Below are 141,371 nucleotides of genomic sequence, written 5' to 3'. Positions count from 1 at the left end.
CAACAGGACTGTAGTTACTCTTTATTTAACTTTGGGGGGAGGAGTTGAAAGCATCAGTGTCAGATGATGGTCTCCCCTAAGAGAAGCTTCTTTTATATCTTAGCCTGGAATCCAGGACCCATCTGTGCTCTTTTCCAAAGGCGGAGCAGTGGTTTGACCAGTGACTGGTCTCTGGAACTGGGATGGGTCAACTGCACCCAGCCTGGGAAATTGTCTGGGACAAGCATGGAGAGTGAGGGATGATGAATTCCTCCCACCTAACCAAGGCTGTCTGAGAGGCAGGACCAGCAAGGCTTGCTGTCATGCTCAGGAAAATAACATTTGGGAAGGAAGCAGCTGAAAAAGAGAGAATCTAAATGTGCTTTTAAATGCCTAGGAAAAACTTGGGAGCTGACATCTTTAGCAAGTAGGCAGATCTCTGTAGGAGGCACAAGAGGGATGGGGCAAACACAAATCTTTATCTGAGAGGAAGAGTGACTGAAATCTTGCTGTGAGTGATGCTGGTGAGCCTAGCATACAGCCTTTCCTGCCATCCAACGCAACCAGAAGATACAGAAGACTCAGTATTTTGAGATCTGGAGCCTCTCTGTGTGCCATCCTTCCCTTGGATATGGAAGGCTATCACAGAGCAGGAGCCCTTTCCCCTGCTCCAGAACATCCCACGAAAGCAATTTAAACATCATACCTCTTCCAGCATTTAGGTGAAACTAACTCATCAATGATATCTTAATAATATTTAACAGATGCACGCACCTCCCCTGGGCTCAATAAATACATTCTGGGCTCATCTCCTATCGCTCTTAAAAACACCAGTTAAAAGAACAGAAGGGGAGAAAAAACAACCCCAGATGCAGAGCAGCGCCCTGCGGGATGAGGCTTGGGTCTCAGAGCCTTCCTCACGCTGAAACCCCCCGTGAGTGAAATATGTCTCGCTTGAGGTTAAAGGAAGGGAGATGGTGATCTATCAGCTGCTAAAAGGCATCAGCACCAGGCAAGGAAGGGGAGGAGCGGGCTCTGGGGGGACAGGTGGGGATCATTCAGCAGCACAGACAGCGGCGCTAGCGGCAAAGGCGTTTACGGAGGCCATCAATCCTCCTGTTTCTAGGTCCGGGCGGCCCATCAGCTGGGATCAGGCAAGAGTTTCCTCCCCTGCATCATGCAGCACCAGTGCCAAGGACCTGAATTATGATGCTGAGTAGTGTAAGGGAAAAGGGATCCATCTTTTGAAATATCCAGTGTTGGCTCGCCATCAAAAACAGTATAACAGGCTGCATGGAGCACTGGTCTGGGATCTCCAAGTCTTGAAGCAGCAGGATGGCTGCAAGATAGCTGTACCTAAGCAAATTGCATTTGTGTTTCCAGTACCCTGGGAGGAAAGACAGGGGATGGTATCGTTACTCCTTTCTCTAGAGGAGCAGCAGAGGTTTGCAGGGATCACAGGAGGCCCCTAAATGCCAAGAAAGACCCCTAATCACTAGCCTCTCCCCCCTTGCCCTTTCCCCAGGGTGGTGGAAGGAGCTCCTGATCCATGACAAAAACTGAGCTGCAGGTGCCCCTTTCACTCGTTGTCCTGCCTCCCCTGTCTTTCACGACTACCCTGTGCCACAAGCGTTGTATTTGTATGTGAGATCTTTGGGAAGAGGATCATGGTTTTGCTCTGCGCTTGTACAATGCCTAGCAGCTAAAGCCATCCCCTACGCAGATCTCAGAGGCACCAGCTCAATAGTACTAGAAATAATAAAATACCATAAGCCCGGTGTAGTTTCAGTAAAGAAATCTAACCACACATGAGCAGGGGGAATTCAGCTTTCTGGTGGAAATAAAAGGGTAAAGCAAAGCTCTTAAGGCTAATGAAATTTTCCTGGCTGTCATCAGGGCTGCAAAAAAAAAAAAATTAAATAAAGGGCTTTTCCTGTCAATTTTGCTATTTCCTCAAACCAGTAATTATTTCCTTCACTTGCTTTAAGATCTCACACCTTATCTTAGTAATCTCAGAGACTACAAGGATCCCACTCTGTATTTACCGGAGACAAGGTCCACAGACACAGAAAAGTTCTCTATACTTTTATATGGGCAAAGTCATATGGGCAAATTGTCAGATCCTTCGGGAATTTATATGGGCAAAAAGTCAATTCCCGGTACAACAGCACTAGACAGGCGTCTTTGATTTCCTCAGTCTTTCTTCTTACTTAACAGCAAACTGCCGTATTTTCAGACGATTAGAAAGAAATGGGCATCCCCTCCCTCCCACACACATGCAGTTTGTTAGCCTGTGAATTTAATTGAATCATGATCTTACCTGCATCTGATAAAATGGGATCCTGAGTTAAGACACGGATCTTCCAGGGACCTTAACACACACCACAAATCATCATTATGCTACACGAAGCTTTGGAGATTCATCTCATTAAACCACCAGTTATGTCAGTATTATCTCAGCCATTTACAGATCCTCACCAGCTGTGAGGAATGTGATGGAATATGGCTGGAGATGACCTCTTGGCCCTTCTTATTCTGAACAGATCAGCCACCTGGTCAAGGTAGGAGAACTGTAACCTCTGTAAGGGCATTGAGTATGGGCATTAACAGGGCAAAATGGCACTTGAGAAGTCAGAGAGAAAGACTCTGTGTTAAAAAAGGTGCAAAATGTTTGTAGCCTACTCAAGAGCTTTGAGCGAGCAGATGGCTTGACTGCAGCACTACCAAGTTGGTCAAAACGGTTTCATGGCTGTGAACATGTCGGAGGAACCTGTTTGCAACACCCACCATGGTACATATGCTTAAATAACACCACTTGACCTGACAAATACACAAACACAGTCCCCTTTAGAGGACCGTCTTGTAGCACCTGTCAAAGATCCTCCTGATCCTCTAGCGCAAGGTCTAAGTGAAGAGATGAAGAATCTAACACCACACCCACATGCTGTCTAACCCCACAGAGAAAACACAGGCAAAGCGAAATCCTTCCCAATCTGTCATCCACAACCAACCTGCCAGAAAGCAGCACGTATCTGTAAATACACTGTGGGAAGGAAAATGCATTGTTACTACACATAAAAACATGCTTCCGTTCAGAGAGAGGACAGAAATGTGTTCGAGGCTAGCCAGCAGCAAGAAGGTCTCCAAAGTACGTGCTTCCTAAGAGCCCTAAATCCTTTCCACTGTAAGTGTTCGGCATGGCTTGAATCAGTATTGCCAGTGCAAAATCTGTTCTTCATCAATGGCACAGCGTTAAGGAGAGCCTACGCTTTGCCTTCCCTTTCTGTTGGGATGGACGTCAATCATCAGCTGCTGGGATCATGATCTAATTCTCTGGAAGACAGAAATAAGGTTACCAGGGGCAGTTAGTTCATGCGGGAGTTTTTCTGCATTCATCACTGGACAGAGGTGGATTTTTGCAATAGATCATATATTTTACAACCTTTCTGTTCCCTGAGTAAGCGCTGTTCTGGTCAGAGTGGCTGAATTTGGCAGTCCCACTCTGAACCTCTTTCTCTCCAGCTTCACCAGTTTAACTAACGAATGCTGAGATGAAGAGTCCAGTTTGTCCAAGGGTACAGTTGAAAATACTGTAATAACTGTATTATGTTGGTTCCATCAACTGTTTGCTCTTGGGAGTGGTCTGGATATTTTCAGGCTGGGATGCTGCTCACAGATGTGGAGTCTGAATGTCTACATGCAAGCCATAGGACTTGCCATAGGTCACAACACATGACCAAACAAAGAGCTGGCAAGATGACCAAACTTAGGTGTCTACTCTATCTGTTTATAAAACATAAAAATGTGTAGCTTAGAGAGAAGAAAGAAGGGTTGTGACATCTAGGATATCTCGCAGATCTGCAAAAGAAATATATTGGCTAGATAGAGAGACGGCAGCAGAGTAAATCTTTCCCATTGAAGAGCTGATTCGTCTGAGACAGAAGATGAGGTGCTGTCACTGCAAACACTGGGAAGATGAGGCATCCTGGGATAAGAGAACTTTGCCCATATATTTACCCTTAGCACAGGGCACCTCAAAAACCAGCTGTATTGTTGATGGGAAAAGGCAGGACAGGCTGAGTTCACAGGGGAGACACTTCATTCAGGCAGAGGATGTTGAGTCACTGATCTGAACTAACCAGTAGTGGAAAGAGAACACCAGTAAGGACTGTTTGTAGGGATCCCTATGAAATATGCCAGGGAAGAGATGGAAGAGATTGCTCAGTCGAGATCAGCAACACCTCCATCACCGAAGCTACCAGACCAAGCCTGCGAGCTCAGCCCAGGAAGGTGATCTACCCTTCCTTTCTTGAGGCTCCTCACTGCAATGGGGGAAAGCCATTTCCTTTTTTGAGTCTCTTTGCCTGGTCTATGAATTAAGACACTGCTCTCCAGGGATATCCATCTGGAATGCATCTGACATACTTCTCCGGTGTTGCTTTTGGCCCATGGGAATTGCTGTCCTCCCAAATCAGATGAGGGGTCCATCTACCCCATCTGCCTGTCTCCGCGAACAGACAACACCAGATGCTGGAGGTGAAGCTGCAGGAAACCCCTGTGGTCAGGAGTTATAGGATATCCTACCTAGGGAGACATTTTCCTTCGAAAATCCTATTGCTGAATGTTAACGAATGGGCTGAAACGTGAGGTTTCTGCCTTCTCTAAGAATATGTGCCTGAGAGTGAACACAAGAAGTTGCTATTTATGGGTTACCCTCCCTCAGCTGAGCTGCTGTAAATAACCATATATGCCGATGGCCTGCTCCTGCTGAGAGAGAAAATGTGTTAGCTTAAAACTCAATGAACTCCTAGTTCAACCCTGGCTCTTCCTAAAGAAATAAACTGCAATAAAATAAGAGTTTGGCTCATGTTTGATCAGCTCCATCCATCTGAACACACCCCACTATTCCAGAATCAAGTATGCGTTGAAGCAAGATCATACTGGAATTGCACAGCAAGTGGAACTGTGAGAGCTGGCTGTGTTAGGTACAGCGCTTTCACAACAAGGCATAAATCTTCCCTGAGAGCAGGAGGACAAAGGGAAGGTAAAAAGGAGAGGGAAAACAAGGTGCAGCTTTAATTTTCTATAAAGGACCCAGACAGAAAATGCAAGCTTGAAGCCTTGACATGATGTGCTTAGATTCATATTTTTGTTTTACAGAGCAAAAAAAATAATAAAAGCCTTACATTCCACAGCAGCAAGTCAGGACAAAGATGAGACTGAAACCATGTCTGCAGGAGGAGAAACTGCAAAGATGCAAGACAGTTACCAAGAAAGAAAAGGAGCCAGCACTGTGGGGGTGTGAGCTGTACCTCCAGGGCTGACTGCTGGGAGACTGAAAGTATCCTTCCAGTAAAGGCCTTGTCCGCAAAGCAATGGGGGTGCCTGAATCCATGGGATCCCACTGATTAATTCCTTGCTCTGTGAAGGAGTTGAGTGAAGATAATGTTTAGGAAACAGAGGGAAAATGCATCTGCTGCAACTCCGTGGACTTAAGCACTGAATGATGTGGAAATCGGCACGGTGTTTGACTGTTTGTTTGCACCTACTGTGGGGTATTTAAAGGTTGAAATCTTGTCAGCAGCAGTGAGAGCAATGACCAGAGTTTCAGAGGGAGAGCTGCTATGTACCTGAGGGATGAGAAAAGGTTAGGTCCAATACAGGACTGTTGGACTCAGTCATGGTTATCTACCTTGTGCCAGTTCTGATCAGGCAAAACCAAACAACACAACTCTGTGGATTTTCGGATCCCAGCGAGTGTCCTACCCTTGGCACTGCTGGATGGAGTCCGGCTACTTTACCAGCAGGTAATGAGTAGCTAAGCAGGTCATTTGGCAGCCAGAATAACTGATGAATCCCGAGTTCCTATGGCTTTGTGCCTCATGAGTCATCACCCATCCCGATTAGCTTAGAAAGGGCTGAACCCATGCCCTGGCTTTCCCCGGACATAGGCACTGAAGGAGTTTCCCTCACCTCATAACAGGATCCAGTATGCATGAGATGATGCTATGGGGGAAGAAAGACAAACCCACTCAGTGTAGTCTTGTTGCTTTAGGAAGCGGGGTGAACAAGACAACAGTCTTCCCTGAAATGACTGCCTCTGAGAAGTCACCCACTCCTGGTCTGCATGTGAGACAGAGTCAACTCTACCAACCCTTGCCAGACAAACTCCCTGTCCTGCTCTTAGGGACTCCTGAACCTGACACATCTCCAGTCTTTCCCAGCAGCTTGTAAGGTTTCAGTGCTATCCTGCTCACCTTAGGAAGAAAACATAAGACTGGACTGGATAAGGCCCTGAGCAACTTCACCTAACTTTGAAGTTAGCCCTGCTTTGAGCAACGGTTTGGATTAGAGACCTTCTGAGGTGCCTTTGAACCTAAACTGTCCCAACCTAAACTGTACCATCCTAAACTATGCCCCTCCAAGGGGACAGACATCACTGGAGATGTGCCACGATGTTCCTCCTGTCTGGATGCAATCAGGCAGGGATACGCCAAGCCTCCGCAGCAACACGCTTCTTTGATTGCTGAAAGACAGCTGCCTCCAGCGAAGGTGGAAAACTCAGTCTCCATTTGTTAGGTTTGTTTAATCCTTCCCAAATTTGTGCCAATCAACACAAAAGGGCTTCTCTCAGCATTTAAAAAAAAAAAAAAGAAAGAAAGAGAGAGAGAGAAAAAATTAAATAAGACCACATTCGAGGAGCTAACCATCCTGCCTAACACTTGAAGCTCCTGAGGGCTACCTTGTACCTCATCTCTCCTCTTGCCTTTCAGATTCTGGATTTCTCTTTTCCCCCTCCACTCCCCTTACAACAGCCCAGCCTCTGAGCCAGTCCTGGCACCTCTCTCCCTCTTGTGCAATGTTTGCCTACTACATGATCCCCTCTCCAGCAAGAAGTTTCTCCTGCTGTAATGAAAGCTGACAGCAAACCGGGACCAAGGCTCTTTTTCTACAGAAATGCACACACCTCACAGATTCCTACATGCTTCTTGCTGTTGGCCATAATAAACTCTCCTGGCAGTCATAAGCAGAATTAATGCATGTTTGAGTCCCCAGCTGGGGGGGCTGATGGCACAGCAGATAAAACAAAAACAGTTATTGTATTTCCAAAACAGCACCAAGGGAGATGTCTTTCCATGTGACACCGCATCGCAAGAAATCACATGGATTGTTGCTAATGTGAAGCTTCAGGGGGTTATTGTGTGAAGCAGAGAGGCAATGGCTTTCTACAGCTTTCCATCTGAGTCACTTGCAATCCTCTATGCCCTCACAGGTATCAAAGGCTAAATCTGTAGAAATCTGGGCAGGATACGGGGCATTCAGTAAGGAGATATTTCCAGGATAAAATCTAATTTGCTGATGACACCAAGCTGTGTGGTGCGGTCAACACGCTGGAGGGAAGGGATGCCATCCAGAGGCACCTGGACAGGTTTGAGAGGTGGGCCTGTGCAAACCTCATGAAGTTCAACCAGGCCAAGTGCAGGGTACTGCACCTCGGTCATGGCAATCCCAGGCACAAATACAGGTTGGGCGGAGAATGGTTTGAGAGCAGCCCTGAGGAGAAGGACTTGGGGGTGCTGGTGGATGAGAAACTCAACATGAGCCAGAAATGTGCGCTTGCAGCCCAGAAAGCCAACCACATCCTGGGCTGCATCAAAAGAAGTGTGGCCAGCAGGTGGAGGGAGGGGATTCTGCCCCTTTGCTCTGGTGAGACCCCACCTGGAGTACTGCCTGCAGCTCTGGAACCCTCAGCACAAGAAGGACCTGGACCTATTGGAATGGGTCCAGAGGAGGGCCATGAAGATGATGAGAGGGCTGGAGCACCTCTGTTATGAGGACAGGCTGAGAGAGTTGGGGTTGTTCAGCCTGGAGAAGAGAAGGCTCCAGGCAGACCTTATAGCAGCCTTCCAGTACCAAAAGGGGGCCTGCAGGAAACATGGGGAGGAACTCTTTATTGGGGAATGTAGCGATAGGATGAGGGGTAACGGTTTTAAACTGAAAGAGGGGAGATTTAGATTAGGTATTAGGAAGAAATTCTTTACTGTGACGGTGGTGAGGCACTGGAAGAGGTTGCCCAGGGAAGTTGTGGATGCTCCATCCCTGGAAGTGTTCAAGGCCAGGCTGGATGGGGCTTTGAGCAACCTGGTCTAGTGAAAGGTGTCCCTGCCCGTGGCAGGAGGGTTGGAACTAGATGGTCTTTAAGGCCCCTTCTAACCTGAACCGTTCTATGATTCTATGATTCTATAGTAGGTATAATCTTTGAGACCAAATCATTGCAGGATACCACAGCACAGAGGTTATTAGGGAAGCCCAGTGGGCACTGAGATTGCTTTATGGCCCGTGCACTCATGGCCAGGTTGGCTGTGAGGCAGGATGTGTCTTCCTCTCCTTTTCCCTTCTCCTTCCAGGTTGGAAGATGAACTGAGCTCCCACAACAACCGCCTTCTGAAGAGCTCCCTCATACCTTTTTGATACCAACACTCTCCTCCCTTCTGGAGACCACCTATCTCATGGTGGTGAAACATGGTGGCTATTTAAACACTCAGCCTTATACAGCAGATTAACCCAAGGGGTAAAAGTACTTTCTTCAGCCAAACAAGCAGGATGTCTTTGGGAAGAGGAGCATGCAGTTACCCAGGCAGGAATGAAGTAGAAGTAACAGAAGCTTTCCTTTTCCAAACCACTAAGCCAGTGAAGTATGGGTCTACATCATAATACAGACACACAGATTTAGCGCTCTTGCCTCTAGTAGATTTGAGCGAGCTACAATGCTTAGCTAAGAGTCCAGGAGCAAGTGAAGGGACCTTCAGAGCAGCCCTGAAGTGGCCAGGAATCTGCACTTTTGCTGCAATGTTTTATACCAAAACAAATAAGGAAACAACTAAATCATATTGACAGTACTTACAGTTTGAAGGACAGGGAGTAACTGTAATGGTCAAAATGTCATCAAAGATGCAGGGTTGAAATGAGTTACACGCTGAGTAGACCCACTGAGAGACTACCTTTGCACTGTAGATGTTATAACAATACGGAGAGGATATTGCAATGAAAGAGGGTGGTGTTTCCCCAGAGAAAATGTCCCACCATAGGAAGAGTGGTGAGGGCAGGTTCTGGAGGTACTTGTCTCCCTCCATTAGCTTGAACCTCAGAGGTCCCTTCTAGCCTCAGCCATCCCATGATTCTATGAGGAGTCCACACTACTGGCTTAAGTTAGACAGTCTGTAGACAGCAAATCCCATGGCTAAGTGACCTTCCTAAGCACAGATGAGGTCCCTGGCTGAATCAGGAACTGGACCCCTCTTTTTGATCCCTTTCCAAGGAATCCACCCCTCCCATCACTTGAATTTGCCACTTTTGTCAAAGCCTCTTGAAAACTTACAAAACTTCAGTATTCAAAGCCCTGTCTCTTTAAACACCACAGTGTTCCCCCAGGATGAAAGTCAGTCCCACACAAATGGCTAGTACCAGGAATTAAACGTCTTGCTGAAATTCTGCTAGTTCTGTCTTTACGGCTGCTTCCCACCCTCCGAAAGCTGAGCTCACACAGGTCTGTGTTTCTGCTCACAAGTGCCAACACTTTGCCCTTCTCCTTTTGTTCAAAACTGCTGGAAAAGGAGGACTGTTTCTTCATCGGTTATTTGAAACCTTGGTGATTGTATTTTTCATTTCACAAGAGGATGGAGGGGGTGGAGATTAGACATTGCCTATAGCAAACTAGCAGTATTTCACTACCTCTGTGATGAGAGAGTTTCCAAAACCTTTGTAATCTGCTCATGAAAGAACACACTGACCGTGAACTTGTTTCTTCCAACCTCATTTGCTAGCTTTGACCCTAGACCTTCCTCCTGGTTTAGGATATTGGCTGAAATCTTGCTGTTGGGATTAATATCTCTCTCTAACTGACCTCTGGAAGGGAAAACAAGGTTTGCCTTACAGGGAATTAAGAAGAGGTTTGCAAAGCACCCAGAAAATAATTAGTGAGCCTTTTCTCTGTGCACAGCAGTGTCACTGAAACTGAGACATATCATATGAGGACTTGGACCCAAAAGGAGTAGGAAGCATGAAGCAGTTTTCCCATTGGAATCAGTGTTCCCATCTCTATATTTTACTGCTTTGGCTGCAAGAGGAGAATGGGAGCCACAAGTGACGTGTCTGTGGCCATGGAGCAACTCAGCTCCGGATCTGAGACTGTGAATGCCCCTTCTCCTCTTGGCCTCTTGCCTTACTCAGTCAAGACCACACAATGTCCTCAGGCTGCTGACAGTTCCTCAGCAGCTGAGTTCCAGTTTATTCTTATAGACTTTTATGGCTACATATATCATCCTGAGACAATTTAATCTCTAAGTATCATCAAGTTTATTCTCTTTGATCTGACAAATCCAGGCTCTTTTTTTCTTTTCTTTTCAACAATCTTTGTGGTTAATTTTTGCCCGCTGCAATGTTGTTGCTTTGCAACTGTAGCAGGTCAGGGAACTTAGCTGCTGACTCTGCAAATATTGTTCTTAATCATGATTTGATGGCTTTTCATCCGTAATGACAGCCAAACAACTATGGGCAGGGATCCTGTTCCATCACGTGAGTTACCTGAGTTTGGATAGTTGGACACAAAAAAAAAAATACACACACACACAAAAATCCTTCAAGAAGCACCCAAGTAGCTGTAAGAGAAAGTCACTTTTTTCACAGCAGCGTCCAACCAGGGAGCTTATGGGCAGCTGGTCAGCTGAATTCCCTTCTTTTCAATGACCCAATTCTCTGCTGTCACTTGTGAATCAGAGGCATCCTTCAGGATTTGGCAAGTGGAGGGGTGCAAGATTCTTGGTCCAATCCCATCGGATGGACCAACAGTCCATTCTTCCCTCCGTAGGCCCCAATCCAGTAAAGCCCTTAAGCACGTGCAAAAACCCCCTTGACTTCAGTGGAATTTCTCACTGGCTTAACGCTAAGCATGTGGTTGCGTTCATGCCACCGCCTCAGCGTGCTTCTCCAATGGCTGTGTAACGTGGCCGTGACCTGGTAAGCAGCTGACACATTCCACCCGGCAGCAGTTCTCCACTACGCAAAGTGAGAGTGGGAGGTTCTTCAACACAAAGAACGTCTTATTGCTAAATATCCTTTTATTCATTTCTTATCTTTGTGCCTGGCCCTCAGCAATATATTAAACCGCCAGAAAGGCAGGGAAAGGAGAAAAATCACTGCTTAGTTTGCTTCTTATCAATCACTGAAACAAGATGCTAAGAGGAGAAGGGAGCATGAGGATCTGAAAAAAACAGACCCAAGAAGGCCCACTACATGCAAGGATTGTAAGAGATGAGGGAAGGAGAAGAAGAATTAACATCTTGAAGAAAAGATAGTGAGTTTAGAGAGAGCTGGGAGCAGGCAGGAATCTGCCCATAGGATACTTGCCTGACAGGTGAGAAAATTCTCTCAGCAGGTGACAAACCCATGGCCAACACTTCATGCACCCTTGCTCCTTTCTTTTAAGAATAACCATGCTTTCTCCAGCTGCTTTTCTTCATGCCTTTTCCTTAGGGTCATCCTGTCCCAAAAAACCTTGGGCAGAGATTTTCTCACCTACAGGGCTGTGCTTCTCTCCCATCCCATCGCTGTGATGGACATAGAAACACCACAGTTTGGAGGTCAGCTATAGAGATACCTGAAGGAGCATTGCACAGAAAATGCAGCGGGGGCAGGAGTCAGAGCTTGCTACAGAGAAGACGACTGAAAAGTTCTTCTAGGAACATTTTATTTTAAAAGTTGATCCGCCTACAATTTAACCCATGTCTGTTCTGTCACATTTCCAGCTCCATCTCACCAATGCAAACACACTGAGAAGGATTTTAGCAACCCAGACTAATAAGATTTGTTCAAATGTTTCCCATGGGAGAGAGCTAGACCTGGCCAACTGGTATTGATCTTTCACCTGTCCCTGTGCCAGAGGACTTAGTAAAAGACACTGACTTTGTGTTGCTTTTGTTTGTTGACCTCACTGGATTTTACTGCTGCAGTTCTGCTGCCCCAGTCACATGTGTGCTTTGGCAGAGGGTGAATAACTTCAGAAATGTTGACATCTGCCCCATGTTTCCTTAGTGGGTTTTGGAGTTCATGGGTGATCTTTACTTTTGGGAAGTTGTGAGGAGAAAAATTGTTGACTGAGACACAAGTGACTGAACAAACAAAAAGCTTGAGCTAGAAATGTGAGGTGTACCGAATTCTTCCCCTTGCTAGAAGGGCTACAGTAACTTTGAAGAGATAAGAAATCAGGTAAACTCATACTGCCCATCCCCACCTTCCTTCTATTTGCTTTGCAATTTTCAAGTTTAAAGTACTTAACGTACTTTGTGTTCCAAGAGCAGTCACCAGGCTTCAATTCTTCAAAGCCTTTCTGACTTCCCACTGACCAGTTCATCTGGATGTTATTTTGCCTTGTGAAGAACCATCCGTCATTGGTCAGAATTGGCAAAGAGGTGATACGAATGTGGGGGGAAGACCACATTTTGGTATGGTGCTTCTACAGACCCAGAGAGCAGAGGTCTTGAAGGAAAGAGGGTAGGAAACATTATCTTAATCTCCTCCTTCCTACAGTCTCAGAAATTTGTGGGGTGCCTTTAATTACATGAAACCTTTTGACTGAGGTCAATGCTAAGTCAGGTTTATAAAAAGCCCTGATCTTGGCCAGGACCAGACTCCAAATATGTTGTTCTGATAATTCTTCCACCTTTTTTCCAGTCCCCACACTAAAGAGGACAAAGACTGTATTGGGTCTCCAGACGCGACTCTCCCACACACAACTCTTCTAGACAAATAGACAGATACAGCAGATGTCTTTATGTCATGACATCCTTAAGCAGTTAGCATTCCCCTAGAATGTGGGATCTCATCCATCCATCCATCCATCCATCCATCCATCCATCCATCCATCCATCCATTCATCCTCCATCTATCCATCCATCAAAAATGCCATTGTACTCTTTTTTTAGGTCTCTGCGTAGGCGGTCCAAAGACCCATTTGTTGTTAGGACACTGAACAGGACTGAGCTACTGCTTGAGTAGATATCCATGGGAAAATTGTACTTCAGATCCCGACTCAGGGTGTTAAATTAAGACTTTCCAGCTGAAGACTTTGGTATATAAAATTTGACAATACAAAGGAGGTGTTTGCCCTGTGTAGGTTACTGGCTACAGCTCACATGATGGACTGAAAGTTGCTGAGAGAAGGTAGGTGTGACTGTTTCTGCCATAAATGTGTGTCTGACTTGGCAAGAAAATAACTTTTTTTCTGCAGTATAAAAGGATATAAAAGAATATTTTGCCATAATCTCTGCACCAGAATGGAAATACATAGAAATAAATCCAAATGGAAATTGCCAGCTGGTCACAGCTGACAAGGAAAATTTTGGAGGAGAAAAATGGTTCTGTTGGTTTTTCAATTCCTTATTTCTTCAAATAAAATCAAGTTGAGAGCATGCAATGGACTAGTGGAAGATTCAAAAGTGTAATGCTGGCCTTCATAAGAATCCCTTTCTCTGAAAGGAATATTTTCATCTGTCCCACTTACAAAATGGATTAACCAGAAGTAGCATAGCGTGCCTCCTGGTAAAAGATCTAAGACAAACATCCTTAGACTTAACGACTCGGCCTTAGATTAGTCTCCCAGGAGGGAAAAAAACCACTGGTCCCATTTTCTAAAACATTCCAAACTAAACCAATCATATAGCTGTGATAATTAATGATTTATCCTTTTAGTGGACAGAGAGAACAGATGAGAAGATTAATAGCTTTATTACATCTCTACTTTGATATGTGTAATTTCATAAACACGGTACTCATGTTGAGTGTTCATCAAAGTAAATAATAATGCGTTTTGAAATCATGTAGAAAAATGGATAAATGTTCCATGACCACAGGTCTTCAGGGGATGGCAGAAAGCAGCTTGCTTTCAAGGGCTAGCTACATATAATAGAAGTTCAAATGATGCACAAGAGATTTACTTGGTGACTGCGGCTTTTTCTCTTAGCAAATGGTCATGACCAAGACTTCAGTATTCTCAGAAGTGTTCAGTATGGGGGATTTATTTGTGAATTTCTTAAGCAAGCAAATTCTGTTCCACAAATTATTAATATCTCCAACTGTTTCAGACTATGGATAGTTTGGCTAGCCTGACATTAGTGTATGGGAAGCCTTATGAATTTTGCAAGTCTGTATTGTAAAACAGAAGAAAATGGATGGGAAGTGACTTCATTTTGCTCCCATTGCCACCTAACTTAAACATTCACTTTAGAAGGGAGAAACAGATCCTCTAGAGTTACCAGCCCTTCGCCTTTGACTATACCATGAGCCTAGAGAACTAGAAAAGATTGCATGTGTTTAAAGTTGTTGTGTTGTGAAACAAATTCGACCTCTAATTCCACCCTATACTGCATTTTCTCATTTATAGCCGTAAGTGGTTTTGCACTGAAGCAAAGTTTTGTTTTGTGGCCATCATCAAATATGATTGACCCTAACTGATTTGAGATCTTTGTACAGCACCTTTCCAAGAAAGGCTGAGCCTCCACAACTCTCGGGGACGTCCTCAGCACCTTGCCACATTGGCCTCTCTGCTAGCTGGTGTCCTCGCTGCCAGCAGCATTGCATTTCAGCGGCGTGTCCATCTCCACATAGAGAAACGCAAGTAGCTGGTGCACACAAAGGGTATTAAGCTTGTCTCCGAATCAGCATACAGATGCAAAACACAACACTGATTTATTATTTACTAATTATTGTGCAGATTCACATAATGGAGGAGAGAAAATCCTCTTTATCTTTGGTGACTGATTAGCCAAGAGTCATGAGGAATGAGAAATGTAACCCAGATACTACCACCAAAGCAAGAAGAGTGAAATTCTGGAACAGATGGCCTGGAAAGTTTGTGAAATCTCCATCACTGGGGGATTTTAAGAGCAGTCCAGGCAAAGACTGCTTTCAGTTGAGTTGCCATTGTCTTGGGGAAGGTCAGTGCAGTGAACTGCCTCTCAGGATGCCTCCCATCTGTTTTCTGTGGCTCTAAAAATTCCCTTTTCTCTGAAACATTCATGGTGTATTTACACAGAAGAACTGCCATGCATTGAGGTGCGCCAGAGGTGAGCAGCACATCGAGTAAATGCTTTCTTGACAGATTGCCTTGCCTGCCTGGAAAGCTGAATGGTTTTCTGGTGACTCAAACACAGACATTATCATGAAGGGCGCCGCAAAATCCACCACACGTAGGGTTTTTGGCTACTGCAGCATTTGTTGGGATGAATTTCTACAGAACAGGCGTGATTTGCTAGGACAAGAGTTTTGATGGGGATGAATCCCTGTGGGTAAGCGTCCTCCTACTTCCTTCTCTTGAGGAGACAAAAGCCCATCCCAGCAGAGCCTCCACTGACATCACCCCCAGCCTGGGGAAGAGACAGTACCGGGCACACGGCAGCGGGATGCACATCACCTCTGTGCCCAGCAGCTAGAAATGCTGAGCCCCCCTGGGCTGCTTTAATAAATACCCTGGCCCAAGTCTCGTTAAGAAACAGCCCGTTTCTCCTGTAGAACAGCATGCTGGACCTCCCTAGGATACAGGAGCAATACGATGGCAGCACAACCAGAGGAGACCCTCAGCCTCAAGTCTGAGCAGCCAGCTCAAGGTCTCCCAGCACAGCCCTTCCGTCCCAGGCCAGAAGTGAAGGAAGAGCAGCTCTCCTTTTGTCTGCCACGGCGGCTGACAGCGTTTCTCTCCGGTGCAGATTACAACAAGCAGCCTCTTGCCCTCCCTGCCTGGCTCTCCTCCACGCAGCCCCTCAAAGGTCAGCCGTAAACCCCAGCCTCCCCCGGCCACGCAGGGGAGGGGGATGTTTTGAAACGGCTCTTCACCGTTGACTCCTTGGTTCCAACGCAGAGTTCAGGCGGCAGCAGACTCACTTGTTTGCTTATATTTAAAAGGGGGGGGAGGGGGGTGGAAGGGAGAAAAGAAGGAGGAGATGGGACAGAAGATGCACAAACTTTTTGTTTTCAGACGGAGCAAGAGCACCCTCTACAGCTTACTGCTCAGAGCACAGACCGGCTGGGAAGAGAGGGCGGATTGCCTCCAGCCCTGTCAGTCTCAGTGAGAAGAAGGGATGGGAAGAGGCAAAGCACCAACTGACCCTTAGGTCGAAGGTGTTCACTGGCTCCTCGTGGCCTCCAGGCCCTTTGCTCTCAGACCTCTTAAGCAGACCAGCTTAGCCTGCCCAAGGCTCACAGAGGCTTGCAAGTGTCTCCACAGCCAGAGGACCTCTCGTTCAGGGCAGGGTGAAGGTCACTTTGGTTCTTTGCAGTTTTGATCTGGAAAGGCATTTGTACCAGCTCTAAGGGCTGAGATAAGACCGAAGCTGGTATGGCTCTTGAATTGTTGCAGTGTTTCCAGACATAAGTGTTGGAGCACCAACAGGTAGGGCTCTCCTACACCAGGAGGATCAGAAAATCCCAGGGTTGCCTTGGATGTCATGAGACTTCACAAAAAAGCAAAACTATGTTTAATTTCTTTATTGGGCTCTGGGTGCTTTTTGCAAGTTTTTCTTCCTCTTTGCAGAAGTAAGTTTGTTCTCTTTCTCAGAAAGTGAAAGGAAAGAGTCCTGTCTTATGAGGATCACATGAATCTCAAAGCCGCAGCTTCATGGCAACAACCAAAAATTTTTAGACTGAGGAATGAGGAACACAGCTATTAGTCTCCCCCCACCCCTTCCCATCTTCGCTTATGAATATAGTTTTGTATCCTGCTTACGTTAAATATTAGATGATTTTGCGTTTTAAAACAAAAAGAAAAGCCCTTCCCCCATCTTCTGTCTCACCTTAGAGACAGTGAGGAACTTCTCTCCCTACAGGTCCATGGAACCTCTGTTGATTGTCACAAGAAAATATTGTGAATTTCACAGCCAGTACCATCCTGGATATCTGCAATAGCACAAGGGACCTATTGCATTGCAGAATCCAGATCTCTGCCATGGCAGGCCACCAAGTCATACCCTCTCCATAAAATTATCAGCACCCGTCATACAAGAATATCCTAGCTGTGATAAGGGAGTTAAAACTTTTTACGACCCTAGCGCAACCCTTTCCCTTTCTAGAGCTTTTCCTGACAACAGGTGAGCAGAGGGCAGTTAATAAAAAAGACTAGGGTAGAGCGTGGCCAATATGAGGTGAGGATGACTAGAAAAGCCTATTTATTTGGATATGGGGGGCAGGAGAGAGATTTACTTCATTTACTGTTTGAATTAAATGGAACTGTAGATATGGCTAATGACATTGCAATTGGAAAGTAGTGGAAGACCTCCTTATTTGTATTTTAAACACTTCCCAGGACAGGGCTCCAAGAAGCCCTCTTGATTCAATTCTTGCTACTAGAGAAGGTTGAAAGGAGAATCTAGAGAGTTTAAACAATGTCTCCTTGGCATGTATATTCATTAAAATAGCTTGTCTTTCTCCTGTTGGATCACAAGAATTAAATTAAATTAAATTAAATTTAAAAAGAAGAACAGACAACCAGTAGCTTTTGGCTTAGAACAGAAATGGTATGTTTTTCCATTTTTCAACATCAGGAAGAGTTAAAATGGCACTTTCCAAAACTCCAGCTCCTCACTATGAAGGACCAAAGCCATTTTGCCATTATTTTCAAGGACACTCATTCAGTCATCCAACATCTCCATGATCAGCTACATCTCACTAGAGCATCTAAAAGAGGCCATGTTCCTTGTCAGCAAACACCAGCATCTTGTTGCACCTGGTGACTTGTGCAAAAGTCCCATAGAAATCAAAGAGCTATTTCTTGTGAAATTTCAGATCCATTTCTGAGGGGCAGGCAGGGTAATGAAATAATAACCAGGAAGCCCATTCTGTGGCTTTCCAGAGCTAGGATTTGATCCAGTTTTTCTCTCTTGTTGTAACAGACATTTGCAAATGGACTGATTGTCCCCGGACTTTTCTTCAACAGAAATATAAGCTGAATTTTGATGAAAGCTGGGGCATATTTGGCTTCTTTGGAGATCTGAACCATATAATAATAACTAGAAATGACACAGCTGTACCCAGGGACTCCTCCAAATTCTGGAATCAGACCCGACTCATGAGTTGGCTGGTCTCATGTCCAAAACTATGAACAACCCTTGCTTCCTCCCAGCTGAAAGGACAGGTTGACTTGAAAACGGACCAGATTCATTAGGTCCCATTGGTTTTCCTCCTACATATCAGCAAACCCAAACTGCTGGCATCTGTCTTCTCTCCCAGCTGCAGAACCTCTGGATCTCAGCATGTGCTGAAAGGCCCATGTGACTCCTTTTGTACCTTGCCTCTACACATGCATTTTGCCTTCATGACAGATCTTGGAAAGATGGACCATGCTCCGTGCAGCACTGTTGCACTTAAAGAGACTCTTGCGGTAGGGCTGTGATACAGCGGTGCATCTGCAGAATATGGCAACATCTCTACATCCTCTTGAGGCCAGGAACTTCACCACTGCTTGACCCACATCCTGTAGGTGCTCTTGCTCATCTCCCACAGCAGTCTTCAGAAATGCAGAAGTCACGCCAGGAGGAACAGAGAAGATAACCTGGAAGCAGTCTTCTGCTTGCTCAGGGAAAAGCACCAGGTTTTCTCAAAGGACACAATGCCTGGTGCTACTGGGAATGTCAGGAGGCCACTACCATTTGATTGCTACAAGAAAAGCATCCTGAGATTTTTCAGTGTTGCAGAGAGTCTGGAGCTGTTTTGTTTGAGCCAGGTTCATAGGTCCCTGCCCATCTCTTGCACATACAGCCATCTGCTCGTCCCTAGTTAGTTTTCTGTGCCACTTATCTCTTAAGCAGGTGCTCTGGTCACAGCCCAGGCCAGACAAAGCCTCTCATCCCAACGGGGAGCAGCCCAGACAATCCAAGCAAAGTGTCCCTCAAACGACAGGGATCTGACTTTTCTTTTGATTTAAATTCTGTGTTCTTTTTGCATACTGCCTCATTTTGCATTTCAAAAGCCAAGCACTAGCCTTTCTTCTTGCAGGTAATTAGCTGGAGAAATGCCAATGTCCCAGAGTCTTTTTCAAGGCCGATAAGGAGTTACAATATTCCTGATCCAGCTCTCTGTACCTCCTCATTAAAGTCAAAGGCATCCTCAGCAGCTGACATTGAACACTTCATAGGGCAAATTCTTCTTGATGTGTGCTTTAAATTCCTAAATTGGGGCTCATGCGTTGGTGATGCTCTACGCATGGTTAGGTGGAGGAGCACTTTAAAAGAAAGCCATAGAATCCCAATGCCTCCATCTCCTAGTCAAGGTGAGACATCATGAGTGGCTATAGCTAAACCGTGGCCACATGGGCCTCAGTTGCAACAAGAGGGGATTGTAAATTGAAAAGAAATAGACCCCTTCCAAAGGGAGAAGATGAGATTCCACCCACGTTTAGGCTGTGCCTAATTGACCGGGGATAGTTAGGCACAATTACCCTCAATTTCCAAAAGAAGGGAGGAAAACGTGGAGGTTAAGTTTTTTGCCCAAGGGCACTTTATGTTACTAGTGTTTCAAAGAGCAGCATTTTGAGTTTGGACTCTGAAGCACTGGTTTCGAAACTGGGATTTGAAAGGGTTTCCAGGCAAGTATCTTTGGCAAACCAATGAATGTCACAGTCCAGAAAACCATCCCAATCTTTCTCGCTCCTGACCAACAGTACGGTGCTTTGGGCCAACCAGATCTTGTCTGAGATGTCTAATGTTGGGCACAATTGAACTCCTAGCATAGCTGAGTCACTGCTACAAGCGCAGTGACAAAGAGTAAGTAAAGTCTCTGTTTGTTCCCCATTTTATGCAATTCTGATAGCTTCACAGCAATTAGTTGAGCAATTAGTCATGCATTTTGTATGCACAATTGCACATCTATACTGTCTGAGAATCTGGTTCCAGGCTAATGCTTGCCAGCAGTACTGGGCCACCAGTGTTTGAGCAGGATGCAATGTGGCCCATATTCAAATCGTATGTCTCACTTCTATATGGACAGTTTCTTTTAACTGTCCCCATCCAAACAGCAGCATTGTCAGCTCCCTGCAGCCCCCACCCCACTGTCCAAGACCTAATGTGTCTCTTGGTCACCCAAGATAAGAGATCTCTCTCTCACTTCGAGGCCAACTTACTTGCCTCAAAATTTTGCCCTCCTTTCCTTAATCAAACTGGTGATGGGTTTGGTTATGATTTCTTCAGACTGAAGACCCTCCTGTCATGGCCACATGCTCCTCATTTTGCATGACATTTTTGCTTGCACAGACAATCCTTTGTACATGCAAAAGCTCACATTTGTGCTTGCCAGTCAAGCAAGCCATTGTCTGCTTAGCCTGTCTTTGTGCCTGCAAAAATTCTAGGGCAAATTCAAAGGCTGGACAGAAGAGCCTTTGGGACTCCCAATTTTCTTAGCAGCCAAAGCCAAATACATTTCTAACTCCCAGCAGCCTTATAGTGGATGCAAGCAGACATCCATCCATCCTGGCACAACGGCTGAAGTCCTGGTCCCGTCTAAGCTGATGGGAGCCTCGCCTCTGATTTCTGAGCAGTGCCTGAATTTCCCTGCTGTGTTTTTTTTCAAATCTCCCCTTAGCAGAAACGATGCTCCTCAGCTGCATGTGCTCTGCCACTTGCAGCAGCGGAGGCAGCCACATGACCCAAAGTAATTAAGGCACCAAGCGCTTCGGCCGGCTTGCTCTCGCATTCTGTTTGGTCACAAAAGAGCAGTCATGGGCCGTTTCGACCGAAAACAGACCTGAACACAGAGACTTCATTGTCCCGAGGCCAGAAGAGATGGCTGCTGGGAAGAATTTGAAAGGCATAGGTTTCGGTATATATGTTGCTTTTCCATGAAACTGTATACACTTTTGCAAATTATAAGCTGTTTCCTGTCTATGTTCCAGCACTTTGGGCTCAAATTAAAATCTCCTTAAAATCAGACCAGCAGGAGGGGGAAGAAGGAGGAGGTGTTTGCTGGAGTTCTTGAGCAAATGGGAGGAATTTAAGGTCTTGTCCTCTCTAATTCCTCCCCTATAAAGGAACGTACTTCACCAGGTTGCCACATACTGAAGTAAACTTGGCAGCAGTGAGAAAAGCAATGTTTTCCTTCAGGTTTTTAATGCTTTTGGCTTGGACTGCATTCTCATTGCTTCTTCCTATTGCATTCTCCTGCCTTTCCATCCAGGTGCCACTTAGCACACTGGCCATTTTGCCCAGGGACACAGCAATAAAAGAAACCGTTCCACCAGGCTGTGATGTTTTCCTTCCCCTTTGCCACTGGCGACCAGCAGGCCTCCAGGCAGGAGGCGTTGGCCAAGGGATAGGTAATGTTTTATATGCCCCTTGCATGGGGCTTGCTTGCATACCAATTACAGCCTGGCGCGCCTCTGTCCCCCCGAGGGCTGAGAACATCTGGAAGCATTCACAGTCCAAGCACAATCTGGGCCAAGTCCCACATCGGAGGGAAAACAAACCAGGGAGCCCGGGAAGTCAGCACATCGAGGTTCACTGAGGCACACCAGGAACCTGCCTCTGATGTCTCTGCTCCTCTCTCTGCTGTGTGATGGGAGTGCTATGGGGTGAAGCTATCCACCTGTCTGCTGACCTCCACACTGTACGCCTTTGCCGTCTCCAGGGATCCTCTTATCGGTGCAAAGGATTTGTCTCATGGGCTGCTTTCCTTCTGTCCTCGAGAAGGACTTGGTGTCCTGTCTCAAACTCATTATTTGCATATTTCAAGCCTTGATCTTTTCCAGCCTCTGAAACTGGTCTCCTCTTTCCCTGTCAGGTTTTCCAGTGCATTCTGGGTGCCTTGAGAGGGCACACAGCCCCACCGCAACCCCGACAGGCACTCAGCTCCCAGGAGAGGGTTGTTTTCTCTAACACCAGTGCTCAGTCATAGCCGGTCTTCAGGCACCTCTTTCAGCCAGTGGAAAGAGCTCAGCACCTGCCAGAGGACAATTCGGACTATGCATTTTACACACTGACCTGAGGTTGGTGTGGTGCCCTGAGGAACCAGTTTGTCTTTGCTGACATTGCTCTGGAGGGATGGACACCAGCTTCCTACAGTGGCACTGCTACAGTGACTGCAATGTTGTGGGGAGGTAGAGTGCTCAGTGCCAGCGCAGAGCTCAGCTTACAGTAACTCACTCTACTTTTGAGGTGGGTTTTCAAGGTCACGTTCAGTTCCATCTTGGCATGGCTGGATCAACACTGTGTTCTAGACACCTGTTTTAAAAGCTGAAACTCAAACAAGTGGGAAAGCCAAAGAGAATGGTTCGGTGTAGAAGAAAATATGAATTGGCCTTCACATTTTCTTCCTCATAGTTGTGTTCATAATGGAAGATAATGCCATACCAGACGCATCTGTGGACCAAATATGTGCATGATTTATAGCCCAACGTGAGGTCTCAGTTCTAATTTCCATCCCAGTATTACAGAAACCAGGAACAGTCTATCTAGGTGTATCTTTGGTGGAGAAAGGTGAAAAAAACAAGGTGGAGAAAGTTTTCAGATTATTTTCTTTGGCATCTGCTCCATTCTGCACACACATAAAGGCAAAGAGATAAAGACAGGAGGTAGGCAGTTAATATGTTGGCTTGCTACTCTAATTGGAGCTTCAGAGTCCTACAAGGCAGGCAGCACAACTGTGATTTTTTCCCCACCTCAGCTTTCTTGACTAAGTTCAACTGCAACAGGCCATTCCTTTATTTGCAGGAGGCTCAGAGTGAACTACATTTCGGAGGAATAGATGCAGAATCTATGTCCTCCTAAGCTGGAGTAGGGAGAGCAGATTGATTTTGCAGTGCCTGATGCCTATGGCTCATGATCCCACAGGAGGCTGGCCTTGGTAAGTCCAAATCATGAGTAAGATCCTTGGCTCTTCAACATGGTGGGAACAACAATCTGTGTTTCTTTAAGTCACGGGGGAGGCAGGGCTGTCTCAGCCAGCTCTGTTTGCACCTGGCTATTGTTCCTTTCTCTTTTGACATACCTGCAACTTTGAAGGCCGAGTGGGTGGTTGCTGTCATGAATCCAGCCCAGGACAGAACCAAGGAAAGAAACAGGCAATCTGGTGGGGAGACCATGGTGAAGCAAGAGTGAAGGGGGTAAAAGTTCCTCCACCAGAACACGGGTAGCCTGTTAGACAAGGCCAGGTACTCATTTCAGACAATATAAATCAAGATTCAATTGTGGCTTCCATGTTTTATGTGGGGAATTCCATGGCAGCAGATAGACTTGTAGTCTAGGAGGCCAAGTCAAGTCCATTTATGTGATCATCACAAGCAGGTACAGAACCTCCAGAACAGCATTTCCCTTCCTGTGCTCTCAGCTTGCTTCAGCTCTGCTGCTAAGGCCAAGCAATGCTGAGAACAAAGAAATTCCTTCATTTTTGCCAGCTTCATCTGGAAGGCCCAGAGGTCTGAACTCAGCTAAAGTAGCCAATTTTTCTAAAGCTGAATCTTACAAAGGAGGAAAAATAATAGAGAGAGCACAATCAATACAGAAAGCATGCTGTCACTTCTCCATGCCAGTGGTGTGCTTCCTGCACAGAGGTGCAGAGCTCAGAAGACAATCCTTCCTACTCATCCACAAACAATTTCCCTGGGAAGAGCGCGTCCGTAGGCACATGCTTGCTCTGGCCCCAAACTCCACGCTGAAGGCAAAGGCCATGGTAGCTGCAGTGGGCGATTTCCCGAGCTACCCAGTCTCCAGCCGCTTTTGGGGCCACCTCAATGCTATGCTCACCCTGTCCACAATCAGCTCCTTGGGACGTGGTGTGCAGGTTCTCTTGCTTTGCATCTCATCACAAGCTGGCGCGTTAGCGAGTCCCAAAAGAGTTAATAGCTTTTGCCATGGTGGTGTGGGTTTTTTCCCCCCCCATGCAAACCAAAACACAAAAGCCTGTGTTGAGAGGTCTGTCGCCGACAGGTATATTTTGTCTCTCCCTACGGTGCTTGGAAAAATTACTGACAAGGCAGATTTTTGCCTAATGAGGGGAAGAAAGAGACGGAGAAAAAAAAGACCTGGGGAATCCCCTTCTGTTGTGCTTCCAGTATATTTTCACTTCAGTGAATGAAACAAGGTAACTTTTGGTGTAGCATTTGGCGTTTTTCTAATTGAGATGGTTAAGTGCTGTCTGAAACCAATGCAGACAGGGTTTCCCTTTGGTGTTTCAGCAACATTCCATGTGCCAACCTGAATCCTACAAGCAGCAGTGGATTCTAAATGTGCAGTTGAATTTGGCCATGCCCTTCTCCCCATTTGCTGACAGCTCCAGGGTAAAGCCTGGGCTGTGAACATCCTGGACGTGCTAGAGAAGGAGGAACCTCTAAACGTTCCAGTGGAGACCGAAGACAAGAGAGATTTAAGCTGATTAGACCTGTTCTAGGTCCCTGATCATGCTAGGACTCCGGAGACCTACCATCGGCCAGGGCAGAAATGATTAATGTTACACCTGGCTGCCCAAGCTCTGTTTGTAGACAAGGAAATCAGCATCTCCAGAGATCAGTTTATCCAACTTTGCTTCGCTTCGTTGCTGAAAGGTGATGAGTCCTTCCAGTCTAAACAATCTATTCTCTATTAATTGATCCCAACCTTCCTTATGCTAAGCATCACATGTCTCTATATACCTCTATATACTCTTTATTTGGGGATCAAAAAACCAAACAAACAAGCAAAACACCAGTGGATGCAAATATTGATTTATTTCAGTTCTCATTCCTCAGAGTGGGAAGACTCCTTTAATACAGCTCCCTTTCCTCAGGGAAGAGGAGCACAACTTGAACATATCGAGTTCCAACCCGCAGGGAGAGTTTATGAGCCGGCCGTAAGAGCCTGAAATGTGACTCCAAGATGTGTCTTTGAGAATATTGCCACTGAAAGCCCCTCAACTGAAAACCCTTCATATAAAAACCTTAATTGGAACAGCCAAAGGAGAATGCTGGTGTCTGAGTACAGACTGAGGAATCAGCAAATTCATTTGAAATTCAGATGCCAGCACTAAGACGCATATGGAAACAGGCCCTACCCCTTCTAATCTAGATGATCATGGGGATCGGGTTCCTTGCAGGACCCAGGCCTCAGACAGACAGGGGATTTAGGCAATGGATGACCTTGAAAATGCCGCGGCATAAATCACCATGCAAACCCAGGAGGGTGGGTCTGTTTTCCCCATATAAATATTTAAAGAACACTCATTTTTTCTAAGTGATAGATGACAAGCAGGTGGCCTGAAAACTGGAAATATTTTTGCCATTTGTTCAGGGAGCTTTCTACACAGGTTTTGCATTTACTTCTTTATCTATTTATTTATTTATTGGTGGTTTGCCATGTTATTCTCCCAGGCCAGGAGTTGGTTTTGGAAACTTTCCTGGAGAACGGCGCTCCTGCTCTGGGATTGCTTTCTAAGCCTGGTTTTGATTTTAAGCAAGCAAGATCTGATTTCTCTGCTTTCCTCCAAGCTACCTTGCAGACCACGCTTTGGGCCAGACCCTCAGCGCTCGCTCCATGGCCGGGACTGTGCTGATTTCATTAGCGTGTGTGTACAGCCAGGTCCGATCAGCCCAAAGGGGCCGATATCTTTTCTTTGATGTTAGGCAGCAACAGGTGCCCAGTGAAGAATATAAGGGCCAGGCAAGTGCACAGTGGTGCTTCCCCGGAGCGCTCTTCCCACCCTCCAATGATCAAAGACAGTAGCTTTGTGCTCAAAAGCCCTTTATTTATCCAGTTAGTTTTTGAACCCATGCCGAGTTTAGCCTTCATAGTCTCCTGTGGTAAGGAGCTCCTTTGGTTAACTTTTGGGAGTTTTTTGGGTTTATGTTTGTTTGCTTGCTTGTTTGCTTCCTTCGTACTTTTCCTGCCTTGGCCACCATGTTTCATGGTTGAAGAGTTCTGGTCTTCTTATTTCTCTTATGAAAGCATTTCCCTGCTTCTGACCATCCCTGTCAAGGGAGTGTGAGACACAGGTATGAAATCCACCAGTAAGTCCCGGCACCTGATGGGTCTGGGAAGCGGGGCAAGGCTGTTAGTACTTCCACTGTGGCAGAGTTTGTATCTATGCGCACACAACACATCTCGATCCAGCACAACCGTATCTATAAAGGTGATGTCTACCTCACTGTTTTTACAACGTAGATAGGAACTGGAGGGAACAAGGTGAGACACAAATCACAAGGCGGAGGGCAAGGTATTTTCTCAGATAAACTGGTAACTTCAAAGCCCATTTGCAGGGTAGGTTAATTAAACAAATGCCTAAGATATATTATCTGAGCATTAATGGAGCCATCCAGCAAGGCCATATCCTGGACCAAAGCAGGGTTTTAAGAGTGGGAAGGTGAATGGCACTGTATGCATGGGACAAAGTGGTGCTGGGACAGGGCCTAGAGACTGGCAGGGAGAAAGCATTTCCTGAGCCTCAGCCTGCCCTAGTTTATTTCCTCCCTCTCCCTGTTAGTATGAATAATAATGAGATAACACGAGGGGGGTTGCTGGTGAGACTGGTGGCAGGACTCCTGAGTCCCGAAGGAGAGTGTATGCAATTATCTGAATGAGTTAAGACCGAAGTCAGAGATAACCAGTACGAATAAATGAGCAGAGATGAGATCAGGCTGACGTCATTCACCCCAGGCAGATTTTGGACCTCTCTCCGGGTGGAAGTTTCACTAACCATCGCAGTGGAAATAGGAAATTAAAAACAAGCCTCTGAACCATGAATTTCACCATGGAGCACTAACACAACTCTCTTCCCAAAGCCAAGGAGGAGGCCAAGTGGGGGAGGAAAGATCAGGTTCCCATTTATCTCAGATCTATCTCCCGGTCCTCAGCAGTGCTTTGACATGGTTGAGCGGCTTCCGATGAGTCACTTCCTTTCAGCCTCCCCTTCCAATTTTCCTGCACCTTGTGTAGTTAGATGTTGGGCTCGTGGAGGTAAGACACAACCCCCTCGCCAGCAGTCAGACCTAACAGTCCTGACATTTGCCAAGGCTCCAGCAATTGTGCTAGCAATTTTTTGGAAGTGTTAAGCACCACTTGACAGCAACAGGAGTCAGAGAGACTCAACAAGCTTTCAAAACAAAGCCAGAAGAAAAAATTGAGCTACTGCTGCCTTTTTTTTCCCTTTTTCAGTGGAAGCATGTGTATTGAGAGTGAAGCTGCTGACTGGTTTCCCAGTGACTGACACGCGACCACTCGGTGAAGCCATTGGCCAGGGATGCGCAAGGGTTGTTTCCTTCTTTTATCTCACCACTCTTATTTATAGATTTGCAGAATCCTCTCTACAGTTTGCAAATGACTGCCTCATACAGCTCTCTCCATCTTTAAGATTTTTATGATGTGGAGACAATCCAGCGTCTAGACCAATAATGATAGCCCACATCTCAGCCAAGCCTTTTCTTAATTGTCCACAGGGCTGGCGAGGAAATATAAACAATTGTACAAACGGCAACTTTACTAAAAAGGCTTTGACCAGCTGGCATCTTTCCCTGCCAGTCCTGGGGCAGCTTCTTACTGTATATTTCCTAGAGCTCAATCCAGTCTGGTCTTAAAATAGCTCAAATGATGGTAATTCCCTGAAAAAGAGATAATTTCTGCAGAAAATGTAATGGCTGGAGACTTGCCTTCTGATTCTGTCCCTTGGGGTAAAGCTTTGTAACTCCTTTACTCACCTTCAGACCTCTCAGCTTCTTTTTGATGCAGTGTGGTAGGGCCAGGTTTTTGGGGCGTTTGTTAGGAAGGCCTCCTTCCTCCCCCATCCTTCTCCCCATCACATTGATGGGGCCACATCTCACACGTTGGAATATCAGAGCCGTGGGGTGTCCCAGTGTCAGCTGCAAAGTGCCCCTGGTCCCTTTTAGGGTCTACAGGTATACTGCCACGGTGCAAAAATATCCTTGGCTCAACAAATGGATTTGTACTGGAGGAAGCTTGGCTGTGCCACCAAAACATATGTCTACGCCGCGCTTTTCTTAAACTATATTCTTTTCTTCTGAACCCTCAGCACCTCCTGAATAAGGTTATGTCCTTTGTTCACAGCACAGCTTTCTGTCATGTCTCTCCCCAGCCAGTATCATGCAATTTGATGATCCTCTCCTCATTCTTCCACAGTTTCTCCATCTCACTTCCAGATTTTTTGATTGTCTGTCCTCCCACTTTGGCTACGCACCTTTGCCAATAGCATGCCCAAAACCAAGTGTTGTGATCCAGGTGTGGCTGTACCAGCAGCCCTGTCAAATCCTTTCCTAAATTTCTCCAAGACTGAGATGCTCACAAAGATCCTCATGAAACCTTGACATCACATGGCTTTGTGCCTTTGTGTTCATCTCTCCATATCCACCTATTGTTTCTCACTTGAGACTGTAAACTCACTGGTATGGGATGTTACTCTTAATTTTGGTGTTTAAATAGCACCACGCAAAAGGAGACAGGGGCAGGGAAGGGAGTAAATCGGGTTCCTCAGTGTCCCCTCCAGATCAATGATTATTACTAAGAAGAACCCCCCCAAACTGCCCATCTCTCTGGCACTTACAGGGAGAACCCCACCTCACCAACCCAGACCTCACGTACCCCATCCCAGCGGGGGCTAAGCCTCATTTCAAGTCCAACTCAAGCTATACTTTGTGACATTAAATGGGAGTTAACTACTGAGCAGGCTTTATGCAAACTCTGGGCAAAGAGGGAAGTTTCACCACAAAAGCATTATCAGAGGTCGCTGACTCAGCCGCTGCAGCACCTCATTTTCAATTGCATGAAAGCTGCAGGATCCAGACTCCAGTGTCGGGGGGCCGAGGGCTTCAGGGTTTTGGTTGGGGTCTACGTCCCCTTGCAAATTACCCACTGAAGACACAAGCGAAGCTGTGGGCTGTCATGTAATATGAGGCATTTTACTGCAGCCGGGTTGGGGTTTTAAAATAACATGATACCATGCAATGAGCCGTTGGGGAACGGAGCTAGGGAGAGTGCCACTCCAAGCCTTTGCCCGCCGGGAGCCAGCGGTAGAGCCAGGAAATAAACCCACAGCTCCCAATATCCAGACTAGCGGCTGAGCCACAGGATCATTCCTCTCCCCCTCCTGCAATCACAGCAATCGCCCCACCCCAGGGCTGCAAGCTCCCCAGCATGCCGGGACCCTGCAGGCAGAGCAAGGCTTCCAAAACATCCCAGCCAGAAAGACTGAAGTGATGCCGGAGCTTGTCCCCATGGTGTAGAAAGGGCTGTCGCTGCTACCCAAGACATAATCACTCTGCACCTCTGTGCCGTGGTTGCCCGCAGGGCCCAGGGAAGCCTGGAAAGCTGCAGTTGCTTCCACCTTCCAGGTAGTCAGCTTCCTTTCTTAGATACGAGAAAGCCAGGGAGTCCAGGCTCCTCCATCCTGTACAAAGATTCTTCCCACACCACTAAAAAATGCAAGCAGCCCATTTCATTCGCATGTTCGGAGAAGGAACATATCAGCCCTGCACGCCATCACGTTGTCAATGTCATGGAGTAAGAGAGTGCAATTGGAAGTCGAAATGCATTGTACCCTGGATAGGAAAGTATCAAGCTGGGCAAGTCCATTGAAAAGAGCTTTCACCAGCGGTCACCATGAGTTCTCTTTGGTTCCTGACAATCCCTTGGAAACACTTGGGTGCTGGGTCAGTGCAATGCCAAGTACTCACTCTGCAGCTGAACCCAAGGGGAGGTGGGCGCCAAATGTGCACCAGTGGGCAATGTCCACTGTGCACTAAGTCATTCAAGGACCTCAAAGGAAACAATCAAAGAGAAAACATATGCCACCATGTCCAAATGAATGTTGCGGAGGAAGCCTGTTTTCTGTACAGGTATTGCACCGGTATTTCTGATCTCCTGACCTTGAGTTTGCAAGCGGAGCACTCTACTCACTTCATTTTTATTTGGTGTAATATCAGCAGAGTTCCTTCATGCCTCTGTTACTCAAAGGATTGTGTCAGCTCTTCTAACCACATCATTGTAGTAGGAATGTGTACTCAGCTGGACATTTACCATAAACCCTGTGTCTTTTGCATAGTCACCATCTTTGGGAGAACAGCTTTTCCTTTTTTTCCAATTTGCCTTTCCTTTTTGTTCATAGATAATATGCGCATAGATATATGCATGTGGCCCTTTCAAAACCCACTTCCACGTGCAACCAACTATCACTGTTCAGCTGGTTATTAGCAGCCAAGGGGTTGAGCCAGATGGACGCAACACTGCAAACTTGTGGTAATGACAACATTGCCCTGGCACACAAATGATAGGGTTTCTCATCTCCTCTGCTTCAACATTCCCTAGAAGTCTAGGTCTTCCAGATTGCAACCTGGTACTCTAGGTTACTAGCGGCATTGGTACTACAGAAACAAAATAGATGGGCGGATAGGTGGTTGGAGACTTGCCAAGCCAAGAAAAATGGCTGAGAAATGCCACAGCTTAAGCCAAGAATGGATAACTTCTAAATTCTTGAGAAACTCTTGTATTCCCAGCCAGGTGTTTAGGGGCCAGGCAAATGCAGCTTAATGCTGGAACTTTCCTAATAAACCCTAACAGACCTAACTTGGGTCTGCATCGCTCCCACAACAAACACATCCCCAGGATGGTGAGTCCACCTGTGAACTGGATACTGGGGCCTGCATCCTGTTAGTCAGCCTTAAACAATCTAAACAAAGAAAGTAAACATGAGATACAGCCCCCTCTCTCGTGTTGACAACGCTCTTTATCTTGGATAAAAATGTCAAGGCTTCCCAGCTCCATAAATCCTTTCCATTTGTAAGGACACAAGGAAAATAAAACATATTAAGCAGACCATAAACTGCTCTAGGCATTGATTCCACACAAAAATTCTCACATTTGGAGCATGACATCAATTTGGCCCAGTGGTCACATGAATTCCCAGGCCTGCTTCTCTCCTCTCCTTTTAGCTTCTTGGGTTATTGCTTACACACAATCTCACATTGTCCCCATTTCCTGAAGACTGCAGAGAAAGCCAGAGCAAGGGCAGGGATGTTTCTTCCCTGAGGCTAGAGGCAGCTCCAGAAGGGTGATGTAGAATTGGCAAGTCCACCTTCAAGGAAGGGAAAGAAGAAAGAGAATTGCTTTGGGACAAACCTGGCATAGCTGTTCTTTGCTTGCCATCTGGTGCCCAGGACCTTCCTCCAGAAACATTTCATTATCTGTCTGCACAGACCATATGCTGCAGTCCTGGATCATGGGTCACCTGGTTCTTGTGACACAAGACTGAGGTTTAGCAGGTCCATTCCTCACTGGGCCACAAACTATTTTGTGGAATGTAAATAAATCCCATTTCCACTTGTAAACTGTAGATAATACTTATTTTGAGATCTTCTTTGCCTATTAAATTTATAATCCCTTTATGTCCAGGACTATGTCCACAGAGTATTCCAAACCATGCATGCCCAATTTCACATGAGATGTATCATCCCCACCACCTCTGACCTGCCCAGCCAGAGCAACAAGGTACCTTTTTACTCAGTTTGGCAGGAAGCCTTTGCTGTAAGCATGAAAGAAAATTTGAACTCATAGCCCTGGACCTGCAGCAAAATACTTGAGTTGCTTTGGCTTCTCATACCAGCTGGAAATAGCAAATTACAAACTAGAAAAAAAAGAACAGTGTCTGTTCTGGTCCGTGTACATGCTTGGAAAAATGTAACCCGTAGGTCTTCAACAAGTGCAGCTCCATCTCAAGTAGCCATGACGTAGGCTGTGGGTAGCTCTGAATCCACCAGAACTCTTAAAAAAATGCTATGGTAAGCAGCAAAGTGGGACAGTCATCCCTAGAGCCAATAGCAGGAAATTAAATTTGACACCTTTCTGGATATAAAATGTAAATTTTGAATAGTGTACCCTCACTTTTGGAATAACTTCATTGGGACTGCAGCAGATTTTCCATCCTTTGAAGTCTACAGAGCAAGACTGGGCCCATATTCAGATGACCTACTCTTGATGCCTCATTTAATCATTGCACATGTTTTGCACTCAAAGAAAAAGCAAGAAATTCTCGTTGTTTTCTTTACAGAACTATGAGATCCTTGGATCCCTATGTGAAGAGAGATACTCATGACAATGAGGTTAGCTTCCTAGAATTGTTGGCCTGCATTTGGTTGTGGCTGCCTTTCAACATGATAGGCTTTGGCTTTACCTCAAACTGGTGGATTCAACAGAAGTGTTGTCAGAGAAAATTCTCCAGGGTTTGGCTTATCTGTCACATGTCAGGCTTCATCTTCATAATTGTCTTTTCCAACCTTACTGTTCAGGGACCACCACACAGAAAGCCTTCAGGAAGAACTGAGGAATACCGTAGAGATTTTCAACTAGAGAAATGACCATCAGCTAACACTTAGTCTGTTTGGGGACTTTCTGCCAGGGCTTTTTAGTTAGCTAAGAAGTTATGACAGGTAAAGGGAAAAAAATCAGAATAGTCACTTCCCCCTTCTGTGGGATGAACCTATCCAACAGCTCCCTGATCTGTCCCCATTGGGGACCACCCTTCTACTCCATCTCTTCATCATGCATGAGCACCATAACAGGAGTAACATCATCACCATTTGTCTTCAGCAAACAAAGAGTTAAGCAGGGCCAAGAGCGCCTTGTAAACAGACTGAAAGTGTAACCTTTGCTTATAAATCATGTGTTCAGCCCCAGAACATGCCTTTAATCCTGTAATTACATTCAGAACTTGCTGTTTCAGTTAAGGAAATACGAGCTCCTCTCCAAATGGCACTGGGGCTGACCTTAAATGATACGTTAGCTCCCTGAAATGGCCACAGAGCCCCACATCTTCCAGCACCCCGTTCCTGGGCGGTGGGGCAGGAAGGAGCACACGTCGGGCTGTATCACCCTGGGTTTTGTGAAACTTGCCTGCGGAGACCATGCCTCCAGCCAGCAGCTCCCCAAGAGAGAAAAACTGCCCACGGGCATCGGGTTGGCTTTGCAGCTGCGGCTGACAGGAGTCCAGATCCTCAGTGGCTTGGGACTATGGACAACCTTGGACTTTGGCAGTAGGGCAAGGGGACAGGCATCATTGGTGGAGTGTGGCATCCTCTCTTCTGCAGCTCTCCTCATTTTGTGGGACAGCCTGTCCCCATGATCCCTGGGGAAACGAGCAATGGTCAAGAGCAGGGTGAGGGCAACCAGGCAGGTCCTTTTCTGGTACAAGTTCTGCTTCTCCATCAGTTTCTCCTTGGGAGCAGGCTGAGGTCTCTCTCTGGTCACTGTGTGGCTGCAGGAGGCAACATAGCTCATGAGACTATCCTCAGGATGGGCCCCAGTCAGTGTCCAGCCTGTACCTCTCAACTCTTATCCGCAAATGAAAGGCTGGGAACTTAGAAAGAGGTTTCCAACACAACAGCAATGTGCAGGCAGCTGGCCAGCCCCGCGCGAGGCCTGAGCAAGGCTCCTAGGTGGTGTTGCCTGTGGTCGCTGGACCCAGCTGGAGCAGGTCAGAGACTGCACAGGTAACCCCATACGGCACAGCTCCCAGCACTGACACCCACCCAGACAATGTCAGCTGCAGACCAGGAGTATTCGCAGGAGGAATACTGGATTATAGCCCCTTCTTCTCTGGAGGGAAAAGAGCTTGGCTGCACAAACACATACTGTACCATTTGGCTGCAGGGCTCAAGTCCATTCCCCAGCCAATTTTAGTATCCATACAGGCACAGAAGAGGAGCTGGACGACCTGCAGGATGTCTGCAGCAAAGCAGAAACCTGAAGGTAGACCCAAGGCCCCTGAAAGGCATTTTCCCCAGCCCAGTGTGCAGAAACATCTGTGCAGGAAGCTGCCCAGCATGGTGGGGTGGTCACCTGCCCTGGGGTAGCTGTGAGACAATAACTGTGCAACCAAGGTTTTCATTTATTCCCAGGGCATCTATTTTATCTTCTTCTGGTTAACCTCAGGATTATTTTCACCCTCATTCACCTGCTCTCCATATCTGTTTCCTGCAGAAAATGTGCACCAGCAGCTTGTTGACATGCTTGGGAAGGTTTTTCAGGTCTGATCAGGAACCTTCCACATGAGTTTTCTCAAGTAATTTCAGAGTTTCTGTGGGTGGATCAGCAAGGAAAAAAAAAATAATGGGAACCATAATGGCAGTATGACCCCCGATTCCCAGCTGGTCTGCCCTGGGATAGTTACTTGAGCTAAAAATTGTTGGAAGTTTAGCAGAGTTTTCTGTTTCCATTGGGAAGTGAAGCAGAGTTGCTTCTTCCTAGACACATTTAGTCTTCCTTAGGATATAACAGTGTACTGTTTCTGAGGAATCTCAAATAGACAAACAAAGCACAGAGCTAGTATCTCCAAAGAGCGGCTGGCAAGATCCTGCAATAAGCAGATGTTCTGCCAGCACCTCATGAATTTCTGGAGCTCTTAAAGTAGTAAACAGGGTTATCACATTGCAATGAACTCCCAAGATCTCTCTGGATTGGATCCATTTTCTGTCCCTTTCATGGGAGTGATCCAGGGGCTGGATGATTCATTAGCGGCGGCTGGCCAGAGCATGCAGCAACAGCACACCTCCTGGGCTTTCATGGGAGCAGTTGTATTGTCCTTGCTGCAGAAACACTGGTGTGTTTCAATTCACAGCTGCCTCACTGCTGTCCTTACTGAATCCTCACTTGTAAGATCTTGCCTCCCCTTTATATTTGCTTTGACAAGCATCTAAAGGGCAGGGAATGCCAAAGGCAAAGCCAGACCACCAGATCATGGTCTGTTGTTGGTGACATCAAACAGCAGAGTCTCGGATGTCTCTCTTTGCAAAACATGCACCCATAGTTCTCCTTTAAATCACACATATCCTTCACATTGGGCAAGAAATTAAAATATTCACACCCCTCTCCCAAATACCTATCACATCTGCATGGATGATGTGGTGGCCTGACCTGAGGTCAGATGAGCCCAGAGACTACCACTGTCTTATCCAGCATCCATAGGTAGTATGCGTTTCATTGTTGGTACCTGCTGGGACACAGCAGCCTGCTGGCCTAGATGGAAAACCAAGCTCCTGGGCTATTCTGCTTTGCAAATGTAATGAAATCAGTAAGGGCAGAGGGTAGTACAAGCAGCACAATTCTGGTCGGCACAGTCCTGTAGAACTGGCTGTTGAAGTGATTTGCAGTTGAAAAATACTTATTGTGATTGAGCCAGTTCATGTCCAATTATTGAGTCCTAATCTCTAACTCAGTAACTAGGAATTTATTCCCTTTCTCTTAGGAAGCCTGAGCACAGCAGTTCTGCAAGGATCCTGAATTTCTGAATGTGTGATAGTCTTCCACCTTTGCTCACAGTCAGGTAATTTCTTGCTTGAAAAAGCCTCCTTCAGCTTTTACAACCCATCTCTCTAAATATGCTTTTAGTTCCTCCTCCTCCCATTGCAAAATGTTAGCATCAATACTAGTTCTGTGCCTTTCCAGCAACACGTGGCTGATAGCCTTTGAGGCTTGGCTCCCTCTCTGGGCAAAATTGTCTAGGACTGATCTGTCCCGCAATGCTGAGGAGCAGGGATTGCAGCTACGCAGCCTTTTCAGAGTTACGTCCCAATTTTTTTCAGGCCAAAAGTATTCAGTCTTGCCCGAAGCACCAGAGAAATCTTCCATCTTATGCACAGGATACATGCCACCAAGTCTTACCGTATCTCCATAATTCCTTCTAAGCACATACCCCTGGTGACAGAAAGGCGGATCCAGTTCCTTTAGGGAAAAGAAGAAAGAATAACCTCTTCTTTAGTCTAAGGTCCCCATCCTATTACTGCTGCTCCCACAGAATGCATTTGAACAGGTTAAACTGTCCTCCATTAGTGCCCTGTGCTTCTGGGAGGATACCACAATACCACATCAATTTAGATTGTCGAACTTCAGCTGCAGTGGTATGGCAGGACTGATGAAGAACTGATTTACGTGACCAAATGGATGTGGTGTGGCTGAAGCTGGCTTCAGAAATCACAGCTTTTCCGCAAGACCTCCTCCCCTTCCCTCTAGGTCTGCTGTGAGATTTTAGCACAGATTGCTCCAGGATGGGAGGAAGTAGACCTCACATAATGGGATTTTTCTGCCATGCGTTTTGGGAAAGGCTGAACCAAGGAAAAGGAGAGCTCAGACGCCACTCGCTGACTCGTGGACTGGAGCGGAAAATTGGCTGCAGAGCAAGAACCGTCGGATAATTCTCAATGGGATCCTTTCTAAGCGGGAAGGAAGTTGCTTGTGGAATACCACAAGGATTAGCACTGGGTCTGCACAGCTATTAATTATTTATATTGCATAAATTAGAGCTGGGGAGCGCTTGGAGGGAAAAAAAAAGCCTTACCTGACAAGCCAACTCTCTTCCTCCAAGCCCAGCTATCGCTCTCTTTCATGCCTACTTGCTCCATTCTCCCTTTCAGGCCTCTCTTCTTCACCATTCCCCACCTTTTTTTTTCTTTTTACCTTCTTTTGCTGTAAGATTGTATGACATGACGCTATGCTCTGACACAGTCTATACATATTGCACTCCACCAGCTTGTGAACTCAGGGGGAGGCATGTTGCAACGCCAGGCTGCGCTGGCATTTTGACTTTTAACTTGTTTATTTCCAGTTATTAGCGGTGCGTAATTCATTAGATCCTTGCTTCAGTAGGGCACGATGCCTTCTTATAACACGAGAAGCTTTCTGTCCCAAAGACCCAATGAGCCATGAGCCAGCTCTAGGCAGGAGCCTCAAGCTGCAGCCGATCTCTGTATCCCAAGTACTTCCCTAGTTATATCTTCGTGGTACCTTAGCACGCCACAGTCTGGACTGTATTCCTTCCAGGACATGGATGTGGACAGACAAGAGTGCAGAGGGGCTGGGATTTGGATTTAGCAATTGGGAGGCTGTCCCCTCCTGAGAGATGGTCCAAAGCTGTGCAGAATGACATTTCCATCACTTTCAAGGGCCATTTTTATTTCCAGTCACACTGAAACAGAGGTTTGGGTCTTGTTCTTTAATTAAAATCAAAGGAAATGAAATAATTGTTGAGGTGATACTTCGTGGTGGTTTACTTTTTAGTTTCTGTGAATATCTAGATAGTGTGACGCTAGGAATGCTCATCATTTGAGAAGATCATTTGAGACTAGGGTGATAGGAGCTCATGAGATCAAATATGGGTCTGTGTTCTCATAGGAAGAATTCATGCACGTCATATCTAATTTAATTCTTTAATTAAAAGATCAAGCGATAGGAAACGGCCCCTTTGCTTTGCAGAGGTAGGACTTGAGTTTTCTCTAGTGTTGTCCCACTTCAGTGGTTCAGCTGGCTGCAGAGGTTCAGGGCTGAACATGAGCCACCTGCACAGTCTGACTTCTAGTGTTTGTTCTTATTTCTTAACTGAGGCAATATGACTATTCAGTGAGCAAACTGACTCAGCTTCACAGGGTGAACAGGCAATTGGGAGGAAAAGTCAAGAGCCATGAATTTTGCAGTGAAAAGCAATCATCTGAGCACTCGTCTGACTCATCTTGCATTTTCCCAGCAAAGCTTTTTTTTTTTTTTTTGAAGGGCTGAACTAAAGACACATGAGAAAGAGATACACAGCCTCGATTTGGGGGCACGTGAACTGCTTTCTTCACATAACACTAAAGAAATAAACATTCAGCCTGAGAGTAACTCCATCAGCTCCTACACAGTCACACCAAGTCTGAATCTGATTCACAGAACAGAAGAAAACAAACAAACAAACAAACAAACTCCAACTCCAAGAAGGTCAAACAGCCAACGAAAGTGAGAAGAGTGGAATGGGAAACCCAGTCAGCGCTTTCCCTTATGTCCTGAACTTATTATAGGCCTGAACCCACAACATAAGCACAGACATTTTTCATTACAATAGAGGTATTTCAAAGCATTGGGAACTTTGACAATTGAGCTTAACTCTGTCTATACGGCCCCCACCAGGAGCCAAAGGGGATCAGTTTCATAGCTAAGGTGACTGACTAGGATCGGATGGGGACTGAGGTTTGGGATCGCTTGTCCCTCTGCTCTACAACCACTCATCCAGCAGCAAGGCAGGTAGAAAGTGATAGGGTGGAAACAGATGTTCCCCTCAGACAGGCTTTTCCTGGGAAAAGCAAATTCATTGAGGCAAAAGCTTTTCTGGCCCCAATACATTCTTATTCAATGAAATATTGGCGCTTCCACTCACAGGAATGAAGATTTCCATCCCAAACCAGTGTGCTGATATCCTTTCTCTGATGGCAGCCAAAACTTAATGCCTCAGAGGAAAGCAATAAACTGCCACAATGCACCTGGCCAATTTTGTGTGGCTGAAAGGAGTGAAGGAAGGGGGGTAATTCCTTCCTGGCTCCCAGGATGATCCCTCCGCTGATGCCTGAGATCCCATTACTTTCCTCTTTCCTTGCAGGGCTCCAAATGTTTCTGACCCAGTGTTTATCCTGTCACGCTGCTGAACCTGCAGCAGGAGTGTTGGATTGAATAAAATGAACGTTCACCTTTGCTCCAAGCATGGCAGCCTCTCAGAGGGGTCAGATTCTGACACAGCTGTGCCTCCCTCCATCTAGAGACGTAAGCCCCACTCAAAACTAAGGTTTGCACTCTGCAGAGTTATGGCAAGGTTTCCTACCAATGTCCTTGTGATCTTGAAGTCATCTAGTCCTGGATAGGATCCCAGCGAAAGCAGAGGAAGCACATGTGATCAGACGAGGCCCAGGAACAGAGTCAGATCACCTGAGGAGCAATGAGAGCCAGCCAGCTAGCCCTCGGCATGTGCGATGGTTGCAAGGGCTTGGAGAATGGCTTTCAGCTATACCTGGAAAGGGTCCAGAAGTCCCTCTGAGAATAATGTGTTGCCCATTGCCATCTAAAATGTATGCTAAGCTACGGACACAGACAGAGGCCATCTGGTTTGAGTGCCACAGAGATGCCTGCCAGCACACCACCAGCTATCTTCATCATCACAGCCAGGGGGGGAGGCTCTCAATATGGTTGCGATTTGGCTGTGAGAGTAGGCGGGGGAAACTGAGGCAAGGCATGTTTTAAATAGAGGTGTTTCCAATGAGACAGAAGAAACTGCCAGACCAAGAACACAACCCAGCTCTCCAGAGCCTCCCTAGTTCAGTTCTGGAGCCAAAAGATTTTACGTCTTCCTGTTTATACATGTATAGTCAAAACCTGTCTCAAGAACCTGCCAAGGTTGTCAGTACAAAATCCAGCCCTCCTTATGTACTGAATATTTGTTAGCTGCATCTCCCAAGCATGCTCCATCCCAGTGGTCACATAACACAGGCATCAGCTGATCCTGTCTTACGAATCAGCTCACAGATAGACTCAAGGTTACGAATATGGACATGCTGCAGTGTATTTGCAAGTTCCCTCAGGTGATGTGACGAACACGCACATCTGCATTTCACCGTGTTGCAAGCCACTGCGTTCCTGAAAGTTTCTGGTGTCTGCTCTCTGTCCTGCATACAACGCAAACATAGCCCCAGCTGTCATGACTGGATGCACCAGCCAAACCACTTGTTTAATCATTGAGGTGGGAACCAGAGCATCCCATGTGTCCCTGTGGACATGGAGTAAACAAAGGTCTCCGTGGTTTTGCTCTGCTTGACCACAGAGCATGTCACCTCCAGGCCCACAGGAGGGCTACACAGGCATCTCGGGGAATGATGCTCACCTTGTGCCATGCAGCCACAGGCCATAGCCAGGACTTGCCTGTTTTTGTTGTCTACTACCTTCTGCTATGTTGATTTCCTAAGCTGTCATAGGTGCGTAAGGTGTCATGCATGTTTGCTCTGCCACAGAAAATTTTTAACCCAGTAGGTTACCTTCAACCAGCTTCCATAGTGGGAGCTCAGAGTCATATCTAGACACTGACATTTGGGAGAGTTCATCTTGAACTGAATCCTGCTCTTATAAGGGAAATGTGGCTGAGGGGAGTTCAACCCTAATCAGCCATCAGACCATCTACATGAGACACACACCACATGTCCTTTAAAGAACCTCAGTCATGGGACAAGTTTCAGCAGGAACCTGCGCGTTCTGAGAAACCAAAGCGAGCCCAGCTGTGAGCCAGAGCTCTGCGGGTGGCCAAGTACCCATCATCCTGCCCTGTCCTCTTCCGACACAGAGCAAAACAACCTCTCAGAAGGAAGCGGGATGAGGCAGAGCATGGGAAGCAGTAGCAGCACCAGAGCATACCCAAGCAACAACAACAGCGAGAACCCTGCATGGGAAGCCACTCGGCCTGGCTCAGCACAAAGGCTACATAGGGGCAGGGCAGACAGGGTCTTTCCAGTCAAACTGCAGTGGAAAAGCTTTGGTTAGGAAAGGAAAAAGCTATTGTGTGGAGCCTGATTTACATGTATGATGCATCCTCTCTGATGAAGGTTGAAGGGTGTGAAGTGTTTCCATTGAAACAATAACGGAAAGGGAAAGTTTCCACATTCCTGTTCTCAGGATACACAGAGGGGTGGGTGGCAAGGGCTCGTAGTCTATTTTTTGCTGATAGCTTTGCTTTGTATTTCTGAACCCAAGCAATCAAGGACCCAGATGGCTGCCAGGCTGCCTACAAACCCCACCTTCCAGTCCCTCCTATTTTACAAAGTATTTTTTATTTTTAACATGGTTCCCTAAATCAACGGGCTTATGAGATCTCACTGTCTGCATGTCACAGTCTCAGTCTCTCCATCTGTCCCCCCTCCTTAGCAGCTCTGGAACCTGTGCACTCTTTCCATTGAGTTTGCTTAAAGGGAAGAGATCTCAAAGGTAGGAAACTACTGCCAGATTTGTGAAAAGAAGCATCCAGAAAGAGGATACAGCCCGTATTAGGGATCCCGATGCATGGTAGGGTGAGAGATGAACTCAGCCATAACGATCCACATACAGGTGCACCATCACTTATTACATTTAGGCTCCAAGGCCAGGCTTCCCAGTGGTCACAGCCTTGATCAAAGAGTAGTAGGATCTAGCATGCAACAAGATAAAACCAAACCATGCTCCCCACAGCATCCAAGGTGCTACACTCCTCTGAGCCCAGGCACTGTTGGGTTTGGAGATGCCTCTGGGCCATCCATGGGAACACAAGAAGGCTTCGCTGGAGGAAAACAGCTAGCAGAACCTTGCCAGCAGCCACAGGCAGGACTTGAACTCAGTGCCAAAGCAGTCACAGGCTGCAAGACTTCACCTTGAGCGTCCCAGCTACCCTGCTAGGGTTGTCCCTTCCCACAGAGGATGGGAAGAGCCAGCTATGCCTCCTTACAACAAGCCTGGCAGAAGCTGGTGACTGCATTTGGGTGGCCTCACTTTTTGAGGGGAGGTCATCTCCAGCAGAGCAGAATCAAAGGGATTACAAAGCTCAGGCTGAAAATGGGTACTCTGCTCTGGGGTTTGTTTCTAGTGCAAGTCCCTGGACAAGGGGAATAAAGACTATCCGCTGAGATTTCTGACCTGGCCCCTAGGAAACAGTTCACTTCAATCTCCCTCCCACACTGGTTTAATGAGCTTGTACCTTGGGGCTGTGTCTGGTGGTCTCAGTCCCTCTGATGGGAAGCCGGTTCCCCTCTCTTCCCACAAGGAGGATACAATGGTGAAATGTTTCCATCATCACAGAAGGGGAAAACAGCAAGCTGCCACATGGATCTATGGCATGGCTGGACTCGGAGCCACTCGGCCAGAGGTCCTGTACTGTTAGCAACGATTACTTGCCAGACACTCCATGGCTCATTTTGCCAGCGGAGCCCTCTGAATCCTCTTGCTCCTGCAGCTGCAACGCTCAGGTCCTGGCAACACTGGGATTGACACCACTAGATTTGTTACAGCCTCCCTCATTTTGCAAGACTGTTTCAGGCACTCTTGTTTGCCTTGGAGACATTACTGATGTGCCCAAACAGAATCACCAGCCGAGACCAAGTTTCTCAAGCTGCCACCCACTCTTGCAGCAGCAAGAAGCCAGATGAGGAGGCCTTGGCTTCAGGGAAGGGGCTGAGCCCATCGGCCCTGTCTCAAACCACCATGGGAGCGCAAACCTGAGCCACCCGTCCCTTTTCTTGGCGCCACCCCAGGAGTGGGTGCTGTGGGCCTGAAGCGGCTCTCCATGATTCAGAGAAGCCAACTTCTTGGCAAGGGGTACCCCGCAGTGGGATGGCATCCCAAGGTTTTCCCACTGCTGCCTCTCTGCCAGCCCCACTCCATCTCCCCAGCTGCCTCTTTCTCCTGCCTCTGCCCCGTTCCCAGCTGTGCTGAGGCTCCTCCATCCGCTGTCAAGGCGGTGGAGCTCACCACAAATTACTGTCTCCGTGTGTCTGCAGGAGGCATGCCCCATCATTGGGGGGTGGGCGGGAAGAGGAGAAGGGGGTGTTAGCTCTGTGCCAAACACACACGCGCCGCGCTCCCTCCAGCTGCCATTGCTTTCCCTGCAAGGCTGCTACGGCTCCAAGGAAAGCTCCCTGAACCCACAGAGCAACTACCAGCTTAGACAACACGGCTTCAGGGGCCTAAGCCCAGCCGTGGCTCTGTGCCCCAGCCCCTGCGCTCGCACACACACTTTCCACTTCACACAGATGCTGCTTAGCTAACCAAAGACCAGGCTGCAGGAGTCAGCAAACCTCTAAAGGGGAGGCCACAAAGGAAGCGGGAGGGACTGCTCTTTGCTCCATGGCAAGCAGCCCCTCGGGGCTGAGCTCACCTTTCAGCAAGGAGCAGGGCTGCACGTCAAGGTGCCTCCACAGTGGACACCTCTCACCATCTCACTGATGGTGTGATTCAAGAACAAACCTCCGTCTGCAGCCGGTTTACCTCCCTGCACTAGCTGCAGAGCAATTTTCAATCACTGCCAATGTTTCTTTTTCCTTCTCTTTCCCTGGGACAACTCTGCAACCTGCTTGAAGCCCATCAGCCCTTTCCTGGGGCTGCAGGCATCTGTCGGCTTCTCTAGTATGGAGCTCCTCCTTCACCAAAGAGCTGGGAGAAGATTCAGAGCTTGGAGATTTTCTTCTCTGCTGTTTCCTTAAACAAATGTCACTGGAATTCAGGCTGAGGGCAGAGGCTTCAGCTGGGAGCCTTAGAAAGACAAAGACCATTAGTCGTCAGGGACTAATTTGCCAGAAACACTGTCTAGTCTATTCTTCCAGAGGTTATCTGGGAAGATCTGGGGTGCTTATCCTATTCGTCGGCTAAAACAGAGCCACATTGGTGACTTCAGACTCCCTTCCTTCCTGCTGTGAGGAACGAGGTGAAATGTCTTGCCCATAAGTTTGGCACGAGGAGAGATGCTAGGAGAGCTCTCAAGAGATCTATGTTTTTAGTGTGCTCATGGCCTCCTTCAAAATAGATAAAATGCAAAAGCCAGTATTTCCCCCCAAAACCACTGAAACCTTTTATGTATGTACTGCTGTCGAGCCCAGCCCAGGGTAGTCAAGGCTGGCGTTAAGCAGACCTTTACTAGTTGGATTCACACCCCAGCTCTTCCTGCCTGGATTGTTGTATCTTCCACTCCTGTTCACGCTACACCAGAGCCGAATCAGCAAAGCCTGGGTTCCTCCAGGTTTCTCCAGGAAAACACCTAATAACATTGGTTCTAAGCTGAGACTTGAGAAGCGAGTACACAGTGTCCACCTGAACCACACTTGTTAGTGTGACCAAGGTCACATTTGGGCTTAAACTCCTCCCTAAATAAACCTCAGCCTCTTCTCTGCTCCTTTTGTTTTATGCCTTATACAACATGGGCTCCTTGGTGCCTCCCAGTGTCTACCCACAAGAGTTCTTAAAAACAGAACTGCTGGGGAAACAGGGCTGAGTCTGGTGCAAGAGGAAGATATATTTTGCTGGAGCTGACTTTGAGTGAACTACTTCAAACAGAGGAAAGGCTGAGAATGCCCCGCAAACCTTAGTGTCATTGACCAGCGTGCCCTCCCCACCCATCGATGAGTGGAAAGTGTCTGAGTTTGGATCTGCTGGAAGGTGACTGGGTAAACACGCAAAATACCCTGAAAAAAACCCAAACAAAAAACAAATAACGTTTTGAAACATGCTGATGTCATTTAACCAACACAGTCTCAGTCTCAGTGTAAGCTCCACCAAAGGGCAACCAACCCCAGGAAGGAAAGCAGAGCTTGATCTCATCTGCAATTTCACAGACCCTCTGACACCAACAGGAAAAATGAAATCCCCAGAGGGGCGAGAGGTGAAAGCCATGCATTGCTTTGTCCAGTGTTTGGTGACGTCTGTAAGAGTGGGACAGGCAGGAAAGGACCCCACTGATATTATATGAGTAATACCTGGTTGAAAAAAAAAAAAAAGAATATTTTAAGTCCTGACAGCAAGCTTTTTGCTCTGCCTGGCTGCAAACTGGTTTCTTAGAGCAGGATATTTTTTCAATATTGGGCTGAGCACCAGCAAAGGGAAGCACAAGTCATGTTGGCCTCTACTGGGAAGGCCATGGAATGCTTGGCTGTCTGGAGGGCTGACCCAGATCATAAAGGTGAACAACAGGAACCCGTGTGCCTCACACTGAGATGAGAAGTGGGGAGCTGCAGTCTGGTCCAGCTCTGCTCACCTAGGATTGCCATCAAGCCATGTTTCCCAATTCTTTCTACATCTGTTCTCTCCCTGTCCAGATGAGACTGAGCCAGGACAGTCCATCCAAGGGGTAAAGGGACATGGGGCTACTGTAAGACAGGTCCCAGAGATGAGGTGAGCTGCCTGTGCTATCCAGGACCTAACTTGGTAGATAAGGGGTAGAGAAGCAAGAAACCTGGGGTTCTGCTCTGTTCATACACAGTAGGCAGGCAGCTCACCTCAGCGTCCCCTCCCAAGAAGTGTGGATGATCTGCTGCCATCCTGTGCAGTTACATCTCCTGCCTGAAGTGAAAATACAGTGAGCATTTTGCATATTTTCTCAGTGATTCCTCATGGCTTATCACGATCAAAATGTCCACTGTCTGGGGTCTCAGACATCTTCTGCAGCTTGGCCACATGGTGCTGCCCAGGGGATTTAGAGGCATCATTCCAAAGCAAATGCTTGCTTGGCTTCATAATAGTATCTTTGCAAGACAAATCACACCGCTCCCTGCCTTCCCCATCCAAAAGCAGCATTTATAATCAGAGCTTTTATTTTGTCAAACAGAGCTGCACCCTGACCTCTGAGAGGGGAAGGAGAAGATGCCTCCTTTCTCCTGGAAGGAGGTTTGTCCTCAGTCTCAGTCTGGAATGGCACAGATAAGTTCAGCAGGGGCAGCATCCAGGGCTGGGAGGAACGGTCCCTTTGACACAGCCCATTTGAGGTTTGGAGTGAGGAACGGTGGTGGGAAGGAATTAAACACCATAAAAACGTAGAAGGAGTGCTAAAGACATACACTGCCATTTAAATAGGTCGGCGTGATTAAAACCCGATGTGTTGTAAGATCTTATGGGCATCTCATTAAAAGCCTATTACTTAAAAAACACAGCTTAGATGGGAATGTTGTTAAAGGGCAACTTAAAATAAAACTGACCATCTGGTCTTCATTAGGCAATTGTCTATAACCACCGTGTTATTATAAAATCCACTGTGTGCTCCACATCTGTTTATCTCCTGCCTGCCCCTAAAAGGGCAGCATCGGCTGGGACTCAAAGTCTGGAAGGGGCATGGTCTGGGGGAGGCGTAGGGGGTGTATGCTGGTGTAGGATTTCTAGGTGATAGTGATCAGCTCTTCCCACATCACCCATCTGCCCATGCACCCCCTTGTTCTTTTGTTTATCCCCATGCCTTCTATCCGCCCCTGCATGGTATTTCTGTTGCAGCACTCACTTTCTTTGTCTGTCTCCCAACATAAACCACGCATCTTTCTACCTCATCCTTACTTTCAGCCTTGCCCAGTGCCCAGAGCACACCTACAGCACACACAGCTAGCAACCCCTGTTGGACCAGGGACTCCAGGCTCTTTCACCCCAAGCCACAACGGGGAGATCCCAAGACCAGTGCCCTATGCTGCACCCCCAGACTGCCTGCACTGCAAAAGCACGGAGGGTATCAGCACCACAGAAGGAAGACAAAAGACAAGAACCCATCCCCAGTAAACACTGGCCTGATAAGTCTAACATTTCCTGGAGGTGTTGGACTCATACATGGTGTCTAGCTACCAAGCACAGAATCCACTAGGGATTCCTTGCCCCAGGGCAGCCCCAGTGGAATAATAACCGCGTTGTCGATACCAAACCTATGTGCAGAGGCATCAAAAATATTACAGGAAATCCCATTCCAACACAGGAAATCCTCCAAATATGCCCCCCCCAAAAAAGACTTTCTGCATAGAAAATAAAAGGGATCAACACCACAAAAAAAAAACAAACCCAAAACCAAACCAAACAGGACTAGCGTCTTCCACTGCAGGAAACTGTACTTTAATAGCACTGGTGACCTCGTGAGGTTTACTTTTCACTTTCTCCACTCCCTTCTCCATCAACCTGCCTCATCTAGAGAGTCAGTTTACTTGATGCAGAATGATTTCCTGCCCACAGTGTCTTCCTAGCCTTCAAACACAACAGTGAGAACAACTGTGTCCTTCCACCTGGTTTCTCTGAACTCACAGTTGGCTCCAAACATTTCAGGAGCACGGGCATGGCTGCTTGTCACTACTCCAAGGACTTGGCTGCTTCTGCTGAAAGAGGAGGTGTGGAGACATGCAGAGACAGATTGTGGAAGTTGGGGCAAACCATAGAGAAATGACTCTGTTGCTCTTGTTGTCCTGGGAGGTGGAAGGCAGGGACAGTGACTGCCCTTCTGGGAAGAAATGGGCTGCAGAGCAGTCTCAAGCACAGAAACCTTGTTCTTTCTGCAGACTCAGCCAGCCTGGCATTTCTGTTCTGCGCAACTCCCTGACATAGACAACCTCTTGCTTGACGTGTCACTAGAGCCTGCCTTGTCTGACCCTCCCCACAGCATCCAGCTAGCATATTCCTCCATCCAGAATATGTGGGACCACACTTTTCTGGTGTAGTACATTTATCCATCCAGCATACACAGGACCAAACCAATGGGGACTCCTCCACTCATGGACCTTGGGCTCAAGAAGCAGAGACAGGACCACTCTGAATGTCCAAACCATATTTCCATGCCCAAGGATGGGGCTTTTTCCAAGAGGCAAGGTTCAGAGGAACCATTTGGCAGACTCTCAGCACTTTCAATATAAAGCACGGGCAATTCTGACCGGGAGGAACACACAAGTAGCCCACAGTCATGGCGTGTGAGCTTGTGAGCCCTGGGACACACCACATGTCAATCCCACCTGAAGTGGTGTAGAGACAAGTTTCCAAAAGGCAGACAACACTGTTGGAGAAATGGCTTTCGGCTTGCTCACAGAGAAGGAAGTAAAAGGAGGTGAAGAAAACAGGCTCTGATTTGGTAGGAAATGACAACTGCAGGAACAACGTCCTGACCCCATTCCGTTTTAGAGGGGCTGGACCCAGGAAACAGGTTTTGCTGGAGTTTTCCTCTTACTTCACCAGGGAAAAAGTCAGTGATTTGCAGTTTGCTCCAAGTATTCACCCTGACACAAGTGGTCTGTGTTTATCGCCAAGGTACGCCTCCTGCCCCCGGGCTCTGGAGAGCAGGGTCAGATGCCATTTCAGGAACATGGGGTGTGCGTGCTTGCTTGTTTGTTTGTTTGTTTGTTTATCATCGGGATGTTGTGAGGGATGCTTGGTTTGTTTGTTTGTTTCTTAAATCTCCCAGGGGAAGTTTCTGGCAGAAAGTACCTCCTGAGCAAGCTTGGACCAGGGTGTGTTTGGCTGGGAACTGAGGCGATCTGCGTATGAAGAAACAAGAGGTGAAGAGGAGAAGTGTCAGGCCAGAGGGCTCAGGATTTGGCTTTGCTCTGTAATGTGGTCATCAGGCAGGGACAAAAACAATCCGAAAATCAGAAACAAGCTTTGCCCACAACACAACTCAAACCTCAGCAAAAGCCATTGGAAATATTTCCTTTTCAATTCTTTTGCCACCATTGGGCCTCCTGTGTGTTTTATGTGACAGGGGCTACACTGGTTCCTATTGAGATCAGCGGAAAGTTGCCTACTTTAGGCTGGAGCCATGTGAGCCCCCTGCTCGGAGAGAGACTGAGCAATTTTAATGCAGCCTAACATGTCTCACAGCTGTTAGAGATGGTTTTTCTTGGAGTTGCATCCAAGGCAGAATTCCCTACAGGGGCACCTGTCAGCCAGCCTTACCTTTGCTACTTGTTGAACTGTTTCTACAGGGACTTTTCCTGCAAAGGAATCCACAGAGCTCCAAAATATGCCTGATGGGGAAAATCTCCAGACACAAGAGAGTGCCAGAGGGCTGGCTTACTGGTGTCATGACAGTCAAAGAAATGTGTCCTGTGGCTGCTGGGCTACCGTGAAGCCATAGGAGTGGCAGTGAGCTGCAGCAGTAGGCAGCAGTTTTCATGTAGGCTGGCTCTGCAAGCCACCTTAGCTGACTATATCATTGGGTTTAAAGTAGCTGGACATGTGGAAAATAGAGCTGCCTTTCCTGTTCACTGTTTCCCTTGGGATAAACAAATATTGCACAGGTCACTACAAAGAAATCTTTCTAACGAGATGCCAGGTCCCATCTGCTCTGGGAGAAATCACAGTCCTACATTCAAAAAATGCTGATGGAAGTAACAGATGATGTACTAATGATCCTTGGGGCTTTTAGACAGGTTTACTTAGGAAACCAGGCATGTGAGATCACAGTGTCTTTTAGTCTGCCAATACATTTGTCTGGGTCCTTCCTAATAGCTTTTTAACTCACAGGTCAGTTTTAAGAAAATATAACAGAAGAGTATAAGTCTCCAAAATAGGAACTTTCTATGAGTTTTGTGAAAATTATTGGCCAAGTGGAAGAAAAAAAAAGTACAGGTCTAATAAAAACACCCACTGCTGCATGAGCTCAACCCTTTACAAGTTTTCAGAGAATCCACAGAGGTGCTCACCTTCAAGTCGCATGAGAAACAAAGCTTCCTTGGTTTTGCTGTTCACACGGTGATTTAGGACATCTTTATACTTCAGGTGCTGAATAAATGGGTGCCCTTGTCCCTTTTATCATGCAATGCATCTGTCTGTTCAGCTCAGGACAGAGGTGGATCAGGCCTGCTCAAAAGATGTTGCAATGCAGGACATATAAGGTCATAAGCAGGTAAGGCTTGTGGGACTTGTGTTCAGAAAGCAGCAAGGGAAAAATCCATATAATTCTTAAACCCCAAAAGAATGATGTAGATTTGGGCACACTCATCTCATTTTTGTGTTTGAACTTTGTTTTCTTTTCGTCCCACAAGCTCTAATGTAAAGGAATCTATTTGCCTAAAAAACATGTACTTACACATTCAGTGCAATTTCCTTTGGAACAAAAAGCAGTGGTTAAAAAAGAAGCAATCTAAATAAGGTTGAAAAGGGCTCCCAAAATGGGTGCTGCAGACCACCATTTGCAGAACCACCGTGCCACCCTGCCACGAGCACACGCGCGCAGGCATGCACACCGACACACGCTCGTTGGTGCAAATGGTGCTCTGGGGGGTGAGGAAGGAAACACGGAAAGGTGAGCAAACGCTGCAGACCCCAGCGCCCAAGGGGTCATCGTGGTGCTAATTACTGTAGCTGGTGCTAACGCAGGGACACTAAAGCACAACTCTCATGGCAGCATCTGGCACTACGCGCCTGGGGACGAACCCACCGATGCCAAACAACTCTCTTCTTGTTTTTAAAACAGACACAATCCTCTTTCTCCCCTTCTTAGCACCGCTCTTTCCACTGATCACATCCTTGGTTTGGAGGACAGGTTTCCCCAGTTTTCCTCCAGAGGCTGATGCAAGAGGAGACACACCAGAGATAGCATGTGGCCATATACAGCAGAGGACTTGATCTCCTCACCCCACCTGCTGCTTCTCATCACACACCCGATACTCCTCACGTATTAACGTCTGGTATGCCACCTCTGCTACTTTATCCTGGGCTTCTTTGCCCTGCTATGTTAAGTGCAAAAAGCCTTTTCCTTTCCTGATCTCCTTCTGGACCTGGTGTAAATGTGTGGAAGCAAAGGGAGGGATGGAGATACTTTTTTATTATTATTATTTTTCCTTTCCTTTTTTTTGTATCATCTAAAGATTTCAATGATGAAAAAAACTCTGACAATGAAGTGTAGTGTAGGGTTAGTCATGAACAGACAGCGAGTTGTGGTTACTGTCTTCAGCCAGCTGGGAATTGCACATCTCCTATCGTATTTATTGGTCACCCATCCTCTGTCACCTCCTCCTTCCTATTTATCCCATCGTCCAGCTGCTGTCTCTCCTCTTTTGGATCTCTGGGACATGAAGATTCAATTAGGATGGTTACAGCCATGTAGGAGTCTTCAGCTGCCTCATAACATACATATTTGTAATGATATTTACATGCTCATTTCCATTCAAAGGCACTGTCAGACTTGACTTCATATGCTGATATACATAAACAGAAAGTTAGAGATCTACCCAAGCTTCCACAGCCCAAGAAATACGGAGTTAAGGAACTGTAAAGTACAGATTCACACCATCAGCAATGACATACCCTGAGTTATTTTGGGCACATCTTGAGTGTCTGATGATGAATGGATCAGACTGCATATGTTTTAGAAAACCCTTTGAACCTTCATTAAAATATTCTAACAATGTTATACATCAAAATCAGACGTTATTCTTTTTCAGTAAGTAAATTCCTAGAGCAATTCAAGGAAAATATTCATTCAGCTTGTTACAAGAACTATAAATATGATAGAAAAGCATACTGCATGTTGTTTCCCTTTACACCCAAGTAACGACATGGGGGAGTTTTCATGGTTTTCTCCATTAGAGAAATTGATGATACAAGAGCAGTATATTCTTAAGGTCATCTTGTGAACATTTTTTTCCTGAAAATTTATTTTTAAAAGTCTAGTTTCCCTTAATAACAGTGGCATCCCATTTTATTGCTGGAAATTCCCTATGTAAGTTCCCTATATTCCTGTGAATATATATATAGGGAATATATCCCAGGCTGGATGGGGTTTTGAGCAACCTGGTCTAGTGGGAGGTGTCTCTGTCCATGGCAGGGGGGCTGGAACTAGACGATCTTTAAGGTCCCTTCCAACCCAAACCATTCTATGATTCTATGATTCTACGAATTTTGTTTCTAGAAAAACACGCCATCTTTCTTTGCTTCCTTGCACATTATGTCCTCACTGCACAGGTAATTCAGAACTTGTCTCAATTTTAGCTTATTATCTCTATTTCATTTCTAAAGAAAAAAAAATCATAGACTTGGTTTTGGAGATGCCTTGAACCTGGACAGGCTTAGCTGGCCTGAGGTATTCATCAGAGCTCTCCCATTCTGAAACAAAGGATATGACAAAATCACACAAAAAGACAAGATAGTTCTCCTCTCCACATTTTCCCACAGTTGTTCCTGAAGGACAGACTAAATTCTTCTGAAATGAACGCAAGAGATGGGAAAAGAAACATAGCAGACAAGCTGGTGGGAATTCACCCCTCAACACAGTTATGAAGTAGGTGTGACATGAGCTGTATTTCACTGTGATCGACATACCACCAGTTGGAAGACTTTTCCCCAAGGCAGCCAGCCTTCTGGCATACTCAAATCTCCACATGGCCAAGAGATGTAGACTGAACCTCTGAGGGCTGAGGTGCAAGACAGCTTCAGGGGAAGTCCACAGTCAGGAGATGGTAATAGCTGTCCAAGGGTGTACTCCACTCCCATAGTTGGGAGAAAACTGAACAGGGTGATGCAGGGTCCAGGGCAATCCAGAAGTCTCTAGGTAAAAATACACAGACGTATTTCTCTCTGGCAGTCTTCACTCCAAGATTCCACATCACCAATATAGCCCAAGGACAGGTCAAGCAAAACCTCCACCAATTCAAATGCCGCCTCTTGCAAAATATGCAAGAAACAAAGCAGTTGACCTTTTAACAGCCACTGGAGCACCTCAACCTGGATGTGTCTGAGGACTCAGGAGTCTGTGGGCACCTTTGCGAAAGAGCAGGCAGAAGAGAGACTGATAGAAAAGCAGTGAAGAGAAGAAGAGATGCTCAGGTGCACTGGAATCTGAAGGGAGGGTACCTCGAGGAAGAGGTACTTCTACACTACTCAAGTGTAGAAGTCCCTCAGCCCAGACCCAGCTTGTGTAACCTGTCCATGACGCATCAAGATGTCTTTGAGCCCGTACTAGAAGTAGGCCTTAATCTTCCAAGCTCACTTCATAGATTGTGTGGGCACAAGGAGGACAGTCAACATTTGTCCATACATGAACATACACCAGAAATTCAGCAGTACAAAAGCAGCCAGAAGTTATCTGTCTCTGTGACTGTTTTTTTGCCATGCCCATAGAACAGCCCAGGTGTTGCTGGTCCTCCTCTTCTCCCATGACACTCCTTTTCACAAACTACACAAGTTGCTTCTGAAAGTTGCCTCCTATTTGCCCTCTTCCTGTTCCTTTACCTTCCACTGGGAACCTCTTTCCATCTCTTACTGCCCACTCAGCACTTCACCTTTGAGGGAGGTGGCCAGACATGGGGTCAGTGGAACACGGATATAATCCAACTGCAAAAGGACCTTACTTTGGGGCAGCCCCCAATCCATGTTTGACACTTTGGGCACAGCTTTTCCTTTCTGCTTCTGGTTCCACTGTATCCCTGCAGTTTCCTCTCTCCATCCTGGAAGAGATGGAGGAGAAAGGGGAGGTGTTTTCATCTCCTAGTCATGCTTTGGAAGATGTAGTGTGCCCATGCACAGCATTCCCCTCCCCCTCTGCCATCCCTCCCCCACGGTTGCTCCTGGTGGCCACAATAAGAGGTTAGCCAGCCTATTTCAATTAGCGGCAAACTGTGTGGCGTGACTCCAAGGCCTCCATATGTTCATAAGTATATGCAACCGCACTTTCCTTGACGCATTCCTCATTCCAGGGAAAGGCCACATCTCCACAGCTTGCTGGCACAAGTCACACAGGCAACTGCAGAAGAGATGGGATAATAAATACACACTCACATATATACACACACACACATACGTAGGAAAATTTGGCACCTTCCCACCCTCTCCCGTGTTGACTGCCACATGGTCCCCATCAATTTTTGTCAGAGCCAGCAAGCCAGCCAACCGCTCACGGATGCTGACAAGGCAATTTCAACAGCTGAAGGGACTTCTCTGCTTTCCTCCTCCAACCCGTAGGATTTTGGTTGTTTTTTTTTTTTTTTAAAGACATCTGCTCCTGGGAGACATTTCCCAGCCATGACATTGCCAGCTTCCCAGGTGCTTCTTGGCTAGGGTGCCCATCTCTGCAGCTGGGAATCAGCAGGTTCCACTTTGTCCCGTGTGGGGAATGGGATGGGGTCTGAAAGCAAAGAGGTCCACATAATGTGCCACCTCTACTATCTCAAGCATCCCTGGAGGAGATTGAAGGTCTCCCAAACCCAGTGGCTGCTGTTTTCTCGTATTGGCTGCAAGGGTGAGGATTCCATGTACTCCTCCTTTACTCTGAACACAATTGCTACTCTCACATTCCTCTATCCCCCTGCTTTCACTAGCCATCCTCGCCCTTCCCTAAAGCTGTTCCCCACCTCTCACTCTCTCTTTTCCTATCCACAGCTTTGCACCCATCCTTCTGTCCCTCCTCCGTCACTGATCTTTCTATCATTTCTTGACTGCCAGTTGTCCTTTACACTGTGCTGTGCCCTGAAAAGGTTTCTTTCACCCGTGACCTCTGTATCTTCACCCATCCATGTACCTCTAGTGGTCCTTCCTTAATTTATAGTGCAGCTTCCAGCAATGCCTAAGAGGGTGATGGAGACATGATTTTCTTCAGCTATTTGAACACTATAAGTTTCTTCACCTTGCAAGCACTTTATACTACTTGACTCCCAAGAGGACCTGCCTGGAGCCTGCTGCACTCAGGATGAATGGGCTGTGCTTAGCACCTGTCCTTTGAAGGGCTCACACTTGGGCTTGGCCATGCAATCAGATGAAGAGTCCAAGAAATTCCAATACCTTTGGCATGAATAGCTTGAATCCTCACCCCTTGAGAGATTCATCCAACTCTTAGCTTTGCCACTATACAATTACAACGCTCAAAGACTTTGGTGGGGGTTGAGGACACATCTCAGTGTTCAGGAGGTCCTCCTGTGAGGGACTCCTCCTTCCATGTGATGTTTTTAGGGCTTTCTGCAGGTGACCAGGAGTTTGTGTCTAGAGTCAAAGTCAGTTCTGAATTAATGGAGATCTCCAAAAGTATATTTGACATATCTCAACAAGTTTGCTAATACTTAATGGAAAGTCACTGCTGAAGGGAAGGAACTATTCTCAAGAGAAAGGGGCACAGAAGTATCTAGGGGAGGAAACAGAAAGTAGTGGTGACAGAATGAGGACTTTCAATCTCAGTGAAATCCTGGTCCCACTGAAACCCTGGCAAAACCTCTCAAGTTTGCTCACCCCAACCCTATCCTGGGTGAAGCTCAAGAGCATCAGTCTGGTGCCATAGTGTTTTCAGCCCCGCATGCTTGTGTCCTGGGCCTGGAGGTTCCCACCCATCACCTGTGCAAATCCCCCATATCTGACCCTTCTTTCCCCACTCAGTCCTACCCCAGGTCAGGAGAGGGGTCTGTGTTTGAAATGTCGTTCAACACAGAGAGAAATCCCCCAGTCAGGCACTACCCCCCAACCAGCTCTTTGCAATACAGCTGTGGGTCTGCGTTGTGCAGGCAGGAACATGCTGCTCACTCAGATGCCCAGGAACACCTGTGCAGACAGTGAGACTGACAGGCACATGTTGGGATGGGAAATGGGGGGAGAGCAGGACTGGAGTGACTGGGAAAAGATTGAAGGGAACCGTTTCAGATGAACAAGCAAAGTTCAGCAAGTCTTCACAAGTAGGGTGCACAAGCAGGTCTGGCAGAACTACCCAGCTAGCACAGGAGCACTCTTCTTCTGCCATCCCAGCCATCACGTTCATAACGGACAGGACAACCGAAACTTCTCCCACATTGCCAAATGCCAGGTCATTTCAGCCCTTGCCATGCAGACGAAGAAACCACATCACTCGCACAGACCCATTTCTCAGAGCTGGAGGCAGCTGAGTCGAGGAGATGCTTCAGGAAATACGGAGTTCAGTGAGCGGCTCAGGCCTGGATGGGGTCATGGGTAGAGTCAAGGCAATTACGAGGAAGTGCTCTGACCACGAGCCCACGCTGCCTGTCACTTCCACTAAGAGACACATCTTCTGACATGTACAGGGATCTTGTTAGCAGAACAGACCCTGAAAGCCATCCAAAGCTGACGAACCTTTTCCAAACCACTAGCCTGGGCTCAAGATGCAGCATCATGGGATTTCCCTATACCTATATTATGGTGCTGCTCAATTATATGCATTATGGTATTTTTATCTCTCTCTCAGAAGCCCTGGGTGTTGATTACAAGTGATGACAGGAGAGTGGGCATGGATAACCATCAACTTGGAGCTTGAGACTACGAGCTGTGGGAAGTAGGCTAGGCATTCTGGCCTCACAGAGCAAAATATCACCATTTTCAAGGACGTACCAAGTGAAAGATGAAATAAGACACTAGGACGAGCTAAGGAATTGAAAACCCTTACAACACTGTATTTTGCTTCACTGTTCTGTCACATCTTAGCTTAGTGACCCATTGTTACGTGAAACGGGGCCAAGTGGTTTTGGCAGAAGATAAACCCCCTTGCGTTCTAACACTCCTCACCGAGGTGGGAGGCTAGGTGCGGCTGGGTTTAAATTCTGAGTGATGCCCAATTCAGCACTATCAGTCCAATCGCGTTTAATATGTATTAAACTATTACGATTTGGATACACTAATAGTGGGCTGCACCTTCAGTCTAGTTGTGCTCCTGAACTAGCACGGCCTCTCTGTAGTTTTGGTCGCGTTCAGTGAGAAAGCGAAACGACTAGCTACTTAAACAGTGCAGTTTATTTAAACAACAGATATACAGGTTCTTTAGGATTGCCGGTGATAAATACACTGTCTGCAAAGCACGTGCAAATAAAGATATTGCTAAGTATACAAACGCGCGACAAAATTATAAACGATACAGCCTGGCTATAAATGTAGGGTAGAGATTCTCTAGAGAAATTTCTAAGTCCCCGAGAAAGTGCTTGGTGTAATCGAAGTCTTACCCAAAGGCGTCCCTATGGGGGGGAAGAGAGGCTCAGCCCGTCGACTGATCCCGGAAATCAGCGGTGGAATTCTTCGCGATGGTGTCTTCCCTGACATCCCCTCTCTCTTGGGCTATTTTTATATTATTTTTTTATCTTCAAAGTGGAGTTTGAGTGACTTTAGTCATACGTACTTTTATTATGATTAATGTATTCAAGGAGGAGTGTTCACACCTCGGGGGCGGATAGCCTCCGGGATGGAGGTGTGTTTTGGTACATTGTGGTGAGCAAAGTTCGCACAAAAGGACAGCATTTCATCAACATTTGACGAAATGTTGGCTCGGGTAGCATGTAGGCCGCTTATCAGTTCCGTAGTACCATCTCGTCCCCATATCTGCTATTCGTCACAAGGGAAGGCCATGGAACAAGCGTGTTCCGTTCCATCCCTCGTGTAGTTTCGCAAACAACCTTGTACAGGGAATCACAGATGTTGCATTCTTCGTGTGCTAGCTGCGGCTGTATTCTACCTCAGAAGCCTCTTGATTTTATGACTTTCCTTAATGTGTGAACAATGCTGTATTTTTGTATTCTTGGACAATTTAGTAATTATTCCACACCCATGCAATCTCATTGGGACTAAGGTGGGATGCAGAAACTTGGCCATGTCAGGAACAGGGCCTACAACTGGAAAAGGAGCTGAAGGACAAAACCCATGAAGACTTTGTCAATGCACAGGACTTAGGCAGCTGCCCCAAGCTCTCTGTTGGATTGCCCACTGCAGCTGTAACTGTCTCATCAGGCCAAAGTCCAGTGTATCAGCTGTGATTTGAGATGGATGAAGAGGGCAGAAGAATCTGAAAGCTGTCTCGAAGAGTCCTGACAAGTGACCATGGGAAGCACTGTTTCCTCCCGCAGTTAACAATGAGATCCATGCTAGAAGAAACATGCTGCTCCTACCGCAGTTCAGGACTCTTTTTTACTTTGAGGGTGGCAGAGCACTGGAACAGGCTGCCCAGAGAGGTGGTGGAGTCTCCTTCTCTGGAGACATTCAAAACCCACCTGGATGCATTCCTGTGCAACCTGCTCTAGATGACCCTGCTTTGACAGGGGCGTTGGACTAGATGATCTCCAGAGGTCCCTACCAACCCCTATCATTCTGTGATTATGTGACTTCCAGTCCTCTTCCTGAGCATGGATCCTGCACTGGAAATGAAAGAGAGATATTCCAGGTTAATTCAGAGACTCTTCCACAGAAGATAAAATGACAGCGTCACATGGAACCAGGCCCCCCGTATCCCACTCTCAAGATGCTCTTCCACGTTCCTGCTTACACATCTGGGAAGGTCAGAAAAATAACAGAAGAAATGAGAAAAAGTGGCAGATAAATCCCATTTTTTTTCAGACTCAATCCAAATGCGTAGGGAACTCTGTCCCATGTTTCCAGAAGACCAGTGATTTCAAGAGATCACAGACATCTCGATGCCTGGGGTGAACACTTTCTTCCCCATTGCTGCTCTGCAGGTAACAGCCAAGACCCACGGTCCAAGAAAGTATGGATGTGAGAATTTTACTTCCATTGGTCCAAATCTTTCTCCAATCAGTCCTGGAACATCCACATCCTTCTGAATCACAGTTGACAGCAACAAATATCATCTGAGGGAAGGAGGCAAAGGAGAAGGAATAATTTGATTTGTCAACTTTGCCCAACTGATCTAAGACTAACTGTCCCTGTGTCTGCCTGAGCCAGAGCTAAACCTCATCACCAGTTTGAAATCTCACTTGCTGGCCACCCCTGGGTGGCTGGAGCCAGACAGAGGACAGGGACATTCAGACAGTTGGAAAGACCTCCAAGCAGAGCTCAGGGAAAGATCTAGAGTTTCACTGTTGGTTGAATGAAATGAGCTGATTTTGCCAGTTGTCAGGCAGCAATCACAGCCCTGATGAATGACAGAATAAACCAAGTTCCTTCTGCAGCCAAATTCCATTGACACCTCCACAGAGTTGGCTTTCACCATCCATCACGACATCTGCTGAGGTCCACGGGAAGGGGAGAGGGTGTAGCTCTCCTTCCCACCCTGGGTTATTTTTACAGCTGGGAAAGGAGGTGGTGAACCTGGATGAGAGGGTTGGAGGCTTTTCCAAGGCAGCTCACAAAAGCTGTGAAACCAGAGCCGGAGCCTACAAGGCCCCAGATCCCCAGATCAGGAGCTCCAAATGTGTCACTGGCACTGAACCTAGAAGGGCCGTGTGCCCCAGAAAGGAATTTCCCTGGTTCTGCCCAAACGGAATTTTTCTGCACAGAAATAAAATCTCCCAGCCAAGTACCTGTCTCCCACACTGGTGTAGAGATGTGAAATAGAAGCTTAGAACTCATAAGCATCTCCAACCCTACTGAAGGACGTAGCCTCTGGGGGTACGGACAGAACAGTGAGACAGAAAGACCATCCATGACATGCAAACTTTTTGCCTTCCCAGACACAAGACTTTTGGAAAATACCCAAGCAAGCAAAGACCATGCTGATTTACATCAGATGAAGATGGGTCCCTTGAAAATCAGTTCCAGGTGAGCTGGTTGGAGCTGCCCAGAAGCTGCTTGCTAGTCTCTCTCTCTCTCTCCCTGTTCCTTGTTGCCAAAACACATTGAAGCTGTGGATTCACAGGCAATGCAGAACGGTTCCCTTCGGAGGAGCCGTTCCACACATGCCTTCCCAATAAGCTGTCCCAGCAGAGTGGCAATGTTTAGAAACCAAATTGGTCATCGCTGGCAATTGTAGAAATGGACAAAAATAGCAGAAAAAAATTTCACAATTTCCTGCACATTTTTTTCTGATTGTTCCACACGAAAATGTTGGGTTATGCAAAAGAGAAGAATGGTTTTAGCAAGCAAAACAACAGTAATCACCTGCTTTGCTAAGTGTTTGCAAATACCATAAACTGTTGCTCTTAGCCAAACGTAATTCCTTTCCACAACCATCACCCCCTTCTCCCAGTTACTCACTGTGACTAATGGGAGGGAAAAGAGGTTGTCGCCTTTTTTTCCAATGGATTTTAACTCAGAAAACTTTCATTTTAGTTGGAAAGTGCTCTCCTCGCCTCCTCTTTGCCCCCCAGGATGGGTGACGCCATTGCATCTGTGGCATGAAATGCTTTGGCTTTGGTCACTTAAACATTCAGCAGTAGAAGACAGCATCTAGCTAAGTCCTCTCTGGCAAACTGTCAGTGATGGGACAAGACCTCTACGTTTATAAGACTTCTCCAAGACAGCAAAGGTTCCTTGGCGCATCCTTCATCAAATTCTCAGTTTTGCTAATTGAGCTATCAAAGTTGTGTTGCAGGGGAGAATTGGTTATATTTATTTCTTTCTGGGTTGTAGACATTGCCAGTAGAGTCTTCAAAATAAGAAAAGAAAAACCCTCTGACTCGCTGCCCAGAAACTCAATCCCAAAAGCCTCCTCCCAACCTCTGTTTACAAAATTATAAGCTTTCTTTGTCCTAACCATTTTCCTGTTACAATAATATTCTTCATCTTCTATCCGACTTTTTTTTTTGGTGCATGGAAAATATGATTTCATTGTGAAAGGATTTCTTATGAATCAATACAGCAAAGGGAACACAGAGATGTTTGCAGTAAATCACCCTTGAAGCAGAGACATGCAGAAAATGAGTTACAAGAAAAAGTAGATAATCCCAAGCCATTTCCAGATGGAAGGAGGTTATATTTTCCATACACTGTATCTGGTTTTTGTGTCACAAAACACGCCGGTATTTATTTAAAGTATTTTTTTCTTGTACCGTAGGGTTATGATTACATGAAATGAGTTTCCAAAAATTACAAAAATTGGCCTGCTTTAGGTAACAAATGGAAGAACTGAGATACTGAGTTCAAACCAGCTAAGGCTCAGCCCCTTTTGAAGTTAAGAGCCGAGTCCAGCAGCAGAAGGCTAACTTACATCCAGCGAGGTTCCCTCTGCTGCTGGGATTGTCATGACCAGTTCAGAGGTCTGATTTTCCAGTATTTCGCAGTTTCTTTCACCCACTTCTCTACAGCTGGCAGGGACGACCCTTGGAGGTACACTTGCTTCTCCCCTTCCGTAAAGAAAACTCTGTCATCACCGTCTCCTCGGAGAAGGCTTGGCAGGACTGAGCACCTGGCGACTTGAGGAAGCCGCTGGATCACTGAGTTCTTGGAAGCACTGGACAGGGAGCAGCCTGTCTGAGCCACGCATCAAACTGGATGTTAGGTACCAAGCTGTTCTCCTAAAGGAGAGACATCTGAAAGCCATTTGGAGAGCATCTGGATGGAATCAGGTCTGGCTGCTACGCAGGGGACTGAGGCACATCCTCTGAGTGGTTCACTCCTGCAGTGACCTAAAACTTGGACAGGTAAATGAGGGAATTACATCCCCTTTCAACAACTCCCTGAGACCTGAAAATCTGGTGAAACTTCCTCCAGTGGGCTCTTCATGGAACCGTGGTTCATCGACACTGCGGGTGTACAGCATCCTGCAAGACAACTGAGAAACCGATGACTGTAATAGATACAACCTCAGACATGTGAGCAAACAAGCAACCTGTGAAGAAATAAAAGTATAACCAGACTTCTCTAAGCTCATCTAGCTGTGGGCAGACAGTACAGGAAAGCTTCTGTTGCAGACGTTTGGTGGTCATGTTCCAGAAAGGGAAGAGGCCCCTTGGATTTTAAAAACTGGTGAGAAAGATTGTGGTGGTGCCCACGTAAGCAAAGCAGTGTGGATCTGGGCTACCTATGGCATGGTCAGTAGCCCACCTCCAGCACCTTGGAAGGTGACTGGTTCCTGACGCAAGAAGCCATTTGCAATATTGCTGGTGTTTTCTGCCTCGGGATACTTTAATCTCTGGCTCTCACAGAGCAATGCAGTTTAATTGCAACCGGCCTTCTCTCTCCAGGTACTCCAGGACAGCCTCTTCCCTTGCTCTATAGATGGACAGAACTGAGCAAACCAGGAGCTGGATATTCATCAAAGCCCCTGGTTTTTCCCCTGCTGTGAATCCCTAATCCTAATTGCAGTGACAGGGGGTGGGACCCAGACCTGGTGGTTATAAGGGTTTCACTCTCAATGAAAGGTGCCGAGGGCATGACCAGGTCCTGAGTTCCTGCAGGTCACTGAGCAATAGGGGAGTGCAACCAGCGCCAAGACCCCTCTCCATGAGGCTGAGGGTGACTCTCTTCACCTTTCCGGCGGCCGGGGCTGCCTCTGAGGCTGCCAGAGCTCTGTGTGCACCGGCTGCCTGCTTGAATCTTATTCTTTTCCAGGAAAAGCTAGCACTCCAGCTATTCCAGCGCTCTGCTGCCCTTAAAGACATGATTTCTTTTTCTAGCATGTCAAAGACACCGATCTATAAGAGGAGCAGCACCAAGCCTGGAAAGCTGGCCCGGGGCCGGGAGAAATGTCAATACGAGAGGAAGTGTTTGTCACAGACACACACAGGGCTCCACCAGCCAAGCTATTTGAAGTCGTCTTTGGCCTGCTGCTGCCTTCTCCCGCTTTCAGCGGTGCCATCAGTAGGGACCGGCCGACCTCTAGTGGTGTGAGCCCACAGTGCGAGTAACCAGACTCTCCCCGGGCCGGGAGGAAGCCTACACCGAGCAGAGCATCTTACCTGTGCATGGGTGCCTGTCCTGGATAACAAAAGGTCCCACATGACTGGAGAAACCAGAAAGGGAGAAAACGGATGGGAGGGCATCTGAGGGGCCAGAGGGAAAAAGCCACAGGAGCTCAGATGCCCAGCATTGCCTCGGGACTTGCGCTACCAATCCCTTCAGCATCTCCACCTGAGCTGGTGGCTCTGAGAGGACACTTGGTCAAAAGGAGGTAGAGGGAGAGTCAGAGATGGGATACCAGGGTGCTGATAGCAGGGTGGTGAGGGTCCCTGGGTTCATCCTCCATGCTCTGCACGGCCATTTTTCCTTCCCTCATGCAGCAGTTTCTGAAGTATCTACAGATGCAGTGTCTCCCTGTTTCCCAGTGAAGGGGAGGAAAGCCAGGAATGAGCAACAGGCCACGAGAAAGCTCACAGCCAAGCACTTTCTCCTCAGTGGAGGGTATCAAGGATCTCGCTCTGCATCGGGATGAGGCTGGAGCTGGGGGCCCTTGGGAAGGAAGGACAGCCATCGCTTGCAACCCAGCAAGCCGAGGAGGATAGCAGCCTGCCTGAACAAGGCTGAGATTTCTCTCACGTGGAAGTGTGAGCTATAAAGACGTGCGAAACCCTATCCCCAGTGCTATCCATATCAAAGGGTTCAAGGGGGGCTGCTTTAAAATAGAACCTTGGCACAGGTTCCTGCTTCTCCTCACGTCTTACTGAGTGGCACTCAGCCAAAATGTCAGCTTGGCTGCTCCACATGTCCCAGGCATCCCAGGCATGTCCTACAAACCTTTCCGGTCCTCCCAGGGAGATCACTGCCTCCAAAAACAGCCTCTCGTCTCTCCTCTCAGCTGTGGAGGGTCCCAGTGGCCCCTGAGCACCATCTCCCCAGCTGAGGAGCAAGAGTCTTCCTGAAGTGACAGAAACAAAGGCTGAGGACACGCAGGAAAAGGTCCCTGAAGACAGTGTTGGGCAAACTGCGTGCAGAGACACTCTTTTTCCCTCTCCTCTGCTTGAGCACAAGGGATCCATGGAGAACCAAGGGGCATGAGGCAAAGCTGATGGGAGTGAACTTGACTTTCTGGTATAAGCGGAAGAAGAGATTTCAGCTAAGGAGATCATGGCCATAGGGGTCCCAGGTCTCTGAAAGGTCATGAGGAGCCAGGGGCTGGCAAAGCTGTGGCATTTTGGAAACTGCTCCATGCACATAAACCATGGAGCCACCTCCGGTCGAGACCGTACAGGAACCAGACAGAGTCCCCTCACGCTGTCCTGAGATACTGGCTCAATCCAAGCTGTCTCAAAGGGAGAAGACTATAACGCAAGTCACCATAACCATTTTCTCCCACACCACACAGGCGTTCCTCCTTGGTTTTGCCCTTCTCAGCCTAGTGTGCTTGCAAAATCCCAGCCCGGAGAGGGAGCCCACATAAGCACAAGCCTTTCAAGACTACCCTCAGGCTGGTGGGTGAGGGGTTTCCCCCTGTTCTCCCAGATGGAGAAACAGGCAAGGGTGGCTCAGAAAAGATACCCAGAAGGGCTGGGAAAAACTGAGAGCTCAGTAAAGCCAAAGGTGTTTGCGAAGCATCTTCTGTCAGGATAGATTGCTCTCACACAAGCAGCCCCACAGACAGCCAAGGCAACGAGGTGCTTCAGCAATAAACCTCTCTTCCCCTCTCCTCCCCGGCCCTCTCGAGCGGCTGCAGTGCATCCCAGCAGAGCTCCCCTACACCAGGGCTGAGGTCGCTGCTGCTCTCTGCTTTGATTCAACGCAGCCTCCCCTCCCACATGCTGTTCTCGTTAGAGGCCGGCTCTTCTGGCAAGGGCGCTGTGCACAGTCACGAGAAGCTGTTCGCTGGTGGCTTGTTTCATCCAGTCGTTGGAGGCCTAAAACAATGAGATTGCAAATATTGCATTCCTCCCTGCGCTTTGTCTTTCTTTCCTTCTTTCTTTCTTTCTGGCTTGTTTTTTTTTTTTTTTTTGAGGCGAGAGGGGGAGATCCATAGCAGATAGCACTCGAGCTTGAGTTAGGAATGATGAGAAAAAAAAGATCAGAAAGGTATTTCTGTTGTATTTCTGTTGTATTTCTCTCCTGTTGTGAATACACACACAGTGTGAGCATGCACGTACGTGTGTGTGTGCGCCTCACACCTGCCCGCCCAGAGGATGGTCCCAGCTGTCTGGCACCGTTACCAACTGCACATGTAGGTCGCCCTGACGCAGACAGGAAAGCTCAGAGCAGGACCTTTATCACCACCACCAGAAAGATGCCACATGCCAAGGCCACACCACTGTTCCAGTGTCACCAGAACAGAGAGACATCCCTCCGTGCCTTCAGGCTGGCAGGCAGAGACGTGGAGAGGAGGGAGCTTGGAGTCCAAAAGGATGACTCCCATTTTGGGGCCAAACGCTCTCTTCCCTGACATTAACTAGGAATTTTCTGCTGGGACTAGATGCCACCACGACATATTGATGTCCCAGGGATGCTTCCATGTTGGAAAGGCTTGGTTTTGACTGGAGATGAATTGCATGCCTATTTCTGCTGGGCACTGCCTGAGCCCCAGGTAGGGATGAGAGGGACAAGCAATGAGACAGTGCAAATATGGGGTGGCAGCCAAGAGGTAGGCAGGCGTGAGTCACCCTGAGATCATCAAGACACGAGGAGGCAGAGGCCAGTTCCACTCAGGTTATCCCACCACAAGGATACGTGGGTAGAGCCAGCTGGAGGCCATCGGGTGTTGTAGTTTGAAGTAGACAAAAGGCAGAGCATGAAAGAGGTGAGAAATGAAGGTAAGAAATGAAGGACCATCGAGTGCGTTAGAAGAACATCCTTGTCCTGGGCTGGGGCAGAGAGGTTATGAACAAGGTGCTGCAAGGGTTAGAGAACCCTAACAATTCCTTCTCTAACCTCCATTGCTTTCTTTAGCCTGGCTGCACGCAGACCTGTTCTGCATGCTGGAATGGTCTGGATTCTTTCTTGTCACTACTTCATACCTGCCTAAAATTGCTGGCATAAGGGACATCCAAGGAAGGACAGTGACATGGTGAGCATCAACTCAGGGAGAAGAGACCTGGCTAATGTTGCTTTTACTCACCTGAGCTTTTGAATTTAGGCTGCTGCCTGATTTAGCTTGGACTACACGGTCCCTTGGGAGGCAAGGCTGCACGGTACTGCTGGGGAGGTGGAAAGAGTCTCCGGCACCAAAGGGCTGCACAGGGTCACCTTTGGGCTGTGCTCATGTGAAAGGCTGGCAGGGCCTGGCAGAGGCTGTGCAGAAGAGCCACAGGAGAAGCTGGCTGCATCACCTCCTGCCCAGCCTGCTTTGGGCGTGCGTCTGTCGAAAGCCTCCATCACTTGGAGGCACATCCCTGTAGATGGAGCCAGAACCTCACAAGGCAGAAGGACAGCCCAGTCCTACCCATCGCCCTTCTCCAAGGGACAGCCCAGACCTCCTACAGATGGCTCTGCTCTGAAGAAGGACTAGCCCAGCCCCTCTCCTCCCTGTCCTCAAACACCTCCAGGGTTTCAATTCCACTCCTTCTCCAGGTAAACCATTCCAGAGTGTCACATTGTCCCTCTTTATTCAATAGTTAACCCAAATCCCCTTCTGTTGCTTTTCCTTGTCCACCATGGCCATGGAGAGTGGGTAACTTCTGCACCACAGGCTGTATGTTTATGCCCCACTCCAAGCAGTAACATCCCACTGGGATGATGATGAAGCCTCTATAGCCATTTTTGGGATGGCTTTTCTCACCACCATCCAGACGGACTTCCCCAGACCCTGCTGGGTTGGATGGAGGCACTCACACATTGTGTCCCCTACAACTGGCTTGGTCCCCTCCCACGGAAGGGCTGAGGGTCTGGCCCAGGGAACAGAGGGAGCTCCAAGGGGGCTGCTGGGGTGAGGGAAGCTGGTTGACCCCTCTCTTTTACCTCTAAAGCTCCTGGTTTGGTGCTGCCCAGCCACAGGCTGTGTGTCAACAGGAGCCCAAGCCTCCGCCAATAGCTTGGGATGTCACCGTCACACGCAGTGGCCGAGCAGCTCAGGGATGCGCTAACTCAGCAGCAGCATCCCAGACACCACAGAGGGATTTGCAGCCTGCAGGGAGCCACTGCCATTCCCACGTGTGCAGCCCCCCCAGGCAGGATCATGTGTGTGCCCACCTTCATCTGTGCGTGGTGTTGCACAGGGATGCGTGCGTGCGTGCAGGCATGAGAGGAGCATCTATCAAACCTTCTAGCACGCTTGAGTGACTCCAACACCCAGAGGCTGTTTTTCACGTCAGGTCCCAGTCCATCCTGCCCATAACACCGCAGAGTGTGAACTGGGCTGGGAAATGGGATGTGGGTGCTCGGCAGGCAGCGATGCAGCATCGGTCAGACCCAGCTCCACGTGGACGAGTCCCTCCCCTGTGTGGCGATGGGGCGAAGGCAGGTTCAGACTGGCAGGGAGGACATGGCTGGGGTGGTTTGACATCGGTTGTTGCAGTAGGACAGGGGACGGGGACACTGTTTGCTGAATAAGGTGCAGACGTGAGCACAGGTCACTCCAGCCCCAGGGTGACTTCTGCCCACATCAGGTCTGCTCCACCCTTCGCACCTGGGAGAGGCTGGCTGGCTCCTGGCCTGTGCCCAGACACCGTACCCGGGAAAAGCCAGGTTGTGTCACGCTTTCTGTCCCTTGGGGGCATTTCTGGGGGGAGATCAGCACTGCTGAGAAGCCTGGGAAAGAGTAAAAGTAAAGGAAGATGAAACTGCCCCATCCCTACCACCGTGACCCCAGTTTCGCTCCAGATCTGAGGATTGTTTCTAGCTTAGCCAACGGAAAATGATGGTGGTGGGGGGACAGACCCACCTCCCAGGTTTCTCCCAGGAGCATCCCTCAAGGTGCTCCCCCCTGGACTCAGGCCATGGCTTTCCAGATAGCTTTTATCTGCCAACAGCCCCCCACAACCCAATAAGCCTCTGGATCCTGGGGCCTGGGCTTTAAAATCTGTTAAATAAAGGTTGCTGGGAGTCTGACTACATTTGCACGGGAGCTGGCTATAGGGATACTTGCCCTCGGTGAAGGCTTGATGCCCCAACCCACGGTTTCCTGACTGTCCAACAGCATGCCCACCCTTTTCTCCAGGAGCAGGAGGCAGAGAGGACTAGGCAACTTCACCACTTTTCACAGTCCCACCAGAAAAATTGCGCGGGTGGCCCAGAGTCTCCAGAGCAGGGGCTGAAAGTATCAAAAAAATGGCTGTTTTGGGAATCTGAAGGTGGGGGGACCTGACAGGCACGGGGAGATGCGATGGGGGCAAAGTTTCCCGGCGTGGAGCTGGTGGGACCTGCCTTGCCTGATGGTCACACCAGAGCCACAAGCCTGGCTTGGAGACAGCAGCAGGCTGCAAAGAGGGAGACCATGAAAAGCCTGCACTGTGACAGCCAGCGAGGGGAAGCGGGTGGCAGATAAGAACATGCCGAGGAAAAACACAAACCAGAAGCTCCCAAGGAATTTTGGAAAGGAAATGGGGAATTATCTGCAGAAAAGGGATGGGGAAGAGGAGGGGGGAATGCTCAGCAGTTTATGGCTCGCAATGAATAGTCTGTCCGTGCCACCTCGCCAGGCACTCGCCGCCTCTCCCTCCTGCCTGGGGGACGCCCAGCCATGTCCAGCCCAGCCAGGCAGGATCACTGGGAACGGACAGACTGCTGGTGCCAGCTCCTGGGCCAGGGGGTGGCGATTCCAGCAGGAACTGGGGAAGAAACAAAACCAAGAGCAGTTGGCAAGAAAATACCATCCCCGCTGTGTGGGACAGGGAGAGGAGGCTGCAGGTCCCATCTTGCCGGTGGGTAGACGGGGGACAGCCGAGGCCAAGGCTGGCAGACACCAGGTACATCCCGAAGTCCCGTGGTGCAGCCTGGCTCGGAGGGCACCTCGCTTGGGTGCCCACCCACGAGCCCACAGCTATTTCTGGAGGGGGTGACAGAAACCAGCCCATCTCCTCCCTTTTCTTTTTTTTTACCCCTCTTGCCTTCGCCTCCCAGCACAAGCCCCACAGCACAGGGTCCCCCCCGCGCAAGCAGCCCCCTCAATCCGCCCCTCGGCCTGCAGCTATTTTAAAGAAAGGCAGGAGGTATTTTTAGTGCTGCCGGCTCCCGGGAGAAGCTCTGAGCCTCTGAGCCGCAGCAGCGCTGGCGCCAGAGAAACTGCCGCTGCTCTGGCTGATATTTCTCGTATAATTAAACTCAATCCATCCCGGGGGCCGGGTCTTGGCCACCAACTCAGCAAGGAGGGGAAGGAGCGGAGCCAGAGAGCCGGGGGCTGAGGGCTCTGACGGATGCTGGGAATTGCTCCGTGAATGCTGGAAAAGCCAGGCCTGAGACTCTGGGAGGGGGAGTTTTGCAAGGCACAGGGGAGCAAGATGGCTCCAAATGGGGCAGGGAGTGGGATTTAATGGGGGCAGACCTTCGCAAAGGCAAAAGACCCTGTATCAGCATCATCCCGTCCCGCTCTCCTACGGGAAAGGGACTCAAAGGGGATGCCCAGAGCTGGGCAAAAGGCACCTAAAGGCAACCTGGGAGAAAGCAGTGGGATTTGAAGGGCACCCAGCGTCTGCAGGGCAAGCCGGAGAGATCCCTCCTGGTAAACAAAAGCCCAAGCCGGAGCCATGTCGGAAGTTTTTGGGGCTGCCTGGTTAGCCAGCATCTGGCGAACACAAGCTGCGGCTGGAGGCTGACAGGCAGCAGCACAACCCCCCCTTCTTCCCACGCCCACCGCCCCGCGTCTGTCTGGGGGCCCCAGTCTGCCCTCGAGGATCGTTTTGTGGTGGGGGACGACAGCCTGGAGAAAACACAGCACCTGCTGGGGTTTAGGTTGGTTTTTGATTTTTTTTTTTCCCCTGTGCAAAAAGAACAGAGCATTTATTCCTGCGCTCCCTTAAATTTCAAGGTACGTTTCCAGCGATCCAGACACCAAGCTGGCATTCCAAGCAACAGTATATTTTATATAACTGATTATTTTTTTTTGTTGTTTTTACCACTTTATAAAGCCATACAATGAACTGCAAAGTATCCGACATCTGTACAACGGGAAGACAACAGCGGAGTCACATTCACACACGGACATGGTGCGACCGAAGTCATCCTTACACGCGCGACAACGTTGTGGGCACGAAGATACAAAATATAACGTATTTTTTTTTTCCATCTATATAAATACACAGAAAGGGGCGAGTCTAAAAGTTTTAAACTGTTCATTAACACTGATTAGCAAATAAATCTGTAACGTTCCCAAAGTAACAAAGACAACAACAATAACAACAAAATAAAAACCCCACGCATAACACGGCGGCACGGGATCCGCCAACGGAAACGTTGGGTTACTTCCTTTTTTTCTTTTTTTTTTTTCCTTCCCTTTTTAAGGAAAAGAAAAAAAAAAAAAAAGAAAAAAAAAGAGTAACCCCAAACCAACCTCGCAATTTGCAAAACAAACGAACGAAATGAAACAAGCCCCTGCGGGCTCCTTTGCTGTCTGATCCTCCTGCCTGCTCCAACGGGAAGGGTTGCCTTTTGTTGATGCTGCTGTCTGGGGTTTTTGGGGCGACTGGTTTCTTTACCTGCCCGACCTGCTGGGTGGGCATTTACTTTGCGCTTGGGTTCAGGCGGTTGAACTCGCTCGCTAGAAAAATCGATGCCCGGAGGCTGGGTTGGGTTTATTTTTTTTTCCCCCTACCTGGTTTGTTTACCATGTGTGGTTTGACCAAGGGGCAGCCAGCAAATGCTGCAAGCCAGAGGAACCCCAAACTTCGCTCAATTTATCTGCTTAACCCCATGAGACCCCCCCCCATCTCCACTGGCGATGGCGGGGGGGGCTGGCAAAGGCCACGAGATGGGCGCATCCCATCGGGAGATGATGACAGGGATCATCCCCCAGAATAGCTCCAGAGGGAGGTAGCCCCATTGAATGGGAACCCCACATTTTGCACCCTGTAGGCACTACCGTTCGGGACAGGCAGCAAACGAACACACACACACCCCCCCGCCCCGGGGAGTGTTTCCCAACAGACAGCAACATCGACAGCAAAGGGAGGACGGGCGGGAAGGGGCTTCTCCGAAGAACAAACCGACACAAAAAAAGGGCACGCACAATAAATTTACACACGCAAAAAAAAAAAAAAATATATATATATATGTGGGGAAAAGTGCGTTTTTAAGGATATCTTTGGCAAGAATATATGCAGTTCTTTGTGCAGGAAGGAGGGATGTGTTTGTGTGTGTGTGTGTGAGAGAGAGAGAGATACCATCCGGCTGCTGAGAACGGCAGTGTGATTACAACGAAACATATGCTGGGCTTAACTCGCGCAAGCTCGAATCTCAAATACCATGACTGCATTTAAAAACCAAAGAAAAAAAAACAAAAAAAAAAAAAAACAAAAAAAAAATCCCAAAGAGTCTTTTCTGTTCCTTTCGTAAGGAAAAAAATATCAACACTAGGTCCCCGCCAGCCCCAGGAGCTGGGTGATCCGCAACGCTGGCTGACAGTCTCTCCCGGGGAACAGAAAGGGTAGTTACACCTAAAACTGTAACTTTAAAAAGGAGATAAAAGGAAAAAAAAAAAAAAAAGTGCCTTTAAAGGGAGCTGACAAACACCCGGCTACATCATTGGAAGGTGATTAGCTCTGTGTTAAAAAAATAATATAATCATCGGACAATTTTGTTAGTGTTCGAGATTTGGATACGGTCTAACTCTTCAGCTAGTGGGTTAGTGGGGAAGCCGTGGGCGGCTCAGGGCCCGAAGCAGGCGTGATGCTATGGGCAGGTATCTGCTGGGGTCAGCTTCTACGCGACATCTCCGGGGTGCTTAGGTCTGCTTCGTTTGCATGGGGAGAAAAAGAGGAATGGGGGTTTCAAGCACCGGTTTCCGAGGCAGCAGATTAAAATAAAATTACATTATTATCATCTTTTTTCTTAGCAGTGAGAAAAACCAAGTCTGAAAAATAGAGGCTTTCAAAAATATATCTTTATATATCTATAAACACAGTGTTTCCTCTAATCGGTGAACGGCAGGGTGAGGAGATTACGGGTGAGATCGTCTCTCATCTCGCTTGAATTTCGCAGAAGGAGGGAATCGCTTTTTTTTTTTGGAAACATCAAAAATGAAAAGGTCTCCGCATCCATGCGGCCGGGGAGCCGGGGAGAGGGGAAAGCCCCCCTTCCTCCCCAGAAACCCCCCCGTCGTCCCGCCGCCGCCATCTCGCAACCAACTCCCCGCTACGCATCCTTTCAACGCTCGCTTCGGTACCTCGGTACAGCCTCCGGGCGCCCACGCCGCTCGCTCCCCCCCACGCACACACACACACACGCACGCACACGCACGCCGGTCACACGCACACCGTCCCGACACGGGGTGGGGGGACACAACCCCCGCGCCTCTTCCCCCATCCCTATTTTTCCCTTGCTCTGGATTTTCTTCTAACGTGCAGGTGTTTCCCCGGGGCAGGGGAAGGGGGTTGAAGGGAACAGGACGGATATGATGGGGGAGATAATGATGCGCGGAAAGCAATATGGCAAAAATAAATATTTTCGGAGTGTAAATTTAACCTGTTTTTCCTCCTTAAAATTTCGTTAGCTTACAGTATTTCGTCAGTATAGCTCGTATATATATTATAGCTATCAAGGCAAAGGCGGTCCAAGGGAGGCGAGCTTTTGGGGGTGGGGGGGCTGCAGTGCTACGTTTCTAATTTTTGCCCCCAACAATCGATCTGGGCCACTTTGCGCTGAAAACTTCACCCAGAAGGTTCTCAGGGGGAAATTTGCAGCAGAGGGCTCGGCAAGGACCGTGCCCCCCAATCCCGAACCTGCACGTGTGACCAAAACATCCTCTGCCCCACCACAGCGCCGTGGGGCTGGGACCTCCGCCTGCTGCCCCCCAACCATGTCTCGCCCCCCGACCCCCGGCCGCAGTGGCACGGGGGCCCTTTGCCCTTCTCGCCCCCCCCGGCTGGCCCTCCTCACCTCCCGAAGCAAAGGGAAGAGCCAACAGCACTGAAGCCGCGGCGAAACTACGGTGCATTCGGGGGGGCATGAGCCTCCAGCCAGCCGGTTTTGGGGGTACATGCGTGCTGAACAGGGCGGCTCTCGGAGGACCTGTTACCTCCCCACCGAGCCAAAGCTGCCCAGCGACTGCAGGTCCTTTCCTTTAATATATATTTTTTTTTTTTAATATTTTCTTCCTTCTTTTTCTTTTTTTTTTTTAACGTGGCCTCCAAAATAAAAGGAGAAAAAAGCGCCTGAGTTACTTGTAGTCATTCGCCTTTCGTGCAACTTGAACATCCATGCAATGTAAAAAACCGCTTGCGCGTCTCCGAAGAGCAAGATAGGGGTAGCCACGGGTCCGCTGCTTCGCACAGGGAAGCCACCTGTGCCAGCATCCGCTATTATTATAATTATTATTATTATTAAAATGTTTTTCTTTCCTTTCTTTTTTGTTTTTGTGTGTGTGTGTGTTAAGAGAACGTGTGACAGGCTGCAGTAGAAAACTGCCAAAGAGGACTAGTGATGGGAGGGAAAAGGGGAAGACGGGAGAGGAGGCGATTTTCTGCATCCTCCCAGGAGCTTCCCGGGGAGCCTCTGCCTTCCCAAGGCGTGGGATGGCAGGAGCCCCCCCACACCTCCCCATGTGCTGGGGGGCACAAGCACCCCCAGGGGAGGTGGGGAAATGCTTCCCCCCATCTCCAGATGGACTCACGGCGGCTCACCTGTGACCGGCGCTGGGCTCTGGGTCAGCAATGGATGTCAGCCCACAGCCAAGCTCCCTGCGGATGGGAGGGCTCAGGACCAAGCCCCCCCATGTCCCCAGCAAGTCGCCAGGCAGCTGGCAGGTTTCGGGAGAAGCGTGGGGACCAGTAAGGACCCTCCACTACAGCCGGGCAAGGGAAGGTTTCCGAGGGCATCTCCTCCCGTGTCCCACAGACCCAGCCCAAGGTGTTATCTCCTACGGGTCGTTTCAAACACACAGCAGACGTTCATGATGGAGCTGCTGGGATGGAGCTTCTTCCATGGGTTTTGCCGGTTGTGTCCTTTTTTCCAGATGGAGAACATCATTCATGGTCCCACGTTTGGTCCCGAGTGGACGTAACTGCTCAGGACTGTGATGCCGAAAGCTGGGAACACACCTCTCACTGCCGCCTTCGCTTTGGTCACCTTCCCTGCGATGGGACATGCATCCTGTCTGGCGTGACTTTGTGGCTCTCTTACGTAGGTGCGTGGTTTTGGTTCCTCTATGTGTGTGTTTGGCTTGTGTTGAGTTTTTAGGGGTTTCGTTGGGGTTTTTTTGTTGTTTGCTGTTTTCCTCCAAAATTCCAACCCTTTTTCCCCCCCAATTCACTTCCCTCTCCCACAATGCACTTCCTCACACTCCTTCTCGGATCAGCTCCAAGTCCTTCTCCAAAATTCAAGAATCACCCGCAAGCGCCGGCTCATCTTTTCTGGCCGGAGCCAAGCATGACCCTGGAGACAAAGTTGACGATGGCTGCAGCTGGCTGGTCTGGGTCCAGCTCGGCAAAGAGATGGCAGACATTGTCTGTGGTGCTCCCTTGCTTCCTGGCCACAAAGCCGAAGAGCCTGGGTGGGGAGAAGGCGAGAGGCTCAGAGAGGTCTGCCATCATTGCTCACCCATGGAACACCACCACCCTCTTCCAGCATGGTCTTGTCCACCTCCCCCTCTTTAACATCCACCTTGCACGACACAGAGGAGGACATCACATGAGACATCACAACCTGCATGAAGACCAGTCTAATATTTCCCTTTGCTGCAATTTCTTTCAAGGCCAGCACTGTGTTTCCATCATCTCTTGGCCAAACCCCCCTCGCTCTGACCATCCCTTCCACCCTCCCCTAGACCATCCCCAGGAAGGGACCTTCCGATGATCACAGCACTGCCTCAGTTTGGGTGATGGCCCTTAAAACCACGGAGGCGTGATGGGCTGGTCATTGGGGTAGACTCCATATGAAAGATCCCATAACATTGTGAAGGCCGACTGGGGACACGGGGAGCTGGGTGAGACGATGGGGTTATTTCTGTCTGTCTCTTCTCTGATAAATAAAATGTCCCCCCTCTTTTTTTTTTAATTAGAACGTGCAAACTCAAGTTATAAATACGGGGGAACAGAATGTGAGACAGGCCCAGGCCATGGCATTTCTAATTGGAGAGGGGAAATATCCCAGCAGCTGGACGTCCTAATAAAAACCCCTTTGCTAACACAATGGCTAAAATTAGTGGGAATTGGCCCCTGGAAATGGGCTCAGCCGGCAGCTCTGCGCTAGGGAGGACAGGAGGAAAGGGAAGAGCTCATATGCCACAAACATAACCCCCAGGTCTGCTTCATGAGCTGGCTCTCGCTGATTCCACTGGGACAGTTTCCAGTATGGCCAGTTCAGCAAGGGCCATGCCTGCTCTGACCAGGAATCCGAGATTGAAAGATGTTTCCCGAATCCCCAGACCCATGGTCTCATGCTTGGGTGAAATGTCCCTGCAGCAAGGACCTGAGCCTATCTCAGGCTGCTCCGCATGGGGCATCTCCCAGCCAATGCTCAAACACAAGCAGGAGCCACCCCAACAGCAGCTGGGAGGAATCAAGGACAGAAACTACTTACTTGGCTGGGCCGCTGCCGTCAGTTTTAGTCCACCTGCAAGAAGAAGAGGAGGTGTGAGGGATGGTGCCTCTTGCACCCCACAGAGAGACAACGCTGTGATGGGGGCGACCACAGCAATGCTAGAGGGCCAGCCTGGCTTTGCACAGGCTTGGCTCTATGGAAAAAAAACTGATGCGCCTCTTCCCCAGCATGAAGATGCTTGGAGACACCAAGAAGGCACCAGGAGAAGCTGGTGTTGCCCCACGGTATTCAAGGGTGCATTCCATCCCTGCTCTCTGCAGGAGCAAGGAGGACAGAGCAAATAAAGACCCTGCTCCAAGCAGTCCAGGAGCCTGGGGGAGGGCAAGGGGCAGGGGACATGTGCTCCCCCAAGGTTAGGGCACTCACTTTCTTTCCTGGGGGTCCAGGTCGCAGAAGGTGACGGTGTTGAGGGGGTAGTGTCGTCGGAAGAACAACCTGAAACACAAGGCAGGGAGCGTCAGGGCCAGGGAACCCCCACCTGTGCCCCACCACAGCCCAGTCCCACTGTCTCTGACCCATAGGTCTCCCCTAGGATGCTCCAGGACCCAAGGACAAAGCCCAGTCCTGCCCATGACAAGGCTCATGCCACTCCAGGGACATCCTTCATCAACATGCTCCCTGGATCACAGCCCTGTTGGCTTTCGGGACACGGGGACATGGCCACGGAAGGTCTTACTTCCTCTGGTTGTCCGTTAAGGTGATGCCTTGTGCGGAGACTTTGAAGTGGACGATGGTAGCGGTGGGTGTGGGGTCAGCCACCAGTGTCTCAGCAACGGCCTTCGCAATGGCCTGAGGGCCCGTCAGTGACTCCATCTCCACCGAATTGATGAAGAGGACGTTGCAGGCTGGAAGGGGAGACAGCAGACATGGGGTCAGCCACTGCCCTGGGCCACGTTCACCCTGCAGCAGCCCTCTCTACTCACCCGCACCCTGTTTGAGGAGGTCGGTGGCCGAGTTGCTGGCCGACGCAGTGTCTTTCTTTTCCTCCATGGGATCTAGAAGAGAGAGGGTGTTATTGCTGCTCCCTGCTTGGAAACCCACCCCATCCCTGCAGGCTGTGGGGGCAGATGCACTATCCCCTTTCCAACTGCCGAGCATCAGATCCCAGTGTAGATGTGGCACTGAGGATGAAGGGTAAAGCCCAGTCTGGCTCCAAGTTGTCTGAGAACAGGGATGAAGGGACTAGCAAGGAGGTACAGCATCCAGGATGGAGATGAGAGAGGTATATCCCCAGGGCTGGCTCTGTTCGGCGTATACAGCCTTGAGGCTGGGAACCCATACCCCATCCCAAGCAGCAGAGGGCAAGATGTCCCACTGCTCCTTTCTGGCCCTGACTTACCTCGGTCAGGAATGACCAGCTTGCAGGGCAGGGCCAGAGGCATGATGGAGTGCTGGTACACCAGCGCCGAGAGACAGCCTGGAGAGGGAGGGAAAATGGTCAGCACAGGGCTGGGGACATGGGTTTTCCCCGGTGTTAGGTCATTCCTGATCTGCGTGGATGGGAACAGGATTTTTGGTGTGGTTCTTCACTGTTGTTTTAATGCCCCGTGTAGCATTTCCTCTTGATGAAACCACCGTGCCCATGGAGGGCTCAGGGAGGGGGCAGAGAAGCCAAGACCACCTTCAGAACAACACATCAGGCAGAGGTCCTCATGCAGCACCTCAGAGCACATTAGCCATGGGATATCTGGAACAAGGGGAGCCCCTGCCCTCCACCCTGCCCAGCAGCATCATGTGTCCTACACGTGTGCAGGGACAAGAGGCAGTACGAGAGGTGGGGGCTCTCCCAGATAGTCTGCTTTGATAGTCCAGCAAAGGCAAGGCTCTCCCAACCCAACCCCGCATGGGAGAAGCACACTGGGGGCACTCACCAAAATTTGGCTCGTTGGGGCATCCTTTTAGTTTCACACCCCGCGGGCTGGTCTCGATGAGGAAGTGCCTCACCAGCTCGTTGGTGATGTCTCCTGGGAAGAGATGGGAATGTTCTTACAACAGAGCCACCCCTCTCCTCCTCCCACTCTGCAGTCCCACGGGGAAACCAGTGGCCAGCCCAAGGGAGGGGTCCCTGACACTCTGCCCACCCTCCTCCTTTGCACAGGGTCAACCCCAAGCCAGGCTCTCCCATGGTGTTGGTGGGCCGGGGAGGCTGTCCCCCTTTTGCCACGCCAAAGCACAAGATGCAGATGTCCCTGAGCCCTCCGCAGCTCAGGGCAGAGGACGTCTGGTGCTTCTTTGTGCCCTGGGAGGGGAGGGCTGGGAGGGAGGGATCCTGCCACATCAGCACATACCCAAGGGCATGACTGGCTCAGCAGACCCAGCTGCCTGCTTGCCCCAGACGAACGATGGAAAGTATCTCGGCGTGGGATGGAGAAGGGCACACAATACCTTTCTTGTTCTGCTGCATGACCGTGGGAGGCGGAGAAGCTACTTTCATGGCGAGGCCGTAGGCTCCCCGGAAGGAGTGGCTGTCTCGGATGATGAAAGCCCCCGGCTCCCTGTCCTTCAGCAGCGCGATGGCTGCGGGAGAGAACAACAGACCTCAGAGCTGGCACAGTGAGAGCTGATGAGCCCTCCAAAACCAGCAAGTGTGGGTTGGGATGGGATCCCCTGGCTCTGTGGCGTCACAGCCGGGCACCACAGCGTCACTGTCCCCCCTGCACGGCTGGATGGGGGTCTCGAGTGGGTCTGCGGCCAGGCAGCGGCTCATCTTCCCCTGGCCTCCACTGCCCTTGCATCAACATCTCAGAGCACCCATTCCCACCCAGCCCAGCTCTGAGCAATCAAGCACTGGAGGACAGGCAGGGACCAGCGGCCAAATGCTGGGACCTTGGCCCTGAAGGCACCTTGCCCTCTCCTTTTCTCCCCTCCCCTATTTTAGCCATGTCTCCGAGATCCTTCTAAGCTCTCTCTGGGTGCTCTGCACCCCAAACTACATAGATCCACTGCACGCTGTGGGGACCAGTGTTCCTCCACCAAGGGGACAGTTTGGGGAGCCCACAACATGCAAGCCTGCAGCTGAGTTGGGCTTCAACCCCCCTCTGCCATGGTCTGTGCATCCATAATCTACATTCACTGCTAACCCAGCCCGTAAGAGAAATCCTCGCTAATCCATGTGATCCCAGATACATGCCAACTCCCAACCATGGCTCACTTGACTGTATCCTTCACCCTGTGCCATCTGCCCACCTTGCTCCCTGGAGATGTCCGGTTTGTACCAGTACTTGGAAGTGTCCTGCACAAACTTGACGTTGGCACGAGTCTCGGGGCTGATGTCTGCAAGGAAGGGAAGAGGAGAAGACAAGAAAAAAGTTAAAAGATGTTGTAGCTAAAACTCCGCATGAGTTTTTAGCAAATCCCGCTAAAGCCTTAATACCTTCACGTCCTCCCAGCCCATTGATTTAACTTCAACGCAATCCTCCACACCCAGGCAGGGTAATCATCACCTGGAGGTTATGGCCATCTAAAGCTAAACCCAGGCACAAGGGCCCTTGAAGGGCTGTGTGTGGGATGAGCCTCCTGGCCACAGAGCCAGAGACAAAATAGGAATTCATCATTTAAAAGGGAGCTGGCCAGGTGAAATTAAAGCTGTCGGAGGAAAGAGATATGTCCAGAGGGTGGTGGAGAGATCCCCTAAATTCAGAGGGCCTTTATTGCTCTCTAATGTTCAAGATTTGGTTCATCCATCATAAAAATAAATTCCTTCCCTTATCTTTGCTCCATGCAGAGGAACTGGACAGGTCAACCTACCCTTGGAAATGCAGCCCCCAGTCCCAGCCTGACCCTGCCTCACTCGGTGTCCATCAGTGACATGGTCCCAGTGGGACCCAGTCCTCTGGCCATGAAGCCACCACTTTGCCCGTGCAATGTTTCCAACCACCTGCTTTCCAAAGACAACTGAGCAAACAACCCGGCAGGCCAGATAGCATCTCTGCTGGAGACGTGTTATCAGCCCTCTGCAATCTGGTCTCCTTTGGAGAGGTGGGGGGCTCTCTCTCCTCCCCAGCCCGCTTGCTAATTGTTACGGGTTTTAATTGCTCACGCTTCCCCGCTGGGAAAAGTCTCCAGCCACAACGAGTCACAGGGCCGGGGTGGGCGCCAGCATGCCCACAAAGGGCTGCCCGCTCGGCAGCGAAACCGGCCCAGCAGCCGGAGCCACCGCTGCCCCATGGCTTTATTCCCCTTGTCCTATCAGCCTGATCTTGGCGTCACCGAGGTGTCCCGTAACGGGAGCCAGCGAAGGCGTTCCAGGCGCGGCAGCACCCGGGGCACGGCACACCATTTGAAACGAGGAGGCAGCACCGCAGCGGGGTCTCGGCAGGGTAAAGCCCACTGGGAAGGGGGCCAGGAGGTCAGCGCATCCCCACGGAAGAGAAAAGCCGCCTCCGGGCGCTTTGATCTCTCCATACACAACTCCGGGCGCTGTTTATGCCAGTGATGGCGGGTCGGTGCTTTTCCTGTTTGGATTTGGCAGAAAGCGCCGGAAATGGCCCGAGCCCCAGCAGTGCCGCCGGTTTGCGGATGAGCAGGAGGGGTAAATCAGGACGCGGCTGCAACGCCTTCCCCACCGGCCAGCGAGGAGGAGGAAGGGAGAGCCCTGGACAGGGCAGGGGGACACGGGGACCTCCCACAGCATCCCTTACCTGGCATGGAGAACTTGGAGAAGTCCGGTAGGGTGTGGGAGAAGGCGACGGCGCTCCCACCGCTGGGGCTGGACATGCCACTGGAGAGGGGCGAGGACACCTTGCCGTTGATGGTGGCATAGTTGGGCAGGCTGTTGGAGCGGTCCCCAGCTGACATCCGCCGCTTCTCAGGCAGCGCGGGCTGCAGCGTGGGGCTGCCCTGGCGATAAGCAGCTGAGTCCGGGGAGGAGGAGTGCGGCGTGCTCGTGCCGGGGTAGTACGCCGGCGAGACAGGGAAGGACGGCGTGGAGGGAGGCTGGTAGCCAGAGGAGCTGCTCTGCCGAGACAGTGTCGGGTGCCTTTCCTCCAGGCTGGGGTAGCCATACAGGGGGCTGCCAGGGGGGACGGCTGTCATGGCTTGATGCCTGGCCAGGCTGGGACTCCCCGGTGGCGCCACCAGGTTGCCGTGGGCTGCCGTGGTGTGCCTGCCCAGCCCGGGGCTACCTGGAGCACCGCTCACACCGGGGTTGACGGCTCTTCGCCCAAAGCTGGGGCTGGGCGGTGTGTTGGTAGCCACTGTCCGGTGCAGGGTGCGGGGGCTCCCCGGCAGGACATGGACCCCCACCACATTGACCTGCGTCTGCGGCCGAGCTTGGGGATCTGCCTGGAGGGTGGCTCGGCCATCGGGGTAGTCAGGGCTGGAGTATGCCGAGCCTGGGACCCCACCTTGGACCATTGCAAAAGAAGATGGAGACGAGTTTTGGTAGCTGCTGTGAGCAGAGGGCATCTGTGAGCTGACGGGCGACCGGTAAACAGGCTCAGCCGAGGCATGGGGAGGTGTAACCGTGCCGTGGGGGCTGCCCTCCGACGGGTAGCTGCGGAGGGAGGCCCTGAGGAGAGATGAGAAGAAGGAGGATTCAGCTCCATCCCTTATTCCTGCTGCTGTCTGGCACCCTCCTGTGAGTGGTGCACAGGGAAACTGAGGCATGGTGCCAGCAAGCTGCTTGGGTGCTCAGAGGCAACAGTAGGCTGGGTCCTGCCAGCTGCATGAAAGCAACTGGAGGCAGCTTTGGTTCCCCCATGCATCCCAATTCCCTCTCAAAATATGGTTTTCTGGGAGACAGAGCCTTTTTCCAGTTCCTCTCCCAGTAAAGCTCCTGGTTCGCTCCTCCCTGCCAGCCTCGCCAAGCGAGCTGGTACAGGACACCCCATGGGCAGGGTGGAGAGGAGACAAGGATGACGTCTCCATCACACCACAGGGCACCAATGCTCAGCCCAACCCAGGGCTAGGCGTTGGTACAGACCCCATCCCTCCTCCTGCCCAGAGGGACAGGTTATCAGCGAGATGCTGCTGAGGACCAGTGGCCACCAGTGACCACCAGTGACCCAGCTTTGTGTCCTCAAGGCAGCAAGCCGCATGGTTATCCAGGACCCTTAAGCCCTGTGTGGGGAGATGGGGTTCCTTGCAAAGGCAATTTCAAAGTGGGAGCAAGTCTGTGCACCAGGCAGGGTTCAGCCCTGGCCCCACCAGCCCCCAGGACCTGCACCCACTGCCTTACCCGTCCACGCTGTGAATGGGGCTGCTGGTGGAGACGGGGCTGGGGGCGTTGAAGGAGTTGGTGAAGGTGCCGTTCCTGGCGGGCACCTCCAGGCCCCCGGGCTGGGCGGTGGGCAGGCTCCCTCCTCTGCCCGTCGTGGCCGTGCGGGCCACCGATTCAACGTAGCTCCTGGGCTCTGCAGCAAAAGAGGAAGGGAAATGGATGAGCCCACAGCTCCCATGGGAAGGGGTCCATGCCCTTCCTGGTATCCCTGTTTCAGCCAGTGAAGGCGCTTGATCTGAGCTCCTCCAGCTGCACGTTTTCCCTGTCTCTCTTCCCCCATGCAAGGGATTGTGCAAAACCACATCTGGCTCATCTGGACCTTTAGGTTACTCCAAGGGATGCTGAAGACCCCAGCCAGGGCACAGGAAGGGGGGTCATGCCCACCCCTTTTCTCGAAGGAACCGGAGCATGTGGGACCACAGTCCCTTCCCACTCCACAGCCCCTCCGCCCTGCTCTGAGTCAGCGTCCCTCCCCACAAGGGATGCCACACAGCTCACGTCGTGCTCCCTGCTCATCCCCTGCCCCTAAAAATAGAGCCGGTGACTCTGCCCAGCCTGCGCTGACTCACGCGGGACTGATGACGATGCCCAGAGGTCCCTGCCCCGCACGGCCCACCTCTGCCAGCCACCTCCAGCAGCAGACCAGAGAGTAGCTCCAGCTATTTCCACTGCAGGATCCAACACTCTCACTCCCAGCCCGGCTTGAAACCAGAGCCCATGAGCAAGACCAAGAAAAGCAATTTTCCTTTGGAGTCGCCGAGCTGTCCCGTGCCAGGAGCAGAGGGCTGTGCTGGCCATCACCAGCCGAGGCAGCCGCCAGACCCAGCCCTCCCTCCTGCCTCCTGCTCCATCCAGGTTGGTCCCCATCCCTACAATACCCCCCCAGTATCCCCCCAAAAGCCACACTGGATGAAGGACCCCATCCCCCACCTCCCCGCAGCTATGTCACACCTCGGCTGGCACGTGCCACCGACCACCTCCGTGCTGGGGCACAACACCCTAAGCGAGACCCGGCTGGCGTCAAACGCTGTGGGCCGGGCATCCTTGCAGATCCCTGGCTCCAGGCTGGCCATGCCCGAGGCAGCTCCACAGTAGCAATTAGCATGACAAACATTATTATTATTATTAGTCATAACAGCCGGGCTAGAGCTAAGCCTGCTGGCAATAAAGCCTGCTCACAGCCAGTGATGCCGATGCACAGCTCCATGTTCAGTGCCGGACCAAGGGGTTGCAAGGAAAAAGACTGTCATGGGTCCCCCTCCTTCCTCCCCAGTGTCTCCATGCTCCATCCACCTGTAGACAGGGGAGGATTTGTCCATCCCTTGGGCTGATCTCCCTGCCCAGCTCTACTCAATCACCTCAGGAAAGATCTGAATCAAAACCAGACCGAGGACTTCAACACGGGCTGGGTACCAGCATCCGAGGCAGGACACGTGGCTCTGAGCGACAGGGACGAGGCGCTGCCCAGGGGGACGCCCAGGGCAGCTGCAAGAAACTCACTGCCGCTTAGGTAATTAAATTAATTTCACAGCTACTCACTTTTCTCCCCCAGCTCCCCACCCCAGACTAAAATTAGCCAGACAGTACATATGAGTCAGCCTGCAAGAGGTTAAGACCAAACGCCTGCGAAAATGCCAGCCCCCCCCTGCAAAGGTGGGGGCTGAAGCAAGCCAGGGGATCGGGGACTGGGGACAGCATACATGTACCACAGCGAGGTGTGTGACTGCGGGCACGAGTTTGAGTCGTTTGGTTCAATACGGGGAAAAAAAGAAAGAAAAAAAACCTGGGAAGTTTCTTGCCTCCTAGTGTTTTCTTGGAAGAGGCTCCGGAGATGGGAAGACAGTGGGAGAATAGAAAGGCCTTGAGTCATTGTGGAGGCGGGGGGGCAGTAATCGGGAATCCTGAATCCTGAATCCAGGCAGGGCTGCGCTCTGGCCAGGAACACCCAGTGCTGCGACTGCACCAGGCTGTTTTAAAGCTTCCTCGGAGGTGGCAGCCAGGCCCTGAGCTCCTGCGCTGCCAGAGCATCTTCCTGCCCCAGGTGCAGCTGAGCAGAGCCCAGTGGGGCAGGGACCCTTGTGGGGTGCGCAGCTGGGTGCAGAGGGTGCTAAGCCAAAGCTTTCTTAAGCCAAAAAACCAGTCCCTTCTCAGGATTGCAGATTCAATCCCATCAAACCCATCACTCCGCTCTCCTGAGACCCCACCTGCAGTACTATGTCCAGCCCTGGTGCCCTCAGTACAGGAAAGACATGGACCTGTTGGAGTGGGTCCAGAGGAGGGCCAGAAAAATGATCATAGGGCTGGAGCACCTCTGCTATGAGGACAGGCTGAGAGGGTTGGGGTTGTTCAGCCTGGAGAAGAGAAGGTTCCAGGGAGACCTTATTGCAGCCTTTCAGTACTTAAAGGGGGCCTACAGGAAAGATGGGGACAAACTTTTTAGCAGGGCCTGTTGCAACAAGACAAGGGGTAACGGCTTTAAACTAAAAGATGGAAGATTTAGACTAGATATAAGGAAGAATTTTTTTATGCTGAGGGTGGTGAAACACTGGCACAGGTTTCCCAGAGAGGTGGTAGATGCCCCATCCCTGGAAACATTCACGGTCAGGTTGGAGGGGGCTCTGAGCAACCTGATCTAGTTGAAGATGTCCCTCCTTGTTGCAGGGGAGGTTGGACTAGATGACCTTTAAGGATCCCTTCCAACCCAAACTATTCTATGATTCTATGATCACATTATCTGAGAGGATGAAGAAGGACAAAAGCAGGGCAAGAGGCCAGTGGTTGCTACTCAGCCCAGACAGCATGGCGTCACTGGACATCCTTGCTCTGGGCCAACCATCATGCAAGCTGCTGAACTACCACAGGAACAGAGAAGCAGCAGAGCTTGAGCTCCTTGGCATCTGGTGGGAAGGAGAGGGAATGTTTGGGTCTTTGGAGACTTAAAGCTGGACAGAAATGGTAAAGCTGCGGGAGACTTAGGAAGGAAAAGCCTGATCTTATCCCAGCTTTTCTTCCTTTAATGTACCCAAGAAGCCATCGCTGAAAAATCAGCTCTGGAAGCAGAACATTTTCTTCAAGCAAACACTTTCTCCACTATTACACAACATTCAGATTTGGGCTACGTGCATTTTGAGGAACTCCCAGGGAGAAATGCTGATGGCTCCCAGGGCCGGGGGAAGCATTGCAAACTCGCTGAGAAGAGACATCCTCTCCCCAAAACCCATCTTGAACACATAGTTCCCCATCCAGGCCCCGAGGGCCCAAAGTTTCATTAAAGAAGAAAGCAAAACCACCCAACAACCGTTAGATAGCAGGCAGCACTCCAGGGAATCAGAGCTGCTCCCGATGCCTCCATCCCCCTGGAAGACATGCCACCCCAGAGCCCCCACCATCGGCAGAGCCACCCCCGCAGTTACCGCCCCAGTACTTGGCCTCCCAGAAGAGGCGCAGCCCCAGGATGGGAGAGGTGGGGGGACTTTGGGAAGCCTCCCGGCCGGTAGAGGATGCACACCGGCTGCCGGCGCTGTGCTGCTGCCCAGCCAGCTGAGCCAGCACACGCTGGTGGCCTCTGCGCCTGGTGACCTTTTGTGCTGCACTTTGGTTTATTTTCGCTCTGAACAGCAGCGGAAAAGCCAGAAGGGGAGGGCAGGAGCCCAAAACCGGGGCTGCTGCTCCCAGCCCCCAACCAGGCTCGCCTGAAGTTGGCCGTGACGTGCCAGCATCCCCCACGTGCCGCCGGCAAGGATGCCACGCACTGACAAAGAGCTCTCAGCCCCCATGGACGATCGCCACACGATGTGACAGACCTCCAGCTCCATCGGGGAATGCAACCAAGACATAAGGCACGATGTTCCCCTCCTCGAAAGTGAGCGGGATGGGCAAGACTCAGGCTCCTACATCCCTGGGGGCCAGTGGAAGGGAAGGCTGCTGGCGCAGGCAGCCGGAGCCTTCTCTGAGCAACAGTCCCGACAGTGGGGATGAGCGGGGAAGAGAGAGACAGAGAAAAAAAAGCCTTTCTTACCTTCTTCAGAGTCACCGCCTGCCTCCCCTTCTAGCTCTGAGAGATGGAGGGGCAGGGGAGTGATGGGAGCAGGAAGAGGAGGAAGAAGAGACGTGTGAGACAGAAAGAAAGAGAAATCCGAGTTAAGCAGCATTGCGTTGCTTAGACAGAGGCACACAGAGCGCAAAGGAGAGCCCCACACCTGCCCGACACTGCAATCCAAACCAGGACCCCAGCCTCAGACACCCCCAGGGTCCACCTGGTCATCCCAGAGATGATGTCCAAAACCCAGGAAGCTGGTAGGGAAGAGGGAACAGCCCAGCAGGGAGCCACCACGAAGGGCTGCTCCGAGAAGCCCAGCAAGCACCAAAAAAGCATCAGCTCACTCTTGGGGGCAGAGCAAGAAGAGTCCTGCTGGGTGGGCTCAGCCAAACTGTTTCCCCCGGGCTTAGCCGGGTTTTGGGGAGGTGACACTCAGCCCTGAAATGGCCCAGGAAGGGGCCCCGGGTGCTGGGGAACAGCGAGGTCTGGACTGGCAGGCAGCTCTGGGACACGTCCCTGGAACAGCACGGCCTTTGCACCCGGAGACCGCTCTCCAGGAAGGAGAGAGCTCTGGATACTGTTCAGGCTGACAGGCTCGGCTCTCGGAGAGCGAACCCTCTCCAGCTGTGCGGGGAAGGAGAAGGGATGGAGCAGGGTGGGGGAGGAAAGAATGTGGGGCTGGGCAGGAGGCAGGACCCCGGGGTTTTCCAGCCTCCACCACTGAAGACCCTGCAGGGCCCAGGGCAGCACCAACATCCCCCACCCTCACACAGTCCCAGAGTCCCGATGGGAGGTGACAAGGACCCCAGGACCACCTGGCCCCAAAAGATAGGCAGAAGTGCCTTCTTCAGCCAGGGGACCCTTCCAGGGGTATCCTCGCATATGCCACCCCCCAAAACCACCCACAGCCCCCATGTCTGCACTCACCTCCCACTGGATGCAGCAGGATCTCAGCTGGGTTGTGGGGTTTCAGCCCCAATGCTGAGAGCGGGGTCTTGGCCAGGCCGGGGGGAGAACGCACTGTTGGCATGGGGGAAACAAGAGCGTTAGTGGAGGGGTGGGAGGTGAAGCTTCAGAAAGGCTGGAGCTGTCAGTGCCCAGGGGTTCAGAGTCCCCATGACACATCCCACCCACCGGCTGCAACTGGGCACTGCCAGGAAGAGGAGATGCCCTTGTGTGCAGCAGCACCCCCAGGGAAGGGCACCGATCCCCCTCTCCATTTGGGGATGCGCACGGGATGGGAGGTGCCCGGGAACAAGCAGTCTGCCCCACTGTGGGGCTGGCAGGATGGAGAAAGGGGGCAATTCCCACCAGGGCAGGCCCAGACCCCATCTCACAGCAGCGTCCTCACAAGGGAATGGTCCCACCATAGACATGAAGCCTTTTATTGCCCCTGTGCAAGCAGCTGCCCCCCAATCCAGAGATTCCAAACCTTAATTCCCCTCTGCCGATCCCCACGTCTGGCTGAGCTGGGACCGGGCTGTCCCGGAGCAGCTCAACCCTCCCACAAAAAGGACAGCAGGACTACCAAAACACCCCCACCCCCAGATCAGCTCAACGGGCAGGTGAGGATGTTCACACAGATCATGTTCCCCAAGGGGTGGCAATGGACACGTGAGGTCTGTACCCCTGGGCCCATACATACATACCAGGAGGAGCTGCATATGTATGTACGGCTATGATATGGATGGACCAGCTGTGCGGGGTGGCAGGGTTTTATGGAGCAGGTTGGACCACCCCGAGGCGACTGCGCCTCCTCTTCCCTTCTGCCCCCCCAGGTTTGACCCATTTCCCTGATGCTGCATCTCCTGTGGGGAGACCTCCAGGTCTCATGTCCAGCCAGAGGGGACCAGAGGGGCACATCCCTCCATCAGCGTTTGAATGTCCCCAGCTGGCAGCACGGGCGCAGGTTCCACGGCGAGGCCGGGAGGCGGTGGGTGGTGGGAGCTCCGGAGGAAAGCCAGACCCTCGCCCCGAGGCCAGGTCCCCCCAGCAGCCTGGGGCTGGAGCAGCCGAGCAGCCGAGTCCCTGGGAAACCGAGATGGCGGCGCCTTCCCCAGCGGGTGTCTGATTTCCCCAAATCTGGTCGGCCACAAGCCACGATGTCAGCTTGTGCTTCCGTTGGCTGACGAACGGCGGGGTCCTCCCGGGGCCGGGAATTCCCCTGGGACCGTCGTCTCCCCATGGAGGGGAATCGCTCCTATGTCCCCCCAGGGGGGCACTTTGGCAAAGCCTGCAAGCTGCAGCTTCACGCTTCCCAGGCCTCCCCAGTTGGCGCTGGCTAGGAAACACTGCCTCTCAGCCACGTCCCCAGCCAGGCTGTTCCTGTCACCTCTACGAGTGACTCATCCCCCAAAACAAGCCACTGTCCCACTGCCAAGGAGCTGCTGCCCCGGGGACAAGCTCTCTGGTCCCCTGAACAACGGGGCCATTTCCAAGCTGCCAAACGCCCCAGGGACGCTCCCACACTCCAGTCACTGCATCCCATGAGACAGGGCTCAAAGGCCAGCGGGTTGCAGGGAAGGAACAGCAACAGCGCAGGAGGAAACAGCCTCGAGCCCTATGGGTTGAGCTACAGCGGGGGCAGGTGGCCCCATTACGACCAGGACGTGGCATCAGAGGGGGCTGCACCCAGCACGAGCATCCCCAGCCCTAGAGCACCCCTCAGCATCCAGCCTACAAAAGTGTTTTAAGGGTGTAAAGGGGGGGCTGCCGTCTTTTTGATGGGTTTCCCAGTTGACCGGCTGCTCTGTTGCACTGGTCCAGCCCGAGTCATGCTGTGACAACGTGAGGCTGTTCATTGGGGTCAAGCTGATCATCGCTCAAGCTGATCACACAAACCCAGTCCACACAAAACCACCGCGACTGCGTGGTTGGGGTTAGTCAGAAGGGAGGCATGCTGTGCTAGAGGAGCAGAGACAGGCTGCATGCAAAGGGCTGGCAGCTCCCAGCCTTTTCCACCTCCTGCCCTGGAAACAGCAAGCGAGAAGTGGTACAGAGTGCAAGGGTCTGCCCTGAGCCCCCCTCCCAGTCTTCAGTCCCTCCTGCCTCCCCCCTGCACGCCTGCTACTGTAGCCTCACTGCCTTTCTTGCCATGCCAGTAGGAAAGATGGAGAGGTGCAGGACCAGGACGGGCTGCAAGGATGCTGTCTTTTAGACCCTGCCTCTCTCCTTATCCCGCCTCGGGATCCCATCAGAGAAACACCACAGCAAGTGAAAGGTAGGCAAAAGCCGACAGGAAGGTGCTGAGAGCCGAGATGCTGATGGCAGCAGGATGCTGATGGCAGCATGGAGTGGTGGGATGCAGAGGAGCGAGGAGAAAGGAGAGGAGAAGTGATTAACATGGCGGTGGGTGTCTGGAGCCCGGAGCTGTCTGACCCTTGGCGAATTTCTGGCTTGCCGAGAGCCACCCACCGAGCCCCGCCGCCTCCCGGAGCCGCAGCACTTACAGGAGTTGGAGTAAGGGGTTTGTGGCGAGACGGGGAAAGCTGGGGTGGGGGGAGAAATCTCACCGCCGCTGGAGGGTGGGCTGCTGGGGGAGGCACCCTCCATCTCTTCAAAGGCTTCCTTGTAGCTGTGGAGGTGAGGCTGGGGGAGAGCAGGAGAAAGGGTTAGTCCCTACAGTGCAAACCTCCAGGACACCATCACCACAAAAGGCAACATTAACCCTCAACCCTCCAGGATGGGACTTTTAGCATCCACAGCATCCTGGAGAGTTGAATTTGAGGGTTAAGGGAGCCTTCCGAACCTTCTCTCTCCCCAGAGGTTGTTGCACCCCACCAGCCCTCCCCCGGCACTCCACCAAGCCCCAGCACACCTCTTTGGGCCTCCCTCCAGGGTTGGCCGCGATGGTGCTGACCACCTCGGGCGAGAGGACAGTGGGGCTACGGGGTGAGCTGGGCTCCGGTGAGCTCTTCTCATAGTGGCTGTCGCTGGGGGTCCGCTTGCGGGCAGGGACGGCGATCTCCTCTGGGGGCTTCTCTCGGGACTGTACCCCTGTGGGGCAAGCACAGGGTGGGGAGATGGGTGAGGAGGTGCTGGCTGAGATGGGGACCAGCAGGAGATGCTCTGGGGCTGATCTGAGAGGTCTCGCCGGGGCCATGTGCTGCAGAGGGGGCTCTGCCTGGCAGAGATGGCAGCTTCAGCACTCACCTGCATCTAACCCCCCGACCAGCACAGGCAGTTGTGAGCTGGAGCAGATAAACCCTACAGCACTGGCCCTGGGCCAAGCGACAAAGCAAGGCAAGGCTGCAGCTAGTGTCTGGGTCGCTGCATTAGCCCTCCCAAGCACCTTGAGTCCTGCACTTAGGCACAGCATCCCCTGGCAGTGGGTGTTGAGGGGCATAAGGATCCTGTAAGCCCCCCAGCCAGCCTCCGCTCTACAGAGCTGGGAAGGGCTGGGACCTCTCAACAGCATCATGGTGGGAAAGGGACGAATCCCCCAGCACCGGGGCAGCAGCATTCGGCTGTATCCCTGTTCCCACAGCTGGATACGGCTCCAACCACAGCAGAGGTAAAGGCCTCTTTTTATGAGTCTAAAGGCAGAAGGAGCACCAGGGCAGGAGGAAGGACCCCAGCCAGAGGAGTGGTGCAGGGAACCCCCAAAACTACTGCTGATCTCCTACCCCCAGCATGACACTTTCCTAACAGGGAAGATTGGCATCTCTGCACTGTCTCCACCCAGATCCCCCTCCCACATCCCAGCACCACAAGACACCAGCAGTGGACACCACAAGTGCCCAAAGCCTGGGGCAGCACCAAGGGGCTCCAAGACCCTGGGAAGAAGAAGGGAGCGAGCAAGTCACTGCGGGAGAACGGGTGTCTTGGGCTGTCGGCGTCTGGGTAGGTCCCACTGGTGATCTCAGTGAGCTGGGAGAAAGCCTAGGAATGGGGACAAAGCCAGCGCAGGGCAGGGGGACTTGGATGGCTGGGATGAGGGGTGCGACCTCTCCCAGCACCCAGCAGGGCCCAAACACAACCTCTGCTCCATCTCGCCTGACGAAGAGGTTAATTAGGGCTCAGGGATGATGGTGCTGGGTTCGGTGCAGGGGAACTGCCCAGAGCATCACGGGTGCAGCTCAGAGCCCCAGGGACTCCCACTCCTCCCCGGGACCCACACAGCAGCAGGGTGACCCCCGGTCTCAGTCAGGCTAGCAGAGGTGACAGAACCGTCCCCTCCACATTTCCCGCAGAGCCGGGAAGTGCTCACGCTCCTCTTGGCCCAGCACATTGCGGGGCAGGGGAAAAAAGAGAAAAAGGAAAAGAGAGAAAAAAAACCCAAGAGGCCAGCATCACGCTCCAGGAAATGCACTTTTCAAACACCAACTCCTTTCCCACGGGCTGGCGGAGGAAAACCAGCCATCAGCTGCTTCCCCTCGCTCCCCGGGGCTCCGTGCAGGACCCACGCCTCACGCCCGCTGACCTCCCCTCTTCACCGCTCCGGCACCCACACCAGAGCTTTCCCGACCCCGGAGAAAGGGCTAGGAGCAGGGAAAGGGCTGGGAGTGCGGGAGGGAGGGAGGTGGCCTGGGTGCATTTCTAAATAATCAGTCCAGTGAATGGCAACAACAATAAAATCGCAGCTCGGGGGGGGGGAGAGGCGGCCGGGCTGCGAGGCGGGGGACGTGAGCCAACGGGGCCAGCTCCAGCCGCGGAGGCGGCCTGGAAAATTCCACTAAGAGCAGCTTTGAAACACAACTCCCCGATCCCTTCTGCAGGTGCTCGCCGGCGCGGGGGACGGCCATTAAAAAGGCCCATGGTGGGGACAGGGGGACAGAGAAGGTCTCTGGGAAGCCGCCCTGCAGGCGCGGTGGCCACGGATAGCTTCTTATAGGGTCACCCTGTATCTTTTTCCCTGCTTTAAGGGAACAAAGCCCTGAGTTGTGAGCAGAGAGAGAAACAAAATGGGGGAGGAAAACTAAAGCAAACCCTTATATTTTATTTTCGCCCTTCCACTTTGTGCACTGGGGGGTGTCCTGCACGCTGCAGGAGCATCACCAGGAGCATCCCTTGGCCCATCCCAAAGCGAGCTGCAGCAACCAAGCGCTGCGGAGAGGCAAGGACTGGGCTCCTCGAGTCGCGCACGCCTGCCTCACTTTGCGTCTTCTATTTGGGAAGCACAAACAGCAGCTCGCCGGAGGGCTGTCAGTGCACATCACACATCTGCACATCACACATCTGGGATGGACCCCCTGCTCCATCCCGGGGCTGCATGTCACCTGGAGGCAGGGTGCTGGATCTGGCCCATCGGGACACCCAGGAGCTCACCAGGCTTTGGCTGCTCCACTCCTCAGACATGGAAAGCAGCCGGGTCTGCGGGGAGGGGAGGGAGGAGAAGGGAAAAAAGGGACTCATTGTTCGGGAGCCGAGAGTGGGAAACTTCACGGGCCGCCCGGAGCAAAACCTGGAGGAAACCCAGGCTCTGAGCACGGCTCCCTCGACCCCCCAGGTGATTTATGGGCTGGAAACTACGCTTGAAAAACAAACTCTCCTTTCGCCCGCTCGCTGTGCCCCTCGGCAGAGGTACAGCCTCCCTTAGCCATGGCCTCGGCAGCCACTCCCCAAGGACACCCTGCCCGGCTGCAGGAGTTGGGGTTCCCTCTCACAGTTGAAAGGGGGGAACAGCAGCCTGCACCCCACTGCCCACCCCTGCCCCTCCATCACCTCTGGCACTGACACCCCTTCTGCTGCCCATTTAACTCCCTAACCTGGCAGCAACCTTCTCCCAGCGAAGTCCTGCCCTTGAACTAAACACAGCTCTAGGGCTGGGGAAGGGCAGGAGCACAACAGCCAGGGGAGGAGGAAACAAGGGGGATTTAAATCCAGGTGGTTTTGTGGCTTGGGAGCCAGGTTTCTGGGCCAAATCAGGAGGCAGCTGCTTTTTGGGCATGAGATGCTGGAGCTACTGCCAGGCAAGAGCTGGGGGATGCCCCCACAGTGGAGAGGAGAGGGCAAAGCAGCATCCCATGGCCTTCAGTATACGGAACCCAGCAATTAAAGCCAGACAGGGCACACGATGCCCAGGGAAGACAGATGCAAACTTGGTCCCTCCCTGCACGAAGAACAGCAGTAGATGTCATCCTGTACCGCTCTCTGCCAGAGCCCAGCTCGCCCCATCCCACCAGGCACAGATACATCTGCTGCTCCTCTCCTTCCAGGGCACTTCATTGATATGGAAATCCACGTTTCACCCCAAAACGAGCGCAGCCATGGGCCCTCCCTCACCTACCCCCAACTGCAGACAGACCCGTGGGGGAAACCCCCAAACTGAGGCAGGTGAGACCCTGCTGGGCCAGGAACCGGCTGAACATGGGGTCTGTGGAGCTGCACTTCAGCCCTTGCCTCCTGGAGGGGTGAGCCATGGCCAGGACAAAGCTCAGAGGGGCTGGAGCAAGGGCCCAGATTTGTCCCAGCGATGAAATCCCACCAGGGAGCAGCATCAAGCTTGGATGAGATGCAAAACCGAGCACAGGCAGGGCAGTCTGTACCCAGGGCCATGTGCTCCCCCATCACCAGAGGAGGTCGAGGGGGGCCCTGAGCATCGACTTGCTGAGAAAGGGTATCGAGCCTCCCTCCATACCACATCCATGCAACACACGGAGCACTCAGCATGCAAGGATAGGGGAGGAAGGAGGGATTAGGGGGGGAGAATGGAGGAGAGAGAAAAAGGGAAAAGGAAGGAAGGATGAGAGGGAAGAACGGAGAGGAGGGAAGGAGAAGGATGGGAAGGTTGGAGGACAAAGAAGGAGGGAGGTGGAATGAACAAACCGGAGAAGGGCCGTTGCTGGTTCAGAGGAAGACGGGGGACTTTGGTGCTCTTGTTGAGTTCCCTGAGCTTGGCGTTGTACTCTGCCAGCGTACCAGGACAGGGGGTGCAAGGAGGGTGGGAGGTCACAGGGGACAGACACAGTTCCCCATGGGGAGAGGAAGGGGCAGACACAGGACAAATGTCACGAGATACAATAGGGAGACAGAGAGAGAAAACAAGAGAAAATATTAGTTGGGCTGCAACAGATGAGCCCAGGGTTGCTTGGGGTCTGAGTGAGCTCAGACCCTGCTTGGAGCTGCTTTCCCCATCACCTAAACTGCCTGGCTCCAGGCACCACTGAAACCCATATGGGAAATCAATGGTGGCTCCCAGCCACACATGGCCTTGTGCAACACCACAAAAGCCCCATCACCGTTCCCTTGGGGGTAGCACCATGCAGGTCCTCTCCATCATGGGATACCCAGGGGTGGGACAAGAAGAGATGACCCCAGATGCCTCGCTGGGAGATGAGGGGAACTTGAAGTATGGCAGGACTGGCTCCTCTCTGCAAGGAGGAGCTGGGTATGCCAGCGCTGACCCATCCCATCTCTTTCCCACCATCACCAGCAGGAAGCGGGAACGGGAGCACTCCCCCGCCAGGCACAGAGGAGGTGTGAGATGCTCTTCGTTGCTGCGCTGGAACACGCAGGCAATTTATAGCAGCGGGGAATGTAAACAAACCCATCCATGCCCCACCGTCCCCATCAGCCATCCCCTCCCAGCGCTGGCTTTGGGACACCTCGTTCCTGCCGGAGGTCAAGCTGCCCGCCCGCACTGTCCCCGCCTCGGCACAGACGGCCAGGCTCCAGCAGGGACAGGTGGCCACAGGCTGGGGACCGTCCCTGGGACAGCCCTCCTCCCCAGGAAGACCAGCAGCTGCAGGGGAATGGGAACAACCCCCAGCCCAGCGTTGAGGACCTGATCCCAGGGTTAGAGGGGATGGATTTTTTGGTAGACACCATCAAATGTCCATTTCCCACCCGGCAAATACTGTTCCTCCTCTCCCAAGGGCTCTCCTCTTTTCCACCCCATTTTTTTTCCCTCCATAGTTTTGGGGAAGATCTGCTTTTTATCAGACCAGACATACAGCGCAGTTTGGGCATCCGCAGGTCCTTGGGTTTGCTTAAACCTTCTGCACAAGCCCTGGGTCCCTCTGTAGATCTGGCCCGGATCACTGAGGTCGGGTTCGGATGGATGCAAACTGCCCCAAACACCTCTGCCACCCAGCCCTGTCCCCCTCCGTGCCACTGGCACCCCTCCTGCCCCCCGCCCCGGTGCCCCAGTGACTCAGCCCCCGCGCCTGGGAGGCTGGTGCTGTTGGATTTTTCCAGCCAAGCCTTTTCCCCTCTCCCTCTAATGCCGGGCGAGTTTCTGGACTGAGCGCAGAGCTGGAAGGGACGGAGCTGCCAAGCCCCAGCATCACGAGCTGGCCCCCAGCCTGGCCGCAGCCCCGAACCCTTCCCAAGTCTCGCTCCGCAATTCAACAACGGCAGCCGAAGCAACAGGGGAGGGAGGGACATGGCCACAGGGACACGGCACCTCCTTCCCGGGGGGCTGGGACCCTCTGCATCCCCAAAGCCCCCGAGCTGGGAGTTGAAGGACGCAGTTTCCCCTCTGCGGTACGGAGCAAACGCCTTCATCCAGCCATGGCATCAATGCTCGGCGCTGCACCCGGCCAAGCGTTGCACCAAACCCCTCTGGCAGGGCTGGGAAATGCCTTCCCAGCCCCTCACCATCGCCCCAAGGCCAGGTCAAGCTTCAATTCACCCAGGGCCAAGATGGCTGGGCCACCGGGGCAGAAAGGCTGCTGCCAGCCCACACCCTGGCCTACCCGGCTCCAGCAGCCCCCTGGCTGCCTGGGGAGGAGGTCTGAGCACCAAGCCCAGCACGCTGCGGGGGAAAGCGGGGGCTGAAATCAAGGAGGAGCCCGGCTACGTTAAACACAAGGCATGTGCTCTGCTGGGACCTTACAGCAGAGCACGCTCCAGGCAGAGAGAGCATCACGTCCAAGGCGGGATCCAGGCAGAGCTGCAAACATCTTCCCAAACTCAGACATATTCTTCCTGAAAGGGAGAAATCCCCCCAGGACGCAGCGAGTGGTCCTGCCACAGGGGACAGACCAGCCCCACACCCCAAAGGGGTCAGGATGGGGGCGGGGCCCAAGCCCCTTGGCCACCCTTTCTCCCCACCTCTGGGAGATGCTGCTGCAGACGACGGGCTGCAAGATCTCGTAGGAGATTGCGGTGAAGGAGAGGAGCACAGGCTGCACCTCTGCCTGGCGTGCCCCACAGCGGGTGGCTCAGTCCCAAGCCCAGATCCAGCATGGACGAGGAATCTCCGCATCTCCCATCCCCGGCTCCACCATGCATGCCACCCCCGCAGGCTCCGGCTTCTTGGGACATGCAGTCTTCCCCGTCCCCCCAAGGAATCAAAGGGTCCTACCTGCCACCCTGTGGGCCACCAGGCCCTCCAGATTCAAGGGCTCTTCTGCCGACCTCGACAGGTCTTCGTAGCTCTCCGGTCCTTTAGGGGGCATCTGGGTTTGTGGTGGGACGGTGGGGGAAGGCGGGGAGGACACAAGGAGCTGCTGAGACCCCACAGGGCTGTAGGAGGTGCTGAGCGGGAGGATGCTCATTGGTGCTCCGGCCGGGGCATGGCTGTAGCTCCTCGGCTCCGGCACCGGTGCCAGCTGGTAGCTGTAAGGCGAATAGGTTTCCCGGTACTCATGCACCCCATAGTCCGGCTCCCCGGGAGAATAGGCTTTGCCCCCAGGCTCGGACATCACGGGGCTCACGGAAGTGCCAAAGGACCTCGGCTGGGCCACTTGTGGAGCCGGCCGGGCGTAGAGACCAGCGATGGGCTGAGCTGAGAGGGAGGAGTGCAGGGGTCCCGCCGGCTTGTCCTGGCGGGAGGTGGTGGGCACGCTCTGCGACTTGTGGACAGCGGGCGCGAGGTCCAGCATGAGGACATCAAGCGCTTCGATGGACTGCTCGATCTCCCGGCGGGAGGGCGCCCGTGGGAATTCTGGCATGCTGTGGCTGTGCGGGGGCACCGGCTGCAGCGGGCTGGGCTGGGGGCTGCAGCTGGAGACGCTGGGGCTGTGGCTCTCCGCACCACCATCCTGCAGTCGGGAAGGCGGCCGGCTCCCTCCTTGCTGTTGCCAGGAATTCAAGCCCCTCTGCACGGCTTCACGGCTGCTGGTGCTGCGAGTAGGGGCCTGGGGCAGCACCGGGGTCGTGTCATACTTGGCTGTGTCCACCGCCGGGAAGGACCGGGAGCGGTAGGCACCAGGGGGTTCGTAGCCATACAGATAGGGCTGGGAGCCAGGCAGCGGCTGGGGCTGGAGCCAGCCCGGGGCATGGGAGCCAGGTGGGCGCTGTGGGTAGCCAGCCAGGTGGTCCTGAGCAGATGCCGAGGGCCGCAAGGGAGGCAGCGGGTCGCGTAGGTGGTGGCCCATCAGGGTGTTCTGGTTGTTGTAGGGGTACCCGCCGTTGGAGAGTGACTCGCCGTCGTACAGACCATCCTTCAGCAGCTTCTCAGCCCCATTACAGCTGGAGGGGCCATTGGGCAGGGAGGAGAGGCTGCCCACCCGGGGTGCCTCCTGGTAGCCGGCCTCACTGGCAGTGGTGGTGCCATCCAAGGAGGAGAGCGTGCCCAGGCTGCCCACACTGTGCCCATCCTGGTTGGGCAGTTCGTCGTCCAAGATATCTGTCTCCCGCTCGGCCACCAGCGCCGCGGCATTCCCGTTAACGTGCACCTGAGCCGGCACCACATGGCGGCCCGGCATGGCAGGCAGGCGCGCCGGCACGGGGCCGGGCGTGTGGTTGTGCATGGGCGGCGGCGCACTCTCCAAGCCGAAGCCCACCAGGAGACGATCCAGCTCCCGCTTCTCCTCAGGGCTCAGCACCGCCTGGCTGCTGGGTGCCCCAGGCACCCCCGGCTCATCGGTCCGGTCGGTCTTGGTGGAGGCGGTGGAGTTGCCCGAGTCGCTGCTCACTGAGAGCGTGTGCTCGACGTGGTTGGGCGCTGCCGAGAGCGGGAGGCGGGCGGCGTTGACGGCACCGGTGCTGCCGTGGAGGGAGTCTTTCTTCTTCACTTTAGCGTAGAGGCTCCCATCCAGGGGCCCTTGCGTGTGCCCAACCTCTGCAAGGGGAGAAACGAACACGAGACCCCAGATCAATTGCTGGCGCTCTGCACGGAGCTAATGGGTCCCATTAGCCGGTGGTTTCGATCTCTTCCGTGCCGCCAGAATGCTTAACGACCAGCATTACTGTCTCCTCGGCACCCTCCGCAATCCCACAGGCGCCACCATGCAGAGACACCAGAGCCAGACCACCCCCATGCCCATGCCCCCACAGCCCCCCACTCTACAAGCCATCCTGCCCTGCCCTGCAAGCATCACTTGCTCTGCTGGGGTGCACCAAAATCCCTCCCCGGCTCCAGGCATCGTTCCTGGCAATTCCCCTTCATGGCTGGTGAGGGACAAGGCTGCCCACGCAACTGGCCGTCGCTTCACTGCCACCCCACTGCTCCGTAGGGCTCAGCCAGACCCAAAGGGCCACATGGCACAGGGAAGGCGAACAGGGAGGGTAGGGGAGATGCACCACAGGCCATAGGAGGACGGGTGGAGGCGGTCAGGATCTGGCCTCGTAGCTCTGCATGTCTCCAGCTGGATGGATGTACTCAGCCCACGGGTGAAGGACAGATGAACCACGGACCCACCTTCCCCCTCCCTGCCCGCTCTCCTCCCAGATGATGCACGGATCCAGCCAGCCGCCCATCCTTGACATTTTCTTCCCTGGCTACAGTCAGGCTCCCACCCTTGCTCTCCTTCCCCTTCCCTCTCTCAGCCCGGGTGGATCTGCCCCGGACCTTCCCTCGCAGCCAGACGCTGCCTCGAAGCTCCCGCATGGGCAGCGCCTCTGCCCAACATCGAACACGCAGCATCGCCTTCCTGGGGAGGCACTGAGCACCCCAACCCCACGATTCAAGGCCAGTGCCAGCAGCCGGCTCCGCTCCACAGCCCTGCAAGGTTGGGGGGAGCAGCTGGGGTACAGCAGCATCACCACCAGCAACCTTGCATCCCAGCTACCAGCCCCCCTCCAGCTCCCAACACCCCCAACACCACAACCAGCTGCACCCTTTAAACCTTTCCAAACAGGGCAGCCAGATTTTGGGGGCACAGGGGGACCCCAGCCACCGAGATGGCAATGGGGACAGCCCCCAAGCCATGTCCCCCCCCGTCCGCCCTGCCGGAGCATGCACGGCACTGGCCAGGCTGCAGACTCCTGTTTTTCCAGCTCCCCACCGAGGTTTCCTGGAAGGGCCTGCGAGCAGTGTTAAACACTTTCTTTTGGAGGAAAAAATGACTCTTCTCTGGCGGGGGGCCAGGCGGCTGACTCAGGGACGTAAGACAGCCCTAACGCGATAGTGTGAAATCAGAGCTGTCCTATCTGTGAGCAAAACACTTCCGAAAGCCAGCCCTAAGCCGGGGATGCCTTAACCAGTCCCATGCCACACTGTCCATGCCCCGGCAGCTCCCGTGCCACTGATCGCCCTCGCCATAAAGCAGAGGGGGGGCAATAACACCCAGCATGTGTCCTACCAAGTCAGGGCCCCCTCCTCACTGCTGATTTTCCACTCCTGAATCCCTGCCAGCAGCATCCCAAGGAGGTAGCCGAGAACCAGAGCGCCCCCCCGGCTTGAAGATACCCCAGGACCGCGCAGCAAGGTCCTCTCCGGGCACTTGGTGCAAGAAAGGATGAGGATGGGGTCCACGATTTCTCCCGGAGACTCAGAGCTCCTTCTTCCAGATGGTGTAGCCAGGAACCGGCACCATTGGACTCCGCAACACCTCCCATATGGGGGAAAAGGGGGAGAGAGGGAGGGAATCCCTTCCAGCGGAGGAAGAAAGGAAAAAGCAGCGTGTCCAGGGGCAGCGTCAATGCTGGAGAGGCTGAGACATCGCCTGGAGCCGGGCTGTCGCCCAGCCCTCCTGTCTGATGGCAGCGATGGGTGCTGGCCGGTCCCGGGAAACAGGGCAAGAGCCAGTGTGGGGGCTGGGATAAATAGGGCAGGGGAATAGAAAGGAAAAGAGAATAAATAAATATAAATGAAAGCACGTGGTGCCAAGGGAGAAAATAGCTGGGAAAGGCTTTAATTAGACTGTGGGCTGAGCACTGCCCTACAGTAGGGAGAAACATCTCGAAAGCGGGGTCGGGATTGGGCACAACACAGCTCATGGCAGAGCCAGAGAGCCCTGAGTGCCCCATCCCACCTTCCCAGGACCCTCCGTCCAGGCAGGGACATGGTGGGGTTTGGTGGCCCCCACCCCAAGAGCAATACCAGGGCAGCAAGCAAGGAAGGGGCCATGACACGTCCACCATCAGCTAGGTCCTCGTCCCACAGCTGCTCTGCCCCACACCTGACTGCCCACCCTCTCCTTGTCCCAACATGTTCCCTGGGCTCAGATGCCAAGGGCCAAATCCTGCTATTCCCTGCCACTCCCAGGACCCCTCCCGGACCATGGTATCACTCATATGGTTGTCCATTGCTTGTCACCTGAAAAGTTGAATAAAATCCCGGAAAAAAAAGAGCAAAGGAAGGCGGGACAGGCTGCCTTAGCTGAAGCAGCCGTCCCCATTTGCAGGCTCCCAGGTCCCCATTTGCAAAGTGTTTGCAGCTCCCAGCAAGGTCAGATTTCATCCCTGAAGGTCAGAGCAGCTCCAGCCTGGCAGGCTGTGCCATCCCAGTGTGGGTTGGGTTTGCCCAGGGCTCAGCCCAGGACGCAGATCTGCTCCGGCTCTATCCGCTCCGGCTGTACCGAGGCAGCTGGGGGAAACGCTGAGCCCAGCCTGGTCCTACCCCTGCTGCCAGGCTCGCTGCCCCAGCAGGGCAACGCTCTGCCCTCTCCCTCCCCAGCACCCTGCAGCTCAGACCAGGAGAAAAATTGGTCCAGGGTACGTGTGACAACAGGATGGGGGGGTCAGGTCACATCCCCAAATCCCAGCCACCCGCCTGATGCTCAGTGGGGTGCACCATACAGCATCGTGCACCGGCACAGATCCTAGCCAGTGTAGAGGATAAGGCTGGGGCACCACCACGTCTCCCCGGGTCCTGCCCCCAGCAGCAGCCCACTTGCTGCCTCCACTCCCCACCATCCAGAGCCCTGGCTTCGGGGCATCTCTGGAGCATCAGCCGGCAAGGAAGATCCTGGGGTCCCAGGACCCTTCGTAGGATGAAGGATACAGGCTGCGTCCCATGGGGAAGAGCTCAGCCCCCACCCCAGCTCTGGTTTCATCCTAGATATGACGGCAAGAAGTAACCCCAGCCCCTGAGCCGTGGGTCACCATGGCTATGAATTTCCCACCCACTCCCAGCTCTTTCCCCCATCCCGTCCAGCTCAAAGAAAAGCAAAGTCAGGACTTACCAAAGGGGACGGGGAAGAAAAGATCCCAGGCGAAGAGAAGGAGCGGGTGGCAAAATCCCTTTCCTTCGCTCCTTCCAGCACCAGAGCCTTCCAGGGGGACCTGGCACAGTGGCAGCTCGAGCAGCGTCCGCAGCCGGCTCCGTGTGTCTGTCCAGGACAGGAGCCGACAGCCCGAGGCTGGCTTTGGTTGGCGTTTGTCCCTTTGGCTTTGCTTTCCCTCTCGCGGAAGGAGCTATTCCCTCCCCATCGCCGTGTCCCGGGGGGCCAGCGAGAGGGGCACCCTGACAGCAGCAGGGTGCCGGAGGGGCTGGGATGGATACGGGGTACCCCCAGGACACGGGGTGCCGGAGGAGAGGATGGAGGAGAGGAAGGCGGCGGAGGCAGGAGATGGGTTGGAGGCGAGGAGGTGCGGTTGTGCTCCCCTCCGCCCCGGACCACACAGGGACGAGCGGGAGGGGAAGGGGAGAGGCGACGGGGAAGGCAGCTGGGGGCCGCCCAAGGCTGAGCCCCAGCCCGGGTTAACCCCAGCGAGGTGCAGGGAGGGTGGGAGCCAGGGAGGGAGGACAGCAGGACAGGCAGCTCCTAGCTATGAATATTAACTACTTCCTCCACAGGCAGGGCTTCGCCGCGTTAACTGTTTCCTAGGCACGACGGACAGACAGCCGGACAGCCTGACATCCCCCCGCCCGGCACTCGGTGCTGAGCATCACCCCCCCAGTTTGAGACTCCCAGCCCTGCCCGGCTCTTGTGTGCACACGCGTCACACCTGTCCCCAAAAAAAAGCAGTGACACATTCGGGGTGGGGATGTCCTTTCAGGCCACACGTGATGCTGTAACCCAGCCGGGACTGCAAACCCCAACGTCTTGCTGGAGACTTGAGTTTCTCCATCTCGAATAAACACGCAGCCGAAGAGGAGTGCAAACCCGCCGACCACACTCTCTGCCAAACCCGACCCGTTTTCACAACACCCCTTCTCTGCCCCGCCAGCGCTGCAGCACAGCACAGACACACCAGCACTGGTTTTGGGATGGCACGTGCCGCACTGTCCCGTGGCAGGAGGCACAGCACGGATCCTGTCCGTCCTGAAGCCCCCCACGACCATGCTTCTCCATCCCAGGCAAAATCCATGCTGGGATGGGGATGACAATTCACTGGTCCAGGTGAAGGTGAGCCCACTGTGTGTCCAGGCCCCTGCTTGAACCCGTGCTCAAGCCTCCACTCCTCGACTGATCCAACATATTCAGCAAGGCTCCCTCCACTCTAATCCCCTAAATCGTGCATTTCCCACACCCCCGCGGGTGACGGCAGGGGATGAGAGCAGTGTTTCCAGCCGGCCCCCTGACTCACAGCCCTGTTTGCTTCCAGATAGCGGCACACGCCTAGTCAGCATCCTCACAAAACCTCCGAGGTTTGCTTCCTTCTCTGCCTTTGTATTTTTTGCCCCAGTTGTGCAGGTGCGGGCAGCCCACAGAGGGCCGGGGGGGGGCAGATTGAAGGCTTCCCGCTCCAGCCTGGCTGCCTGGGGACAGCCCCGGCCCCGGCTCCACAAACACACAGTCCAGCAGGTTTTGACTTCAAGGATGGTTTAAAGGGGAAAGAGAAGGGGCTGAGCTTCCACCAGCCCAGCCCTCTCTCCCTGCATCCCAGCCCAGCCTGGTTCCCAGTCCCAGAGGGACGAAACCCCATCACCCCCCTCATATGACAACCCCAAATACCAGGTCAGAGGACAGACCCCGCCCTGGGAGCAGCCACACTCCAGCCGCAATGTCTAGCCAAGCCTGTGGATGCTCCAACATTTCTCCCACGGGGAATAACCAGGAGCAAGGGGTAGACATTCCCCATGGATCCCCACCCAGCCCAGACAGGTCCCCGCTGCCCCCCAGAACGCTCATCCCGCCGAGCCCTTACCTTGCAGTGGCCAGAGCGGAGAGCGGCGGAGAGGGGCGGGATGGGGAGGGGGAAGCGGATTCCTTGGGCTTTAGTCAGCTGGCAGAGGCGAGAGGAGAGCCAGCGGCTCCCCTCCCTGCCGAGCCAGGCCAGGGGACGGATCCAGCCGTGGGGGGAGAGCAGGAGCCTGCCGGCAGCTCCAGCGATGGCTTTAACAGCTCCGGCCTGGCCCATTTGGCTCTCCGCCTCCGCACAGCCTGGCTCACCCTCCTTTGCGTGCCCCAGCTGGGCAGCCTCAGCCCTGGATATGTGGGGCAGGATTCAGCCCCACTAGGGGAGATGTCCCCCATGAGATGCCCACCCTCTTGGGGGACCCTGAATACCGCGGGACAAACAGCTGACAGCCACCCCATCTGCCCCATGGAAAGGTGCAGGACCATCATCCAGCTCTATCTGGGGGGACTCTGGGACATTCTGACTTTAGCCACGCAGGGGCTTCAGGTTCTGCCGTAACTTCCCATCCCTGGAAGGGTGGGATGCTTATCCCACTCCCCACCTCGGCCAGCCCTGCCCTGCGTGCGGGACTGAGCTGCAGGGGAGCCCCGCGCCAGAACCATGACTCAGGTGGGGATTTAGCAAGTCTCCCGCAGATGTTGCATTTGGCCAGGCCCCGGCCATCCCCCTTCCAGCCCCGGCAAAAAGTGGGGGCGGGCAGGGCCGGCCTGAGGTGGGGACAGGGATGGTACAGAGGTGGGAGGCAGGGAGGGGGACCGGAGGCTGGCTGCGGCAGGAGCAGCCGGGGTGCGTCCAAGGGAGGGCCGGTACAGGGAGCTGCTGGGTCAGGGGGGCACATGCAGGATGGCAGAGCCCTGTGCCCCCCCGACCATGGTCACACACGCAGACCCTGGAGACAATCCCTCCACCGTCCCTGTGCCAGCCCTAGCACCCTGTTCTCCATCAGCGTTGATTTTCTCAGCAAAACCAAAGCAGGCCATAGATGTTTCCCATCCAGCTTTGCCCACCTGCCTCTGCGATACCCCAAAAATTTCTCTGCAGCAGTCCTCCAACCAGCTGCAAACTCAGCAGTGCCGAATCCAGCTTCAGGTTTTCTCCTGCTTCCCTGGAGCCAGCCTGGCCCCCAAGGAGAGGCACCACGGTGCTGGCAAAGCATCCTTCATCCACCCAGGATAGGGGACATCTGAACCCCCAAAACAACCAAAGGAAGAAGCACCCCATCCCCACCCTTCAGCCAACTGATGGCTACGGGGACCGCAGTGGGAACCCAAAACACAGCCGGTACCGACCCCAAAGCCCTTTCAAGGAGGAGGAACGATGGCAGGAGAAGCCATGAGCCGCATGGGGACACCACTCACCTCCCCCATGCTGCGCAGGGATGGGTGACAGGCAGTGGGATGGGTCCACAGGGGTTTCCCAGTGCACCCCACTCTCCCTAAGGACCACAGGGCAGCCTGAGCCCATCGGCCAGCAGGGAAGCTGTCTGGGTAAGGCAGGAGGGTGAGCTCACCCATGGGGACAGCCTGTGCCGTGGGGGCGGTTTGCAGAGCAGCCCCCAGCTGCAGGTCCCAGCCAGGTCCCCTCCGCCAGAGAGCAAGATGTGGGGGTTCAGATCCCCCTCTCATGCTCCCTGCCCTGGGCAAGGCTGGTCAGCTCTAGACCCTGCTGCGACTCAGTTTCCCCTTCCCCAAGCCCCCGCGGATAAGCACAGCAGAGGCGAGGGTGACACCAGGACAGGCACCATCCCCAGCTATCAACCTGCCCCCTCCAGCTTTGGGGTCCCACAGTCACCCCCACCCTGACAGACACCCCCCTAGCCCATAGGGGTGCCCCACACTGAGCCAAAGCCGCTGGAGAAAGGGCATCTACCTTAACCAAGAGCAGCTGCGGCCAGCAGAGATGCGGCGCGGGGGGGACCCACCGTTTGGCAGGCGATCCCGATCCCGTCGGCCTGGGCTGCGGCACCAGTCTGCGGGGAGCCTTCGCCAAGCAGCGGGGACGGGCAGTGGCAGGGACGAGGAGCGGCGGCTGATCCCACCCCGGCGCGGGTCCCGTGCCAGCCTCACCCTCCTCCGCCCCCGGACGCCGCTTGCTCGCGCCTGGTGGTGCCAAAAATGTGGCGTGCAATTCCCTGACCAAATAAGGCGAGAACAACCATAAACAGGGACCCCCCTCGCACAGCCGGGCACCGGGGTCCCCATCCCAGCCCGGGACGGGCTGGGGAAGAGGAAAAGTGCCACCAGAGAGGGAAGAAGACAGGATACCCCCGAGCCCATGCTGGCTCTCCCCGCCACTGCTCAAGGTGCCCCATGGGCTGGCCGGGGAGACCCCACCATAGACGGGCTGTCTCGAAGCTGCCCGCGCTGGCACAGGTCGGATGGCAGTCTTCTGCCTACGGCTTCGTCCCAGCTCATCCCCAAACCTGGGCAGTGTTTGCAAATCCACGGTGCCCTTGTTTCCCATCGCCACCCTCCCTGCAGGGAGGACAGTCCAGACAGAGGACGGAGGGACCTCCACAGCCCCGACGCATGCTGAGACCCCCAGGAGGGATCGGAAAGGAGCCCTGGCGTACCTCTGCAGTCCTGCGAGGGGGTGGGAGCACTGTGGCTCTGCAGAGGGAGCCAGAGGGAAAACACACGTGCACTGAGGCACTCAGGTCTCTGCAGGCAGGAGGGGGCTGCCAGCCAGTCCTGCCAGCTCGGGGCAGGGTCAGAGCCGTGGTCTGAGCTCACGGTGGGGACAAGCATTCCCTCCCCCCAGGGCCGGACCCACAGACCCCAGCTGCCCGCCACATAGCTGAGCCCGCGTGTCACGAGTTGCCTGTTTACTGCCCCGTGCCAAGGCAGGTGCCTGTGCCAGCTCCGCACAGCCACCCCGGGTCTGGCCCCACGTCCCCACCGCGAGCACGGACCCCTGGCCTACCCCAGGCACCCAGAGTCCCCACCCTCCCCAGAGAGCCCGGACGCCCACAGCTCCCACTCGGAGCAGCCAGTGACCTTCAGGGACATCAGGAACCGCAGCTGTCCCCGCTCCAGGGACGCCTGTCCAGATCAGGCCAGGAAAGTTCAGGCATCTGCTCGGCCACAGGTGGCTTTGCCACTGGGATTGGGGCCCACCACCCTTCGACATACACGTCCTGCCTGTTCCTGCCAAGCGGGCAAGGGCAGCCGACCCACCGCATCCAAGCGGGTGTTCAAGGGGCTTTTCCCAGCTCCAAGCCATGGTGAAGACCCACCAGAGACAGTGAGGTGTTCCAAACCCCCAGGGGAAACTGAGGCACGGCTACATCCGGCCACACTTGCACCACGAACAAGGAGCTTGGAGACCTAATGGTCCCCCCATTACATCCTGCTCCCGAAAGACCTGGGGTTTGGGTCTCCCAAAGCTCTGGGGCATGAACCAGGGCTGGACCCTGCTCCATGCCAACAGGGCTTTGAAAGCAAAAGTGCCAAAAAAAAGAGCCTGAGCTCCCTGGCACAGCAGCAGGAGGGAAAGTCAACAAGATCTTCCTTTCCAATCCCATGGCCCACACTCCTCCAGAAGCGGCTGCCTGCCCACAGCTTTGCTGCCCAATGGTGTCCTCCTCCCCAGGGGGATGGGAATTCCCACAGGGGCACTTTGGCCACAGACCGCCCTGTGAGCCCTTACCTTTCTCCAGGTGTTTGCCAGGCAGGGGTGGCTCAGCCCAAGTGCCTTCCGTGCTGTCCTCCCGCTGGATGTTGAAGTTCTCGTAGGAATCCCAGCGGATGAGTGGGTCGGACGTGTTGTAGTCCACGGAGACGCTGGGGCCATTCTCCAGGTGCTCCATGCCTGGGAAGAGGTGGGACAGTCAGTCGGGGTGACAATGGGTGGGATGCCCAGCATGGGTGGGATGGAGGGAGGAGATAGAGAGAAGGTGCAGGCAAGGGAAAAAGGGCAGGAGCCATAGGACAAGGCAGGAGAGTCACATAGACATGGGGGCACCGAGAGGCATGGGTGAGCATGGGAGATAGACCAAGATGCACAAACAAGGTGTACAAGGCTGCCTGGGGCTTTTGGGATTGCCTAGGGACAGGCAGATGCACTGACAGCGAGCATGCCTAGGTCTGGGCTTTTTGGGCAGGGGGTCTTCCGTTCGTAAGCACCCTCTCCCTCCCTCCTAGGCCAGCAAATGCTGCAGAAAGCCACCTCTTGGAGAAGAGAGTGAGAGCGACAGGGCACCCATGGGTGCTCCTATATAAGCATCACTGTCTGGACCCTTCATCCCACCCTGGTGACAAAGTGACTGCAAATGGGGCAGGGAGAGGTCGCGAGGGAAGCAGCAGGGGATAGAGCTGAGAAGCAGGAAAGGCGCCAGCACCCAGCTCCGAACCCCCGCAGTGGTGAGCCAGCCGTACCTTGGATCTTCTCAGGGCCGTAGGAGAACACGAACTCCACCTTCCCATACTCGGGGAAGCGGTCATCTGTCAGGGAGAGAGCAGAGCAAAGGGATCATCTCCATCCATCCTTCCAACAGCACCCAGAGGCCACCTCAAACACGCCTGGAGTGCAGGGCACCTGCCCCGGCCAGCACAAGGATGGGAGCTGGTAGGGGATATCCCAGCACAGGGCAGCACGTCTCAGCTCCCAACCAACCATGGGTGGATCAGGGGTGCCCCGCTTCACTAGGGTTGGATTTGGGGTGGGTTCCCAGGCATCCCACTGATGGGAGCAGTATCAGAGGGGCAGGGAGGGTGTTTGGGTGGGGAGGTGCTGGGGCAGTTACCTCTGAAGGCCTCATCCAGGTCCTCCTTGCCAAAGACAACGTCGAGGTCGTGCACAGCGCACGTGTGGAACTGCACGCGGAAAATCACGTCGCGGGTCGGGCTGCGAAACTTCTTGTGGTAACACTTCAGCTGCGGAGGGGAGTGGGAACCGCCCATCAGGATGAGCCCCCAGGGCAGGGCAAGGGAGAGCTGGGGGGCCCCAAGGCACGAGGACCACCCGTCCCCCAGCTGCTCCCTGCGCGGAGGGCTGAGCCAAGGCTCCTTACCAAGATATCGCCCTTGAGGAGTAAGCCAGGCTCGATGGTGATGCAGATGCCCGTCTGGCTGTCTCCTTGCACATTACTGCAGAGAGAGAGAGCAGGAGGACATGAGCTGTGGTGCAGAGTACCCCCCAGAGCTCCCAGCGCCACCCCCACCAGCCCCTTCCACCCAAAACCAGCCACAAAAGGTGCAAAGCACGGAGCTGACCCTAAGGTGACAGAAGAGGGTCCTGTCCCCCACTCTAAAGGGCACCCATTCCCAGGGGGAGGCAGACAGGAGGGGGAAACTGAAGCACAATTCAATTAGGATGCTAAAAACTCTTGAGTGGGAAGGTTTGACTGGGGCCTGAGTGTTGGGGCTGGGCTATCGCGTTGTCCGCCCTGCTCCTGTGGGTTGAGCAGAGCACAGCACACAGAGGGAGAGCTCTCGGGGAAGGCTCTCCTCCCTGCCTCAGTTTCCCTGCCGGAAGCCCTCCCCTTCCCTGGGATGCTGAGGGGCTGCCTCCGGGCGGTGGCGTCAGCAGCAGGAGACGAGGGAAGAAGGGAGTTGGATTTCACAGGGAAGATAAACCTGGAGTTTATTACCGGCGTCCCATAAACAGTCTATTAAAAGCTGAAAGGCGAGGCTGGGATGGCAGTAAATCTCAGCTAACGGGGACGCCCGGCTGCGGGGAAGGGAGATCCCAGTTCAGGGGGGTGAGCTGAGAATACCTCCGAGGTGGGGGGCTCTGCCCGCTCCCCAGGGGGGCCAGGAGCCAGTGACCCCAGCAGAGCATCGGGGCAGCTGGAGAAATCAGCTCCTGCTGTGCCTTTGCCAGTGCCTGCTCTGGGAGCAGCGTCAGAAAACGGTGTCAGGGTAAACGGTGGGGAGGTTAAAATGGGGGGAAACTCTTTACTGGGGAGGGAAAGAGGGCTTTTAGGACGGCTCTGGGCAGGAGGAGCAGCTCTTTGGGCAGAGAGAGGATAAATGCCTCCATCCCCCAGGGAGGGCGAGGTGTCCCCATCCCTGTCCCCGCTCCCTCTGGGGACACCCAGCCCCGGGCTCTGTGCAGCCCCGGGCTCCCTCTGCTGATATGCAGAGTCACTACAGCCCTCCCAGCAGAAGGGCCCAGTATGGCCAGTATAGCCAGTTACCACCTCCAAGGAAAAAGAATTCCCTTTTTTTGGTTCCCTGGACCACAAATAGACTAAGCACAGGGCACTGGAACTGCTGGGGATGTGGCCTTGACCCTCTCCATCCCCCCCCACCTGCCAAGCCCCCTGTGCTGGGGAGGAGGGAAGCCCCCAGCCCCGCGGTGAGGAGATAGTTACTAGATTCCCGAGGTGTAGACGGGCTGCATGGCCTGGTAGATTTTCAGGAAGGGCCGGCAACCTGGAAGACATCAAGGCGGGGAGAGAAGGCACGCTGCTGTTAGCTGGCAGGGCGGAGGGGCCGGGGCAGGGATTAGTCACGGGGGAGAAATCCAAACAGGGAGGGAGCCAAGGCAAACAGCCGCTCCCCGCCCCAGACGGCCCACATCAGCCATGGGCAACATCTGGGACGGGCAGAAAGGGATGCTCCGGATGGGGTGGGAAAGGGGGCAAGCCTCTATAGCCCAGTGTGGGTCCTGTAGGACCTGGGGCAAAGCGCTGGGTTGGAGATGGAGGTGGGATGATGGTCTCTGAGCGAGGGACTGCTTCTGGGTACCAGCATCATGCCAGTATTGCATCCCAAACCACAACTCCAATCTCAGGCTAGTGCCCAGCTCATGGGCCGCGGAGGGGGGGACACCCCCCGAAGGCATCTCTGCTAATAGGAGTAAACAGTCCCCAAGAGAGAAAGGGAAATTCAATTTGCCATGGAAATTGTGGAAAATATCCCCTGTGGAGAGCAAGCCCGGCCAGGCAGCGTGGGGCAGTGGGGTGGGGTGGGGGGGCAGACTCAGGGGAGGCGTGGGGGCACCTACCGCCTTTTGACTCAAAGTTGGGGATGCCGTGCATGATGACATGGTGGAGGAAGAGGGGCTTGTTGTTCATCTTGATGCTGCCAGACAGGAGCCCACTGAAGTAATGGATGTACCTAAAGGGGGGACAGGCAGGTCAGGGGCAGAACCCACAGTGGAGCACCCCCATTAGCCCCCCTGCACCCAACCACCCTGACCACAGGGGCAAAACGCACGCCAGGACCCACCTTTTCTGAGATGGCTGCCCCACTGGCACTACCTTGTCCTCATAGAAGCGCTTCATGGCAAACCTGTCCAGAGCCTGGTCGGCGCTGCGGAGCAAAAGGGTAGACAAGTTTGAAGGAAAGCATCGGCACCAGCACCCCGGCACCACCAGGATGAAGGTCAGCAATGGGGTCCAGGGCCACCCCAGGACTGCGTGTCCCTCTCACCTGGCCGAGATGTTGCTGTAGTGCATGTAGGCAGCCACCACCACCCCCAGCCGGCCGCGGTTCCCCTGCGGGCACACAGCAGAAGGGGTGTCACGGGGACAGTGGTGCCTGTGAGCATCCAGGCATGGCCACCACGCACATGGGCAGGCACACACCTGTGCCCATATATCTGCACGGACACACTTGCACACCCCAGCCCTTATAGACACACACCAATCTACACACATGCTGACAGCTACCCACAGCCCAAGCCACAAACCACCACGTTCCCTGCATCCCTCGGCCTCCGAGGCTGCCCAGCCCTGTCCCTGAAGCCCCCTGTCCCCCCCTGTCCCCCCGTCACTGTGCATCCCAGGGATGGGGTCCGGCCAACCTTGTTGTGCAGCACCACCACGTTGTGCGCCGCCGCATTGAGCCACGTGTCCATGGCTTTGCAAATGCTGCAGATCTTCTCCAGTGCTGGGGTGTGCAGGTCAGGCCACCCAAAATCCAGCACCTGGAGGTGGGGAGAGGACAGCCAGGGGTCACATCCATACCGGGCTCTGCCCCCTCCGCAGTCCCCAGCCTCCCAGCGTGCAAAGCCCAGGGCACGTATCCAGGGGGGACACCACCACCTTGCCCTGACGTGCCCCTCCTAGCCTCTCCCCCAACCCTGCACCCACTGCCCACACCCCTGCCCCGGGGGACCATCGGAGTCCCAGATCTCAGCCCCCTCTGGGTCCCTTGGCTAAGGTGCCCGGGGCTCCCCCACGTTCACATGGATGGGGACAATGCCTTAGGGATGTCTCCAAGAGACCTCAACAGATTTGGGCTGGGGACAGTGGGAACAGGAAGGCAGTTAAGCTGAGACCCCACAAATTCATTGGGAAATCCCGGTGCTTTCCCTCCTCTGCTCCTCCACCAGCTGGGTGGGATGGAAAGGGTGGCTGTTCCTCCCCCAGGCAGCTTGCAGCAGGGGGCTGGTCCCACAGACAGCCCTGCCCCGAGCCCCTTTGCGACCCACAGCTGCAACCCACCTTGGGGTGAAGTTTGCTGATGTCATGTCTCCGCTCAGAAAGGTTGAAAAGCTTCAGGGAAGAGGAAAGACAGAGTGAGGAGACACCATCCTCGCTCACTGCCACCCCCCACCTCTTCCTCACCTCAAAGCCTCTCCCAAATCCCCCCGTGAGAGGCTTCCCCAAACACATTAACCAGAGTAACGCCTTGCCATGGTGCAATGCAATGGCCAAAGACTCCCAGGAAGGCCAAAATTGACTGGAAAGCTTCAAGGAAGGAAAAAATCCATCCATCTTGGTGCAAAGATCCCCCTCACCAGAGTTGAGCCCACCCGGAGGCAAGGATGCAGCACCCATTCCCTGCAGCACCCCAGCCTCTTCCCCAGTCTGGAGGGGACCCGGTTGTGTCTCTCACCGCGTAGTTGTCCCCATGCTTGGACTTCAGCATGTGGGCCACCTCGCGGAGATTGCTGCAGAAGCTCTGCTCCTCAGCCGTGCTGGGGTAGGAGACAGCGATGATCCGCTCCGTGATGTACACCAGGTCCAGCTCGCAGCTGCTTTCCATGGCTGCAGTCAGGCTCATGCTCCTGGGCAAGGGAGGGGACCGCCATCAGGACGTGGTGTGGGGAGGGGATGCAGTGACCCTTCCCCACCCTGCACGGGCCCCGGGGTTAAGCGAGGCAGGCTGGGACACATGGGGATACAGCAGCAGGGCTGCCTGCAGCCCCAATGGGGTGTCTTGGGAACCCCAAGTTGGGGATGGTGGGTCATAACGCCTGTATCTTCTCCATGGGAAGCAGCTCCCAGCTGTACCACATCCGGAGAAGCAAAGTGTTGGCGGGGCGGGGGAAGATACAGGCACGGCAGAGATGGTCACCAGAAGGGGACACTGAGGCATCTACCTGGATGTTTTGCGGCGTGACTGCCCGCTCCTGGGGGATTTTGTGGCATCCTAAAGAACCAGAGAGGAAAAGTGAGTTACTGCCATGACTCGCAGCCCGCACAGGGTCCTGCTAGAGCCAGGTGTGATGGTGCTGCCAGAGCATCCTACCCCCACCACACTGCGCTGTGCACCATAACACCCCCAAAATATCGCTGTCTCCAAATCCCACCCGCTGAGCATCCTGGTGGCACAGAATGCCCCAACGGCACCATCGTCCCCCGACCACAGCCGCAAGCAAAACCCAGCTCTCGCAACCCCAGCACGGCTGAGACCAGCCACCGCATGCACTGCAGGGCCGGTGCCCTGGCACAGGGTCCCAGAGGACCTTTGAGGAGGATGCTGTGGGTTGGGGGACAGTCTCAGGCATGTCACGAGTCCCTCCGGTCTCAGCCGGGCTCTGGGCACACACCTGGCAGGACAGGGTGGCTTTGGCCCTGCCCGAGGCAGGGGCAGGTTCACTGCCCGAGCGGCGGCGAGGAGCCAGCCAGGCACGACAGTTTGCTTTGGCCCTGGCTCCACAAAGCCGAACGCCGGGAGGAAATGTTTGAGCTCTCGGAGCAGGAAACTTCTATTTATGCATGTTCTCCGGCCTCAAGAATTTCATCTGCAGCCGGTTTGCTCGGTGACTTCGTGACCTCAGCCAAAAAACAAAGCAGGGTTTCCAAAAAAAACCGCTAAGAAAAAACACACTCACACCTCATTAGTTTTAGTATCTCCAGCTAACAAGCAGGAGTCATTTAAAGACTCATCTCGCGCAGGCAGCACATCCCAAGCCCCCGGAAGGATCCAGAAACAAGAGATGCGCCCTGCAGCCAGCTCCTGGGATGCCCCTTCTGTCCTCGGAGCTGCGGGACCTGCTGCCGCCCTCCTTGGGGCTGCGGCATCCCACGGCCAGCACACCAGAGGCGACGGGGATGAGGTGGAAGAGGTTTTCCCTGCGCCCTTCACCCACCATCTCCCACCCAGCGCAGCCTCAGGGCTGCTCCCGTCGGCAGCCGGTGTCACCCTCCATCGGCCTCGCGTCCCCCTTTCAAGGTCAGGCTGCCCGGCGGAGCGGAGCCGGGCTCCGCAGCCTGAGGATAACAGTCTTCCCTCCCAGCTGAAGGCACTGCAGGAGACAGCAGCCCTGTCTGAGCACCCAGGGGTGCATGGGCAGCAGTGACATTCCCCCACCCCCCCTCCAGCTTGCCCCAGATCTCCCGCTCACCCCAGAAACCCCCCAGCATTGCTGGGGGCAAAGGAGGAGTTAAAACATAGCAAAAAGGGAGGTAAAACCTTCCCTGGACAGAGTCAGGATGCGTGGAGCAAGCCTGAACCTGAAAGCGTGGGCTTGTCCCTGTGTCACCCACCAGTGACAGGGAGGAGATCCCCACCGCGGGCTCTGCTCTGCCCCACGCCTTCATAGCAGGAGACATGTGGGGTCCCCCACCCACAGCCACCAGCCAGAGGAGCCCCAGCAGCCCCTGCCACCCCGCCCGACCGCAGCAGCCTCCCAGACCCCAGCCTGGCCCAATGGAGGAGCCGACATGGGTCAGCAGGGACTCAACCCCCCGGCTCCCAGTTGGGGAAACTGAGGCACAGGAGGGTGAGTGAGGTGGGGACACCAGAGCCCCTCTCCATCTCCATACCTTGGCCGCAGCAAGACCCTTGCTAATCCACTTCCAGGGCATGGTTGTTCCGCTCTCGGTACCCTCCCGGACCGGGGGAGCGGGTGCCCGTGGCCAGGGCCCTCCAGCGTCCCCTGCCCTGGCAGGACCCCCCCGTCTCTGCCCCACTCCCCGCCCCAGTCTAACCGCAACCGCACTGCCGTCTCTGCCGCCAGCCCCGACACGAGGAAGAGTCAGCCCGCAATCAGCTGATAAGAGCAAGCATTCACATTATTAAACACTCCTGCCCACCGCCGGGCTAGAAGATCCTGCAAAGGTCCCCTCTGGAGCAGAGACCCCATCCAAGCCAGTATGTCCCAGTCCAGCCCAGCACAGGGCTGGCTGGTCCCAGCCACGTTGGGTTGAAGACCCCCCCGCCAGCCCCATCGAGCACCCGCCTCCCAGCCCCGGGCTGGCTCAGCACGTCCCCAGGCTCCGGCAGTATCCAAAACCCGCAGATCCCTTCTGCCTGGAAAGGGTGATCTGAAGCACAAGAAAGCATGCAGAAATCCCAGGAAACTTCCACAAAGCACAGCAAAGCCGGCAAAGGGGACTCCTGACTGCCCTCCTGGAATTTTCCAGCTGTGGATGCTCTTTCTCCAGTTCGCAGAGGGATTAGAGACACAGCCCAGACAACCAAAGGGATGGGGCAAAGCTGGCTCCCAGGTGAGGAAGGCTTTCACCCTCTTCCTTGTGGGAATCGCTCTGCCTCCATCCCTCGAGTCCCAGCCCGGGCACACAGGGAGGCCAGTGAGCTGGCTGCAGGCAGGGGGAAGCCGTCCGCGTTGATTTTGGCTGGGCGTTTGTCTACACTGTCTTAGCAATTTCATGTCCACAGATTAAATAAAATATCCCCGGCTCCGGGACAGGAAAGCCGGCTTTGTGGCAAAAGCCCTGGCCCCCCCGCCTCTGCTGGGCTCTGCCACTACTTCTGCCACCAAACCTGGGCATCTCGCTTGGCCTTTGTCATGGCCATCATCACCTTGGCTGGAAGGGGGGGATCCCTGGGACTCCCAGGGATGCTGGGGGTCCACAGGGGCATCCCAGATTGAGGGATTTTGGCTTGGGGGTGGGGCTTGTGGCAACGGGACAAGCACAAGCGACCCCCTGGAAGGTCTCAAGGCAGAGACCAGCCTCTGCAGTTGGTAGCACTTACCAGGGCATCTACCTGCTTCGTGATGCTCTCCCCGGGGGATGGCTGCAGGCAGGCAGGCAGGAGGAAGGGGAGGGTGAGAAAAAAGCAAGCGAGAGAGAAGGAGAGAGATTGAGAGAAAAGAAACACACACACAGAGCAGGGGCCGGGGTCAAAAGTTCCCCCCTGGCTATTTCTGGCCCTTCCTAGGAAATGCGCCGCAGTCCCACTTCCTTCCCTGCCCGCCAATGTGTCCGCTCTTCCTAAAGGTCGGGAATCCCTCGAAACCCAAGCGTGGAGCCGGGGTGATGCTTGGGTACTGAGGATGCTGCCATCCCCCCTCCCAGCAGCCTCCTCCTGCACTGGATGCACTCCTCTGTCATGGATGGAGAGCACTTGACTGAACGCTGGGCACCCGGTGACCCCCACACCTCTGTGATCCCATCTGGATCCTCCATGCTCAGACCCCACAGCCAGGAGGTAAACAACGGGGCAAGCCCGACGCAGCCCCACACCCAGCCTGGCCACCAGCAAGCCCAGCTCCCCGAGATAAACCCAGCCCTGTGGAGCCAGCAAAGGACCCCAGCGGGAGCAGAGCAGGGGTCCGAGATGCTCAAAAAGGGGGCAAATTCAGTGACACGACACTGGAGAGCTTTGAAATGGGGCTGGAGACAGGAATTAGCTTCTCAGGGTGGGGGAAGAGTGTCCAGACCCCAAATACAGGGAGCTGGGGACAGCCCTCTCTGCCTGGGGACAGCTGGTTGGGGGTGGCGCAGCAACGGGACACAGCTGGGCAGCTCATGGGGGTTTCGGGACCAGGGGGACCCCCCAAGGCCAGGCTGCTCTGGTCCCTGGAGCTGCCATTTCCAGCCATGGGACAGGGCAAACAAACCCCTTTCGATTTCCTCCCCAAGCCGCAGTAACGGTCCCAGCTCGAAGCCAACATGTTTTTGCTGGTGATAAGTGCCCGAGGAGGCTGGCAGGGGCGGGGGGTACAGGCAGAGATTAAACTCGGGGCAGATAACCACCACGGGGCCCCGGGGCGGGCAGCACGCTCTGCTCCCACCTGTCTCCTTATGAGCTCCCAGGGGGCCCCCCATTTCCTAAGCCCTACTTTGGGGGTGAAACCCCCTGCCCAGCTGCAGGGTGACCAGCCCAGGGCCCCACGCGGGGCACAGCCACCCCGGCACTGCCAGGTTGCCGAGCCTGGAGCTGAAACCCCGCCAGGGCCTCCTCTCCCCGGCGCCTGCCCCAGCAAGCCTTGGCACACGTCCGGAGCAAGAAGGAAAGGCGGGCACGGCAGCCCCGGGCAATGCCAGCCTCCCTGCTGCCACGTGCCCGCTCTGCCCGCCGCCATGGGCACGGCCAGGCTGGGGACAGGGCAGGGGGGCTGCTCCACCAGCAAGATACTGCCCTGGTGGGCACTACCATGGCTTCACAAACCTCTGCCCCCAGCATGGTCCTGCGCCCAGTGCCAGCCCGGTGCCCTGCCATCCCCAGAGCCCCGCCGTGGCCCAGAGCAGTGTGGCAAGGGAGCATGGCTGCTCTCACCCCCGTCCTCCCCCAGGACGGGGTGTCCGGAGATGGGGCGCCCAGCTGTTTTCCCGACGTGCAGAGGACAGGGTGGGAAGGGCTGTGCATCGCCCCGGCCACTCATTCAAGGTCCCCAGGAGGGACAAAAGAAGGGGGTGACAATAACAAGGGACGTGAACGCGCAGCCTTGGGCGCCCCGAGCCAAAGGCACATCTGGTAGAGTCATCTCCGGGCATGCAAGAAACCGCCCCGGCTCCGGCCAGGGAGGGGAGGTCCTCGGCGCCGAGGGACCCCAGAGCCCAGGCTGGTCACGTCCCCTCTGCCTGTGCCCCCCAGCAAGCCCGCAAGCCCCTCGTCCCCGAAAGCTCCAGCCCCAGGAGTCCAGTGGTGGCTGGGCCGCCCCATCTCGTGCTGCTCTGATGTGGGATGCCCTTCAACCAGCAACAGCATTGAAACGGGGGGGTGCTGTTACCCCCAGCACAGGACCCTAGCGGTTTTGGAGGTGCGGGACTCACACCCTGAAGCCCCCAGGCAGAGAAAGCCCCACGTCAAGTGCAGAACAGGGTGTCCCTTCCCACCCAGCGTCCCCAGACCCCTGCCTGCCATCCATGGCTCACCCTGGGGGGACAGGGGGGTGACTTACCGGCTCATAGTTGACAGTGGGGGAGCAGGGGGTCACAGCCTGCAAGGAAGCAGAAAGAGGGCCAGGATTAGTCCCCGCAGCCCCCAGCCCAGCACGGGGCATGGGAAGGGGCTGGGCTGCAGCATCTCCCCCCCAGCTCTAAGCAAACCCAGTGCCTGCCCAAGGGAGTGACGAGGACACCGGTGGCCCATGCCCAGCATCTCGAAGTCAGGGCTGGGCTGCCAGGTGAGAGGAGCGGGCTTGGGGACATGGCAGTGGTGCCATGCACCCTCAGCCGGGGAGCCCGGGCAACTCCAGCCCCAGGTGGGACACAGTGGGGCACGGTGGGGCACACTGGGGCACAGCATGGCACAGGGCAGCCGCCCGATGCCAAGAGCAGCTCCTGGAACAAACCCCAGCCCAGCCTCGTGAGCGCTCCTGCAGCCGCCAGCTGAACAGCCCGGCTATTGTTACCTTAATTACCAGCGGCAATTACTGACAATTAACCTTGGGTTTTGTGTGCACCCCAGTCGGCCGGGAAGCAGCAGCATGCCAGGGTGGGAGAGGCAGCGCCTTGTTTGTCAGTGCCGGGGGCGTTGGGAACAGCCGCTCCAGCCCCACGTTGGCCCGGAGACGCCGATGGTAGCGGGAGGGTGTGATTCGGGGCACCTCGTGTGTCCCCAGGAGCGGTGACCCCTCAGCCAGCCAGCCCCTGCCTCATCCCACCATCGAGCCAACATGTCAGATGCCACTCAGGGGCTGGTCCCTCGCTGCGGTGACATGGGGACCCCCCGCACCCCACTCAGCCTCCCTTGATCTCGGCCATAAAAAGCAGGATTTGCCCCAAGCACCCCACTCGGAGCACCCAGATCCCACCCCATCCCGGTCCCTGCAGGGTGATACCCAGTGCCTCCCCCTCCCCAGCCACCGGCCTGTTCCCATCCCGCCTCCCTGTTTTCTTCAGGAGTTCCTCCTCCTCCTCCTCCTCCCAGCTCCCTTCCCCTGCGCATTATTATTATGATTTTATTCTAATGCAGAAACGCTTCCATAAAAGGCCCCTTTCCCTGCCCCGCGGCGCTGGCCCCGCGCCAGCCTCCCTGGAATGTTCTCCGGCAGCAAGCCGCTGTGGACGGGGCCGGCGAGGGCCGCGCCGTATCCCGCACCATACCCCGCACACCACCACGCTCTTCCCCCAGGGATGCTCAACCAAGGTCCCCCAGCTCCCACGCAGCCCCAGCTCCCGAGGCCGGTGATGGGGGCAGATGTGCAGCTCCCCCCCTCCATGGGACACGGTGGTCCCATGGACAGGTAGGGTCCATGCCCACCCTTCCTCTCCTGTTGGCACCAGGAGGTTTGCAGGCTACGAATGCTCCTTTGGCTGGAGAAGGGAGAAAACTGGGGTGCCTGTGGTTGTATTTCCCTGCTCTAGTGGATTCTCTGATGTCTAATATGGGGTTGTGCCCACCCAACATCACTCCTCCCATACACAGGAGACACTAACCCAGGCTGTATGGCACTCTCTCACCGCAGAAAGGCAGTTTTATGAGGACTGCAGGAACGTAAAGCTGTTTTCAGCTTCCATCCCCTCTCAAGTTTGGCTCAAACATGCCCCAGGTTCAAGGAGAAGAGGGAAGATCCTGCCCCGGGCAACAAATCCCTTCCTAGGGAAGCCCAGCTCCTGGCCCAGGGGTGTGAGAGCATCCTTCCTGCCCCACAGGACCGGTGAGAGCATCACCCCACACAGGACCACACCAATCCCTAGGACCACCGCCACCTCCATCCCCAGGGACCCCCATATCCCCCGGTGCAGGGAGGGGTGGGAAAGGCGGCGAGACCTGCACGCCCCCGGTCCAGGCTTCGCCTCGCCACGGCAGACACAGCAGCCTTTCTTCTCCCCCCCCACCGGTGTTTGCATTCCTGCCGCCCGGCCCCTGCTGCCGCGACCCCACCACCCGGCAGCCCTGCCCAGGAATGCGAGGAACGAGGCGCAGTGGGGCTGCTGCCCACCCCGACAGCCCCCCACAGCCCCCCACTTGCCCGCCCGGCCCCCCAGGTCACAGCCCTGTCCCTCCCAGCAGCCACATCCCGCGAGCCACCGCCTCGAGACCCAGGTTTTGCCAAGCAACAAAATCACTTTCCGAGCAAACGAGGCCCCACGGCCATGAGCGGCATGGACTCTCTGATGTCTCGTAAAGGGTTGGGCACACCCTGTAGCCTTCCTCTGGACAGCAGCGATGGGCTTGCCCGCTCATCACCAGCTGTCACCATACCTAGAGAAACTCAATACCCTCGAGATGTCCAAGCCCAGAAGCAAACACCTGGCCGGCAAACCCCTGGCAGCCCCTGGCCACATCACCCCAGGGCAGAACAGCCCACGGGAGCCCTCCTCCACCAAACCCCACCGGCTGCAGCTCAGGGACTGGCCTCCACACCCCAGATCCCCGCCAGGACTTCGACACCAGTTCACAAGCACTGAGTGAGGCTGGAGGGATGCGGACACCCACCACGAACCCAGTGACAAGACACCCTGGAGCCTTCTCTTTGCTGCAGCCACCACCTGCACCTCCCTCCCTCCCAAATCCTTCCTCTCCCTCCTCCTCCTCCCTCAGCAAAATAACCCCTGCAGCCATGGAGGTGCCCAGGAACATCACCGGGTCCTGCTCCAGCTGGAGCATCCCCACAGATTGTAGCCCGAGCCCACGGGATCCCAGCAGGGCTGACGGGAAACAAACCTCCATGAAGGGGCCCTGTGATTCGGGAGCGGGCTGGGTCGGTGCAGCACCGGGAACAGGGTGGGCTCGGGGAGCGGGAGGGTCCCCCCTGGCCAGGCTGCCGAAGCCAGGCAAGCGCTGGCCCACAGCCCACAGCACAGCCTGCCTGGCTGCCGGTGGGCGATGCAGGCCCATCTCTGACGCATATCCCTTCCTTTGGGTGGCGGTTTTTGTTTTTCCCTTCCCCAGGAGCTCCGATAAACATTCCCGAGCTGGCTGATATCCGGGCCGGTGCTGACCCTTGCGATGCCAGGAGTAGCTGGAGCACCAGCAACCCCGACCCTCACATGGACCCCAGCATGCCGGAGCTGCTTCCCACAGTCAGGCACTGAGATGCCGGCAAGCCAGCCTGGCTGGTGTGGTCAGAAATGGAGATGTACTGCCAAAACAGACCCCTCAGCATCTCGGACCTCTCCCACAGCAAACTAGCATCAGGCAGGCACAGCCCTTTCCACCCAAAAAGGATGCAGACCCAAAAAAAGGGGAGCGAGGAACTCTACTCCCTCCAGCCTCCAGGAAGGGGGTCCCCTGCCCAAACCACCCTGTGGGCTGGAAACGCGGTTGCCAAAGAGGATGATGACTCAGTGGCCAGACTGGTGTCCCACAGGACAACGCTGGGGTGGCACTGACAGAGGCCACGTGAAGAGACGCCAGCTCAGCACACGTCACGGGGGACCTCACGGGGTCCCACGTCACCCCTTGGGGAACCTCTTCTGTCTGAGCTTTGTGCCACCCACATCCCAGCTGGGCTGCACATCACATCCCCACGCACCCCATGGCCCTGAGCCCCAGGCACAGGGAGGGGCAGGGACAGCCACGGGCCACAGCAATCCCCCAGCTGGCCCCAGAGCCCTTCCCCTACTCGCCAGCCCCTCCAGCCCTGCCGCAGCCACCAAGCCCTGCCAAACCTCCACGTAGCCACAGTGCGGGACAGAGAGGAAACCCTGCTCTGGCACCCCACAACAGAAGGCATTTTAAGGGGACAAGTTGGGGCCACCAAGCTGGGGATGTCAGGGAAGGTTTTCCCCTCTCCAAGCACCCCTGTTTCCCCCTTCCCAGTGGGATCAGCCACAGCATCCTTCCCCCCTGCCAGCTGTAAGAGACTATAGGGTCCAGGGTCAGAGAGTGCTCCTCTGGCCACCCCCTTGCCCAGCTCAGGGGTGAGGTCCCCCTTGCCCACACCACGTGCTGCCTGCTCCTGCCCTCACATTTCTCGCAGCTCTGGCAAATCTCCTGTTTATGCAACATGTCCGCGGCAGGAGGACGGCATGTTTCCATCCGCGCCCGCTCCCCCCTCGCCCCAGCTCCACCCTGCCCGGCACAGCCCCAGTGTGAGCGGCACGGGGCAGCCCCTCGGAGCCCCGGCACAGGGGTCCTTGGGAGGGTGCAGCACCCTGGCACCACACAGCCCCTCTCTGCCCCTGCTAGCGCTCAGGGGCTCTCCTGCTTTTGGGGTTTCTCCCCTCGGGCTGTGCTGAAGGGCCAGGGAGCAGTTTGGCCGGCAGCTCGGGGTGAGTCAGGCTGGGCTGACACCGGGGCACGGAGGTCTCGCCGCTCCCAGGCTTTCCTCTGAGCATCCCCATCCCGCCCTGCAGCTGGGCTGGGGACCCGCACCGCGCCGTCCCCTCCATGCTGGGACGCCTGGCAGTGCCTGTGCCAGGGCAGAGGCCACCAGGCTGCGTGCCATCCTGCCCCTGCATTGCCCAAGAGATGCTGGTGGTACCCGGGGAGGGTGCCACACGGCAAAGAGCTACCACTGTGCTGGGCATGACGCCCAGCTAGGATGGACACCATCCCCTCTGTCTCCCTCACCGGTCTGTCCCCAGGGAGCCACCTTATGACCCATCCCCGCCAGGAAGGCGGCAGCAGAGCCAGGACAGAGGTCACCTGGTGCGCCCAGCCCTGCAGATTGAGACTGAGATACGCGGGGGACACCAGCCGCTCCACCCCGCAGTAGCCCCGGGGGCCAACACCAGCACCCCAGCACACCCCAGGACCCACGACACGGCTGGGAGGGTGACAGCCCCCAGCAGCCCATGGCTGGCAAGGCCAGCAGCCCCAGCATGGGGAGACGGGATGGGATGGAGAAGCCAACACACAGGGAAGTTGCAAGGGGTTGCGATGGAGGCAGCGGCACCAAAATAGACCTGGTTTCAACCCAAATAAGGGCAGGTCCTAGCTCCAGGGCGGTTTGAGCAATCATCCCAGGGTTACCAAGTGCCGACTAGGGGAAGGGGGAGAAAGTAGGGTCTCCAGGTCTGTTTGGGGGAAAAAGAGGAGGTTTGGGAGTCAGGAGGGGGACAGGGCCTCCACATGCCCAGGACAGGGGCTGGCCCCGCTCTGCCAGCAGGCGCTGGCTCGGCACGGGGCCGGCCACGGGCAGGGACATGCAGTGCTCCAGTGCCTAAAAAGGCAACATCTGCAGGCAGCGGGTCTGGATCCGGCCCTGCGGGCCATCGCCTGCCTGGCACCAGCCCCACAGTCCCGGCCATGCCCTGCTGCCACCCCATGGCGGGAATACCCTAGTCCCACGGGGACCCCACAACCAGCCTGCCCCAAGGAAAGGGATGGAGTCACTGCCCTCCTGCCCCACGGGAGGGCATGGGGGTCCCCCTGGCCCCAAACCGGCCACAGGGATTGGCTGGGGAGTAGATCCCGCACCAGGAGTAGTCACATTGGGATTGGCTGGGACACAGTCTGCTGCAGGGGGGTTCGCCAGGATTTGTCCATGCACAGGTTCTCCCACGGGATTGGTCAGTGCATGGATTCTTACATGGATTGGTCAGCAACTGGATTCCCACCTAGGATTGGTCAGTGCCTGGATTCTCACCTGGGATTGGTCAGTGCATGGATTCTTAGATGGGATTAGTCAGTGCACAGACTCTCACAGGGGATTGGTCAATACATGGATTCTGAGATGGGATTGGTCAGAGCAGTGATTCTCACATGGGATTGGTCAAAGCAGGGATTCCAGCACAGGATTGGTCAGTGCACAGATTCTCACATGGGACCGGTCAACAAATGGATTGTGACATGGGATCGGTTGGAGCATGGGTACTCCTGTGGGACTGGCCAGCACGGGGGCCCATCAGACGCCAGGTTGGCTGCCTGGGCCCCATAGCAAGCCTTGTGTGGGACCCTGCCCCACAGATACCCTCTGCCCCATGCTGGTGGACCACCAAACAAGCCCCATCCCAGCACAGCACAGCACAGAGATCCCACTGCCGGCTTTGGGCTGCCCCATGGCATCAGCGGCAACCATCAGCCCCCGGGGGGGCCATAACTCACCTCAAGGGGTGGTAAAGGTGCCAAAATAAACCCTGGATGCCCCAGGGGGTCTGTGCCCCCCAGCACCCACCCCCTCATGGGGGAAAGCCCCAAGCAGATGGAGACCAGGATCATCCCATGGGACGAAGCTGAAGACGCCGCAGTGAAGTTGAACCACCAAGCAGCACCCCCTAAACTGGTGTCCCCCAACTATGAGGTCAAGGGGGTGTGGGGAACAGGAGGGGGAGCAGGGACACAGACACTCCTCCATGACCAAGGGCCGTGCCATGGAGCTGCACTTCTCCCTGCACCCCAACACCCAGTGGCGCAGCTCCGGTGCTGATGGGGGGCTGCCGGCATCCTGATGGGGGGCTGCCAGCACCGTGACGGGATGCCCCGGGGATGGGCTGCAGGAGGCCAGGCACAGAACGGTGGCAAAGCAAGCAGGAGGGTGGCCCAGGGCAGGGCACAGCTCTGCTCTGGCAGCCCCCCCACAAACAAGCCAGAGTGCAAACAGACCCCTCTGCTCGGGACCCCAAAAGGGGGGCGTGGGGAGGGCCAAGGCATAGCACTCTGCCCCGGGAGGGGGCGGCCGCAGCCCTGCTGGGTACCACCAGCCCTGGCCTTCCCAAAACAGGGGCCAGTGGGATCACTAATCGAGAAGCTTTGTTAAAAAGCACACAGGCATGGGGCTCGTTTTCTTCTGACCCACCCTCCCCGGGGGTGTCACCCCGAAGGATGGCTTCAGGCTCCAGGCAGGACGCACGCAGCCCTCCCACTGCCACCACGCTGTAGGGACACGGGGTGCCTGCTTGGGCATCCCCCAGCACGCCCAAACTCGTCGTGTGGCAGATGCCACCCCAGCACCCTCCATAAGGACTGGAGGGGGGCGCAGCCACTGTCACCCCCCTGTCCCTGCCAGCCACCCCCCAGCACCCAGGGCGGGGTCACAGGTCCCGCACCGGGGGCTGACCCCGATGCCGAGCACGATCGGCGGCGGGTGCCCCGGGAACGCAGCAGTTCTCTTTTTTTCTTGTTTTCCCCTTAAAACCGAGAGGGCTGATGCCTCGCTCGGCCGTTTCCTCTCCCAGGAGCACAGCCCAAAAACATCTGCGCCGGGACCTGCCCTGCCGGATTTAACCCTCTGCGGGCCCGGCGGCTCCGAGGGGCCGGGGGTCCCTTCTCGGGAGGGGGGGGTTGGTGGGGTGGGGGTGGCACCCGCCGGGGCTGCCGGGCTCCTCGCCACTCATTAACCCGGGGTTTAACCATTGACGGTCCCGCGGCGGGACCGGGGAGGGGGGGTTAACCCGTGGGCTGCCAGGGTGTCCCGGGCCCAGGGGCTGCCCCCCCCGTGTCCCCCACCCCGGGGGTGACAGGCACCCGCCCGGCATCTCCCCCTCCCCCGGCCGCGGGGTGGGAGCGGGGTGCCGGGGGAGGACCCCGCTTTCCCGCGCAGCCCTTGCTCCCCAGGGACATGTCGCTACGCACTTCGGAGAGGACGCAGACCCCAGCGCCTCTGTGTCCCCCTCCGGGACACCCTGCGGGTCACCGCCTTGGGGAGGTGGGCACGGGGGCACAGCCCCCCCCCCCTCGAGCTGCTCACAACTCCCAGCCGGCAGCAAACCAGCCTTCACCCCCTTCCCAAATTCTTCTCCCTGTGAGCGCCACATTGCCCCCTCCAAACGCTCCTGCACCCCGAGACCCCCATCGGGGACCGACAACTGGGGACCTCCCAACACGGGGCAGGGGGAAACACCCCCCCAATCACGCACCACCCCATCACCGCTCGGATGTCACGCGTGGCCCCCGGCCCCCTGACGAGATGCCACCGCACCCACAGCATCCCCCCAACTCCCTCCTCGAGGGTGGGTGGGGGGAATGGGGACCCCCGTGCCCTCGCAGCCCGCCCGTACCTGGTTCATGACGCTCCCGAAATCCATCCGGGGTCTCGCCTGCCTACATCCGAAAGGGACGGCAGCGCAGCCTCACCTGGCCCGGGGGGCGCGGGGGGCGGCCGGGGAGCGGCTGGGGGGCGGCTGGGAGGGGGGCAGGCGGGAGCCCGGCGTCGCCCGGGCGGGCAGGCGTGAAGACAGACTGCAGGCAGAGCCCCCCTCCCTCCCCGGGCCAAGCCTGGAGAAGGAAGGAAGGAAGGAGGGAGGGAGGAGGGAGGGGAGGGAAGGAGGGGGAGAGCCGAAGGGTTTCGCTCCCCGCAAGCGGGACCCCGGCGATGGCGGGGCGCAGGGGGGTCCCGCCGGCCCCCGCTCCCCTCCGCACCCCCGCGGCGGCCGGGGGCTGGGGAGCCCGGGGGCGCCGGCCCCGGCCCTGGGGAGGAAGGGGGTCCCAGGCGGCTTTTTCCACCGCTCCCCTCCCTCCTCTCGCTCCTTCTCCCTCTTTCTTCTCCTCTTCCCTCTCTCCCCAGCTGCACTGCACGCTCCAAGTCCAGCCCCGCTCCGCTCCCCTCGCCTCCCCCAAAAACACCCTTAAAGGCAACCAGGAGCCCAGCTCGGGCAGCTGGCCCTGGGCGAGGGGTGCTGGCAAGTGGGCTGACACCCCCCCCCCCGCCCAAAAAATCCCCCCACCACCACCTCTGCTGCCTCCCCCTGCAAACACCTCGCACCCCGTGCCGAGGGGCCGCGGCGGGCGGCGGGGCGCAGCAGGGTCGGGGCCTTATCGCCCCGCGTGACGCCACAGGCGTCCCCGTGCCCTTGGCGGGGGCGGGGGGGGGGGGTGGCAGGGACTGAGGTGTGGGGCCCTTCTTGGGGCCTTTATCTCCTCAGCACCCCCTGGCACAGCTCGGTGTCCCCCTGCCACACATGGGACGGGATGCCCGGTTAAGGGTCCTTGGGTGCCCCACACCCTCAGTGTTGGGGGGGTGCGAAGATTTACCAGCCCACCCCCCAATTAAAAAGCAAAGCCAAAATGCTGGAAACGCCCCAGCTGTCCTCCCCGCCCGCCTGTCCCAAACCCAGGGTGTGCCCAGCATCTCCCTCACCTTCCTCCCATCTCCCTTCCTCCTCCTCAGGGGCTCTGTGTGGCAATGGATGAAGCCCCGCTCTCCCTGGCCACCCCTGGGACAGACCAGTCCTGGCCCTGCTGCTTGAGCAAGTGCTCAGTGCCAGGAGACCTGGGAATGAAGAGGGGAAGCCCCCAGAAATGTGGGACGGGGGGAGCCTGCCCAGTGGTGGCCCACAGAGCGGCAAGCTGGACGGGGAGGCAGCAAGCCAGGCACCCGGCCCAGTGCTGTTGACATTTTCTCGCCCAACGCCTCCCCGTTCCTGTTTGCATTTCCGTCCTCACGCCGTGGGCTCAGCCAAAAGGCTGGGGCTGGCTCTTGCCGGCGCGGGGCAGGACCCCGGGGACCCCTCCTGCCTCACCACCCCCCACAAAAGTCACCGGGGATGGGGTGGCAGCAAGGGTCTCTCTCTCTGCATTCCTCCGAGACCCCTGTAAAATGCATCACCCCTGTGAGTTCAATCCCACTTGAGATCCCACAGATCCTGCCCAGCTCCTCCGTGCCTCAGTTTCCCCAGCAGCCAAGCATCAAGAGGCACCGGCAGATCCTGCCCGCTGCCGAGGACAAAGCAATGGAGCCCCAAAATCCCTGGGGGCACCTCCTTGCCCCCCTCATGAGCAAGCACCAACCTCACTGCCCTCCCTGGCACCCAAGGGCACAGGGCTGGACCCCGACAGCCACTGCTGAGAGGGCAAACCCCACCACAACCAGAATCCATTGGCCCCCCCAAACGACCACCCCCAGCACCACAGCCCCCAAAAAGCAGGTGTCCCAAAAAGAGGGGAGCACTGAAACCAGGATGGAGGGGCAATGAACGCCATGTGCCAGGGCAGCTGGGCACAGACCCCAGCTCAGCTCCATTACAGATTCCCACACGAACCCCCCAGCCCCAGCTCCTCAGGAAGTGGTTGTGGGACGGCTCACAGATCCTGGGAAACACCAGCAGCAGAAGAGCCAGGGCCAGATGGGAAAGCGTCAGCAGCCAAGCGGGATGGATGAGTGGGTGAGGGAAGGGCACTGACACCACATCCCTGTCCCCGGGGAGGTGACGGGAGCTGTCCCTTGGGAAGGTGACGTGTCCCCTTCACAGGACATTGACACAGAAGTCCTGACAATGCTCCTGAACTCCAGCCACCAAATACCTCCTAGAGCCATCAGGTCAATGTGTGGGTGGGAGTGGGTCCAGCCGTTGGCCAAGTGGCCCCTGCACACAGCGGGGTCCCCCCAGCCCCCCCTGAGAAACCACCCCCCACCTAAACCAGCTCCTCCACAACCCAAAACAAGCACCCGTGAGCATCACCACCCCAGATGTCACAGGAAGAAGTGGAACTGGGGACCAAACACTGGGGCGGGTCATCTCCAGAGGGCAAAGCATGTGGGAGGAGATGAAGCCCCAGTGTAGGGTCTGTAGAGCCCCTCTTGAGCCAGACCGTTCAGCTGGTTTGGGGTCAGTGCCACCCCTCAGAGGGAGCTGGGGGTCCCTGAGGACCCAGCACCCTTCCTGGGACAGGTCTCAGGAGGGGTGGCCATGGGGGATGCAAAGTGGTCTGGGAAGGGAGAAAATCAATGGGAAATGAGGCAACGATGCCCCGCAGGAGCCCCTGTGCAGACCTGGGGGGCTGGATCCAGGCCTGGAAGCCCCCGAGGAGGGAAGCTGGTGGTCGCCCCTGCCTCGGCTGACACCTCCCAGGCCAGCCCCTGGCCAGCCCTCACCAGTGCAGCAAACGTGGGCGGTCTCAGCATCCCCGCTGCCCTGCCCACCCTCCCTGCGTGCGGCAGCACCCGGAGGGTGCAGAGAAGGGCCCCAGCTCCTCCAAGCAGCCGAGCCGACTCCCCCCCCCCAGGAGCTGAGAGAGGACGAATATTTGGGCGGTGACGTAAAGAAGGGGAAAAAGGAAAGGAGGAGGAAAAAAAAACAACCCAGAACCCCCTCCAGAACATGCTGCACAAACACGACCTGGTACCGCACCGGAGCAGGGCTGACCCCCGCAGCCCCCTGTCCCGCCACCCTGGCTGGGCCCGTGCCAGGGCCAAGGACACATTCCTGCGGCATTCCTTCCCCCCCAGCCCCCACCACCCGCTCTGTTGTGGAGAACAGGGGGTGTTGTTAATTAGCTGTCCCGAAACACTGTGGGGGGTGGCTTTTAATGGGGCATCGGGGACAGTTATGGGACGGGCAGCTCCCCGTGTGACCGGCACGTCATCCCCTCCGCTGCGCAGGGAGGAGGCAGCAGGTCGGAGTGGCTGGAGCGGTGAGCGGGGACGGGACAGCCACACGTCCCCTAGCATGAGCCTGCAGCAGCTGGGACACTGATGTCCCCTCCCTGCAGCCACCACGTCTGGCACAGCCACGGGCAGCCCGCGATGCACAGCCTGGCCATGCCCCCCAGCACTGCTCAGAGCCCCCAGCCACAGTACAGCTGCAGGGTGCCCATCACCACGAGTCAAGCCTGCCCAGAAGGTTCCCTGCCTCAGTTTCCCCTCCTGACTTGCTTTGCAGGCAGGGGTGGTCCCCAGCACCAGCTGAGGTCAGGAGATGCACGTCCCCTCCACCAGCACCGTGTGCCCCAGCACAGGTCCCACTGCGTCCCCCCCACCAAAGGCCCGTCAGCCCCGCGGGTGCTGGGAGCAATTGCTCTGGCCAGGATGCGCCTCGCTGCCCGGCCCTGGCCCCACTCCAGCCCCTGGTTTAATGATGGACAAACTCCCCCCCCACCCCGGCCCCACGGCGTCCCTTCGCAGGGGGGCACTCGAAAAACAAGCCAGGCCTGGCGCGAGGCCAGCGGGGACGGATGGCACCGAGCTGGGAGCACACGCGTGTGACCGCCCGCCTGTGTGCGAGCACGCTTGTGCACACGGATGGGTGTTCTCGCATGCGTGCGCGCTCCCCGGCAGGCTCACGGGCACACGCATGCATCCGTGTGCACGCGTGATCACGCACAGGTGGGCACACGCATGGTCGCGCAAACACGCTCGTGTTCAGGCACATGGGTGCACACTCACACACAAGTGTTCACATGCACGGACACACACGTACTCACAAACAGGGTCCCACAGCCCAGCGCGGCTTCAGCGCCCGCTGCCGGCTCCCCAGGGGGTGTCAGCGGGGAATGAGGCAGCCCCCAGACACCTTGGCCCCATGTGATGTGCCGTGCCTCAGTTTCCCCTCTTGGCACAAGCCGGCACCCCCCACTCCCCCGGGACCTGTGGGCGCCAGTGTGGCACAAGTTGAGTGGGGCAGGCTGGAGCCTCGCCAGGACCAGGGGCTGGCGCTGCCGCCACTTCCCAGAACCACCCGCTGGCCATCACCAGCTGATTCGGCAGCCAAACGCCGCAGAGCTCTCCTTCCCCCAGCCAAACCAGCCATCACCAGGCCGGCTCATGCCATGGGGAGAAGCACCATCTCCCATCTTTCTTCAGCCTCTCCAAGCAGCATCATGGCAAAATGCAACCCCAGCCAGAGCAAGCACATCCCAGGGATGGGGACGCTCCCAGCATCTCCCTTGCTCCGTGATTTGGGACACACCTGCATGGCCCCACTGCCCAGAGCATCCTCGGGCTCATCCCTCCGTCCTGGGGAGGGGGGCAGGGTCACCACCAGATCCTGTCTGTGCCACGACCGGCACGTGCCAACACATGGGCTCCCCACTGCCACAGAAAGCACTGCACCCCGTGACATGTCCCCCACCTCCAGCTGCCCCCGGCGAAGGGCTCTATGACTCAGTTTCCCCACTTATCAAAGGAAACTACAACCTCGTGCTTTGGGCAATCAGTTTTGGTGTGGGGAGGGAGGGAGGGAGGGGGCAGGCTGGGGGGGTCGGATACACACCAGAGTCCATCCGTCTGTCCATCCCCCCTTGGAGGGAGGGAGGGAGGTTTGCTAAGCGAGGAAAAATCCCTGAGCGGAGGGGCCGGGCGCGAGAAGGGCCTTACATGGGCATGGGAACGGCGTCGTGCTTCCTAGCTGATGCGTGTGCGGCTGCCCCAGCCCCCCCAGAGCCGCCCACGGGCGCTGGGCACCCCGCCAGCATCGCTGCCACCACGGGGCACCTCGATGTGCCTCAGGGCAGGGGGGGACCTCAAGGGGTGCAGATCACTGCCGGGGCACAGGTCCTGCCTGCCCTGGCACAGCTCTGCCCGCTCACCACCTCGCCACCTCTCTGGGGACACGGCAGTCCCCAGCACGTCCACACCTCCCTGACAGGCCCACATACACCCCAGTGTTGTCCCCCCCCATATCCCCATCACATCCATGATATCTCCTGGTACCCCACATCCATCACCTTCAGCACAATCCTTCACACCCTGCCAGCCCCGCTACCCACACCCCTATTTCTCCCCCCTCCCACCCTACCCAGTCCATTTGGGGGTTTTAACTGGGGTTTTCCCCCCCAACTGGGTCAGGAGGCAGCTGGCCAGGAATTGGCTGTGCTGGGAGGCAGCCTGGGGGGCAGAACAAGGGGTCAGAGTAGGTCCCAAGGGGGTAAATAGGGGGACCAAGGGGAAGATGCTGCCAATATAGCTCCTGTGGGACTGGTTCCAGGGACAGGAGCCACCAGAGGGGGGACACTGGGACCTCATCAGCCTCTCCAGGGCAGGAGGAGGAAGCGCTGGGGGGTGCAGCTGCCAGCATTTTGGGGGTGAGCCCATCTTCCCACTCCAAAGTATCCTGGGGGTGCAGGGGTTAAACACGAGGGGCTTCAGGTAGAACAAGAGGCTGTTTTTGCTCTGTGCCAAGCCCCCTCCCCACACGCCGCCCTCCCTGTAGACCCTACAATAACAAGCCGGCGTGTGAGTCAGCTGGCCGCTTGCCCGGCCGGAGGAGCCCCTCCCTGGGCGCTGGCCCAAAGGAGCTCTGCAGAAGGCCCCTGGCCCTGGCCCCATGCACGCACCCCCCCAGCAGCACACCCCTCGGCTAGCCGGCCCCACTGAGGCGGCTCCAGCTTCCAGCGAGCGTGGGAAGGGTGACGGAGGCTAATGAAATGCAGCCGGCTGTGGGAGCGAGCCACGGGCTGCTCCTGCGCGCAGCCTACTCAGATGCTGGGACCCTCGTGTGACACACACCCCCCCTTAGTGCATAACCCCATATCAGACATCAGAGAATCCCCACTGGGCACACGCCCAAACACACGCGCTTCCCGACACTCCCTCCTGCCTGGAAACCACTGGCAGATGCTCCCCGCCACCGCCTGCCGTACTGCGGGCATCCCCTCACCCCGTGTCCCCTTCACCTCTCCCCGCAGCACCCTGGCATTGAGGCAAAGCCGCCCCCTCTGGCCACAGCCCCCAGGCGCCTTTGGCAGAGGGTTCTGAGGCTGGCACAGGGTCCTGAGGCTGGCACAGGGATGGCAAAGGGTCCCCACAACGGCATGGGGTTCCCAGGGTGGCACAGGGTCCTAGGATGGCACAGGGTTCCCAGGGTGGCACAGCCCCACCAAGCCCCCCGGCCAACTCTGCCTTGCCCGCTCAGGGCCCAGGGTGCCGGGCACGTCCCCAGGGTGTCCCTGCAGCCTCCACCTCCTTCCACCCTCCGGCCAGGGCCCGATGCCACGGCTGCTCCCAATGCCTTCCCCACGATGCCACCCACGCTGCGGCACACTGCGATGCCCGACGCGTGCCGGGCCCCTGGCACAGGCCCCCTCAGGCCCTTCCTCTCCCTCCCTGCCCAGCCAGGCATGGGCACGGGCACAGGCATGGGCACGTCCCAGCCTACGCTGCCCGCCTAGGGCGTGCCAGCCTCTTCCCACCGGAGATGCCAGCCCCAGAGCCGGCTGGCATGCATGCCTCCTCGGGGATTCAGGAACATGCAACCTCCCCTGCCCCGGCAGCACCACAGTGGGCGCCGTGCCCACCTCCAGCTCGCTGGAGAACCTGGGTTGCCGTAGGGTTCCCCTCCACCGGCGCGGCAGCCGGACAGACGGATATCACCACTGGACATCCTCAGCTCCACTCCCTCCTGCCAGCCAGATCCATCCCCGGTGGTGCTGGGTATTGGGAGAGGTGCCCAGCTGGCACGTGTGCCACCGGCAGCGCTTGGATGCGGCGCATGGCACCCACGTGCAGCAGCACCCACCCTGGCAAAGGGCACCCCACTCTGGGCAGCGGGGCACTGACCCCCGCCAGCCCCCTCTGAGCAGGGCTGCCCCCCAAAACTCAGCCCTGTACCCGGACAGGCACGTGCACCCCAGCAGCAGGGTGGCACTGCCAGCCTCACCCACCAGCGATAGCAGTGCCACCACGACCAGCCCACAGCCCATCTGGGTGCCCATCCAGTGGGCTCAGTTGGCACAGACTGTAGCATCCACCCTCCAAGTCTCCAGTGACCCCCGGATAGGGATGGGCATGACTCAGGGCGCCGGCCTTACCTTGGCTTGGCACTTGGTGTGGCAGGAGAGCTTGCAGCCTGCAGGAGGGAGAGGGGACACAGGGTTAGTGAGGGCAGGACGGGGGACATTGGCATGGGGCAGCCTGTGAGCACCCCGCATGGGGGGCAGGATGGAGGGTGGCACCCAGCGCTGCGGAGCATGGAGCACCTCGGCTGCCGGGACATGCACACGGATGTCCACGCCTGGCACATGCGCATCCATACGCACCGAGTGGCACTGGCACAGCACGGCACCACGTACACATGCCTGCGGGGCTTGGGCACATGCCCCACGCACACGCGCCGTTCCCCAATGGTGCCAACGTGCCAGGGAGCGTGCAGGCGTGCAATCCCCAGTGCCCGGGGCTGCACGGCGTGAAGGGAGGCCACGCACGGACACGTCTCATGAGGCCCCGCACGTGCACTGGCATGCATGAGCGTGCCACTGGGGTGCTGCCAGCGCCCATGCCCCCGCCTGCCCACACGATCCTGGTGCACGCTCACCAGTCCCCAGCAGAGGACACGCATCCATGTGTCCGACTGTCTGCCGCTGCTGGGAACACGCACTTACACATGGCACTGCCATGCTGCCTGGGCAGCCCTGCAAAGCCACATGGTCCCCTCCCCAGGGAACATGGGTGTCCCCCATGTGGCGTGGCCCTGGCCACGGCCACCCCCAGGCCCTGTTTCCCCCCCCCCCGCCCCGGGGGCTGTTTCCCGAGGTGCAGGAAGCCACATTGTTCCCGCGTTTCCGCCCGCCGCCCCTCGCACGGGGCTGGGCAGCGCCGCACACGTGCGAGGGGCCGCGGCATTGCCCGTGTCCCACCGGCCACCGCGGGCACCCACCCCTGCACACAGACCCGCGTGCCTGCGCACACGCGTGCGGCGACCGTGGCACACGCGTGTGCAGCTGACAAGCGGCCACATGCACACAGGCGCCTGCCTCCACGTGCCGCCCTCCTCCCAGCCACCCTCCCCACCGCAAAGGTGTCCCCGCAGGCCCCTGCGCACCCACAGGCTGGCACAGGCACGTGTCCCCATCCTCGTGCGCACGCAGGGACACACACGCCTGCACGCGCTGACACACACACACACACAGGCGCGGGCACTCACGGGCTTTGACGCCTCTCGTACGCACACAAGCGCCTTCACGACCACGCACGCTCACTGGCGGCCTGCTGCACAAGCACCGGTGCAAGGAGGGCAGCTCCGTGCCAGCACGTGCACCGTCCTCCCGCCCCCCCCCAACCCATGGCACACGCGTGTGCCCACACCCCCGGCTCACCTCGGCAGGTGCTGCCCTGGCGCGTGATGGCCTGCCGGCAGATCCCGCATGCCTTCACCTTCTTGAAGCTCGTCATCTTGAAAGCGTGTGCTGGGGGGGCCTCCAGGTCCTGGGGCTGGGGAGGGGGGGGACACACACACAGGGTTTTGTCAGCGGGAGCGAGGTGGCAGGGAGAGCGGGGCACCCAGCCCTGCCCTGCCTCAGTTTCCCCACATGGATACACGCGTCCCACACACACACACACCCCATCAGCTGGGGCCGTGGCTCTCTGTGGCAGGGCCGTGGGAAGGTGGGCACGGCGTGGGGGGGACGGACCCCCGACTTCTGCCCGGCTGGGCAGGGGGCGGTGCAACACCCCCCCACACCCCCGACCCCCCGCCGCGGCGGACCCTTTAAATAGTCTCTGGCGCCCCCTGGCGGTGTGCGACGCACGGGGGGGCATGTGGGGGGTGTGTGTATACACACGATGTGCGCGCACACATGACCACAGGGGTGTGAGCATGTGGACACGTACGTGTGTGTGTGTGCACAGATGCGTGTGTACGTATATGCGTGTATGTGCGCACAGGGGTGTGTGTGCGCACGTAGACGCGTGTGTGCACAGATGTGTGTGTCTGTGCACAGATGCGTGTGTGCATGTACGTGTGTGTGTGTGCACAGACGTGTGGGGGCGTGCACACAGACATGTGCGTATGTGCACAAACGTGTGCGTGCATGCACGTGTGTGCACACAGATGAATGTGTGTGTGTGTACATGCACGTGTATGTGCAGAGATGTGTATGTGTGCACAGAGGCGTGTGTGCGCACGCCGACGTGCGTGTCTGTGCACAGATGCGTGTGTGCATGTACACGTGTGTGTGCACAGATGTGTGTGCATGCACATGCATGAGCGTGCACAGACGTGTGTGTGCAGACGTGTGCACGTACACGCATGTGTGTGCACAGACATGTGTGGAGTTGTGCCTCCTGGCGCGCTGGTGCATTCGCACGCATGTCCCCGTCACTGCGTGCCCATGCACAAGCGTTTCTGTGCACACGTGTCCGCAGGCACAAGCGCGTGTGCCTGCATGCATGGGGGGGGGCAACATGCTTATACAAGCGTATGTCCATATGTGTGTGAAAACGTGTGTGCATGTGAGCACACGTGAATGCACATATGTGAACGTGTGTGTGCATGCACATGTGGGAATACACAGATACGTGTGCAAACGCACATGCACACACCCAGGTCCGTGCAGGCACTGCCAGAAGAGTGTCACTCAGTGTCACACCGTGTTTTGGGGTGCGGGCAGGGCAGGGGTGGGGAGCATCGGGGGTGCAGTGCCCCCATGAGCGTGAGGGGCCATGCCCACCCTGCCTGGCGTAGCCCACAGATCCAAACGCATGCAGGCACCGTGGTGTGAGCGTGCAAGCGTGTGCGTGTGCTCACACACGGGGGTGGAGGGCAGAGGGGGGGTCCTGGCACAGCTGCAGCCAGCCAGCACCCCTCCTGACACCCCCCCGGTTGTTTTCGGCAGGGGTGGGGGGGGAAGCTAACCCCTGGCAGCGCACCAGCTCTGCCTACCCACCCGCCGCCAGATGAAGACATGAGCCCCCGTAAATCCACCTTTTCATGCCAAGACTAATGAGATTAAGCAGAGGCCCGGCGGCCCCCCCCTCTGCGCCTCGCCCGAGCGCCCTGCTCTCCTCCAGCCTCGGCACTGTGACAGAGCTGGGGGGGTGCCAAAGTGTTGGGGTGCCGGGTACCCCCCCCCCGCGAAAAAAAACCTCCCTGCCTCAGTTTCCCTGCTGCACACATGGACGGGCAGAAGGGCTGCACACGGGCACTGCGTGCGTGCAAACACCCCCGGGGCCGTGAGGCTGCGCGTGTGTCAGGTCGCTGCCTGCACACGCACGCCTGCGAGCGTGCACATCCCCACCAGCCACAGCAGCAGCAGACGCGTGGGCACATTTCCGTGTTCCCACGTGCGCGTCCATGTGCAATTGTGTGCACGCTCCCACGGGTCTGTACACGCGTGTGCAAGCCCCTCTTCCCTGGGCACCTGCTCCTACAAAGCCACTCGCTGGTCCCCTGGTGCTTGTGCCACCCTTCCAGGGACCAGGCTGTACAAACACACATGCACACGCGTGTGCACAGGCGTATAGTCACCCATCCGGCAGCCGTGGGAAAAGCTCCCCCGGGCTGGGGGCTCCCACGTCGCAGTTGCTGGGTGACAGCAAGGCCTAGCGATGCCATGAGCTTGTTTGCATATGCAAAGCAGCATCTTTGCTGCGGGGTGCCCCGGGAAGAGGCTTTGCCCCCTGCTCCCAGGGACCCAGCCGGGATGCTCAGGGATGCCGACACGTCTCCCACGCACACACACCCCCCACCCTGCCCTGGCCCCACATGTTAGCATGGGCCTGCTTCATTAACGGCAATTATTCTCACTAGGGTAAGAGCTGCCCCCCCACTGTTTCCCACCCCACAGAGTCCCCTCTGCTTGTGCTGTTGCCAACATCATCCCCATGCCAGGGGGCTGCCAACGCAGCACCCGGCTTTATGTCCCCACCTCCCTGTTAGCTGGGGGGGGGGCACCCTGCCCACACAGTGACACCCTGCCAGCCCGTGAACCAGCCCCTCCCACAAAACAACCCTGTCCCAGCTCCACACTGGCAGGATCCCAGTTAGCCTCCCTGCCCCCAGGGCTGGGAACTGCTGGGGGGATGCATGGGAGGGCTGGGGGGCCTCTTGGGGACGCCATCTAGGTACCCACCCATGGGTACCCACCTCCAGGGGCCTCCCCACACACAGTGCGGGGGGGGGGGGGGGCACAGGTATCCCTGGCCATGGGCCCCCCAACACACAGACCAAAGGAGGCTGGAAGGGGACCCAGGTGTCCTGGGCTGGAAGAGGCACCGGGGAGAGATGCCAGATTAATCAGGAGCTGGGAGGCCTGGGTTCATTGCCCAGCACTGCAGAGAGGTGCGGGGGGGTGGGGGGGGTGGGGGAACTGGGACACCCAGTTCCCCTGAGGCTGCAAAGCTTAGGCTGGGGAGGGGGGGGGACGACGACAACAGGACCAGGACAGTTGGGTCCAGCACGGTGGGCTCAGGGCCACCCAGTGCCTTGCACCCCACCGCTCACCTTGGTGACTCGGGAGGGAAGGCCGTGCCCCCAACCCCCCCATAAACTAGATCCCCCCCAGTCTACCCAGTTTCTCTCCCTTCCAGTGGGGCAGCAGAGCCTTGACGTGGGGAATGGTGGGGGCGTCCCCACCCTCCCTATCCTCAACCCCACACCCCCTCCATAGGTACACACACATTCCCCCCCCCAGTTCCTGTCCCGCATCCCATCCCAGTCCCCCCTTCCTGCACCCCCCATCCCGCTGCCCAGCGACGCAGCTCTCCCGGGCTGGGTCCCGCTCCACGCCCCCCGATCCCCGGGGCTCCTCCCGGCCCCGCTCCCGGTCCGGTCCGGTCCCCGCAAGTCCCGCCCCAGTGTCCAGCCGTCCCTGACGGTCTCCGCTGTGTCTCTGTTCCCCTAGAGCCGGTGCCGGTCCCACACCGCCGGCTCCCCCGGCTCCCAGTACCCCTGTCCCGATGCAAAAACCCCCGCTCCGTCCGGTCCCCCCCCGCCACCAGCTCCCATCCATCGCCCGCTCCCGGGACCAGCCCCGCTCGGAGACCCCGCTGCGGGGCCCCCCTGCGCTGCTGTCCCGCTCCCCCCGGTGCCCCCCCGGTACCCCCCCGGTGCGGGCCGTACCCAGAGCAGGCAGGAGAGGCAGAGCCCGGTCATGCTGCCCGCGGCGCGGCCCCGTGGCCGGCCGACCCCCCCCCCGGCCCCCTCGCTCCGCCCGCCCGCCAGCCCCGCCCCGGGCCCACACCGCCCCCCCCAGCCGGGGGGAGAAGGGGGGCGGCCCGACCCCGCAGCGCCCACCAACAACCCGGCCGAGGTGGCTCCGGGGGCGGCCAGGACCCCCACCCCAGCAGAGGGGCTGCGGGACTGGAGGGGCCGGAGTGAGGCTGTGGGTCGTCCCGACCCTCCCCTTCTCCCTCCCCCCCCAACATTTGGGATCCATTTCCTCCGCTGACACGGGGGGCACCCGCCACCCACCTCTTCCCCACCCCTCCTCCGGCCTCCAGCGGCTCCTGCGGCGGGGTGTCCCCCCCCCATCCCCAGCCGTGTCCCCTGGGTGGTCCCGGGATGGGAGACAGGGAGGGATCGGCGGACATCCGTGCGCCGAGCTGGGGGGCCTCAGCGAGGGGGGGACAACCTCCAGGCGGGACGGAGAGCGGCTGGCAGCCCGCGGCCCTGGCGGGGATGAATTTGGCAGGGGGTGCCCCAGCCCCTCCGGGGGTGCCTGGCCGGGCAGCACCCGGCTCCCTCCCACCATCCCCCCCGCCCCTGCCAGCGCTGACTCCGGCTCCAGCCTGGAAACTTGTGCTCAGCTGGCCGTGACCATGAGGCTGTGAGTCAGGGTGGGGGACGCGCCGGGGGGAAGGACACGCTGGCGGGACGAGCCACGGCTGGCACTGGGACGTGGGGACATGGGCACGGCGGAGATGCGGGCACTGTAATGCCACCCCACCCCCCCGTGCCTCAGTTTCCCATCTGTACACTGTGTGCAGCCACCAGCCTGGAGAGGAAGGGCAGGGTGGGACATCGAGGGGGGTCTGCCCTTCCCAGATGCTGAGGTGGCTTCTGACCCCCCCAAAGTGCAGCACCTTCTCTCCAAAACATGCGTGTCCCACCACCCCGCTGCTCTGCTGTGCCTGCGCGGCCCATGGTAGAGGTACACCACATACCTCTAGGTATATTTGGGGATGTGCCAGCTGGGACAGGGGAGGATGGGGACAGCACCCCTCGACCCCCCATGCCAGCTAGGGCCAGGGGCAGAGGGAGGCTGGGGGGCCTGATGCTGCTCACAGCACCAAACAGGCGGGGAGCACCCATCTGTGCACACACACACACACACACACACACACCGGCATTACAGCCCTCATTAATCAGGCTCGTTACTGCCCACAAATGAAAGCCCCAATGGAGAGGGGTGTCCCCACCCCCCCATAAATCACCCCCTCCCATTCACTGCTGAGACAAGCCCAGGCCCCTCATAAGGGCAGGGACAAGGGTCATGCAATGAGGACAGGGTGGCTGCAGGGACACTGCCCATGAGCATCATTTAGGGCTCATTTTCTCAGCAGGGGGGCACAGACGGGGGCACTTAGCCCAGGGACACCCCTTCCCCAGGTACCACTGGTGCAGGCATGTACCCCCAGTGCAGGGCCAGCCTTGGTAGGAGTCCTCTGCATCCCCCTCCCAGGGTCACAGTGTCCCCAAGCCCCCCATGCCTGCTTCCAGCAGAGCTGTCCCCGCACTGTCCTTGGGTGCACAGGGCACACGCACATGTCGCACACGCACCCCCCCCTGCGTACACGCCGGGGCACACTCACACACACCACACATACAGCCCACGTCACGCGTGGGTGGTGGGCACCCACATGTGTGGGTGCCTGTCTGGGCACAGGAAGGGCTGGGGGACACCCCTCTAACATCTCACACCAGTGTAAAGCCCCACGGCTACGGCACCCAGCGCACACGCATGTGCTAGGGGGCATGCACACGCACCCACGCAGCGACACGCACCCCACGGCAGCTCCCCCGAGGCCGGCTGTGCACCTACACTCCTGCGAGCTGCAGCTCACTCTCACCCCAGCCCCATCTGCACGTTCATGAACACACGCACACACAAGCACACACGTGTGTTACGCACCCCCACGAGTCCCTGTTCTCGCACCCGCATCAGGGACACACGGACACAGGGATGGACATGGGACTGCACAACCACCGCCCCACACCTCACCAGTGCCACCCACACACTCACAGCCCTGAGCACCCACCCGTGCCCCCGGCGGCTCACGGTCCTGCGCCCCCGGCACGCACTGGGCTCCCCAAGCAGCTAGGGGCCTCTCCCTCCTCCAGGCTGGGTCTCTGCCCTGGCACATACTGGCCTGTCACCACCCTGCAGTGACACTCCCCCAGGCGCTGCCTGGTGGTGGCTTTGGCACCCACTTTGCTGGCACGGTGCAGCCTGAGTGGCCTGTGCCACCCCACCGGGCACGGGGCAGCTTCCCAAAAGTTAAGGAACCAAGTGAGGGTGGTGAGTGGAGCCCCATGCCCTCCACCAGCCTCCCCCCTCCCTGCCTCAGTTTCCCCAGCACGAGCGGCATAACAGGATGGGTCCCCGCACCGGGCACTGCATGGGCACAGGGATCCCCCCCATGCGGGGCAATCCTTTGCCACAGGGATCCCACACACACCAGGTGCTGATGGGCACAGGGATGCCCCATGCCGGGTGCTTATAGGCACGGGAGTCCCCCACACTGGGCACCTTTTTGGGCACAGGGATCCCGCACAGACTGAGCACTTTGTGGGCACAGAGCTCCCGAGTACCGGGTGCTTACTGGTACAGGGATCCCCCATGCTGGGCACTTTATGGGCACAGGGATCTCTCCTGCCATGTGCTTTATGGACACAGGGGTCCCCTCACACTCGACACAGGGGTCCCCCCGTTGTGGGTGCTGTAAGGACACTGGGACACCCCCCACCTCTACACTGACTCTGTAAGGACACAGGGATCCCAGCAGATCCCTCCCTGTGAAACGCTGTACAGCAGATCCCCTCCAGCCAGGCACTGCAGGGGCCCGGGGGTGCGAGTTATAGGCTGGGGGGGTCACAATGCCACCCTGGGGGGGACACAAGGAGGGACAAAGGACATGCCCGGCACCCTGGCATGCATACGCACGGTTTAACCCCCCGCTGCCCGCAGCAGGCAGGGCCAGCCCCAGCCTGTACCCCCATCCCCCTGGCACCCCCGGAGCCCGCCCCAGCTGCGTGCCTTCCCCCCACCCCCCGCAGACCCTGACCCTAACGCCGTGCCCGGCGGTGCCCGCTTACCTCCCGGTGGCGGCAGGCGCGGAGGGGCAGGAGGCAGGACACCAGGGACTTCCCCCAGCGAACCAAGGTGGCAAAGCACCAGCTCAACCGGGTCATGGTGCCCCCGACCGGGGGTCACCCGGCCGGGGAGGGGGGCTGCAGGGACCGACCCCTGCCCAGAGCACGCTCGGGGGAGCGGCCAAACCCAGCCGTTCTCCCCCGGCTGCAACAAGCTCCGGTGCCCGGGCAGTGCCCAGGAGGTGCCCGGCGGTGGGCACGGGGCTGTGCGGCGATGGGCCGGGGGCTGCGGTCCCACTGGGTCCTGTCCCCGTCCCCCCCACCCCGCTTCCCCCCGCGGTCCCCCCAGCGTCGCCTGCGCGCTGGCAGCCAGGCAGGGAGCACCGTGCCCGCCCATGTCCTGCAGTGCTTGGGTGGGAGCCAGCTCCGACACGCTCCCCCTCCTCCTTCTCCTCCTCCTTCTCCTCCTCCTCCTCCTCCTCCCCGCACACGGGGCTCGGCACCCCCCGGCCTCACCCGCCTGCCCCCCGGGCACTGCATCCCCTGGGATGGATGCTGGACCCTAACAGTGCCCCACCACCCCCACCCCCTCCAGCCCCCTTCGGTTTGGGGATGCAGGAACCCGGACGCCTGGGTTCAATCACAGCTCAACCCGCGACCCGCCCCCCGCCCCGACCCTGTCTCAGTTTTCCTCCGGCACCCCCTGCCCACCCCAAGCCCTAAATGACAGTGACTGCACATGACGGGGCTTCCCTGCCTCTCTGCCCCTCCCCAGCACCCCACTGAGCCTCTCCCCAGGAGTCTGAGCACACACTCAGGGACCCCGCCCCCAGTCCCCCCCAGCAGGGTCCCCTCTTCAAGACCATGCCCAGCTGATGCCCCATGCTGTGGGCACAGTGTTACCCAGGGGAACCCCTCACCACAGGACACCCCGACATGGCCCTGGGCACCCTCACCCCGCCATGGGGCTTGCACAGGGCAGGGGGACAGGCTGAACCCCCTGCAGCTGCACCAGGTACCCCACACCCCCCCGCACCAATCGGGGTAGTGTCAAGGCGGGTGGTGGCAGCAGCCCCCGATGCCAACACAATGTCATGGTGATGCTGGGGCAAGGACCCATCCCCATGGGGCAGCTGCCAGTGCCAAGCGTGGGCAGCAGCCATGCCAGGCCTGGGCACTAATTGCATTTGCCCTGGGAAGGCTCCTAATGAGCAGCAGCACCACGGAGGGGTGCAGGGGGCAGGGGTTTTGGGGGGGTCCCACACACTTCACAGCTGTCCCCCCACACCCCTGCTGGGCTGGCAGAGGGTTGGCGGGCAGGGGGTGCCAGGGTATGGCCCCCCCACCCCAAGCACCAGGGAGGTGACATCACCGCTGGCTCCATCGTCCCCCACCTCCATTTAATTAGCAGATGGCCCCCGGACCGCCCCCCCACCAGGCAGCGCCAGGCCTGTGCAGGGCCATTAGCTTTATTGGCTGCGCTGAACGAGGGCCAGGCCTCGTTAATTGAATTGCACCCGCGCCAAGGGCAGGCAGGCGTCTTCTCACCCCCCCTCCAGCCCCCGGCAACCCCCCTGGCCCTTGGCTGGGCCAGGGACAGGGGACCCCACAGCCAGGGGACCAGGGTGGCACCCATCCTGGTGAGGGGTGGGCAGGGGCACAGCCCCCCCACGG

At 55.1% G+C, this 141,371-nt stretch overlaps 2 protein-coding genes across 9 annotated transcripts; both read right to left on the bottom strand.

Moving 5' to 3' along the window:
* Window positions 1–68,717: 68,717 nt before the first annotated feature.
* On the bottom strand, window positions 68,718–136,555 carry TNS1 (tensin 1). 8 transcript variants are annotated; one of them, XM_074596040.1, is made up of 34 exons: window positions 136,506–136,555; window positions 132,763–132,877; window positions 131,479–131,516; window positions 116,084–116,122; window positions 113,932–113,973; window positions 111,089–111,138; window positions 110,602–110,773; window positions 110,208–110,258; window positions 109,565–109,687; window positions 109,192–109,256; window positions 108,988–109,071; window positions 108,764–108,876; window positions 108,129–108,189; window positions 106,824–106,899; window positions 106,557–106,686; window positions 106,189–106,254; window positions 105,461–105,622; window positions 94,923–96,623; window positions 92,441–92,521; window positions 88,491–88,669; window positions 88,186–88,261; window positions 85,601–85,693; window positions 84,653–84,688; window positions 80,593–80,767; window positions 79,055–79,923; window positions 77,601–77,687; window positions 76,800–76,931; window positions 76,286–76,378; window positions 75,754–75,831; window positions 75,338–75,409; window positions 75,091–75,259; window positions 74,781–74,849; window positions 74,394–74,426; window positions 68,718–73,361 (listed from the first exon to the last, which is right to left on the bottom strand). In XM_074596040.1, the coding sequence occupies exons 1-34, from the start codon at window positions 136,536–136,538 to the stop codon at window positions 73,217–73,219; spliced, it is 5,508 nt and encodes a 1,835-aa protein (XP_074452141.1). In that variant the 5' UTR covers window positions 136,539–136,555; the 3' UTR covers window positions 68,718–73,216. The 8 variants fall into 8 exon arrangements, with proteins under 8 accessions (XP_074452141.1, XP_074452142.1, XP_074452144.1 ...); XM_074596041.1 differs by lacking the exon at window positions 92,441–92,521; XM_074596043.1 differs by lacking the exon at window positions 92,441–92,521 and having other exon boundaries at window positions 75,344–75,409.
* On the bottom strand, window positions 96,631–102,031 carry LOC141746679 (uncharacterized). The gene is made up of 3 exons (XM_074595655.1): window positions 101,819–102,031; window positions 99,910–100,491; window positions 96,631–98,539 (listed from the first exon to the last, which is right to left on the bottom strand). The coding sequence occupies exons 1-3, from the start codon at window positions 102,029–102,031 to the stop codon at window positions 98,090–98,092; spliced, it is 1,245 nt and encodes a 414-aa protein (XP_074451756.1). The 3' UTR covers window positions 96,631–98,089.
* Window positions 136,556–141,371: the final 4,816 nt, after the last annotated feature.

The sequence above is a fragment of the Larus michahellis genome, chromosome 7 (genome assembly GCF_964199755.1).
Source record: "Larus michahellis chromosome 7, bLarMic1.1, whole genome shotgun sequence".
NCBI classification, from domain to species: Eukaryota; Metazoa; Chordata; class Aves; order Charadriiformes; family Laridae; genus Larus; species Larus michahellis.
The sequence above is the reverse complement of the archived record's forward strand: the minus strand, read 5'-3'. Positions and strand labels throughout refer to the sequence as shown.

Excerpts from the sequence above, each read along its gene's own strand:
- TNS1 (XM_074596040.1), bottom strand. The coding sequence starts at position 136,538 with ATGACCGGGCTCTGCCTCTCCTGCCTGCTCTGG. Across the intron at positions 108,877-108,987 it reads GGGCAGCCATCTCAGAAAAG|GTACATCCATTACTTCAGTG; the intron begins GTGGGTCCTGGC and ends TCCCCCCTTTAG. Across the intron at positions 74,850-75,090 it reads TTAACGGACAACCAGAGGAA|GTTGTTCTTCCGACGACACT; the intron begins GTAAGACCTTCC and ends CTTGTGTTTCAG.
- LOC141746679 (XM_074595655.1), bottom strand. The coding sequence starts at position 102,031 with ATGGGCCAGGCCGGAGCTGTTAAAGCCATCGCTGGAGCTGCCGGCAGG. Across the intron at positions 100,492-101,818 it reads TCCGCTCTGGCCACTGCAAG|GAGCTGCCTGTCCTGCTGTC; the intron begins GTAAGGGCTCGG and ends ATTCATAGCTAG. Across the intron at positions 98,540-99,909 it reads TTTCTTCCCCGTCCCCTTTG|CCCCCACACTGGCTCTTGCC; the intron begins GTAAGTCCTGAC and ends TATTTATCCCAG.